Here is a 144179-nt window from a genome sequence, read left to right as displayed (position 1 = left end):
TACAGTAATAGTTTATTTTCTTTATTTTTTATTCTTTTTCATTGTATTTTTCCATTACCATTTAGTCCCCTTATACTCTCCCCCCCCCCCCGCTCAATCATCATCCTGTTTCCATGTCCACGAGTCCTTTTTCTTTTTGCTCAATGTCTCCACCTCCTTACCTCCCCCAACCCTTAGCTGTCAGCCTGCTCTCTATCTATGAGTCTGTCTCTATTTTGCTTGTTATTTCACTTTGTTCATTAGAGTCCATATACAAATGAAATCATATGGTATTTGTTCACAGTTTATTTTCCTTTGCTATGGCAGGAACATAAAATAAGCTTTTGGGGTATTCTCTGTGTAGCTCTTCATTTGTCTTAAAACTTGAGTTTCCCTTGATTCCCTTTTTCATTCATTATACACAATCAGTCACTGTGATTTGTTCAGGGTTGCACATGTTACCTTTTGCTCATATGCACAAAGAAAATCTCAGGATTGTTGTAAAATTTACAAATACAAAAAAGCTCTCTTTTCATAGGTGTGAAATTATGAGACTGTTAGACTGAAGCAACTATTGCAACTTTGCCACTATGAGAAAAGTGTGCCTGAAAAATAGAGGTAAGTTGCGGGAAGTAGGGCTGGAATGTGGAACCAATGCAGTGCGTGATGGTAGCATCACCAGTGCCCTTTATCAAGTTGTTCTTACAGTTGGGCTTTCCATTCTCTTTTTGCTTGTGGCATGTTGGGTGGGATCCCCTTTTGCTTAGAAGTGAGAGGTTCCTGACATTACCATGACTCTCCATAACTTTTACTTTTGTTGAGGATTTTATCACTTCTCTCACAGATTGCTCTGAAGCCTCCCTACTGATCTCTCCTACTGTAACATCTGCCATTAGTGCTGCCTGCCACAAAACCCTCAAAATGACCTGCCTAACACACAAACCTGACCTTGTCATGTCTCTGCTTACGTCTTTTCTGACTATAGGACAACGGCCACAATCTCTAACCTTGAGTGTGAGCCTCTACAAGATAAAACCCCACCTAAGTCTATGACCTAATTCATTACCTTTCCCCACCTTCTCTCAACATTTGTGTATCAGCAACATTGAAGAGAAGGTGTATTAAATGTATTTTTCTTACACACACACTGTGGTGTTTTTTAACAGCTTTACTATACTCTTTCTCCTCCTTCTTCTTGCATAGAATTTCCCTTCATTATGCATGCTGCAGAGCCTAGACAGTATTACTCATTGTTCTCTTAAGAATCAAATTACACTTATTAAAATTTCCCTAATTCTCCTCACATTGTTTTAAACCCAGGTGAAGCGTTCTTAACTTTTGCTGCTTCGGAGCCTAATCATTATTTTCCTCATTGTATTTACCATATTGTATCGAAAGGTTGTGCTCGTCTCTACCCAACCCCCTTTATCTTGCCACCACACAACCAACTTGTAAGAACATGTCTTATTTTTCTTAGAATCAGTGGCGTCTTGATACGTTCTTGGTAACTAGTGCCCAGTAAATGTTTATTGAACAAATGAATGTGTAACAGAAAATCACCATCCTTGACACTTAGTTCTTCCATTACAAGATTCTGTAGGTGAACAGACTATGGAAATATATTCCCATATAAAAAATATAAAAGGGAATGCATATTTCAGTAGGCAAAATTTAAGATAAAAATAATTTTTTGTCTGGCTCAAAAACTATGATTGCAGCCTCTTCTTTCAACCACTGCAAAAACTGTGATATTTAATTCCGCTGAGAGAATTTAGTATACCGGTGCAGTTTGACGGAGGTTGAATTTGTACGTCAACTAAAAACTAAGTTCATACAATCTTTCCTTGCAGATGAGTATCTCTTCAATATCCATCAATTAAAGTCAAATTGACACTTCTGTTTTCAATTAGCTAATGCATTGTATTAAAATTTCCTAACCTCATTATACGTTATGGACAGCCTAATGGCTGTTATGTATTTCAATTTTACAAGAACAGGAAGAACAGGAGCCTATTCTAAATTTTATTTGATTTCATAAGACTCTGAAAGTCAACTAAAATCAAAAGAGCATTCCCCCCTCTCTTTTTTCCCTTTCATATTGTAAGCTAGAAATTTAGTCCACATTCTGTGAACCTAAGAAAAATAAAAATTCTCTTACCTCTGTGCCCTTTTCTAGTTGCTACCCTTCTCCCTATTCATCACCTTTAAGAGCTGTCAAAGCATAGATTATGGTCTCCTTTATCTTTCATTCATTCTTTATCATTAATTTCATTGTGAGATGCAGCCTGTGTAAAAAATGCAGAAAAATATACATTCATTTTGAAGAGAAATTATAAAATGCCTCGTTGCCACCACCCAAGTCAACAAGAAGATGCTGCCAAGCACCCTGTGAATGGCTTCACTGCAGTCACAGACACTGCTTTCCCTCTGGGAGTTATCCACTAGTAGGGTTTTTTATAATGATTTTGTGACTTTTTAAACTTTATTACATTAAACAGATACATAAAATATGGCACAATTTGACCTATTTTTCTATTTTCATACATATACAATCATAGGGTGTGGATGCTTTTTGATTCCATATAATGTTTGTGACGTTCATCAGTTTGTCTTATATAGTATTATTTGTTTATTTTTACTTCTGTACATTTTACTAATAAGGAACAAGGTGAATGTTCTGATATATACTTCCTGCTTTGTATAAAAGAGTTTCTATGGCTTATTCACCTAGGATAGACTTGCCAGCTTACAGACTATGTGCGCCTGTAACCCTCACAAAGAACAAACTGTCTTCCAAACTGGCTGTATGGATTTTCAATCACAACACTCTATGAGAGTTCAAATCCTCCCCAGTACCAATTATAGCCAGCTTTTATACTTTTTGCAAATCAGTCTTTGAAAACTACCTTAATGGTCATCTAAATGTGCTCCTCTTACTTCTTTCCCTTTGTTTTGATGATAGAAACAGAATCCATGGAAACAGGAGACACAAAGCTGATGGGTTGAATGGAGACTGCCTCATCTGATATGTCTACTCAGAACTTTAGAATGTGGCCTTATTAGGAAAAATGGGTTTTTTTGCAGATGTCAGTTAGGTAAAAATTTTGAGCTGAGATTATCCTGTGTAGCATTGACCCTAAATCCAATAACAAGTGTTTTTATAAGAGAAAGAGGAAAAGGAGAAAGGACACACAGGAAAAAAAAGACCACGTGAAAATTGAAGCAAAAATTGGAGTATGCAGTCCAAGCCAAGGAACACCTAGAGCTATCAAGCAAAGAAGAATTCTTTTCTAGAAACTTCATAGGAAATACTGTGGTGGCAAAACTGATTTTGTGGGTCTGATATCCAGAACTGTGAGAAAATGCATTTCTGCTATTTTAAGTCACCTGGTTTATTTCAAAGATATAAGAAAGTCAAGAGGATCAGTTTCTATTGCTGTGTAACAAATTACCACAAATTTAGTTGCTTAAAAACATTCATTTTATTCATTTACCATTCTGGAGGTCAGAAGTCTGACATGGTCCTCACTGGCTGATATCAAGACATTAGCTGGACTGAGTTCCTTCTAGTTTCCAGGGGGGGAATCTTTTCCTTGGCCTTTTCCTCTTCTGGCACCTGCCTCTTGTCTTGTGGCCCCCTCTTTCTTAAAAGCCAAAGTAGCCAGTTGAGTCTTTCTTACCAAGAAAGGGAAGAAGACACAATTCTGAACCAGCAGAAGAAATGACAATGAAAGTGTACAATTCTGGTAAAGTCACAAAAAGAAACAAGTAGGCCTGGGACCACGGACACTGGGGGGAAGTTCCCATCCCCCTCCTCTGCTCCCCACTGTGACCTCCCACCTCCTGACTCATATCCCAGGCTGCTGGAAGCCCCCTCTTGTGGCATAACACCTGCCACCCATGTTTCAAGTAGTCTTTGTTCCCACTAATTAATTCCATGAAAGCTGACCTTGGAAAAACAAAATCTTGTATAATTCATTGAAAATGAATAAAATAAAACTTGCATACAAATTATATTACTTTCCTAAATCTGCAATTCATATTTTCCTGTTTCAAGTAATTATTTCAATGTGTTTTATTCAAATATGGGTTCATAGAACACTTTTACTATTTAACTTAATTCAGTTCTTCATAAATTTCTTCTCTTTTTTTCCCCAATTTTTTAATTTAATTATTTTTTCAAGTACAGTTTTCTGTCTATTACTCCTATCCCATCCCACCCCCCATCCTCCCCCCTCCCTCCCATTTCCACCCTTCTCAGTTGTCCATGTATCCTTTATATAGGTTCCTCTAAATCCCTCCCTTATTTCCCCTGAAATTCCCTCCCCTCTCCCCTCTGGTCACTGTCAGCCTGTTCTCTATTTCAGTGTCTTTGGTTATATTTTGCTTGCTTGTTTGTTTTGTTGTTTAGCTTCCTGTTAAAGATGAGATCATATGGTATTTGTCCTTCTCTTCAAAGAAATAGAAAACTAACATATTCCGGATTTAATCATCACAAGTTGCATTGCTATTACCTCTAAAGATAGGAATTATTTTGAGACATCCTCTCACTTACCCACCTTCTTCCCCAGCACTTCCCAGAAATGTGGAGGAGAAAGAGCTGTGTTCAAAGGATCAGTAGGAGTCGCAGATTTGGTTTAGATCAATAGCAGCAGCAGCAGACTCAAGCTCCTAAGCCACCCCTCACTGCTAGCAGATTGAAGAAAAAGCACAAGTAATTACCCAAGTGTCTCTAATTTTATATACATTTTACTAAAATATTTAAAGATAAATGAAATAGTTATATTTAAGCACTTAGTGTATTTTATTTTATTCATATAATGTTTAAATTTTTTAAATACAATTTTATTTTTACATAATGTAGATCAAATAAATTTTGTTGTGCCAATCACAAATTAGATACATTGTTGACAAATAGAATTGTATACAAAATTTCACATGACTAATAATTTAAATTATTTTTTAAAATGTGGCCTCTTCTTAAATTGGAAACAATAGGCTAGTTGATAAATTTCCAGTGTATCTGGTTATTCATTATTACTGTTTGCATACTACATTAATTTTGTAATTAAAAAATTACTTTTTTAGAGTATTTCTAAGTTTACAGAAAATTGAGCCAATCAAGGTTGCTATATTCTTCACTTGTCTGCTGTTTTTGTTTCCTGTCTTAACAACTTCTCTTAGCGTGGCACATTTGTTACAATTAATGAGCCAATACTGGTACATTATTGTTCACTAAAATCTATAATTTATATTAAGGTACACTGTGTGTGTTGTACAGTTCCACAAATTTTGGCGAACACGTGTCACATATCCACCATGTGGCTTTAAAAATTGCCAAAGATGGAGCCTCCACTATAGACAACGGCTGTAAATCCACTGACTCTTAAAGCCAGTGAGTACCAGGAGGGTAAGAAGCCAAATCTTTGGAATTCTATTTTGTTTTTGTTGCTGTTTTCTGGAAAGTCTTTCCTACACTATAGAATCTGAGGAAAATTATATCTAAAATCAGAGGGCAGTGAATATTTATAGTAAACTGTTAGCTCCTAAAAATCAAGTGACTTGATAATAAAAATCCTTTGGTGAATCCTTAAGTGAATGAACCAATAGCTACTAAAAAGATACACTGTGATGGAATCAATGATGAGATTCAGAGTGAAAGAAAAATGCAGTCTATTCAAATGATTCACCTGCTCCAAAGACCCATGGCACCAGGGACAGCAGTTAAAAGGGAGGACAATCCTCGGTTCATTGCCCGACTGTCATTTTGCCAAAGTGACTGCATCTACTCATCTCTTTGACACTGGCTTTTCTGTGTCCTAAATGCTTCAACAGACATGGACATGGGGTGAATATTAATGTGGCTTTGACGGTAACTCAAACGTGTTCAAGTGATGGTACAGAAACACAGTTACAAGAAACCTTCAACATCACGGAATAGTATAGATCTGAGGATTTCACAAGTTTAAAAAATTTGTAGCCATAAATGTTCATTTATTTTACAGTTCTTATGTAATAAACATATTTTCTAAATCCTTTACACATCACATTCTATGTACATAATGACTTTTTATATCATGAAATTTTAATTCTGTGTATCATGACAGGATTAGAGAAATAAAAGCTCTAATCCAATATATTTGGAGAAAGCATTAAATTTAACCAGTATAGTTCTGGTTTTAAATACTGATTTAAAAAAATAAAATTTGTAAAAAAACAAATTAGTTATGGGTAGTGGTTTAAAAGGTGTTATTTATCATGTCAGTTACAGTAATATATAGTCATTCGTATGGTGTCTATGATGACTCTAATACTCTTTCAATTGCTTAGTTTCCTTTCTACTTGAATGATTTCATGTATTCCTCTTGTAAACTGTCAATCTTTTCATTCTATGGAATCTAAATGATTTCTTTTATTCCATTTTTCCAGCTTTTCTGGAAAGCCATCTCCTTTTTACCTTCTTCTTCGCCTTAGCCCTGCCCTTTTCTTTTCTTTCACAAAATCACTCAGCTATTTGAAATTCAGATCCATTTCTATTTATGGAGTATTTATACATGATTCATAGTTAATTTAATTCAACAATATTTGTGTACATGTTAGGTAATCATTCCCTAATTATATCCAAATTATCACTGTTTTATACATCTTGTACAGTGCTATAATTCTTTTTTATACATGTACCTCTTCTCTTTCAAATCAGATTATAAGTAATTAGAAGTTGGGATTAAGTTAAGAGCACACCACAACAGACAGATTCTTGTGTGATTTTTATATTTAAAAAGGTGCTTGACATGTTAAATGGTATTTATTTTATACTGCAAGTGGCTCTTTATCCATTCTGGGCTTTGGATAAGTTTCTGAAGAGTGTAAAAATATTCTTTTGTAGAAAATTTACTTTGGAGGTAACATCAGAAAGCTGGAGAAGTAAGATGTATCAGCCATTGTCCTCCCATGCAAAAAAACCCACCCCAACAATTAGACAGTTATTAATGAACAGATAGCTGCCCTGGGAGGGCTCAAGAGTCTAATTAAGAGCCTGCAGTCATAAAAGGGAGCAAAAAATGAAAAATAACCACACATAACTGAGTGCTGAGGTGTTCTGTGCGGCTGAGACATCTGGAGATGGTGAATATTAAAGAAGGGAGGGGGTGTCGGCATGAGCCGTGCGGTGGGACGCACGGCAACCCCAGTGGCCTGTTCTGTGCAGGAACTGGTTAGCTGTGTCTCTGAGGAGCTCAGCAGCTCCCGCAACAGCAATGGACCCCACAGCTTCCACAGCGCGGGGCCCCGTGATGCACATTAGTAGGACACCAGTGAGTTGTTAGTTAGTGGACACCTGCAGTTTTCCCCACTGAGGTAACCAAAAGCCATGCTGCTGCTGTCCCCACAAGAAGGAGTTGCTGCTGCTTCACCATCTTGGGACAGGGGCTGCCAACCTTTTCCCAGACACATGCATTACCCAGGCCCCAGAGCCACAGCTCCTCCATGGGCACCTGAATTCTGGATCCTGGTTTCACAGTCATTTTTGACTGAAACACTAGAACCATAGCCACTGTGAACCAGCGGCGTCCCAAACCTCAGGGTCGCTGTTGCTCAAGATGTGCCCACACTCAGGACCCCAGCTCTGCAGCCGATTTCCCCCCACACTGTTGCCAGCGCTGCTGGAAGGATGCCCGTTCCTGAGACATCAGTGCCAGGGCCAGGGCTGGCAAGCCCCTGGGAAATACCAAAGGTCAGGGCAGAGATAAATGAAACAGGCCCCAAGAGAAACAATAGAAAAGATCAACAAAAGCAGGAGCTGGTTCTGTTGAAGAGATAAAGTTGACAAACCTGCAGCTAGATTCTCCAAGAAGGAAAAAGAGGAGATTCAAAAACATAAAACCAGAAACAAAAGAGAAGACCTTGCAGTGGACACCACAGAGCCACAAAGGCTGTGTGGATGAGAGTGGCTTGCCTGGGCCCTTCGTTTAACACACAGGTTTCCATCAATGCTAATGTCATAACCAGATTACTCAGTGAATAATGTGTTCAGTTTTTATGGTCAAAACATAGTGGCTGCATATATATATTTGTTAGGGGTATTTTGTATTCCTCCTTCCCTTTTTCATATAAATTTTATTTTACCCAGTGTCTTCTGAATGTCTTCTTCAACTGTCTTCGACAGTTGAACATCATTAAAGAATTCAATGATAAATGTGTTGAAGCCTTCATTTGTTCTTTTGGTGGAATTCAGAATTTTCCTTTTCAAAGACTCATGCACAAAGGGGCCATCTAACAATTATTTATGTTTTTTGTCTGCAGCTTTAATAGTTGCTTGGTTATAGCAGAGCATTTTCCCATAACAGGGGCCAACAGTGAAAATGTATATGGTAGGAAATAATCTACTTTAAAAATGCGACAAGGAAATAATATCCGTGAAATAACAACTTTCATGTGCTGGGCATATTTTTAATATCCACTAAATAAACATAAATTTAGTATAATAATGTTCTTCCTTTTAGCACCTATAATTATGTTACTCTTATTTTCATTACAACAGCCCTGCGAGTTTGATCATTTTATTTCTCTAGTCGTTGAGGTTCAAGCACTGTCCTATTGATAAGGTTCGAAACTTAAGCTGGATACAGAACCAGTCCCGACAACTAGGGTTTTATGGTCAGCTTATCCAAGACAGAAAGAGGCCATTTGTCACTCTATTTCCCTAGTGACTTAGTTATTCAAGCTCGGTGGAATGGCCTGCTGTGAACTCTGGTTTGAGGGATTTGAGGACCTACTGAATCCAAACTATTTGTCCTCCAGATCCTTGTAACGTGGCTGTTGCAACCCACGTGGCTTGACAGTTTTACCCTTCGAGCAAAAAAAGATAATGGCAACTAAGAAAGTGCTTGGTTTTGGAGGAATGAGCATGGAAAGAGAGAAGTTTGGAAAAGTAACGGATATTTTCAAAGCGTGTAAAACCTGGAGAAGGATTTTTCCTGAGATATAGCATAGCTTGCAAACTGGCAAACACAATGAATACACTGTTTGTTCTGGGGGTCAGGTGGGGTAAGGAGACCAGAAGGAGAAGTGAGAAAGCGGCTCAAGTGAACTTTACCTGCGGCTGGTTGTAGTAAGGAAGCACTTCAGACACCTAGGATACGTACGGCAGCTGGCTGAGTATCTTCAGGCTTCATGCTTCAGATGGATTAACAAAACTATCAGTGATGGATTGAGTACAGGGCGTGCTAAGCATCACAGATGCTGTAGCTGGAACAACACATTGTACTGTTTATGTCTGGACGATATAAACTCTGTCTCTCTTTCCCTTGGGCAGACATAACTTACGTTCCACACTGTATATACCTTGTCTTTCCTTCAGCAGAAAAGGGGCGCGTTGGTGCTCCACTAGTACAGAGAGTTCTCATGGGAAAAGAAAAACATTGGCCCAAGGAATGAGAGCTGCCAGATAAAATGATTACAATTTATTGTTTCACTCTGAGTCCACCCGGTGATGTCATGGGATAGTATATCACGTATGTACACATATAATAGAATTTGTATTCAATATAAGAAGCATTTTTTCTTGATTATCTCAAGTATACAAATAGGAGAGGTTCGTTTTTCCTTATTTTGCTATGGGAAAATATTTTATCTGATGTAAGATATATTAGGTCAAAATGTCACTAGACATTTTGTTTTTTCTGAAATTATGAGTGCAAGATTGTAGGAATTAGATTGGCTATGTTGTATTGGTTCTTGAAATCTTAGTACTCAAAATATTTTAATGGTGAACAACGCATTCCCAATATTTCTTTTTCCTTGTTATATCAAGCACTATTTTTTCTACTAGGTTGGAAGAGTATAAATTTCTTTTGGCTTATAAAGCTGTGAATGAAGACCTTATGACATTTAGAAGAAGGACATAATGACAGTTAATTCATTTTGCTGTCATCTTTTTTTCAGTTGAATTAAAGCAATCTTTGTTGAAAGAATACTATATAGTGATAATGGTGACAAGTTTTATAAAATTTGGTTTATTTCCTAAATACATCCTTTTGTTTATGTATTAAAACTTTTCCTATATTTTATGTAAACAAAGTATTAACTGGCAACTGTGTTCTCATGGCTATAAAATGTATGAAAATTCTTTTTAGTTAAGTTTTTTATTTTTATTTTTATTTTTGGTTTCAGGAAATTATGTCTTAATTTAGGAGATTATAGCTTTGTTGGAAAGGTATCTATGTATATATGTATATGCATACACATGGATACACACATATATTATTTATATACATAATATATTTGTATATTTGTACACATATATGTATTCTATATGTGTATAGGTACATAGTGTATATATATGTGTATTACATATATTATGCATATATACATGCACACACATACACAATCCCCAAAAAGCTGGACACACAAAAATACTTGTTAGAGTTGAGCTACACATAGATCTGTGAACCAGTGGCTTTTAAAAAATAATTGAGACACAGCTGTATATTCCTATACTCTATATCTGTCTTTACCAGTTAGCTTCTTTATCCTCTTCTTTTTATCTTCTCTCTGCCTTATTACTTTCACGCACTTATAATTTTGCTAACCTTATGAGTTAATTTTTTCAAGCCCTTACCATCCTCTGCATTCTCTTTTTTATGACTGTTCACTTTCTGCATTGGTTATTGCTCTTACGCAGTCACTTGCCACACTCAATCTGACAATCATATTGACTAATCCCATCTTTCATTCTAGACATCACAAATGACTTTTTAACCTCTGGCCTGGTTGCCCTTGGGTCATATGTCCATTTGTCGCCCAGTCTTTGTCAGAAGCCACATCACATGGGTTAATAGTTCATCAGAGAGGGAACTAGAGCATTTTACCTTAGGAGAAACTATAGATTAGGAAGGAACAGTATTGGGTAAAACTGAGATAAAATATTCTACCTTGTCTAACACAAAGGAACTTTACTCCAACATTATGCATTATTTTCCATTTACATTTTCTTACTTGGCACTTAATTCACACATGATACATACAAACTATTAATTTAGGGTAGAACATATTGAGGTTTCTATTTTTCCTAATCCAAGAATAAGAGTAGTTTATCTAAGTGAGTTATAAAGAAAATTATCAGTGATACTGAGTGCTGATATGTTTATTTTTAAAATATTTTATTTATTTATTTTTAAACAGAGAAGAAGGGAGGAGAAAGAGGGAGAAAAACATCAATGTGTGGTTGCCTCTCATGCACCCCCAACTGGGGACCTGGCCCACAATCCAGGCATGTGCCTTGACTGGGAATAGAACTAGGGACACTTTGATTCACAGGCTGGCACTCAATCCACTGAGCCACACCAGCCAGGGCTGCTGATACATTTCCTGAATCCAGGTAAGTCATTAGTGATCTCATATCCTACATTTTATAAGGTGATACCTCCACCACCCATACTATTTATAATCTTCAGAAGGCTTACTTCTTGATAGGCATGTATTTCTTATAAGATCACTTTCCTTGGTATTTTGTATCCTTAGATATATCAGTAATGACCCCTGTAAGTGCCTTTGTCCAGTGGGACTTACGCTTCTTTCTAGTCTGGCTTTTCTTGGTATATTTGGAAGTGGCAGTGTTATCAAACTTAGTATTTCCATGTGTATAATCATGGTTTTCCATTTCAAGATGTTCTTGGTACTCAGTGCTGCACAGAGATCATTTTTTAATTTTATTTATTTATTTTTCAGAGGGAGAAAAAGGGAGGGAGAAAAAGAGGGAGAGAAATACCAGTTGGTTGCCTCTTGCACGCCCCCAACCAGGGACCTGGCCTGCAACCCAGGCATGCGCCCTGGCCAGGAATCAAACTGGCGACCTTTTGGTTTATTGGCTGGCACTCAATTCACTGAGCCACATCAGCCAAGGCAGATTCTTTATAATGAATGAATGGTAGTTCTCAATGGATCTTTCTTGTTTGTTTTCTACAAAATGAGAATAAATCCTGTATGAAGTGTGCACTCTGATTTTAACATAAATCATTATCATAAACACATTAATCTTGTAATTCCAGTTACATAGCTATCTTTAGCAACTGTGTGTGGCATTCTGATTTTTGATTGTATAAAGTAGACATATCACACAGTATTGTATATGCTCCTAACCCTTCACTGAAATTGTAAATGTTTAACTATGCAGTTCCGCATGACAAAATTTCAATCTGAATTTATAATAATAACCTCAAATTGTAATTAATTCAACCACTGATTCCATAAATACTCCTTGAAGTTCTACTGTGTTTGGGGCCTTTATGTCACATATTAGAAATATAGATACAGAAATGAGTGTCCTAGAGCTTCACAGGGAGGTTCATAAAATGTGCAGTGCTTGGCGAGATCATGGAATATGTACTATGGAGTGTGCGTGTGTGTTGGGGGGGCTCCCAGAAGGTCACGTAGGTCAGACTGGCGAGAGAGGTGTTCCTCAGGAGTTTCCATGTGCAATGATTTTTAATCAATTTATCTAGGTATAATATGCATATAATAAAATGTACTCAGTTAATATAATAGGTTAATGAACCTCTGACAAATATAGGCAGCTGTGTAAACTCCATCCTAGTTGAGATATAGAACTGTCAATATTCTGCCAAATTCTCTTGACCCTTTACAGTCTTTGCTTGTGGACCCCTCTGCATCAGCACTTCCAGGATGAATAAATTTTGAAATGAGTTTTTTACAGGTCTGTAAGTTGTTAACTCTTTTTGAAGAAGGAGAAAGAAAGGCACATGATTGAAAGTAGGGATTCTATGAGAGAGTGCAAGTAGGTGAGTCCAGAGAAGGTAGTGCAGTTAGAAACATAATACAAATGAAAAATAATGAGGCCTGTATAATGGAAGGGAAGACGTTCAATTTGAGAGAAAATTCGTAGTAGAATGTATTGGGCTGAACAATAAATCATTAAAGGAAGGATTTAATAAAAAGAGTACTGAGAGGCATTTCCAACTTAAGGGGTTAGATGATGTAATTACCAACAATAATGAGAATAGAAAGAGAAACAGCATTGGAATGACCGGTTCAGTGTCAGCCATGCTGAATTTCAGCACCAACGTGATTTTCATGTTTTATTAAAGTCTGGCAGGAAGTTGGAAATATGGGTCTGTATTTCTGACAAGATGTGTGGACTGTTGATAAAGATATAAAATCATTAGTCCATGGATAATTGTTAAAACCAGAGAGAAAATAAGCAAGTAGCAGAAGAGGGCTAAAGATAGAAGAGGGCACCTGCTGTCTTTAAGGAATGCTGGAGAAAAACAAAAGGGGTGTATCTAGCAGCAAGACAGGAAGGCATGTAGCAGAGAACACTATCTTGGAAATCAACACCTGGTGGGTTCCATAGTGCTGTTGTGCAATGGCACCACAAATACCATGGAGGAGAGAAAGTAGAATCTGGATTAAACATTTTCAGTGCATTTTGGATCTAGGTAGTCCATGGTGGTTTTAGAGAAAGTAATTTCTTTGATAGGAGAAGTCAGACTGAAATGCAGAGACGTGATTGAGGAAAAAAAATATAGACAATGCATATAGAAGACTGAAAAAGCTTGAATATGAGGGAAAAAACAGATGGGAATAGTGTTTTAGAAAAGCATATAACTGAGGGGGCTTTTTCTTAATGGGAAATAAGTGATAAATTTTATGCAAAGGAAATAGAAAGCCTGAGAGAGAGAGAGAGAGAGAAAAAGTGAGTGAGAGAGAGAAATAAATCATGAAAAAGGAGATACTTCTTTTTCTTAAAAAAAAACAAAACAAAACAGGGAACTTATTGGCTCACACATCACCAAGGTGGTCCTGGCTGTAGAAATGGCTGAGTACAGATACTCAAGCCATGTCATCTTCTGTCTATTTTCCTTTGTGAAGGCAACATTCTTACATAACCACACTCTTACCCCTTGCAATGAAGTGGTCTCTCTCAGCTCTAGGCTTACATTCTAGTTCTCCCAGAAAAAGGAGAACTCTTTCTCACTTTTCCAACGGAAGATAGGGTGTTATGTCTCACTGACCTGGTTTGAGTTATATGTCCATAATTGTGAAGTCAGTACATGGCATCCTCTTGGCTAGAGTGGTTGTGCCTATCCCCAAGGGCTGGGCATGCTGGGCATTGGGTTGGTCCCTGCAGAGCCACACATGGTGAGTAGGGGTGATTCCTCCAAGAGTAGTCAATGTGCTATATTGGAATGAAAGCTGATGAAATTCTGGTCCAGTAAAAATGGAAGATGCCAAGAAGAGATATTTAATAGAGTAAGAGCACTGGAGATGTAAAAGGGGATGGTATTTCAGCACAGATGGAGGGATAAGGCAATGTGGGCCCTGCAATTCAACCACTCGACAGACTGACTAACAGAGGTCAGGGCACAGGCATTTGTGCTTGAGGCAGTTTCCCCAGCCCTGTGTTTACGCAATGTCACCATGTGACTATCTTTAGATGGCAGTGGGGTGGGGAGCTGCAAGGAGAACTGTGCACTCTGGGGTTCACTTACAACTTGTTCATAACAAGTACTTCTGTTTTAAGTGTTATCCTGTGAAACATCATTTCCAAATCCAGAAACGTAGGTGGCCTCTGTTGTTATTAATTACCAGTCAAGAGCTGGGCCTGCTTCCTCCTATTAAGTGTATGTTTTTCTTGTGCTATTCTGTTGCTTAGATTTTTTTCCTGAGATTCTTTCTACTGCTTTCTCATTGGATTTTCTTATCTTTTCTCACATTTGTTTCCTTGTGATAGAGGACGGCTCAGTCTTCTGAGTTTCTTTAGTAGCTACCTACATTATACTTCTTTCACTAAAGCATTCTTGTTTTTCTTTTTTTAAGCTGGGAGAGATGTGTGGGTGGAGCAAAGAAAGTGTAAAAGTCTTTTTAGAGAGAGAGGGTGTGAGTGAAAATAATGGGGATCATATCAGTAGACCTTTATCTGGTATCCCTTTCCTGCAGTTTCAGTGATGACATTCTTGATAACATTGGCAAGAATGTAATAGACATGTTTTTTCCTGATTTTTAATATATACTTCAGTAAATTACTAGTTAAAGTTGTACTATGACTTTAAAAAGTTAAAGGGGAGGGGCTCGTAACTCGAGAAAATGTTAGACCTTAATTTTGATGTCAGGCAGACATATTTTGTGTGTGAAATAGGCAAGAGTTATTCTGTGGTATACAAAAATAAAATATTTTATATAATCTTCACAATAAACAAAGTTTATAATAGCACAAACATTATAAAGTATGAAGTACAGTACTAAAGTATTCTGTGAGACAGGTCAATGTCAGTCAGAAATCATGAAGAAAGATAACTTATCTCTGTAGATACCTTATTTTACTGCTTTGGAAAATTCAGCTAAGTTATTTTATTTTGATTACAGTGTTCCTAGAGCAGTATGGGTATTTTGCTTTTGAGAGTAGACTAGATTTTATTATGGTATATCTCACAGGACATAATAGAAACTTTTTAAAATAGGAAAATAAGGCAGTTCTTTAATTGTTCATGTATTTGTTTGAAAGTATCTGCAATTGTAACTAGTTAGTGACTATATTTCACAGCCATGTATGACTATAGAAAACAAAAAAGATAATCCCACCCTTCTTATCACTTTTATTGCAATCACTCACAAGGGTCTTGTTTCTTTAAAGAACAGTATTCTTATTTATTTATCTTCAATATTTTTTACAATGCCCATGAGGTAATCAATATGTTCCTATCTCCAAAAGATACACTCTTAGAAAATTCCTGGGAGAAAGAGCATCACAGATTGGTGTTTTTGATGCACGTGCAGTTTGCGAAGTCATTTCTTTGTTTTTTCAACCAGTAGGTAGGGAGGGAGAGACCTAGGAAAAGGTTTATTACTGTCTTTAGGTTCTCAGCTAGGCAGTGACCTCCATCAATTATGCTCTGAGCTGCTGCTCGATTCTATGGTAGAAACTTGTTCACACAGACTCTTTTGTTTGTATGTTTTTATGTATTTATTTATTATTTTATTATTTCATTTTTTGTTTTTTTGTTTGTATGTTTTTCACAATGAATACTCTGCAGTGTGATGATTTTAAGATATGAGTAAGGAATAGTGGAAAATTTTTAATATATAAATAAATTCCACCTTAAAGAACTGAACTGTCCTTACTGACTTCTTATTATGACTTTTCTTGTTTAAGTGGCTAAATTATTTCACTCCAATTTTGTAGACATCTTCATGAAGGAATCCTATATTGTTGTACCCTTATATAAATATTAACTACATTAGGTATCTGTCTCTGCCGGGAACACTTTTTAGTTCAAATTATATCAGAATTAAAGTACAGTCTGTCCCTGAGTTTGGACTACAATTTTTTTGTTTTACAATGGTGTGAAAATGACAGACATTCAGTAGAAGCCTTAGTTTGAATTTTGATCTTTTGCCAGGCTAGTGACAGGCGATAGAATGTTCTTCTCATGACACTGGGCAGCGGCAGTGAGGCGATGTTGCCCTGCAGTAGGCCAGTGTGAGTGTTCTGAGCGTGCTTAAGGTAGGCTAGTTCAAGGTATGATGTTCAGTAGGTGTATTAAATGCATTTTCCAGTTACACTCTTTCCAACTGATAGCTTTATTAGGATTTCACCCTTTATTAGGATTGTAAGTCAAGGAGCATCTGTAATTAAAATAGGCAAAAATAGGTAAAACAGAAAGAAATTAAGGACAATATGTCCAGTTAATTATTACTGTATAAAATATAGAACCATAGCTCAGAGTACTGTTTTATTTTTTTTATTTTAAAAATTTATTTTAATTGTTTAAGTACAGTTTTCTGTCTTTTACTTCTATCCTGGCCCACCCACCCCAGCCCTCTTCACCTCCCTCCCATTTTTACCCCCACCTAGTTTTTGTCCATGTGTCTTTTATACTTGTTCCTGTAGACCCTTCCCCTTTTCCCCCTTTCCCCTGAAATTTCCTCCCCTCTGGTCACTGTCAGCCTGTTCTCTATTTCAGTGTCTTTGATTGTATTTTGCTCATTTGTTTGTTTTGTTGTTTAGGTTCCTGTTAAAGGTGAGATCATATGGTATTTGTCTTTTACCACCTGGCTTATTTCACTTAGCATAATGCCCTCCAGTTCCACCCATGCTGTTCCTATGGTAGGAACTCCTTTTTTTTCTGCTTCATAGAATTTTATTGTGTAAATGTACCATAGGTTTTGAATCTATTCATTTACTGATGTGCACCTAGGTTGCTTCCAGCACTTGGCTATTGTAAATTGTGCTGCTATGAACATTGGGGTGCATAGGTACTTTGGGATTGGTGTTTCAGGGTTCTTAGGATATAATCCTAGCAGTTGAATTGCTGGGTCAAAAGGCAAATCTATTTTTAGTTTTCTTAGAAAATTCCATACTGTTTTCCATAGTGGTTGTACCAGTCTGCAATCCCACTAACAGTGCACTAGGATTCTCTTTTCTCCACAACCTCTCCAACACTTGTTTGTTGCTTTGTTTATGTTGGCCATTCTGACCAGTGTAGAGTGGTATCTCATTGTGGTTTTAATTTGCATCTTTCTGATAGCTAGTGATACTGAACATCTTTTCATGTGTCTATGGATCCTTTGTTTGTCCTCTTTGGAGAAGTGTCTGTTCAAGTCCTTTGCTAATTTTTTAATTGGGTTGCTTGTCTTCTTAGAGTGGAATCATGTAAGTTCTTTATATATTTTGGAGATTAAATCCTTGTCTGGGATGATATTGGTGAATATGTTTTCCTGTACAGTTGGTTCTCTTTTTATTTTAATAATGTTTTTTTTCTATGCTTTGATTTTTCCACTTGTAGTTGCCTTTTTAGAGCCTCAAATAATACTCAGATAAATTCGTATAAAATTACTGGGCTAAATTGTTTCTGAATATCACATTAATGAGACTATTTTTATACATGAGAAGTGACGGTAAGATTTTGATGGGATTCAAGCTAAGGACCTAAGAATTATTCCTGTGCCCAATAGTGTTTTTTATCTCTCACATATGTTATTATCCATGTATACTCTCTACTTTAACACTGGGGCTAGAAGGCTGAAAACTAATCCAACACTCCTTAGCTTTCTGTTATGTTAAACAACCAGGTGGCACTGGTGGAAGATTGGAAGGAGGCAGCTTGATCACAGCCTCTAGATCTCTGTGGGAAAACCCTTTTCTCCCATTTGCTTTCCAGTACCATTTATACTACTTGTTCTTCAGCCCTATGGAAAGATTTGTAACAATTTTATTATTTTATTTTTTTAAAGATTTTATTTGTTTATCTTGGGAAGGGAAGGAAAGAGGGAGAGAAATATCAATATATGGTTGCCTCTCGTGTGTCCCCTGCTCTGGGAACTGGCCCACAACCAAGGCATGTGCCCTGACTGGGAATTGAACCGCGATCGTCTGGTTCGCAGGTCTGCGCCCAATTCACTGAGCTACACAAGCCAGGGCAGATTTGTAACAATTTTATTACTTAAGTTGTCACTCCCTACTGGATTTTCAAAATTACTTTGTTCATGGCTGAACATTGACAGATAGGGTTCTTGGCGTTGGGAATGAGATCAGGAAACATAACTACACAGATAGTCAAATATGATTTGTGACTTGATCTAACTGGATGTAAATACAGTGAAGACCTCATTGCTAGTGGAAAACTGGAAGCTGGTAGTTAAAATTATGGAGTGGACAAATAGTTACTTTCTGTGACTCTCTTGTGTGAAGTGCCTAATGAAGATAAGATTTGGGGATACCAATCGGAACGTCAGAGTGATTTATTTCTTTAACACTGCCCAATTGTTCAATCACTAGGACTGAAATAGGTGAGGCACATTCTAAAATATTATTGATCAGTATTAAAAAACAGCTCTAGAACTGACTTACCTCACCAAAATAGGGATTATTTAATTTCACGAACCTAGCCCTTTGGCAAACGTCTCCATAACAAATACCTACAACCTCTGGAATGAAGGTGAGACCAGCGTCAACCTTGAAAGGAGACATGACACCGCAGCTATGTGTGACATGGCATCTATGTGCTGCAAACTTTCCTCTGTGTTTTTCCCAAAGTGGCCTTTTTTTAGAACTATCGTGCTTTGCAAAATAGAAATACCTACCAGGGGTGTTCACTTTGTGGCCTATGGGCTGCATGTAGCCCTGGGATGGCTGTCAATGTGGCCCAACCCAAAATTGTGAATTTACTTAAAAAGAATCTGAGATTCTTGTGTGATTACATGTTACAATGTATTTAGTGCGTGGCTCAGAGACACCAAATGTTTGGACACCCCTGATAGACCCTAATGGCATCATTAGAACAATGACTTTGAATTGGCTTTAATAACCGGAGAGCTAAACAATCGCGATGGTCCACAGATCAGAGAGGGGAGTTATTGATGAAAGGTATTCAGTGCTTTTTGGAACTAAGTCTATCTCCTAGTGGATCCAGTGGGTCTGTGGCTATGACTGTGGTTATACTCCTTATCTGTAATGAGTTGCTGCAAGGCACGTATTTGGCAGCTGCCACAATATTCCTGATCCGTGGAGTAAGAGCTATTATAAAAAGAAAGATCATGTAAGTAGCTTTGAAATGATGCTCCTTACTTAAATACTGAACCAAAAACAATACTCTTTTCTTGGTGAAATTGAAAAAGTCAATGCCATCATTAAAATCTTTAGAGATGCAAGTATGATTTCACTTACATTTCAGTTTTACTCAATTATTTACCACACAAGAAAATTACCTGCAAAATAAATACATGCAAAAGGTGGTCAAGTCTGGAAAAAATGGCATTTAATTATCACAAAATTAATCAAACTGAAGACACTTTTCCAAATGTGGTCTCTTTATCTGACACATTAACACTGTCTTGTTGGTAGGCACTGTTTCTTCTGTCCCTGTGATTCTACCTTCTGTGTTTTTGAATGGCACTAGTAACAGAAGGTCAGTTTGCTAAGATATGTCTCTGGGCAGTCTAGCTGAAGCTATTTCTTTTATTTTTCTCTTTTTTTTAGCTTAATTACTATTATATTGACTTCCTCACATTTATATAATACTTCACAATTTGCAAAGTATTATCTCATATATTTAATTTGTCTTTAAAATATATTTTGTAGTAGGTATCTCCTTTTCATTTTCCTGATGAAAGAACTAATATTACATGTATATTTTCCCCACAGTTTTTTCATATATATTTAATAAATATATTGCTTGGTGTACCTAACCAAGAAAAGAATACCAATCCAAATTTTCTTAAGCGAATTCCAGATTCTGTGTGTGTTCACTGAAGAAAGGTCAAAGGGCATGTGAGGGCTCATTGGTGCCTGCATCAGTGTATGTCTCAATATGTAAGCACTGATATGATAAAAATTAGGATTCAGACATTTCGTATGAGAATATTCAAAGTCCTATTTGTCATGTCAATTAAAGAGGCACTTTTGTGGAGCAGTACTCAATTTATGAGCGTGAGTGTCATTAAAATGTGTTTTGCAGATCTTGTACAGACTACAAATTTTAACACAAGTTGCCAAAGCTTCTATGTAAATATTAAAAGTGGAATTTTTAAGCTTAACTAACATATATTCTGATTTGTCTGTTTTTGAAATTATTTAAAAATACAAACTACATCAAATACACAGAAAAGTAAAATAAATAACAAAATAAAGCAAATTACATCATCCAGTGATTAAGAACATGGCCTCAAGAGACAGAACTCAAGGGTTCAAACCCAGTTCAACCTTTGCTTGCAGTACAATTTTAGACAGATTACTTGACTTCCCTGTTTCAGTTCTTATTCTACAAAACAGAAGGAATAGGGTACTTTCTTATAGGGCATTATAATAACAGATGTAAAGGACTTAGTAGTAGTAGTCAGACTTTAATAAATGTTTATTATACATAATATTCAATTTTGTTCAATCTTTATATTTGGCCATACCTGCTTTAGCTCTCATTTTTTTAAGAATTAAAATATTATGTATAGTTCAATGTCCCTCAGTTGTTTCCCCTTTTTTTGTTCCTCAGAGCTGAAAAATGAGTTTGGCTTTTATCATTCTCATGCTTGTTATTATCATTTTATCTATTTATGAAACTATAGTTACTAGATACATTTTATATACTATATTAAAAATTTCACACTTACTATAAAGTTTTATAAATAAAGTGGTTAATTTTTCAAAATGTGTAATGTTTAAATCACCCTTTAAAAGAAACAGTGCAATTGTATGTTCTATTGAACAAAGGTCTGGCCTTTATGATTTAATGTATCAGACAATAGATCAGACAAATAAATAGCCTTAAATTATTTTTCAGAGTATATATCATTCATTTGTTAAAATATATCCTACAGTTATAAAATGATTACACTTTAAACACAAGTGTATTGTAAATAATAATCTAGTGTCTTAAAAGTATTTGTCTTTAAATAATCTTGGACTAACACAGTCCGTTCCTATCAAGCTGAATAATGGGCTTATGCTTAGAGATGTACATGAGGAACTGATGAAACATTGATTATTGCCATGTGTGAAAAAACAGTAAATATTATAATAATCTTAAGGAATGGCTGAGACAAAGAGGGAGAGTGAGGGTAAGGGGAGGAATGGGGAGAGGAAGAGGGAGAGTGAGAGGAGCAATCTCTTCACTGAGATGACCCAGAGACATCTTAGCAAAATGAGCTTCTGTTACTAGTGCTGTTCAGAATGCAGGAGATAGATATCATGGGAATAAGGAAAACAGTGCCTGAATGGTGCATCAGTTTGCCTTGATGGACCCCTAGGGCTTTCTCGTTCTTGTGTGAGAATGTGCTTCTGTGTTCATTCATCAAAGGTGGTGCTATAGTGTTTCATCATAACAGAAACATCATATGTTTTAAATGAAGCACTCATGCAATCTATTATAAATAGTCTCTTCATAAGACACATACGGTTTTATGTTTCTGCTTCTAAGGTGTTCTTATGTAATTCACCTTGAATTTTATTTACTATGCTTAGTGACAGTCATATTAATCTCAAGAACATCATAGCCTAATGAGGTCTTATGAATCAAAATAATGAAATCTTACAGCTAACAAAGTCATTTATTTTTTAAATTAATCACATCTTATTAAAATATTGTTCAAAATTATTTTTTAAGTTAATTGGCAATTTTTCTTCTTTTTATTCCCCCCCTTTTCTTTCTCACTGTGTTATTTTCTGAAAACTAGTTTAGACAAAGGCCTGTGCTATGAAATTCAAGTGGTTAAAAAAGTATTTATATACACCATGTATTCAAGTATATTTTAACCTAAGGGTAGAGGGTTCAGACAAACACAGAAGGAGCAATATACAAAGCTTAAAGATGTGAAGGATCTTACCTTAGAAAAAAACAAACTAGTATAGAACACTGAGAAGGGATATTTATTTATTTAAACTTTATTTATTTATCTTTAGAAGGACTGGGAAGGAGAGAGGGAGAGAAATATCAATGTATGGTTGCTTCTCGAGGCGTGTGTCCCCTGCTGGGAACTAGCACCTGCTAGGAACCGGCCTGCAACCCAGGCATGTGCCCTGACTGGGAGTCGAACCGTGATCTTTTGATTCGCAGGCCCGCGCTCAATCCACTGAGCTACACCAGCCAGGGCTGAGAAGGGATATTTAGAAGAAATAACTAAAAAATTAAGAAAGTAAAATTAAAATAGCGCAGAAAAATGGATAGAAATTTAATTAATATAGATGGAAGAGAAATGAAAACACACAGTGATTTTAGGGGAAAATGAAATCCATGTTGGCTGACATAAGAAATGTGAGGAAGAGTAGTAAGAAAGGAAAATTAAGGTGGATCATAAGGAATCCTGAACATCCAAAGTCTAAATTTCAGTAGGCAATGGGGAACCTATGAAGAATTTGAGTAACTGACTCTCATGTTATTAGACAAGTTTTGAGACAAATCTTCTGATTTGAAAACATTTGAAATTGTGTTTTCTAAATTTAGAAAATTGCATAGACTCGTGGTTAAGGAATGTTTTCAAGATGTCTGAGTCCTCTGTTCATTATTTTGTTGTTTCCCTATTTATTGCACTGTGGCCAGATAGGCAATCCTGGTCTCTCCCCTTGTTTTGCATTCTCTACTGTCTCGTTTAAGATCCAATGTACTTCTAAATCAGTCTCAATTATTCTGCCCTTTGCACCCTTATTCTAATTGCCATGGTCATAGCATCTTCTACTGCAGTCTGTCAGCCAAGCAGTAGAGAATTCCATTTCAAACTGCTATTTTAATTCCATTAATCCCACACTGAAAATCACCTAATAACTGCTCATTGCTTAACTGCTTATAGGTTTAAAGAAACCTCTTTTTTTTTCACCAAGAACTGAGGTACCTTCATGATCTGACACATGCCCTTACGTTCAGCCTTATATCCCATGTCTCTCAGAATTTTTTATCCTAACTGTCATGAAGAGATGATTTCTTTCAATGAAATTCCTTTGTTTTTGAATTTATCATTGTTCCTGCCCAAGACGTTTAAATACTTTGTCAGTTTTTATATCTTTTGTTCTTCCTTGATAATGCATTCCAAGTATCCAAGAAGGTCTTTTTTCCTCCTGACTTCTGTAGGCACAATAACTTCACCTTCTTCTATATATTTTTTATATAACTCACCATGTTTCTTTTTGAAAGGCAATGACTTGAGAACCAATGTATCTATTTCAATACACTGTACATTATTGGGTTTGGTGCCTTCCTTACTATAGGATAGTAGCAGGTATATAGAAAACACACATTTTTTGATTGGATGAATGAATACACTATCCATTTTACAGATAGTAAAAGTGAATATCTCTTGAGAGGACAAATGGGTAGATACCCAGGGCATATTATGGTTTATTTTGCACACCCTCAACTTGCATGTGCTTATTATGATTAAAATATGCTTATTTGTGCTTCTATTTCAAATTCTCATTTAATTATAGATCATTTCTGATATTTGGCACAGTTGAAATGATCATGGAAATTGGATAACTTTGATTTCTACCATTAATTTAAATGTAGACAACTACAGTGCTTCATCCTATGATTGTATATATCCAGGCTGCTTAAATATAATGGAAAAGGCAATTATTGCTATAGTCAGGGATGTGAACGATGGCAATAGTAGAACCTAAAGAGTTAATTCTAGAGAGAGCCTAACATTGATTCTTTGCTGTCAGCTGAAAACCAAGGTGCCTCTAGGTCAGAAGAGGGCAGCAAAGTGCATGCAGTCCGGTCAGAAATCTAGATTGACAAAATGGCCTGAGGTCAGATGAAGAGTATTCCTGAAAGTCAGGGGCTGGGGGCAGCAGTATTTAGTAACGGAGAAACGTAGGGGACTCGGGAAACTGATCTACCATCTTTGTACCCAGGGACAGTGGCCTCTATAATAGATTTAAAAAGAATATGCCAATAACATTGTTTTTACCCTTATTACACATTATAGTCTTTGAAACAATTTTCTATAATACAGACAACTAGTTACCACCTGAGGGAAATAGTGCCCAAAGAGGCACTAGGAAAGAATAGAGCCAGGATTGCTATCAAATAGTGCAGCTAGGATGAACACGAGGAAGTCAGATTGACAGGGGGCAGAGCCAGTAACAATTTGACACAGAAAACAAAGGCCAAAGGCAGGGTCCAAGTATCAGAAACCAGAGGAGATCAACAAGAAGCCAGAATTAGGAGACAGACTGAGAATCTCCATTCATGATAGCTTTTGAAAAGGATGGTGGGGTGGATCCTAAAGTCTTAAATAGCATTTCTCTTTCATAAACATGCTTTGTCATGCACACATTGTGAAACTTCCCATAGCTACCGGGTCTGTCTTGTTGGAACTCTTTATTGCCCAAACTTAAAACATGGCATATAAAGTTGAGTATTATTTATTCATAACTTAGCTATCTCTAGTTCCATTGCCGCCTTCTTATTTGGTGCACCTACAACATCTTAATCTTTAATTTAAAACATTATATTAAATTTTGCTTGAAATATCTCTTGTTTCTTCGCTCACTATCCCCATCCAAGTTTAATTGCTCAGTGAGGAATATGGGGATCGGATGTATAGTAGGCTCTCGAGCAATTTTTGTTAGACGAATGCACTATTAGCTCTCACCCTGACATGCATGAAATGTTTTTCGCACTCTCATGGAGCATAGAGTTTTGCAACTGAATTGTAGTTCAGTCTCTACTAGTAAGTAAGGTAACTGTGGCTTCCAAAATTAACCTAATTGTTTTTCTTTTGCAATAGCAGAAGGTCTCTCTGAATTGAGGCCTCATTCTTTTTTTTTTAATTTAAATTTTATTTTCAATTTCAGTTGACCCTCAATATCACTTTATATTTGTTTCAGGTGTGTAGTATAGTGGGTAGGCACATATACTTTACAAAGTGATCCCCAATAAGACTAGTATCCATCTGGCACCATAAATAGTTATTACAATATTATTGACTATAGTTCTTACGCTGTACTTTATATCTCAGAGGCTATTTTGTAACTACCAATTTACACGTCTTAATCCCTTCACCTTTTTCACCTTGCCCCCCCAAACCACCTCTCAGTTGGCAATCCTCAGTTTGTTCTTTGTATCTATAAGTTTGTTTCTGTTGTGTTTATTTGTTTATTTTGTTCTTTAGATTCCACATATAAGTGAAATCATATGGTATTTGTATTTCTTATTTCATTTAGCCTGATACTCTGTAGGTCCACTCATTTTGTCATTAATGGTAAGATTTCATTCTCTTTATGGATAATATTCTATTGTATATATGTACCAGATCTTCTTTACCTGATTGTCTATCAGTTAGGACCTTGTTCCTAAAGAAAGTAGGTGCTGAGAGATCTCATCTACCCTACTGTAGATGTCAGAAAACTCCCAATGCAGAGATTTCAAGACCTTCTGCCATTATAGTCACATTTGCACAACGGCGCAATCAGAAAGTCCTTCTAGAAACGACATGTTACCAGCACTTCCCTACCCATCTTCTCTTTTCCTCCCTTGTCTCTGTTCTAATCCCTCTCTCTATCTTTTTGAGGCCCCATAGGCAGAAGAGAAAATTTCTTGTACCAAATGAAATTGTGACCATTTCCTTTTTACTCATAAACATACTGCTCCCTTGGCTCATACACAATATAAATATTTTCTTATTAATTATTTGAGTGACTTTTGTGTTTTCTGATTATTATATTTATTTATATATTTGTATCTTAAATTTAATCAGTGTGTATGCCACCCAGTAAAGCAGACTGTCTAAATGTTATTGGTACAAATCAAAAATCAAAAATCAGTGTTGCTCAGTTGGGAAATTTAATTTCTAAGGACAAAGTCTACCTAATCCAGTGTTTGTTTTAACTGATCCAAAAGTCACTTCATACACCACTATCATGGTTGAAAGGCATGTCTGAAAAATATTATTTTAACCACTTCATTACCAATAAAGAACCTTCTTAGGATGTTATGTAATTTTAACATCTATATTTTAAAAGCATATCATAATACTCTGTGGATTCACCAATTGCACTAAAAAAGTTCTGTTTTGTTTTTAGCTGTTGTAACAAAATTTTGAGATTACTAAAAGTAATCATTGCAATATAGAACAAAATTTATTCCTAATTTTATTTTAACCCAGTATATAATTATTTTAGTAATTATCTGGACAATGGTCTTGTAATTAAGATTTTCAAATGACAAAACCAAAATCTGCATGTTGTGTAAAAAATAAATTTTTGCTTTTAATAACAATGTATTTATAAATGTATGCCTAAGCATAAAATGTTAAAACATTATATCTTTACAATTTAATTAGCAAATTAAGGATATATATATATATATATATATATATTCTAAAAATACTTGTAATTTCTACTTCCAGTATCTAAGTATTGGAAAAAACGTATCCAACTGGAACTAAAATGTTTTACACTTGATTCCTAAGTTTTCTGTAGATCATCATATAGCAAAATCACATTTTCTCATTTCAGAAATACATATTTTCATGGAAAAACAAATTTAAATGAAAATTTAAAATTCACCTGAGGAAAGAAAAATATTCTTTTTAAGTTTTTGTCATTCACATACTTTATAGAAATTTTTAAGGAAAAATGGTAAATATTACAGATGCTATATTAATATCAGAAACAGATACCCATTCACTACAGTGTGTATTATTTTTGCAGCTTTGATTTAGTAAGACTTCTTTGTATTTTTTTAAAATAACAAAAAATCATTTAGAATATGAGTCTGGACAACAACAGCTCCATTTAGAGAAAACACAAGTGACCACCAGAGTGCTTTTCTGTGTGTACTCGCTTTGCGTGGCAGAAGTTCAAAAGCAGCAGGACTTTCTCATCTGCTTGCAAGCTGCCCTGGACAAATTGATTCACAGAAATTTCATTTTTCTTTGGTAAAAACACATTTCTCTAAGGTTTGAAGGGACATTTTAGTGGTGTTTAGAAAGAGAACTAGCTACACCGTACTACACCTAATAATGCTTTATTTGGTAGTAAGAATTTTACTTAAAAAATACAACCATTAATAGAGTATTATTTACTGAAGAACTCAGAAGAAGCAGATAAAAAAGTGTGGAATCATTCAAAAGCACTGTATTCCTGTGATAAAAGGGATTACAAAATATGTAAAGGATTCGTTCAACTGTTGACAGCCTTTTGGAGAGATGTGTACGCACATATGTGTGCACCCATAGGCACACACACACACTTCCTTTTCACAGTGGAAATATTGCTCTGGTATTTAGTACCCAGCTTTATCCTATTGTTTTTGAAAACCAGGATGTGATTCATTCTAAAAATAGTTCGCTCAGTATCAAATGTCTGAATAAAAATAGTTTGTTGTTGTAGTATTCAGGAAAGTCTAAAGTTCTTGTGTGTGTGTGTGTGTGTGTATGTGTGTGTGTTTTAACATTAAGAGGCCTCTTTAGCATAACATTGCTAAAGCATCACCAGGCAGTACAGTGCTATACATGGAGGAATCACTCAATCACTTGAAGTGTTAAGGACACAAAGAATGTATTGATTTTTAGAGACAATGCTTACCTAATTTAAATGTCTTTTCTATTAACAACTGAACCTAGAATGCTTTGTTTTATGTAATACCATTTAATAATAATACCCAGGTCAGATTTTAAATAAACTTTTAAAATTTCATATTATTCTCTTTTAATGTATACTGCATTTTATATGTTGTAAGTAAACCCACATTTCACTAAAAATGTTTCTATATTCAAAGTTTTCCATGATTATTGTTTGTTGTACAACATTGTAGTGATTCTTTACTTTCAACAATTTTTAAATATAGGAGAAAAACTTTAAAGCAAAAAACCAAGGAGAAATTGTTCGTGACTTTTTGCTTCACTTTAAATGAGAATGCACTTAAGTTCACATCACAGCCACAGAGGGTGTTGGAGTTTTCTGAATTCAACAACCCTGTTCACCAAAAGTCTGAATGGTGTCAGAAACAATGTTCATGTAGTGGGAATTTTACACTTGATCTTAGCCAAAAGGCCAAGAAACGATCCTGTAGTGGGAATTTTAATGAAGCTTTTCATTAAAGCTTTTGACAGTAGTAATTATAATTTATCTGAGAAAGACTTTACTCAGCAAAGCAAATGAAAATTCTATCATCAAGATCTGAGAGCACTGACAATGAAGAACGTCTTATTTTTAAAATAATTAAATAAAAAAATTGGAAAAAAAAGAACGTCTTATTTTCAATTATTAAGAGAATATTTACTATTCTAACAGTTTTTCTGCTGAAGTCCTTTAGTCTGCTTAAAAATTCATTAAAGCGATTTTAAGATAATACTAATATTAACACAGTAAATTGTATTTGTGAATGACAATGCAATTTCAGAGCGTACTGAATATTTCATACTAGAATTTTTTGAGATTAAGCTTCTTCAATGATACTTATAATCACACTAGTGCATACATTTTTAACTACTTTTCTTCATCTCCTTCACAGGGAAGTTTTCTTTCACTAATTCTCTACAAGTATAATTCACTGTTCAAAAGCAGGAAGCAATCACTAGAAGTGAGCCAAACTCTGTCACTTATTAGGAGAACTGAGAGTTTTAATTGTATTTTTGCAAATGATGACGAATATTCATTAAATTCAAATATTCCTTAAGCTAAGGAATGATTTGCCAGCTGTGAATCTTTGCAAGGCACTTTAAGCCAGCAGGAAAACAAAAACCATACAGGCGCTACTCTCATGTGTTATAAGGATAAAGAAAATCAGCAAGCAAAATAATTCTCAAGGAGAAAAGTGCTCTGTTAAAACTTCAAACATTTTAGAGGAATATGTGCAGTTTCTTTCACAACCGGTTTGCAGAAATTTTTCAAGAGCATCTTGAAAATGGCAACAGAAAAATATCTAATCTTGTACTAATTGTACTCATATAGATAATTGTACCAATCTTTAACTTTATTTCTCTTCTGCTATACTATAGGGATGCCAGTAAAGCTTAATTTTGTAAAACAAAATGTGAGACTCCTTGAAGTAAACACCACTTTATGTTATATTTACTCCATATGAATGGGGATGGGGCACTTCTGTCTTATAAAAATCCTATATTGTTATAAAAATCTGTGTTAGATTTATGGCTATTATTTTAATTATTTTGGTTTTCTTATGTTGAAATGTTGACCTCATTTAAGCTGAAAAGAAATATGCTGACACGTGTTAGGAAAATGTTACCTGTACTTACCGGATCATAGTATATTTTTAGACTATATTTCTTGAGATAAGAATAATCCTATGTTTTAACCCATTAGCCTAAAAAGCAAAATCTGAACGTTTTAACTTTACTTTTTTCTATATTGTAGAGTTAGAATTAGTAATTATTTAAAATTTATGTTAATATGCATTAAATGAGCATGTATTTGTTCACTTTAAGTCATTATCGGGAATAGTAAAGCTATTATTTTGTTCTCGAAATATTTAATTTTTTATTGAAAGTCTTTTCTATTGGGTAGGGAGCCTAAGAGTAGTTTCCCACAAGCCAGTACTAGCTGCCTGATTCCTTGGAACCATTTGGTTATGAAATGAGAAGCAGATTAAAAGGGAAAGAAACAGCTCACTTAAATCACCTATTCATGTCTTTTACGGCAATTTGGTTAAGGCATTTAAATAAAACAGACAGTGTCCACCTTCCCAAACCGTTGTTGTCCAAATGGTTATTCTTGATAAGCTGCTCCCTCTTTTAAAAATATTGAGGTATAAAATTAACATATATCATTGTGCTCACCTAAATTATTCCTTAGTTCATAAATTCATAGATTATTTTAAATAAAGTATAATTGACATAGAACATTATATTAGTGTTTGCTGGACAACATGATGATTAAATATTTGTATAAACTGCAAAATGATCACAACAATAAGTAAGGTTAATATCTGTTACCATACATAGTTGTAAAGCAAGTTTATGATTACAACTATGTGTAGATTATTTTTTTACTTATTTTGAACCAAATGTTCGCATGCTGAATGGCAAATGCATGACCAAGAAATCTGTTTTTGTAGATATTTCAGAAAGGCCCCTCAGGTTTATTGATCTAGGATTTTTAAAATATTTTAAATGTTTCTAAGCAGTCACATGGGATGACCGATAGCTTGCTCTGCTGAGTTTTAATTAGAGATTTTGGACAAGTTACAAAAGCTCTGTGAATCTCAGTCTCTTCGTTTGTGAAATGGAGACACGATAACTGAAAAAGTATATTGTGAAGATATTTTTAAAGATTTTATTCATTTATCTTTAGAGGGAAAGGGAAGGAGAGAAATACCAATGTTTGGCTGCCTCTCATGGGTCCCCCGCTGGGAACCGGCCTGCAACCCAGGGATGTGCCCTGGCTGGGAATCGAACCGCGATCATGTGGTTTGATTACAGGCCCGCGCTCAGTCCACTGAGCTACACCAGCCAGGGCTAGTGTGAGGATTAAAAACTACATTTAGACAACTTAGCATCATGTCAAGCTCATAGGGTAACACCAAACAGATGGTATTAACTGTTCTTGATTTTTTTAACACCCCTAATTCTAATTTACTGTTTGGTTGACCTCAGCTTTTCTTCTTGCTCTTACCTGGCCATTCCTCTTCCCTGTCACGTCAGGTGAGGTAACATACACAGGAAAACACTGATGACTTGCAAGGCACTATACACACATTATAACTTTAACATTCACATTAATAGCCTCTCTACTATGACTATTATCATGTTTGACCTTACACCATCTGTTTTGCTTTAAATGTTCTCTTGCTCTTCCTTCTCATGTGTGACTTCAATAATCATCTTCCCAGACCCTTGGGCATGAAAGGTCAGTCTTCCCCATCTCCTTCTCTCACTGTTTTCATAATTAAAATGTTGCAAAATGTCTAAGAAAATTTTTATTTAATTTGTCCCCTATTATCTACTCTAGTAGATGATTCCAGGTGAAAGTTTTAGTTACATCATGTGGTTGTCTTTCAAACAACTGCTCCTTTGTTTTTGGTAAAAATGCCACACCTAAAAACTTCAGACTCTCTTATTCCTGAACTTTCAAGTTCATTGCTAAAAACCTCGGGGTCCTCAGATACCTCCTTAAATATATGAATTTTCTTTTTCTCTACTTCAGCACATAACCTTTTTTTCTTTTAATTTATGTTAAAAATTGAATAATTTTAACATTCATTTGAATTGTTAACCATTTTGAACAGCAACAAATGGTATAAGTATTATTGTAATTTTCATTATTGAATTAATAATATTGTTCTGAAAATTAAAAGCCAACAATTTTTTATTCCTTCAGATTTATTAAATTCTAACCTCAAGCATAATCATATCATTAAATATGTCTTAGAAAGTATTATCAAGTGTAAGTATACATAGGTATATTTATAAATGTAGGAGCCACAGTTTTTAAACAAAAAATTATTATTTTAATACACAATAAACCACATGTACAGAAGGAAAGATGTTTTCTGGCTACATGTGTTTGTTTAACTTACTGGACAAACAGTGGCTGGGAAAGTACGATACAATCTGTGAGTCCTTTAAAATTGGGAGTGATTCCAATTTGATGAAACAAAAAAAGGGGAGTGGAGGAAAAGGAAAGGTTTGAAAACATTATTCTACTGAAGGCATTTGTCTTCTTTGCTAATCTTAATTTTGCTATAACAGATCCATAAACTCATGACATTTTGAGTTGGATTGAATTCAGCTGTTTAGAGGGAAGCAATTATGATTATTGTTCTCAAGCCAAGATAACAACACACCAATTGTGACGAGCCAAGGAGCCTGGAATCCACAAACCGCCTTATATTTATTTATTTCTTCATGTTGGCTGTTTATCAGGAAGTGACTTCAGTGCAGACGAGAGTAATTCATTTACTAAGTAACTCTCAAAACTTTGAGAAGGACGGTGCATATGCTATGTTCAGAAACTGCTCTTTCAAAATACATATATGTGGACATTCATTGTACTTAATTTGACTAGCACTGTTTAAAAAATTATTATGAAAAATGAGGTCACGATGACATAGGTAAATCTGATATTTAATTTCATGTTTTTTGTTTCTGAAACAACTTATTGATCTATATGTAATACCCAACAGGGTATAATATATATCCTTTGCTATTATACATAAAGGATATATATATATACTTTATAACAGCAATATATATATATATATATTTAAAATGATTTTTCTTCAATTGTAACTTTAATGTTGATATAGTATACAAAATTACAATTTTAGGTATACTTAAGCAGAATTCAATATGAGGTTTATATGCACAAATTGAAGGCAAGTCTTGACAGATGATTTTGATAGTTGTAGAAGTAATAATAACACTTTCCCACAAGTGGAAGCTAATGGTGGGACATCTAAATGACATAGAAAGTTTTAATTGCTCCTTTATCTCTATTCCAAATACTAATAAAAAATCAGTAACATTTTTGAAGTTAATTATTATTTTAAATACTCTGTTTTATTTTAGAACAGATCTACTATTTTTTAAATTTGGGTCCCCAAAAGTACTTTTAATTATTACCTTGAAATTATTTCATTTTTAATCTCATTCCCTCTCTCTCTCTCTCTTTGTCTCTCTCACCTCTGATTCTCTGTTTTTAAACTTTTTTTGGTAATTATATGTCCCCTGGAGAATCTGGTGAATGTTACTGACTCTTTATCTCACTCTTGTTTTTTCGTCTGCATAGATGCATATTAGTAGAAAAGTTTTTTTCTAGTTTTTTCATCTACCTAGATGCATATTAGTAGAAAAAAGCAATATACTAGTAAACCATAGTGAAGGGATGTGATGGTCATGTTTATTGGAATTGACTTGAAGACTCTCTATGCTTTTGCTTAAGTGCTTCTTCTGTTTTACAGTTCTTCGGGGAGTTTTACATGTATTTTGCTTTGTCATAGAACATTATTTTGGAGAAGAAATAAGAAAACGAAAGTCCTTGTCTACATTTCTAATATGAGTTTATTGAATTTGTGATATTTGCACTTTCTTTAAGATAGAAAATGTGGTGATATAATTACACAAATAATATTCTTTCAATCTCCTCCCGTCCATCCTTCTAAGCTTTCACATCCCACTCATTAGCTATTTTAACTACTGAATTCTCTAACTTCTTTTTTTCAATTATGCATAGCATACTGATTTCTCTTTTATATAAAATCAAATTTGTTTATTATAGGAATTTTTATGATACATTTTAGCACTGCAATGCTTTGCAAATCTCTTGGCCAAAAGTGACCTAATAATAGACAACCATAAATACTGTGGGGCAAGCATATTGTCTTTCATTACTACTGATTGCATCTCTTGCACAGTGCCTTGCATGGTATAAAACATGAATAAATATTTGTTGAATAAATGAATAAATTAAAAAGAACCGATTACTACTTGGGCAGAATATTGCAATTGCTATTGAATAGAAATTGATTACAGTAGTTCCTACAGTAGTTTACAGTGTATTAACTGAACTGAAATATTAACTCTTTACACTTACAAGGAAGTAGAACAGTCAATTAAAATACTTACAGTATCTTTCATAAAAATTCATCAGTAAAACTTATGATTTTATTCTCTAAGAAAAGAAAACAGATTCTTCATTGAGTGATATATATTCTTTACAACACAATTATAACACATAGTTTTCAAGCCAAATCATATTTTTAAATTATACGTGAATAGACTGTAGTTTGTATACTTATCAGCAGCAAGGTAAACTATTTTAATAACCAAAGTTGAAGGTGTGCATCATTAAGACGAAGAAGGAGGTCTAGAGTAAGAGGTGGCATTCATGCTGATGAATTGATGCGTGCCTGTAAGGTGGCATGCAAATCATATTAGTGATCAGTACTTTTTAACGTATAAACTATTTAAATAAATTATTTTAAACAATTAAAATTATGTTTGATAAAATTAAGTTTTACCAAAATTTTGAACTAGTATAAGTCATTATTACACTGGCCACTGTCACATTAAGCTGAAAGAGCACAAAATATTTTTAAGGGATGTTTAAATAAAACTTTAGAATGTAAATGTTCATTTATACATGTAAAATTCAAATTATTATACATTTATTAGGAATAGAGACACAGATGAATAAAACAGTGTAGTTGGGAAGACAAATACCAAAGTCAATTGCTACTGTCGCATGTAATTACTGATAGAAACACTATGTGAACATGAATTCTTTGGGAGGAAGAAAACACAGAACAACTACTTGCCAGAGGGAGTGAGGAAAGGCCGAGAATGAGATACACTTGAACTGGTACTAAATGATACGCAGAAGTTTGCCAAAAGAAAGAGGTAAAGTAGGGTATTCCAGATGTGATGTTCTGAAAGTCTGTTGCGTGTCCAGGGTTCCAGGAAAAAGTCAGTGTACTTAGCACAAGATCATGGGAAAGGTAGGAAAAGATGGGTAGAAAAATACATTGTGGCCAGGTTACAGAAGGCATACATAACATTCCATGGAAAAGATTTTTAGCTGTATGCTTCAGGGACAGCAGAGGTCTTACACAGGAAAATGAAGTGATTCAATCTGATCTGGGTAAAGAATATGAGATGTTGCCATTTGGAACAGTATGGATGAACCCAGAGAACATTATGCTAAGGGAAGGAAGTCAGACAGAGATAGTACCATATGATCTCAGTTATAAGTAGAATCTAAAAAAGAAAATAAATGAGCAAACAACAGAAACTTAGATACAGAAAGCAGATCAGTGGTTGCCAAATAAAAGAAGAATTGGGGGAGGGGTGAAGTAGATGACAAGATTAAAAATTACGAATGACAGTTATGAAAAAGACTCACAGAGATATAACACGGGGAATACAGTCAATAATATTGTGATAACGATGCATGGTGTCAGACGGGTACTAGACAGGTTGGGGTGATCACTTCATAAGCTATCTACTCATAAATGTCCATATATACTCATAAAAGTCACTATGCTGTATACCTGAAACTAATGTGATATTGTATGTGAAATGTAACTGGAATTAAAAGGAAGAATATTAAATGTTGGGGTAGCATGTGAATAATTGCCTAAGTCAGAGAAGAAGAAAAAGGGCATATAGGAGGAAAAAGTAATGCTCCATGTGAAAAACTTTGGGCAGTAAATGCAGGCAGTGGAGGATATTCCTGAGATACTATGAAACAAATTTTAAAACAAGATTTTGAGCCCTGGCTGGTGTGGCTCAGTGGACTGAGCTCGGGCCTGCGAACCAGAGTATCATGGTTCGATTCCCAGTCAGGGCACATGCCTGGGTTGCAGGCCAGTTCCCAGCAGGGGACGCATGAGAGGCAACCATACATCGATATTTCTCTCCCTCTCTCCTTCCCTTCCCCTCTGAAGATAAATAAATAAAATCTTTAAAAAAAAAACACAAGATTTTGAAACAAGATTGAAAAACAACTGTAGGCTTTGAATTTAAGATTTGTCCCCAGCCCTTCTTTTTTCTTTTTCGTTTTGGCAAGCAACATTGTTGTACTTGTTCACAAAGTGGAGTCCCTGGACTCGTTGCACCAGAATCACTGGGAAACTTTTTCAAAATGCAAGTTCTCAGGTTTCCCCAGACTCACTGACTCTGAAACTCTGGGGATGGGGCTTAGTAATCGGTGTTGTAGCAGCTGTCCAGGAGATTCTGATGCACCCTCGACTTTGAGAAGCATCCCCATTCTAAACTATGTCTTTTCACTGTCCTGTGCAGTGTGGACTTCTTTGCCTATACAGTGAAGCCTGTGGATCTTTTGTCAGAATATTTTAAAATATCCATGATGAAATGGCTGATATTGAAATTTGGTTGTGAAAATAAATTGATACAGCAATACATGTACTTCTTTATTAATCCATTTAACTAACAAGATTCATGGGGGAGTCTAAGAAACATATAGTCATAAAATATTGGTGGTCAAAAATGTTATTTCTGGATATCTACAACAATCACAATGTTATATGGCTATAACTGTGATTTATATTGGTGACAAAGTCACAGATCTGAGATCTATCCAGAAAATATCCAGCAAGCCATGAAATACGAAAATTAGAGACTTTTACTGAAGAAGATACAAAATACAGAAACATCGTACATAGGACAATGACACCTCAGTCCCCTCCAAAGTAGCTGTCTTGGTACCCCATACAGTTCTTTCAGTTTTCATCAGCTGTCCTGTCATATTTTCCTGAATCTTATCAACAGTCTGAAATCTCTTTTATCACATATGAAATGTACATGTGAAGAGTTGAATAAAAGCAGAAAGGAGAAAAGCCACGAGTCTATGCAGGAAGGAGGGGCAGGGTTCTCTGATGCAGGCACTTCTCTGTGAGAACTGGTGTCACCGGAAAAAGAACTGCTGTGACACTTCATTCAATGTTGAGGAATACAGCAGTTATTTATTGCCATGCTAATAAGAGGAAATAAGGAATTTTAAATGATTTCAGACAGTGGGGAAGCTGGTTTTAAAAAATGTATCAGTGGAAGAAGCTTATGAGTTCTGGTGGAACCCTACTGCAATCCCACGTTCAAGTCAAAGGTAAAGATTGTTAGTTACAGCCCTGGCTGGAGTAGCTCAGTGGATTGAGCACGGGCCTGCAAACCAGACGATCACGGTTCGATTCCCAGTCAGGCACATGCCTGGGTTGCGGGTCAGTTCCAGGCAGGGGTCAGTTCCCAGCAGGGGATGCACGAGAAGCAACCATACATTGATGTTTCTTTTCCTCTCTCCTTCCCTTCCCCTCTAAAGATAAATAAATAAATATTTTTTAAAAAAGATCATTCTTTCTAAAAAAAAAAGATTGTTAGTTACTTTCAGGAGTGGCGAATGCTTCCCAGGACCATGCAGGATTATGTTTGATTGATACAGTTATTAGAATAATACTAGTGAAACGAGTTGTTTTTATGGTTGTTGCTAAGCATTGTTAAGATGTGTGTAACAGAAAATAGCAGGTGAATGTGGAGTTCAGTGTACATAAAAAAAGTATGAAATAATTCTATGGCAAAAAAGAAAAAGAGGAGAAAGGCTTCACATCTAATGGGTTCTTTTACTGGGGCCAGGGAAGTTTTCGAGTAGAATTGAATAGCAGAGCATATTCTTTGTCCAAACAAAGAAATGTTTATCTAGGAAAATTGCTCAGGCACAACCCTAATATCTTTGGGGCTCAGGGCAAGAGTACAAATTGAAGCCCATATATTTGACATATTTCAAGTAATATAGGAAGCCACAAAATTATTAATTTATATCTTCATATTTATATCTTTACAAATAAATAGTCAAAAAACCCAGACGACTAGTTTCAAATTTAGGTGTTTTGTAATTCTCAGAATCCTTGGCACTTCGTGCAGGAACATACTGGTGTGGCTGAGCTGGTGCCTGGACCCTAGCAGGTCCTTTTTTTATACCCACTCAGTATTTTCTTGCATTTGTTAGGGCCTCTAATGTGGATGTAAGTGCACATTTTAGCTTGCAAATCTGAGTTCTGTCTACTTCCCAATACAAAAGCCATCCTATGGCCACTCCTTGAGAACAGGGGTGGGCATAGAAGAGTCATGGCCTATCATCAAAAAGGTAATCCAGCCCAAAGTCTCATGCTGATCCTGGGTATGAGCATAAGGCATTTAGGCTGGCAGCTCTGGGTCCCAAGTTAGCCAGGATACGTTGGGAACAGGAGGACTGAGTTCTAGGTGGACCTGTTTCCTTGGCTCAAATAATTTTTATTACTCGGAAAGAGGGCAAGCTACAGCAAGGCCAGAATTAGGGTGTCTAAAGTGCCAGGACAAGAATACGACCCCTTTCTCATGGATCTGAGACCAGGACTGCAAATTCTAAGCTGGAATTGATGCCAAGACAACAAGCAATGAACCTAGACTCTTGAGCAAATCGGGATGTATGGTGACCCTAAAGTGTATGGAGCACACACTGGAATGTAAACTGCAGCCTGGAAAATAGTTCTGGGTGTACAGACCTGAACCAAACAGGTTCTCTGGAAAACGAGCTCTTTGGGTATGCTTGGAGATGAAGCACATTCTTTTTTTACACACTTTGCGTGAGTGACAGGAAAGACAAGAGACAGACAGATACATGCAGCTGGGCAAGCTTCCTGGATGCAGAATCAAAAGGATAAGAAAATGACCCAATGAATTTGTTACATGAACTCAAGAAGTAAGAGTTTGAAGTGAACAAAAGTAACTTGAAAGAGGAAAAAGTTTGTGGGGAAATTGGATGTCCTATGAAGAAAAATCACAAAGGCAGCCATCGTTGGAAGGCTGGGAATAGACACAAGTGATAACATAATGTTTGTTGAACTCTTACTTCAGAGGGGAAGGCACTATCTGATTTACAGGAGAAATATAAATGTTAGGATTTTTTGTTACATTTTGTCCAATTTATTATAAGGTAATGGTCAGTACACAGAGAACTTCTACTGAAATAATAGAACGTTCTGAATTAAATATTTGTGTCCCCCTCAATTTCATATGTACTGAAGCCCCCGCCTGCAGTGCGTTGTATTTGGAGATGGGGCCTTTAAGGAAGAAATTAAGGTTAGATGAAGTCATAAAAGTGGGGCTCTAATCTGATAATATTCAGATCCCTATAGAAAGAGATACCAGATAGCTCACGTCCCCTCTGTTTATGTCCCCAAAGGTGAGGTCACATGAGAACACAGCAAGATGGCAGCTGCCGGTAAGTTAAAAGAAGCAGCCTCAGAATAAAACCTTTATCTCGGTGCCTTGCTGGCCCCTTGATCTGGACGTTCCAGCTTCCAGAATGGGAAAAAATAAACTTATGTTGACTAAACCACCAAGTCTATGCTATTTTTGTCATGGAGCTGGAGTACACTAAGACATAAAGCGAACAACGACAGGTTGGGGATTAAATATGTAAGTATGTTTCTAGAAATTTTAAGATGATAATGGGATAAAATATAATACGTAGCCTGAGATAAGAGAAAAGAGAGAGGTCAAAAGAATGTTAAAAGAAAAATTTGAGGGAAAAATTGAAGTAGAAAAAATATCTAAGAAACACTCTAAAACAAATTATATGATACAGATATTTGCAATTTCAGGATGCCAGAGAAATTGCATTTAGTTGGGGATTGACACTCCTCTCTTCTCCCCTTCTGTACCAGATTGTCAGGTGGGAGCAAGGGAAGGCAGGCACGTGCTCAGCAGGAGTCTAAGCGGAACAGGAGAAGGGGCTGGATCAAACAGGTCTATGAGTCTAGCCCCGGGAAAGAAGGGATTGGTTGGGGGTAGGCCCATTCAAAGCTTGCAAAAGCTTATGAAATTAATGGATTGTTTTGAAAAGACACCTGGTCCACCTCAAACCCAAACTAATATAATACCAGGGGAGCAAAGAAGTTTCCCCTCTCTCTCTTTCTTGCTCTTGAACTGCATTCTCATGGTGAACATGCTTGTTCTGTCAAAGGCCATATGTCCTTAGCAGCCACAGGGCCCTTGGCCATGAAACTCCACAGGCAGGCTCCAAGAGGCAGCCAGAATTGGACTGCAGCTGGAAACACAGGCTAAGCTAGCTGGATGCTGGACTAGACAGCACTTTAATATGGAGCAGAAACTCTGGACACTGGCTTTTGTCTTGGCCTTATTCAAGACAAGATTGGACTCCTTCCATGTCAGGATGGATGGAGATGAGATATTGGAAATCCAGAGGGAGGCTTCTATTTCCACCAGAACAAACCATACTACGCCACAATCTCCCAGGTGTAGGTCCTTGGAATGCTTTCCTCTTGATCCTGAGCAGACTAATTTTCACTGACGATATTTGGCAAACCCAGCAGGAGGTGATCGCCGTTAATTTCACATCATCAATAAGCCATATCTCAGAGGCCTGTTCTCTCTTGTGGCTCTTAGGAAATTCCTTTTCTGAAAACACCATGAGAACTTGGTTTCTACCAATAACAGTTTGGCACCCATGAATATATTAGGTCATTGAAAATGTTTGTAAAATCTTATATGCTTATTATTGTAACTTGAAAAAGCAAACAATTGGCATTTTCATTTCTTTTCTAGTTAAAAATTAATAAGGAATATTTTTTTATTCTATAGATCTCTCTACTTAGCAGGTAATAGTTTCAATGTATTTCCTTATTTATTTATTTATATATACATTTAAATATTTTATCTACTTATATTTAGACAGGGGAAGGGAGGGAGAAAGAGAGTGAGAAACATCAATGTGTGGTTGCCTCTCACTCCCCACCCCAATGGGGACCTGGCTGCAATCCAGGCATGTGGCTGACTGGGATTTGAACCAGAGACCCTTCGTTAGGAGGCCGGTGCTCAGTCTACTGAGCCACACCAGCCAGGGTGCATTTCCTTTTCAAAAACATGAGAGCAAGCATTCCCAGTTACCAGTATGCAGCTTGTGAATAAGCCCACTTTTTACACCTTGTATTCCAGAGGCCACATACTTCTTTAAAGAAAAGAAAGTGAGAAAAGAAAACGCAATGAATGATTCTCTGAGTAAGAATGTCATTGAACTCCTGTTCTAATTCCCATTCCACTCACAGCGAAATGCTTCCAAAGAGCGGCCTATACACACCCGTCCTCCCCTCGTTCTCTCTGCCCCACACGTGTGGCGTGACTACTGTTCTAATTGTCGGGTTACTCAGTATCTGCTAGTGCTTATTTCCCACAACCCTTGTTTATAGCTTTCGTGATTCTTTACTTTTATTACCCCATGTGAAATTTAGAATCAGCACATCTGGTTTCAAAATAATTGACTACTATTAGTTTCATTTGAATCATATATACTTTATAATTTATTTAGGAGCAAATTAATATTTCAATGAGCTTCCTGTTTAAGAACATGGTGTGTCTTTCCATGAATTTGTCCTTTGTTGTGACTGCTGGTGTTTAAAATGTATTTAGTTCACCTCTCATTTAGTTTGTTCCTCTACATTATCTTCTCTTAATGCCCTTACAAACTTGCTTCTTTCCCCATTGCGACTTTTACCTGGTTATTACATGTGCATACTGATTTGTGTATATTCACTTTGTATGTTGCTACATTTCTGAATTCTCCTATGCTTAGATTAGCACTGTAGGTATGTCCATTTTATTATCAGAAAATCTTGATAGTTTTCTTCTATTTCCATATTTATATCTTTATTTTGTTTAGTTAAATATTAAATAACAGTGATAAGTAAGCATTCATATCTTGGTCCTAACTGTAGGGACAAAGTATCTAGTATTTTTCTACCAACGGAATGCTGACTGTGGGGCTGAGGTATCTTTCCTGAGGCCTGTCCATAAAGTATCCAGCCACATACTGTGGAAAATGGGGACATTCATTGAAGAAGACTCAAGATACAAGAAACGTTATCTGTAGGACAATGATGCCTCAGTCCCCTTCAAAGTACTCATGATTGGGACCTCACACAGTGCTCCCGGTTGCCATCAGTTACCCTGTTGTATTTTCCTGAATCTCACTGATGGTCTGAAATCTCTTCCCTTTCAAAAGTGATTTTAGTTTTGGGGAAAGCCACAAGTCGCAGGGCGCCAAATCTGGGCAGTAGCAGGGCTGAGTCACCTGGGTGATTAAATGTTTCACCAAGAAACTCTGCATGAGATGTGTTATGCACGAGCGGTCTTGTCTGATGAAGCTGCCCATCACGAGTTGCCCATAGCTGTGGCTTTCTGAATCATCTGAACCATTTCCGAGGAGGAATGTTGAAGTCTAACATAAAATGTTATGCAGATTTGTTGCTCTATTTGCTGAGTCATTTTGAATATGTTGGCCACATAGTACACATGCTCATTTATCTCATTCGTTGCATCTACACTCCCACTGACTAGTACAGTGAAGTCACCATTTTTCTACCATGGGCACTCCAGTCCACTCTTCTTGGCTACCAGTTTACCAGTTGTACAAACCTCATTATATTAAGAATGGCTGGACTTTTTCCAGACAGACCTTGTATTATCTTATGATGTGATCAGTATAGTAAGTCTAGTAACCACTTATTATCCTAAAAAGTTATTATGATATTATCAACTCTATTTTCTGTGATATACATTAATTCTTTTGATTTATTTACTTTATAACTGGAAGTTTTTACCTCATTCCTATTGTCCCTTTTCACCTATCATTTACCCCTTTTCCTTCTGGCAATCATTAGTTTGTTCTCTGTATCTTTAATTTTTTTCTCCTTAATTCCATTAATATATTGTATTAAGTTAATAGGTCTTCTAAATATTGATTCCATTTTGCATTCCTGAAACAAATTTTACTTGGTTATGAAATATCTTTTAATATGCATTATATTCTGCTTGCCAATATTCTACTTTAGATATTTATCTACCAATGTTCACAAGATATTAATTGTACTATTTTTTAAAATGGCTTTATTGTTATTCAATTACAGTTGTAATTTTCCCACCACCACTCCCTCCCACCCCAGCCAAACCCACCTCCCAATCTTGCTTCCACCCTCCCCCTTGGTTTTGTCAATCTGTCCTTTATAGTAGTTTCTGAAAACCCTTCTCCCCACTGTCCCCTCCCCATCTCCTCTGGCTATTGTTAGATTGTTCTTAATTTAATGTCTCTGGTTATAGAAATCTACACGGCAGAGAGAGAGAAGGAGCTCCTATCCTTTGAAACAGCATGGATGGAACTGGAGAGCATTTTGCTAAGTGAAAGAAGCCAGGTGGTGAGGGACGAATACCATATGATCTCACCTTTAACTGGAACACAATCAACAAAAGAAAACAAACAAACAAAAAATTGTACTTTTTTGATGTAATAGTAGATTGTGATTTGATGTTCTCATTTCATAAGAATAAGTTGGAGGGTTTGCTTTTCTAAATATGTTAGTTATGTTTTTTCTGATATATTTGTCCACTTTATAGTTGTTGAGAGAGGTAAAGTCTCCCACTACATTTGTGGTTTTTGTCCATTTCTCCTTATGTCTTCTGTAATTTCTGTTATATATTTATAACTGCAGATATTCATAAGCATTATGCTGTGTTTGAACTTGCACCTTTTGGTATTATAACATCCTTCTTCTTCTCACTTGATATCTTTTTAGAAAACTGAAATTCCTCCCTGATTAATATTAAGTTTAGGACTGTTACTTTTTCATTTTTTGTTTGGATTTTACTGGTATTTTCTAAGTTTCTGAATTAAGTGTTTGGGTTTGCATTTTGTCTACCTCAAAAAGATAGTTTTACTTGTAGCTCAGTTTGAAAACCTACTAATATGTAAGTTAAGCCCTTTGCTTATATGGACCAAATAGATCAGATTTAATTTTGTCATTTTTTCTTATTTTTATCATTGTTCAAAATTACTTTAAGATAATCTATTTTTCTGAAATCCACTCAAATTAGGATTTCATCTCACAAACTCCACTAACTAAAACTGGCCTTGTCGATGTTACTAATGACACTCATGTTGCCAGAAATGTTAATGATATTCTCAGCTTCATTTTGGCTGAAGCCGTAGCAGCATGTGACAAGGCTAGCTACTCTGTCTTTTTGAAACATTTGTTTTTAAATTTCCTTCTGACATAATACTCATCTCTGTTTTACCCTTCTTCACTGATTCCTCTGCCATATCCCACTTTCTTAATGTTGGGGAAAATGACCCCAGAACTCAAGCCCTGAGTTTCTTTTCTCCTGTATTTACTTTTGCTTCTGAAATGAATTCATCTGGCCTCAAAGTTTTCAATGCCTCCAATGTGTTGACAGTTCTCATGTTCATACCTCAAGTCCACCAGTCTCCTGGTCTTCAGACTCATGGACTGAACACTCTATCCCATATCTCTACATAGATAACTAATAGAATCCCAATCTTATCATGACCATTGATAACACCAAACTCTTGATTTCTCCAACCAATGTGCCCTGTCTCATACTTTCCTTGGTTAATAAATAGACACTTCTCTGAGGAGAATATACAAAGGGCCCAGAGACACATGAGAAAATGCTCATCAACACTAGCCATTAGAGAGATGCAAATTAAAGCCACAATGAGATACCACTTCACACCTGTGAGAATGGCCATCATAAAGAAATCAACAAACAACAAATGCTGGCTAGGTGGTGGAGAAAAGGGAACCCTAGTGCACTGTTGGTGGGAATAAAGACTGGAGCAGCCACTGTGGGAAACAGTATGGAATTTCCCCAGAAAACTAAGAATAGAACTGTCTTTTGATACAGCAATTTCACTGCTGTGATTGTACCCTAAGAGTCCTAAATCACTGATTCAGTAGAACCTATGCACACCAATGTTCATAACAGCATAATTCACAATAGCCAAATGTTGGAAGCAGCCTAAGTTCCCATCAGTAAATGAGTGGATCAAAAAATGATGGTACATTTACACAATGGAATGCTATGCAGCAGAAAGAAAGGAGCTTCTACCCTTCATGACAGTATAGATGGATCTAGAGAGCACTATGCTAAGTGAATTAACCCAGGAGGTGAAACACAAATACCATATGATCTCACCTATAAGTAGAACCTAATCAATAAAACAAATAAATGAGCAAAATAGAACCATAGACTAGGAAATAAGAAATGACCTGACAGTGTCCAGAGGGAAGAAGGAGGAAAATGATGAGGGAAAGAAGGGGAAAGGGCAAACAAAGGAACATGAATAGAGTACTCATGGGCGTGGACATTGGTGGGGGATTGACTGTTGGAGTTGGGGGTGCAAGAGTAGGGGTGAGCAATGGGAAAAAAGTGAGACAACTGTAACTGGACAACAATTAAAAAGTAAAAATACATAATGAATGTGACTGCAACCTCCTTAATGCTCCAGGAAACAGAAAAACAAAAAACCAGAATAAAACAAAATTGAAACCATCCTTGACTCTTAATTTTATATCCAATCAAAGAGCATATCCTGTTGGCTCCAGTTCTGTGTATATCCAGGATTCTTTGACTTCCCACGACCTTTGCTAATGTGCTATTTTCAGCTACCATCTCTTGCCTAGACAACCACAATAGCGTCCTAACAATCTCCCTGATTCCACCCTGTTTTTACTCTGCTTTCACTCTTGCCATTGTGTAGCTTATTCTCCACTCATCAGAGATAAATTTCAGCTTAAAAAATACACTTATTTTTTTTAGAGAGAAAGGAACAGAAGGAGAGAAAAAGGGAGAGAAACAATTGATGCAGGAAAAAACATCAACTGGTTGCCTCTTGTACACACCCCAACCAGGTATGCAGGCATGTGCCTTGACCAAGAGTCAAACTGCCAACCTTTTGCTTTGCAGGATGACACCCAATCACCTGAACCACACTGGTCAGAGCCAGAGCTAAGGGGATGGGGGAGAGAGATAACAGGAGAAAGAATGGGAAGGGTCAAGTCAAAGAACGTGTATAAAGGACCCATGGACAAGGACACCAGGGCGGGAGGCGGGGGTCAGGGCAGATGATATAGCAATGGGGGAAAATGGAAACAATTGTAACTGAACAATAAAAGTAATTAAAAACTACATGTCAGATTATTTTACTCCTCTTTTCCAAATCCTCCTGTCCTTTTAGAAAATAAAATTAAAAAGCAACACACTGGTTTTCAAGGCCCTGGATGATATAGTTACTAGTGACCAACTCTGTGATCTCACTTTTCATTCCTCTTCTTAACCCAACTCCACCACCTTCTCGAGGTTCTTTGAACAATCCTGCACTGGAACCTGTGTCCTCGTTGCCATGGTGCTGGCAATGCCTCCCATCCCCAAGAACTGTACAGCTCTCTCATGTCTCTGTTTGAATGTTACCCCATCAGAAAACCCTTCCTGAACACCTTATTAAAAATAATACTACTCTTAAACAATAAATATTTGCTGAATGACAGAGTGAATTCCTAGGTAGATCTGGGGTTTAAGCAAGGTTTCTACCTCTTATGCCATGATACTAAAAAAAAAAAACGAATAAAATGAAAGAAAAATTAAAGATAATCCCTTAGTGTTTGAGTTGAAATAAGTTGTTTATTTGCTGGGTGGATCCTGTTTTGTGTAGCGTGAGTGTGCAGCCAGAAATGTGGAGTTTGTGAAACCCTCTGCGGTGGGTAGAGATGTAGTTCCATTGTTAATTCTGTAGAGTTCTGGCCACACACATGTAAGCAGAGCACATGCTCCATATGGGGATGAGATAAGATAGAGGCCAGTCTCTGTCATCCTATTTTTTCTGTTTGCATCCTTTGTTTCTTGCACGCTGTAAGCTGTGGTAAATATTTCTCACCATTTAGCATAATGCTTACAGCACTTTTGGAAAGAAGCAGTGTGGAATTTGGATCCAAGGGAGGAGCTGTCTCTGGGTCAAAGCCTGGGACTTTTTGATGTAGTCTCCAGTTGGAACATAGAAAGCTTTATTTTATACTTGGGAGCAACGATACCATATTTAATCCAAAACTTTAAATTCTACACCTATTCCTGTGAGCTATGTTGTAAAATTACTTATACAGCTTCAATTGTAGCTTTCATAATTTTAAACAAAGATTATACAGTGCAAAGTAGTTACTGTAGAAATGTCTGTTTCAAAGTAAAGTGAAACATATTAGAGTTTAAAATATCATTTAAATTGTGAAATCTCTATGGAGGAACTCCATTTATATGGCAATGTTCCTAGTAATGTCCTGTTTAAGAAGATGCTCAATACACTTGTTGATATAAATGTATTTAATAATCTGGTCTCTATTTTCAAGACCAGTGCCTTAACCACTTAGCCATCATGCTACAATAATCTTATTTCTATTTTAAGACAACATTAGCTTGATATTGTGAATTCAATGCCATTTACTAATATATATCACACTTGCCATTTCACCAAGTGACATACCTTCAGAGCTGATAAGTGATTACACAGTGAGTGTCATTTATTCTGATATTTCAAACTATTAATGTAAACTACCAGTAGCTCTCACAGGAATATACTTTTATTATTCTGAATGTGGAAGATTAGATTTATTTAAACCCTAAAGTTTTAAAGTTATTTTATATATGCATCATCAATAACTGCAAGGAAGTCTCACGAGTAAAGGGAGGAGAATAGAGGAAATAAAACTGTCACCAAGATGGGTGTGTTGCATTTTGCAAACAAACACTATCATAATACAAATGTCTGAAGAGAAAAATACTATTCATTTTACAAGGTTTTATTTTTCTAGTGTACTTTTTAAAATTACCATTTAGTCCCCTTATACCTCCCTCCCCCACCCCCGCAATCACCACACTGTTGTTCTTGTCCAAGGGTCATTTTTCTTTTTTTGCTCAATCTTTCCACCCCTTAACCTACCTTCCCTCCTTAGCTGTCATCCTGCTCTCCATCTATGAGTCTCTCTCTATTTTGTTGTTAGTTCAGCTTGTTCATTAGATTCCACATATGAGTGAAATCGTATGGTATCTGTCTTTCTCTGACTGACTTATTTCACTTAGCATAATGTTCTCCAAGTCTATCCATGCTGGCACAAAGGGTAAAACTTTCTTCTTTTTCACAGTCAAGTATTATTCCATTGTTTTATCTACTCACCTACTGATGGACACTTGGTCTGCTTCTATATCTTGGTGATTGTAAATAATGCTGCAATTGCATAGGAGTGCTTATGTTCTTTCAAATTAGTGATTTGTGTTCCTTCTGATATATTCCCAGAAGTGGGCTGAATGGCTCAAAAGGTTGACTCATTTTTATTTTTCTGAGGTATCTCCATACTGATTTCCATCGTGGCTTTGCCAATCTGCATTCCTACCCACACTGCAGAAGAGTTCCCTTTCTCCACACTCTCACCAGCACTTGCTGTTTGTTGATTTATCAATGAAAGCCATTTTGACAAGTGTGTGATGACCATTTTATCGTTTTCAAAATAGTGGTTTAACAAACTTCCTCCATTAGCTTCTAAATTTGGCTTTTACCTCCCCCCGTGGTTACCCTTTCTCTTCACTTATATTTTTGTGAGTAAAAATTATGAAAGACTTTTAAATGGTTAAAATAACTTTAATGCACTATAAGCAATTAACACACTGTAAAAACACATATACAGAGGATGCCTCATCTCCAAATGAACTTTTACTAATTGAAGGTATTTTGTTTTTCAGATATTCCAGTGGAAAATAACATCAGGGAAATTGAATCCAATTTAAATGTCATTTTAATTCATTGGCAAGCCTTTATTCCATCTTAATTTAATTATTTCATAAACATCTGACAACAATTATTCTTCCAGACTCTATTCAAATCTTTCACTGAGTTGTATCATCATATATTGTAGCTCTATTATAATATTAAAATACTGTATTTGATATATATTGCATTCCTATAGTTTTTAAAATAGCCTGGAACACTTCAAAAGCTATATATCTTCATATATCATGAGTCAGAAAATCAATATTTTAATAGAGAAAAAACTGTAAGATTAGTGAATTGGCATTTTTTACAGTAGGAGTTTCTTAAGTTTTCTGGGTTAGAATGCAAGTTCATCATCAAAATAAAAAGAGAAATGTGTCAAAAATACCTATTAAAGTATGAAACACCAAGTTCAATAAAAAACAGTCTTGAGTTTGTTTTTTAATAAATATTTTATATCTTATCATAGATATCTCTGTTAGTTCTCAAACTTCTGATGCTGGCACCTGGTTGTCTTTAAAATATTTACCAAATATAAAATTCCAGACCCCATTTTAGTATAAAATCAGCCCAGACACAGTATCAGATATTAAGATGCATACATTGTTACATTATGTATTTGTTTTAAAAATCTTTCCTAGATTGCATGTATGTGACTTGAGGCTATAAAACAGAATAACACAGTATTTACAAGCTCATCTTTCACAACAATTTTTTTTTACAAACTTCCAAGGGAATAAGAAACCCTATATCAATTAATATTCTTCATGTCAAACTTGCTAATTTGTCTACACAGTAGAAATGGAAGGGGCAAAGTGTTTATTTACAGATGCAGGGAAACCAATTCCCTGCCAGTTACGGAGTGAGATAGGAAAGCAGCAAGGGAGGAAAGTAACTGATAAGGTTTTTTGAAGTATCAGCCAAGATGTCTCCCTAATTATACCAAAGTAGGATTGCATGGCACATATGCTACTTATTAAGTCTCACAAATGGATATGGCACAGAATGTAAGTGTGATGTATCAGCAAATGAGTACCCAATAGGAATTCTACTCAGTTGCCTGTCTTATGAAGGAGAGGGTAAGTTGACAGGAATAATTAACTTTTTATCTGCTCCATTTGAATGGGTAAGTACAACAAAGGTTAGAATATGCTGAGCAAAAAAAAATCAACTTCACCAATGAATATAAGATAAAGTTTTTAAGTAAATAAATGAAAAGCTAATTTTCTCTCCAAGTCTATAGGTCTTTGCTGGGTCTCTAGGCAGAAAAAGTTGATTCATGCCCAATATGCATATGAAATTTTCAGTCTAATTTATACATGAATGCATGCAGTAATGTCCTAGAATGGCTTCCTCAGCCAAAAGAATTGAATGTGGTAATCTTTTCCTATTTCCACATTCAGTGAGATCAAGTTGGTAGCTTGAAATCAGCCATGGTAAGACTATTTACACCATAGAAACTGGCAAGCATCACAAATAAGGGTTTTTCCCCCCAGAGAGCTAGTTGTGAAACATTGACCAACAAACTACTGAATTCACGTGAGACTTTCTTTGTGGCAATCAAGAAGTTCATTTAACACTGAAGTCATGGATCTAAGCCCTTGAGTTAGGAGTGGCACAAAATAGTTACACAATACGGCCTCTATTGTAAAATATAATCATTTAACTTCTCTGGTTTTAAGACAATATTTTCAATATCATGGATGCTTTTTCCATTTAAGTGTTCACTGGGAAAGTCATGGCTGTAGCCTGTGCCCTCGCTGATGGTGGACACCGTGTAGGATGCACTGCGAAGAGCGTCGGAGTGGGAAAAGCTTTTTCCAAATTGAATTTTATATTGATTCCAGTTTCTTCTCAGAATTGCTTGAACCTGTCAATCCAAAAACAAAAGAAGAAGAAGAAGAAGAAGGAGAAAGTACAGGAGCAATACATTATTTACAATGAAGACACTATACAATAAAATAAGTTATATATTGTAAAAAAAACTTTTAAACAAGGCATTAATATTAATTAGTGAACAATAGTACATTTCAAACTTAATTTAAAAATTAAATTGAATGAATAATCTTTTTTATTGAAACTACTCCGTACTTTTAGTTTCTATTAATATTTTTCTTTCCATACCTTATTTTTAAAACTTTAATGTTGAGTATAAATGTATTGTTGTAAAACAATAATTAATCCAAGCCCACTTATAAACATTTGTGTGCAATATTGGATTTTATATCAATATCTTTATAAATAGAATGAGAGGATGAGTGAGAGTATGAGAGAAGAGAGCCAAGAGACAAAAGAAAAGTAGAGGTATAGGAGTCGAAATCAATGTCGTCAGCAGCAGCAGAAGCAGCAGCAGCAACAAACTTTTATCGAATCATTATCTTACACCAGGTATTGTGTTACGTTCTGGTGTAAAACACAGAGCAGGGTGTTTGTCCTCAGGGAGCTTAGTAACCGGAAGGAACAAAGTATTGAACAGATAATTACAAATGAAACGAGTACTGTGAGAAATGATATAGGTCATAAGAAGTTGACTTTGGTTTTAACTGAACATAAAGACACTAGGGTAATCTTTATACTGAGTCAGTGAGGGCAAATGAGAATATACAAATACATTTCAAACTTGACAAGCTGGGCATTTCCAGGTGTCTGATGAATGAGGAGACTGGTGTGGTGGCCATCTGTTTCTAGGTTACAAATCTCTAAGCCACATTCCTGTGGCCTGATCTTTGTCTCTCCAAAGCATCTATAGCTTTAAATTGTCTTCTTCAAGCTCTCTACTGCTCTTTGATCTGTTCATGACTTCCATGAAGAGAATCTGAGCATCTAAAGGCAAATCTGCAGAAATGTATGTGCTATAAACATGCTAATGCAAGACATGTTTAACTTTTTACGAATTATATAAAATTCTTCAATTTTTTACTCAGTCTATTCATGTGTATAAGTCTATATTAAATTTGAAATGGGGCTGGCTAATTTTCATCTTTTCATTTTCTTGTTTAATAGGTCAAAAAACCTTCATTCTCCTAATTATAATCTCTAGCCATAAATCGGTATTCCTGGGTTGTGAGTAGCTCAGTGGGGATCTTCAAAGTTCTGTTAGAGTCACCTAAACTCTGTCACTTAAAATTTCATTTCATGTTTGAGCATGTAGGAAAACAGAAGAAACAAATATAGAGTTAATGAGTTTTTTTAGTCAGAATTTAAAATGAGTTATTTCCAAGTAGTTTCTCTCTATTCTATAATTCACAAATTATGTAATGAGAAATGCAATACATTGGTTTTAAAAGTTGCATTGTGATTAAATTCAGAGCTTCAACACTTTCAAGGTTATTTCTTTTTTAAAAAAATTTATTTATTTATTAAGATTTTATTTATTTATCTTAGAGGGGAAGGGAAGGAGAGAGAGAGAGAAATATCAATGTGTGGTTGCCTCTCGTGCGTCCCCTGCCGGGAACTGGGAACTGACCGGCAACCCAGGCATGTGCCCTGACTGGGAATCGAACCGCAATCGTGTGGTTTGCAGGCCCGCACTCAATCCACTGAGCCACACCAGCCAGGGCTCAAGGTTATTTCTTTATGTGTGCTAAGTACACTTGAAAAAATAATTTTATAGTCATATAATTTTATTAAATAAAATCATTTATAAGACCATAAACGCAAATGTCATGCAAACAATTATACTTTATTTCCCTTATTGTTTAATAATATATTTCTAAATTCTTCAAATAATCTTTTTAAATTAAGGTAATTTAAAAAATAATCTTTTCATATGTAATATCTTCAAGAACATAAGCAAATGACAAATGAAATGGCTTTAGAGTGTGATTTTAAAATAAATATTCAGGGATTTAAAACAAAAATGACTATATAGCCAATTATCTGTATATTTCTAAAGGGAATTGTTTTGGACCCAGATTTTTATGCTAATTAATTTCCTTACGCTTGTTACTAAATGATGGACTGACTGAAGATGTACACCATATACACACACACACACACACACACACATATACACGTATATACATATATACACACACACACATATATATAGTGGTTGAAAGGAAGTAGAATGTAACTGTGTACAAAATATTCTACATAAATGTTATGAAGAAGCTGGCAGGAAGTAATATTTTAGCTGTGAATGTAGTATTTACAGTCTTAAAACGGAAAGCTTAAACTCTAAAAGCCAAAATGGCTTTTGAAAAATCTGTTTGCTCTTGAACTGTGTTGATTAAGATCGTCACCCTGTTTCTTCCTGGCACTTAAATCATCAAACAGCAGCAGCAGCAGCAGCAGCAGCAGCAAGGAGCCGTGGACATCATTTCCTGAGGGGTGGGGACTGACTGAGGTTAACAATGAGCCTAATTAAAACCCACAGGCCTTGTAGATATCAGTTGTGTATGTCATCCTCTATAATAATGTAATTTTTTTATTTGCTTCCTTTAATATAATATCACACGTGTTCAACAGAATTAATGTGGCCACATTTAATGTCATTTTAATAAGAAAAATTTAATGGTGAAAGATAAGGAAAGTTGCCATTGGAACGGAAGGAAGATAGCCTGATGTTATTGAAGATCTTAAACTGTTGTTCATTATTTTACATGACTGTTATATAAATTACAAGTCCAACTGTTTAGAATGTAACATTACAACTTTCTATACCCCTTAACACCTTATAGGAAAACAACTCTATACTTCTAAGCTCAATCAATTAAAAGATATTTAATAGAGATTAATTACAAAAATTCTACTTAGTTCTCATTATGGAATATGAATTCTGTTATTCTCAACAAAATTTTATTGACTTTGTGACCATATCTATTCTTAGGTGTTGTTAAATGTGCTCCTTAGACCCGGAAGGGCACTTCTGAGGCCTGGAGTCCCTAGTTTACACAGACAGTGCACAGTTTTTGTCTGCATGGACTAGAGATGAGGTGACTGTGGCCGGAACACTTGTCAAGGCACAGTTATTTAACTAGTGAGAATTACAAATAGAAATATTTGGCCTAAAAGCAAAATAAATAAATTGTGAGAGTAAAACAAAAGCACAGATACTAAAGTAAAGCAAGCTATCTGACCTGGTGTGGAAAGTGAGAGGAAACTAAACCTTAATAAATGATTTTAAGAAGTACATGACATAGTTGGAATCACACAAAATGAATTTGGCAGCTGCATTTTCATGTCATGAGAGTGGGAAAAACTAAGACAGAGACAATACAGGCGGGGTCGTAGTATTTCTCAAGATGACAATGAATCATACATAAAAGAAATTATATCTTAAGAGACAAAGAAAAGATATTGGAGAAGTGAAGAACTGAAAGATTTGGCAACGACTTGGCTCCAAGATTTTGTATTATTATAATTTTCCACTGCCAAAATTTTCCCAACTTTAGAATATGGCAGAAGATCAAGGTCGCGTCTCTTCTGCTTCCAGAGTGCAGCAAGAGTGTTAGGCCGTAGTTTGGATATTCCCTGGGCACTTTTTTCTAAATTAAAGGGCCAATTTGAGATATGAACTCAATTAATTTTACCACTTGTTCATGTATTTTTGAAAATGAGTGACTCAACAAATCTTATAAGGAATCTATAATGTATTGAGTATCTTCTGAGGGTGGAATATGGTGCTAAATACTTTATATATCCCCAGCTCTTTTGAATCCTTGTGGGACTTGTATGGGGCACTTGCTTTTATTTGATCTCAGTGAAAGTAGACACTGAAATGCCGGGAGGTTCAGAGTGTTGCCCAAGATATATCGCATATAGGAACGCACTGAAATCTGTGAGGCTGAAATGCATTGCTGTGCTTTATTCCAACACTTCCTCCTACTACAAAATATTTTTTTAGTGGTTATGTTTTGTACCTTTATAATTTACCCTTTATACAAATCAAATGTGTTTCTGCCAATGCAAAGGTATATCTTTCGTATTTCACACATGTTCTCTATGTGTTGTCCATGTCTCTATCAGCTAGGCTTAACTGTAAAATCCAATATAGGCAGCGAGTTAAATTATCTAATGCAGTTTTTTCAGTAATAAGTTTATAGGGGTACATAATTTCTGTGAGAATTTTTATCAAAAATGATTTCTTTATTTTTCTTAATTGCATTTCTGTCTATACCTCTCATTGGCTTTAGAAAACAGCCATTCTGGTCCTCTGGAGAGCAGAAGAATCATGGAAGTACCACTTAAAGATATCAAACATAGTCTGCTATCTGGCAGTCCTACACCACATTATCAGTAAATAAATATATAGCCTTGGCTGGTGTGGCTCAATGGACTGAGCGCTGGCCTGCAAACCAAGAGGTCACCAGTTCGATTCCCAGTCAGGGCACATAGTTGGGTTGCAGACCAGGTCCCTAGTATGGGGCGTGAGAAAGGCAACTACACATTGATGTTTCTCTCCCTCTCTTTCTTGCTCCCTCTCTAAAAAATAAATAAATAAAATATTATAAAATAAATAAATACATAAAATAAAATAACTACATTAAAGTTAAATATATTTTAATTTAAATTAAAAAATTAAATGGAGTTTTATTACATGCTAAGAGAAAGAAGCAAAATATTACTTAAGCAGAGGAAAGCAATATTTAATAGTTTTTCATATGTACATGATTTCCATTATTAATTTGTTTTAAGGAAATGGTTCTTATAAAGTTATGCTAACTTTATATATGTTTTCTAACCAAAGCTCTGTAATAAGCTTTGCAGTGTCCCAGTCTCGCTCAGTTGCTGACTGGATTTCTAAACTTTGTTGAATTTTCCAAAATCCTCCAACAGGTCAAAATTTCTCAAGAGGATTAAAAACATATAGAACTAAATCAATATAGTTCAAATTACTGAGCTATAACACTGTCCGTATGCCTAAGAAATATAGCACTACCAGTTTTTAAAATCTCTAAAAATTTTCAGTTAGGAAATACTTGGTGAAAAATTTCACAATATTCAAGACTACTTCCCATGTTACAAATTAGAGCATGCTAATTCTCTTAAATTTTCTAACCTACTGCATATCTTTCTAATAAAACAGAAAGTTTAATTTTTAAAGATCCTTTGTATCTATTGCCAAAGACCAGATTGTGGGCCAAGCAGGAAGAATTAAAAAGAAACAGAGAATGGGAAAATGAAAATGGGCCAATTCATTTTCCTATTAGAGGATATGCACGTGCTACGAGGTAAAGGATTTCCTAGGAGTGCACATAGGTCAAAGTTCAGACTTAACAGTTTGAAAGGTAGGTCAAAAGACCAGATAAAATAAGAGTCACTGATGAAATATTTTAAAGTAAGGTCGAATTTGTCCTAGCCTTGAACTCCAAAATATCCCAAACTTTTGGAAAGGAGAGTTGCATCCATGAAAAGAGATTCTATGGTTGTCTTTCCTGATACAGACAAAATCTGAAATAGTTGTTCGTAGAGAATTCACAGTTCTGTCTCATTTTTTAAAGAAAAAACATATTGCCAATGTAAAATAATAGAAGGAATAACAGCAATCACCATACCTCTCCATTAAAGAAGCAGAAAATTGTAGAGACCAAAAGACCCTGTCAAAAAGAAAAAGAATAATATGATTCCAAATCAGAAAAGATACAGTCCATTATTTGTAACCAGTTCACTGCACATGCAGTCAAAAGTAAAACTATGTGGAAATTTAATACCCAATTTCTCAAGCTGTCTTCTGCATGTAAGAACAGCAGCACCATACCTGATAGTGCACAAGAATGTGCATGATGTAGTCGTACACCTCCTCTGCAACCCTTCCTTCGGGTCGCCATGGAAACAGCACAAATTCGATGCCCAGCAATGGCACCAGGATCAGAGTAGCTCTCACAGCTTTCATGTACAGATTGGATTCTGCTTGGTGAGTGACTTTTAACTTAGTGATGAGAACACGTACAATATTTAATAGAAAAAAGAGATTCACCTAGAAGAAAATAAAATGGCATAAGAAAGTATTTTATATTAACATTAAAGAAGCATTAGTGAAGGCTCTTTGATTTTGTAAGCCTTAGAATATGTTCAATTTATAGAATATATAACTATATACTTCTGGAATTGTGATTTATTAATTTAACAAGTACACTGATACTAATGGATTTAGCTTTTAGAAAAGTAAAATTATAGTAGAATTATTGTGAAACACATTCAGTTGGGGGGATATCTAAGTGTTTTTCTTAGTTCATTTTCTTATGCAATTTTTAAAAAATTTTGCTCAGGTTCAAAAATAAAACTTTGAAATATTCTCCACCAAACAAGGGAAAGATTTGTTTCTAACAAATTTTAATTTTTAAGTGTTTGCTCTGTATCAGTCTATTTTAGGTACTTTCTAAATATATGTTATACCATAATAATCATTTCATATGTTTGGTTTATTTTTTCTCTGTGTGTTTTTTGTAACAACATCTTCAAAACTCCTCCAAGATATTGCTATAATATTCTTTGTCCATAAGGTAGACTGAGTCACACACTAGAACTGGTTGATATTCAACCTTCCTCATTCTGGAGATAAAAATTTGGCATCCCACAGGGTCTTTGTTATGTTAATTGCCTTCTATAATTACATATTGACTGTGTGTTAATGACTTTCCCCAAGAGAAAAATTTGTCTTTGTGAGGGAGACATAAAACTTCAAAAATATAGCGTCAATAACTAAGTTACTCAGAAAACGGACAGAATTTTGCTGGAATATCGATCTCTCCCCGGAATATTACATTCCGTCTCTCCTGTATTGAGCCAAACCAGCACTGTTTGCTTTTGTCTACTTTCTCTCTGCCCATGCGTGACGATTACGGACATCAACCCTTCCTGTGCTATCGTGCCATCGCTTTCCCTTTTCTCTCACCCAGACTGGTGTCTGTGCTTGTTCTAATAATCCAAAGCATTTAAATTATATATCAATATACAATTTATATCCACACACTTTAATACATGTGAAAATAAGGGCAGCATCTTATTTAATGGAGAAAACAACGAACAAGTAACAGACGTTTGCTGACTTAAGGCATGGGAAAACAACTGGGCCTAGAAATACCCTACTACTATTTTTAGAGAATTCCGTGGAACATATGCCTCAAAAAATATAGCTCATTATAATCCTGATGGAACCGCGTCCATGAAAAGTAACATGGTTACAGACACAAGAATGTCCCTGCTAGACACAAAGGCAGAATAAGCTGTTTCAACAGCTGTAAGAATGACCTGGCAAGTCAATACCTCAGCTGCTACACCAGCCACACCACTCACTATATTCTCTTCCTAAGCCTTCACTTCTCTTTTAAAAGTTGTGACTAAATAGAAATTACTATCATACTATAGAAAAACGATAATAATTATCTTGTATCTGCTTATAATTTAGAATATAAATATTGTATAATCATCATATGCAAAAATCATAAATCATAAAAATCTATAGAAATGTTGCAATCTAGATGTCATCACATAAACATTTCTAAATGCAAAGCGCTTCTCCAAAATGGCAAGTCTGGTGTAAAGTATGAACCTAGAAACTAGAAAGTCATCCTACTTTATTTTCTGCAAACATTTCCATTTATTTTAAATAAAAGCTAGAACAGTAATTTTAAATTTCAGGTGAACCGTACCTTAATCTCATCTGTCTTTGAGCAAAACTAATGAAGAGAAGTAAGCTGTGTCACTACGCCATTCACAAAGCCCACGAATCTAGTGGGCCATTTTCCATCACAATACTGCCCAAGGTCATGACGGGAGGCAAGGTGAATCAGATCAGTGGTGGCGGGAGGATTCTTAGGAGTCATAGCTGTGCTAGAACATCTACCAATCACTTAACTATGTGCCGAACGGGCCTAAATATCTCTCCCGAAACCCAAATTAAATGTATCTTCTCAAACTTCTCCTTAGTAGAATCTCAAAAATGCTGTATCTGTAGCCACTCCAATAACATCCTGCTGAAGAGGAAATTGTGTCAGAGGAAGTCTGAGTGGAAAGAAACTGATTGTGGTTGAAATCTTATTTATAAAAATTATATAAAAATATGTGACCATATAAACAATTGCTAGAGCCCCTCCCTGGACCTTGGGATTGACTGGGACCAGTGAGAGGTCCTGCAGCTTAAATAAGAACAGAACAATTTACCCTGGCAGATAAATAGACTCCCAATCTTTTCTTAGGCCAAGAAGATGAAAAAAGTTTTATGCAAATAATGTGGATTTTCACTTCCTCTTTACTGAGCAACTTGGGCTATGTTCCTCTGTGATATTTTGCCTTAGTAGTACTAACTACTCTTTCCTCTCAAAGTTGATGTAGATAGGTTTTCCTCAAATTGTGTTATTTGCTGTTAAAATTTTTAATTTGCCAGGTGCTTTTACTTCTTCCTGAAGCTCTCTCATTTAGGCATTGAATCACTCTCTGAATAGTCAGATCTCTTACAGTGCTATCGTTCTGTATATTTGCTCTGTGAGCTCCTGGGTGGCCCAAACAATGTATCTCAATTTGGGGGGGCTCTTGTCAGAAAAGAATCAGGCTATCATGTAGAAATGAGAAATCAAGAAACTTTTAAAAGAATTTTTTTGAGAATGTGTTATATTCTGCATACTGTGTTAATTGCTTACGAGGACAAATTTAATCCTTACAGTATCCTGTGAAATATTTATTCTTCTTATTCCATAAGCACACATGAGAAACAGTCACCCAAGGGTCAAAAATGAAACCAGCCTGGGACCCACATCAGCAGTGGTTAAACGAGGTTTCAGTGATAGGTCTTCTGAGTACAGAGAATACACGGCTAGAACATTTCAGGGTACAGCTTAAATGCAGTGTGTCACGCATGTCCTTAGGTTGTACAGGGAGAGAGAAAAGAAAAAACTCTTGCCTCTGAAATTTTCACTAGATTCTACACCAAGGAATACTAAAATTTCCATGAGACATAATAAATTCCATATGTTGATTTTTAAGCTGGTTTTCTTGTGTGGCTAGGCAAAAAACAGACATTTGACAAATGCTACATGTTTTATATATGCCAGGCTACACACTTTTTATATATTAACTCGTTTAATTCCTTGCTTAAAAAATTAAGAGTCACTATTATTACACTCTCTATCTTACAAATGAGGCAAATAGTGATTAGTTTAATGGACTAAGGTCGCACAGCAAGTAAGAGGAGGAAGAAGAATTTAAACCTAGGCGATCAGCCTCCAGAATTTACCACCTTAGTTATGATTCCCTTTCTGAGATGGCTTAACACTGATACATTTGAGAATGACTTGGCCTGTCTTCACAAATAACCATATACCAAATTGCAGCTAACAAATGCAGCAAAATAACAGAAGAATATTTGTCTAAAAAAAGAATCTGAAAACAAGGGTTAGGACACTTTGGATTTTGGCTGGGACACATATCACCTTTGTCTTTTTATATATAATCAAATGTCAGCTGTAATTACACTCAAAGACTAGAATTACATGCTGTTCTTTAAGGCATTATGAGAGACAGAACATTATTTTGGATTGATTTCCCCAATGAAACAACATAATAAAACCTTTAAATGTGACTTCTATTTCTTGGCAACAACACTTAAAAGGTGCAGTGTCCTTGCAGTCAGTGATGATCATTATAATAATAAAACAACAGTTTAAACAATACTCTCTTTTTTCAAATTAAAGTCTTTTCTTTATCAAAACATTACTCTCATTACCGACATGGCTGTGTAGGTTTTCCTTGCTTGCCATTCCCCACTCACAGATCCACCTGTGCCCTTCTCCGTTGTGCTCTGCACCCAGGAGGCCCTGAGGTTGCTCTGACAACTGCCACCACCCCAGCTCTCTTACCCTATGACATTTGCCGCATTTGGCCAGTGGAGTGGGAGGAACCAAGAAACCAGAGCATGGCGAAAGAGAAGGATGTATTTCTTCCCCTTCTCTTTCCAGTCAAGCTGTGGTTTGGGCGCTGTCTGTGTTCCTCTCCCCAAGACCAGAGTTCCTGTGGGGCGACTGCTCCCAGAACATGTTCACATCTCGTAACTGCATTGTCCCTTCTGCCGGCCTCTCCTTGTGGTGACAGCTTCCACTGTTGGCCCCTAGTGCCCCACCACCCATTCAGATTTAGTCCTTTACGCTTCCTGCCAACACCTTAATGGAATGGAATGCAACGGAATGCAACGCAATGTAAAACATTCATCAAACCATTTAGATTAAACACAGTGAGCACATTGTCTGTGTGCACTGGGAACCTGAAGGATACAATAGGCCAAATGACTCAGAAAACAAAGTTGAAATATGAACAATAATGGAGAAAGGAGAATTTTAATTACATACCAGGAAAGCAGCACAAATTGGGCCGTGGATAATGTAGAGAAGATGAGTATCAGAGCTAATCCAGCAGCTAGCAGGGAAAACAGAAATCTTGTTGAGAATTTTTGTTTCACTTAGATCCAATAGAAAGCAGAAAGAGATATTATCTTACTTGTCATTGTAATATAAGCTTCTGGCTACGGCATGTATACAAGCAGGAATCAGTGGAAATCCTGTAAATATCAAAGAAAAAGAAAATGCATAGGTGATCGCTACAGATAGAACTCCTGAAATATGTTACATAATATGAAACTTCAGAGATACTCTAGGAACAAAAATAACTGGTCACTTATGTATATTGAGTAAATATTATCTGTATAGGCAGGCAGTGAGTCTGGTAAAATATTAGATATTTTTATTTTCAGGTTTGTGTGTGTGCGCTTTCAGAATAAGCCATTTTGGGTCAGTAGACTTCGGAGGCTGTCTGTGTGTGTGCTGCGTCAGGCCTAAGGCTTGGAAGAAATCGGCATTCACGTGTTTTCTGTAAGACGGGATTGCCCATATTTGGTAGATGGTCACATGAGGGAAAACACTGAGACTGACCGACTACACAAAGAAAAGTGAAAGAAGGGAGAGATGTTTTATGTATCAGAAATTTTGCATATTTTGACCATTCTAAATCAGATCTTTCAAATAAACATTTTATAAAGATAACCTGAATGTATCAAAGACTGTGTGTGTGCTAACACAATTGTATATTCAGACATCTATGTCTATTGTCTGACAGGTGGGGTAGATGGGTACGTAGGGAGGTAGATAGATAAAGTATAATTTCAGTTATGTTTCTGGAAACTAATCCTATTGAATTTATTTTCAGGGTTTTATATTTTGCATTATTCCTGTTTTATTTAAATGTTAAAAGTGTATCATTCTTTGCTTTGTGAATAATCCCATGTCAGGAGATTTTGTAGAAAAAATAGGTATGTTCAACAACTCTTCCTTATATGCAGATAAATGACAATGTTTTAAAAATTTTTTAACAAACATTTTAAAAATGGAAAGTCAAAGCTGGCTAAGCCCAATGTTCTCATTTTGCACATGAGGAAAAAGGGGATTCAGAATAGTACAGAGACTGGATCCTAATTCATAATTCTAATTCCATTGTTTTACTAATGTGGCTAACAAAGATACACATCAAAATATTAAATAGAAAAAATTTATTAGTAATTGACTTGTGACTACTGAAAACAATGAATCAGTGGTACTGTATTTAAATTTATAGCAGTCGGCAAAGGTTAATCACCTGGAGTTATTCAAAATATTTAATAGTATAACATATTAACAATAAGCTTTTAATGTTTTATTACAAAGTAACTCTGCATTCTCTAAAAGATTTCTTAATAAGGTGAATTAGCAGATGTGTGTAACGAGACTTACCCCAGCCAAGAAAATAATACCACATTAAGTGTTGCTTCTCTACAAACACAGCCACCACAATGAGCGTGTGTAAGTAAACACCTTCACAAAGCATCCAAAAGTAGTTACACCCCATCAAGTAAAGATGCATGAATTGGAACACTTTACAACCAACCTGTGACAAGAAAAATGGAAAGCAATCAATATTCAGTTGCTTATCAGTTCACATATAAAGTGACAATCTAGTTTCATTCAGTTTTACAGAAGCATGGTATTTTCTTTCCTCTACACAAAATCTTACACACAAATGATTCAGATTTGTAAAATGTCTGTCTTCATTCTCATGTAATGGTATCTCTAAAGTTTTAGCCATTGACTACAATGATTTCTAATGGTGTACTGAAAAGGAAATGTATGTATTCCAAATCTACTACATTTTGTGGATGTATTTTTCCCAATGTGTTTTAGTTATTATGTAATTTTAAGTGTAAAATTTTCATACACAGATGACTATACATCTATTTACATTTGTTTTAATTTTGTCTTTATGAACGCCTTGACTGTTGCATTCTATTGGAAAAAATCTGAATAATATATTAACAACTATGAAGGCAATTCATGAAAAGAGCCAAATACTTGGAAAGTCTTGCATATTACATGCTACCAGTGCAACACTTATTAAATAATAATCTAATGAGCCTACACTTTATCTTATCTGAATATAGGGTTTGAGGGTTTCATGTAGGTAAAAAGAAGAAAAAGTACTGGTTTTACTTCCTCTTTTCCTGAGTTCTCTGTTTCCTCTTGTCTACTCTTACAGAGACGGGAAGAGGGAGATCCAAATACAGGGTAAGGAAAACACAAGGAGTAGGAGATATAACATACTCTCTCAACACAGGACCTAAGTGAAAATCTCTCCCAGAAATACATGGCCAATACTTCTATTCACTCCAATATCCAATCTGGTACTCTATAAATATTTAGTGGCAATCATCATCATTTTTGAGGTAAATGTTTTTATTTTCACTAAAAAGAAAACTGGAAATGAAATACACTGGAAAATAACTGTTGCATTATCAAAGAACAGTAATAATAACATTTGCATATGAGTTAGTTCAAAAGTATTTTAATGTATCTCTTTTAATTAATCCTTAAAATAATTCTGAGGCATTAATTATTATTAATCAATCATTTCAGAGATAAAAACGATATACTAAAAAGAATAATGATTTGCTAATATTCATACACTTCAATTAAAACCACACCCTAAACACAAGTCTTATAATTCAATTTTGTTTTCATGATTATACATAGTGACTTCTGATTAAAGGACATTTATAAAACCCATTCTTTCATTAAATATACTTTCGGGTTGCATGACATTAAATTTAAAATAACACCTTATGTCAAACATAACACCATAAGTAAATTTCCATTATATTATCGAGAAATGATAGCCTTCAGCTTCAAATTATCTATACAGTTTTTAAGTATTCATATTTAATTTATTATTTAATTCCTAATTCCATTTTTAGAGTTAACCCAAAAACTCTAGATAAAAAGATCAAAACCACTTTAAACATGCTTCAGTGAAATATTATTATGCTGTGTATTGATGATAAATGCAGACAAAAAATTTTCCAATGATATATTAAAACTAAGTACATATAGTTTGTAATTTGTGAGCTTGTATATAAATATAGTATTTAAAATCTCTTGCTCTGCAGCTTCATTACAAAACTCTGACTATCCTTGCTCTAGAGAAATTCCCTTAAAGTGACAGAACCTTGGCTGTTTTTTAATATTGTTAATTATAGCCCAGCGTGTTTCCTCCCCCGGTGACTTTAGAGTGGAACATATACAAAATTAAGCATTCCGGATGCACGTGTGCAAACAATGCAGGGAATTTTAGAATTTTGGAAATTACCCTAAAAACACATATGAAACACATATGGGAGTATTGTTTATTGACCCACTGAGTGAAAATCCCTTCCCTTCCCTGATTTTAGTAACTAGATGGCTTAATCTCTGAAAAAACACTGCCTATATACATATATACACACCCTTCCACAAATCCATATAATATTATAATACAGATCTTTATCAACTTTATGAAAATATGATTTAAAAAACTTGAATATATTTGCCGTTTATGCAGATATTTTAATTTAAATATAGCTTACATAGACATGCAGCTTACAAAAATATATCCATGTGTATTGAAAAAATTAGCTTCTTTTAAATATATACTTTTATATTATGATAGTTTCTGTGCTTATTTTTGTGCATTTTTTGATACCCACCCTAAAATTTCGTGCTTCCAAAGAAATTGTAAGGAAAAAAGTTATAAATGCTGAGACATGAAGACTTGGTATAGCCCTTTAAAAACTTTATAATAATAAAGTTTAACAATTACATAGGGGATGTGTAATTTATTTTTCTCTGGTTTTATTAACTTTTTGAAGTCAGCAGGTACCCAAAATATAATTAAAAATTTCTATTTTCATGTTATTGTTTTTTCTAACTACATAGTTGATTTTTAAAAGATTTTATTTATTTATCTTTAGAGGGGAAGGGAAGGAGAGAGGAAGAGAAATATCAATGTATGGTTGCCTCTCGTGTGTCCCCTGCTGGGAACTGGCCCGCAACCCAGGCATGTGCCCTGGCTGGGCATCGAACCGCAGTCCTTTGGTTTGTAGGCCTGAGCTCAATACACTGAGCTACACCAGCAAGGGCCATAGTTGATTTTTAAAAAAACTTGACTAATTGTTATATAAACTCTTATGTCCTACCAGTAACAGGACTCTATCCATAAATTGAGGTGAAGATATGCAAAACATATATAAATAATTGAAGCAAAACAGTATTATTGCTCTTAGTACTCAAACATTATGACTTGAGGAATATTGAGATATATTTACCTTTCTAGATCGAATATAACTACATACATTCTCTGCATGACAGACGTTGAAATATATATGAGTACTAAATGACTCAATTACACACATAATATTTATATCAGGACCTCTCCCCTCTCCCCTGTCTTTCTAGCTAACCCTTTGAATCTAAGGACACACCTCATTTTACTTACAGGATTTGTGGCTACTAAGGCCTGGTTGTTAGCCACGGCAGTGAATTGAATTATTGTTACAAAAGAGTTACAAACGAAGGAGAAGAACAGGTTTTTGTGCAAAGTAATTCTTTGGCAACTTAGGCTCCTAAAAGACAAGAGATAACAAAGTATGATGACAATATAATTCTACATTTTAAACTAATAATCATTCACACAAGATACATTCATAATTCATAAAATAGTTGCTCCACATTGGGAAGGTTTTTCCCCCAGGGTTCACTCATGATAAAATCTTAATTAGGGAAAACCTATAATTTCTTAAAACACAGGCAAATGAGGTAGTTTAGGAGAGTAGACATACATAACACACACATAAAGACAGGAAATTTGTCTGTCCAAGGCCTCTATATTAACTTTTGTTAATCTCTCAAATGATTAATATTTCAATTCATTCTGAAAATTCAGAAAGTGGGATTCAGTAAAGTGGATGGAAAATGCAGCTAGTTAATTTTGAAAACTTTGGATTTGTGTGTCAGATTCCGACATAGATAATGCTCTTTTTATTATACCACAGAGGTTGTTCTGTTTATATAGCATTAAATGAGTCTTTAGAATATCACAAGCACAGAAATAAGACTTTATATCTCAGTTAACAACCCCTTTGAAGTATCATTTTTTTAATAAAATTGAGGTAATTTGCTCAAGGTTATAGTCTTAAGTGATCCATTGAATTTGAATGTTCAAGTTATTAAGAAAGTAGTAAGGCTTTTCTCTTTTATTTTTATTTTTTAATTATTTTACTGTTGTTCAACTACAGTTGTCTGTATTTACCTGCTACCACTGCCCCTGACCCCAGCCATCCCCACCTCCCTCCCTTGTTTCCTTATAATATTTATTTAGTCACTTGCAACTGTGTATCGATGAGTAAGTAATACTATATTATGCACTGTGTCTACATAATGGGAAAAACAGTTGTGAATAATTCAGAACAAGACCCAAATCTTATGTTATTCGTGTGACACGAAGGGTAAGTAGACATGTCAATTACATGAAGTAATTCCAGATCATGTTATACACTTTTTATAAATTAAAATGGGATTAGGAAATAGATGGAGACTGTGGTCAGAGTATGAGGAATTACAGATCTGAAATAGAAGATAGGGGAGAAAAGTCATTCTAAACAGAGCAAGCATCCTGATTCAAAGTTTTTTTTTTTAAGCTAATGTTAAAGCTTAAAGTTTATGAGGGCCAAGAAGGAAAGATGTTAATAGAGAATAAAGCGAAACTCCACATTGTTGTTTTCCATTCTAATATGAAGAACTTAAATTTAAAGAGCATAATTTACTGAATGACTTTTTGATTCTGAAGCATATAATCTTTTGTGTTAGCTCTTACTGTTCCATCAACAAGTGTTAAAAGCACAATATCCAGTCATTCTTGGCTTTTGTTTTTCCAAGTTAGTGCAAAGATGCTGCAGTTTGCAGGGTCTACAGAGATAGTCATATCTGTGGATACAGTCTAGGAAAATAAACTATTTATTAGAGTGGAAAACCAAGTTGCAAAATATATTATGACTTTGAGTAGAAAATGCTATATTACTTATGTCTTGTATTTCATTTTACAAAGTTTTAATCCACTCAAATGAGCACATAGTTTTTACTCCAAACAATGGATCATTAGTTACTTTGAAACAATCTGTCATTTTATTCTCAGTAAAATTTAGTCATGCTTAAGTAGCACTTATGTTTCAACTGTTCAAGCAAAACAGACAAAATACACTTAAAAAGAAGAAAATTTCAACAGAAATATGTAATATTTAATATTAACTTATAGTTTTTTTTTACTTTTCCCAGAAATTTATTATCTGATGCTAGAATTTCTGCAACAGCTTAAAGAATTGTTTTGATTTCTAAAAATATTAAACATTATACTATAACTAACTGATATAAGTAAGATAATGCTTTTGAAATGTGAATAAGGACAAACTATCTATACTAAGTATTCAAAAGGCCTCCAGGACTATGTTTTATTATTCTTTTTTAAAATTTATTTAGTTGTTGTTCAAGTACAGTTTTCTGTCTTTTACTCCCATCCCAGCCCACCACACAGTGGTCCCCACCTCCCTCCCATTTCCACCCCCCTTAGTTGTTGTCCATGTGTCCTTTATACTAGTTCCTGTAAATCCTTCTAACTTATAGTTTTTAATAAAAAAATTACTGTTTAAAATGAGTCCAAATTCTTTAATTCAGCTTTACTTCATATTTTCATTCCTAGGACTCTTCTCCATAAACCAGTAATAGCAATCACATTATAGCAGAACTGTTTTTTGTTAGAGTATATTGATTACTTCTCGCTTCACTCTGTCATTATTCAAATCTGATACTTTAATGTGGAAATGCAATGCTTTTATTATATAATCGCAATGAACATATTTAAAAAGCTTTCCAACCAAGACTTGCATTACTGAATAGAAATGTTTTCAGCTCTCACGACATTCAGTTTCAAGATGATGGATTTTTTGGCACACTGATTAAAATTCATAAACTTGGAAACAGACCTAATAAGTATAATGTAATAAAATATTACATGAAAAACATAGTTAATTAAATACTATATAATGTGAAGCTGGAGGAAGCCATGCCAGAGAATAAGACCTAGCTCAGCAGCACAGTGAGTATAAACTTGCAATGAATGAAATGCATCACGGAAGCTAAGAAAGCAAGGGTGATTGATGGGGAAGGCCCTGACTGACACGGCCCAGCTAGAAGACTCTGAATTCAGCCGTTATCAAACCTTCGACAGTGTTAATATGCCACATTAAAAGAACAAAAAGAAAGCTTACGTAAAAGTTTTGATTTGCCAAAACAGGTACATCAGGGTGTGATTTATAGAGGAAGATTCTTTGTTCTCTGTGCGTAATGTGGAATTTCTTTAAATAGTTAGCTTTGTTTAAAATGGATTTTAAGATGGAATCATATACAGTTTTCAGGAGAAAAACTATAGTTTAAAAAAACTAATTTTTCTAATTCAAGAGAATAAAGAAACTGCAAATGAGATAAAAGTTCACAGAACTGATTGAAAGTATTCAGATGCTATCTAAGAGAAAAGGTGAGAATTTGGCTCATTTGTCTTGAAAAACAAAAATGAAAACATTGAAGATTACTTTATTAAATTAAGAGTGCTTTGGCCTACCAACTGAATAGATTTTTTTGCTCAAGTTTATTTTGGACCTTTTCTCAACTACTAGAAATGATATCATTTTCTATATACTTGTAAATATAAAACTTGGCTTTAAAATTGGAATCAGTGTCTGAAATGTCAGCAAAATTAAGATGTTAGAAGAATCACTTTTTCCTCATACAAGTCAGATGCACTCTTTTATGTGCAAGAAGACAGAGCGGCTTGGATTGAAAGAAAAAGCAGGATTTGCTATGCTCTCAGATTCTAAACAGCAATTAAAATATAATTTATGCCTAATTCCAGCAAAGTTTATTTATTTTTTTATCTAAAGGGTTCTGTTTTGTTTTTCCAAGGGATCATTATGAGCTAGAGTCGTTGCTTTTCAGGGCTTGGCAAATCCCCAAGTTCTGTCTCTTTCTCTTCCCCTCCCTTTCTCTCTCTTTTTATCTCCTGCTCTCTTTCTTTAATTGGCTCTAATATAAAACCTAAGTATATCTGACAGCGTTTCATGTTCTGGGTTTCTAATTTAAAGCATGGATGTGTAATATACTTTTGTTTCACTAAATAAAAAAATAAACTATATCTTAAGTCAATTTTTTGTGTGTGGTTCTTAGGTTTTTTTTAGGATGGATTGATGGCCCTCAATTAGCAAGTAGAAAAAATTCCACCTCTATCAAAGACTAAGCAAGAATGACTGCCGTATGAAGAACTGGGTTAAGAAGCAGAAAGGAGATATTTATAGATTGTATTTGCACATGACGATTTTATGTGAAACATTAGCTCCCCAAGGAATTAGTTAGAAAAAGCTAACATTTCTATTGCTCTTGACAATATGAACATGCTTCGCCAACCATTCAATTCAGCATTTTCTGAAGTAGCCTTGGTCTTCCTTCAATCTGGCTGCAGTGTCCAAAACTGTTTCACACAGATGCTTCTACTGATGAGCATTTTAAGGAGACTTAGTCTGATGATGGAGACAACAAAGGCCAGATAACTCCAAGGGACTTGTCTAAGGCTATAGAGACGTCATGGGAAAATCTGTATTTCAAATAAGCTTCCAAGTCAGCTCATGTCTTCATCTCAAAAAAATTTATTAAGTGCCTAATAAGTGCAAAATCCTGAGCTAAGCACTGGGATGTGTAAAGAAGCAAAGCAGATAGGATCCCTGATCTTATAACTGTAATTTTGAGGCATTCTTTCCATTATTTCCCATTTTAGTGGACAGTTGTTTTTAGTAGACAGTGGCTTTTGTTAATTTAGTAGACAGTACGGGGAGGGTATATTAAAAATGCCCTAAAATCAAAAACTCTGAATTCTTTAATATAATTCAAGTACTGAGTAAACTACATGGTATCTTGTGGGCATAAAACAGTTTTATTTTTGACTAACTTACTTTGCACATTTTTTTCTTTTTTAAAAAGATTTTATTCATTTACCTTTAGACTGAGGAGAAGGGAGTGAGAAAGGGAGGGAGAGAAACATTAAAGTGTGGTTACCTCTCACATGACCCCAACGGGGAAACTGGCCCACAACCCAGTCATGTGCTCTAGATGGAAATTGAACTGGCATTTTTCTGAAATAATTATATTACTAATTTTATTTATGAAATTTTTATTAATCATTTACTTATTTTTCTACATGAACATAATAACAATTTCTTTATAAATGTGCATATACAACTAGAAATATATTTTCTATTTTATTAAAAGCCTACTGGTATACTATGTCTATCAGGGCTAAATATTTGTATAAAAATATTTTAATGGATCAGTAAGAAAGAGTGATAACTATGCCAATAGTTGACAATGTTTTCCAAACTCTGATTAAGTCTGCATATATATCTTAACCTTTAAACCAAATGAATAATATGGATACTAATAGTATCTGAACTTTGAAGATGTGAAATTGAGGATTAAGCAACAAAAGAATTTGTTGCAGCCTAAGCAGCAAGTAAGTTACAAAGTGAGAGCAGATGTGTCTGTTTAGAGAATGGACTCTTAACCACTCTCCTATAATGAAGGATGCCTAGACATATAAAAAGGAACTAATGCTATACTTGAGTCTTGAAGAGGGTTTCTCGTGTTTTACCTAAAGTCCGAGAATGTTTAAGAAAGAAAAAATAAATGTGGCTTTGCTTTTTTCTGTTCAAATCCCTCATTTTTAAAAGACGATTACATTCTAGCAAAATTACTAACCTGAATAGAGAGGATGCAGACTGGGAGGAACCCTGAATAACTTAGTTAACTATTTAGAACATAGGTAAAATCAGGCATTGAGTAGATAATCTCTTCCTTTCCTATGATTTACAGTATCTACCTGTTGAAATTCTACCCACCCTTTACCACTGGTTTCAGTGATGTTATCACTTCAGGAATCTTCTAATACTATGAATCAGAGTAAGACTTCCTTCCAAAGTAAGTCTTTCCAGACTCTGCAATAACTTTTTTACTCTGTATTGCTATTAGATAGGGGTGTTATTAGATGACTATGTAGTGTAGTCTTTGTACCCACTTGATTGATACAGTCTAACGATAAATCAGTGGTAGAGTTTGTCTCACCATTCACTGAGAAATTCCTGCCTGCCAGGTACTATTTGAACCTCCTTTGCTAAGTATTTTATTTTATTTTTAATGAAATTAAATTTTTATTTTATTTTTTAAATTTAATTCTTATTCAAGTACAGTTTTCTGTTTTATATTCCCAGCCCTGCCCCCGCTCCCCCCCACCTCGCCCCGGAGCTTTAAATAGCATCATGACTAATTAAAAAGACATAGAAGCTTACTAAATCAGAATCAGGCTAAGTCAACACTTAGCCTGATTACTTAGTAAGTGATGATGTCAATACTATCAGTAAGTAAAATTTTAATATGGTTCATATTTTTAATCAATGTATAACACATCCACTGCAATTACCATATGCCTAAAAGCAAGCACACACCTGCTATGCTAACTCATTACTAAAGATATTTTTTTAGTTCACTATAGTGAATGAACAGTTAATTGTACATTCAGTATAAACTTTAAATATAAGGAATGTAATTAGTTGAAACCTTTAATTTTAATTTCATATATTAACAAGATACTCATTTGCTTTCACAAGTTTTGCCTTGCAGCATGCTATACATTTTTAAGCATGAAATTTAGTAAACAGACGCAGGTATTTGTTGCATACAGTGCTTTTGATTTTTTAGAAATTGTTCTTTGAAAAAACAGGCATATTTATATGTGAAATATGAGAAAATATTTGGGGACAAATGAAATTCTTTTAAAATGATGATCTGAAGATTGTGTTTTTAAAGCTAAAACACTTTATATACATATATCTATAAAATCTACAGATGTATGTAAATGACTTCAATTTTTTGAAAAGTATTTCCATGTTGACAGAATATATAGATAATTTATCATAGAGCTGTGTGCTTGAAACCTATATAATTTTTAACCAACGTTGCTCCAAAAAGTTTAATTAAAATCATTCTTAAAAGTATTTTAAATTGAGAAAATTTATTAATTCTGAGCTTTCAATTTTAAGCCTTTGATTAAAAATTAAACTTACTTATGAGTACTGGTAGAGTAGTATTTGCTCTTTTCAATGCAGTATAAATGTAAACACAGGTATAAAAATATTGAACCATGTTTTCTTTCAATTCTTAATCAATAATAAATAGTTTATCTGTATAGATTGGTATTTGCCTGCAAGATACTTTCACAAATGCTAACTTCCCTATACTGAAATTATGTATTATGATTTAAAAATTATTTCATTCTACTCATTTTAATTTTTTATATTCAAAAGTTTATTTATTTATTATCTTTTTTAAAAATTTATTTAATTATTTTTCAAGTACAGTTTTCTGTCTATTACTCCCATCCCATCCCACCCCCCCATGCTCCACCCCTCCCTCCCATTTCCACCCTTCTTAGTTGTTGTCCATGTGTCCTTTATATTTGTCCCTCTAAATCCCTCCCCTATTTCCCCTGAAATTCCCTCCCCTCCCCCCTCTGGTTGCTGTCCTCCCATTCTACTCATTTTTATTAAATTACTGCTCATTCATAGACATTGGCTTGGAAATAGTATTACAGATCATTAGGTCCAGCCTCGAATCCAGTGTAAGGATCACCTGTTTCCTGATTCCTGATAAGCTGATATCTATTTTCTCTCTGAAAATAGTCAGTGATAGGGTCATTTGGTCAATAGGTGGTCCATTCTATTTTGCTTAGCTGTTAGAATTTTTAAAAACCAAGCCAAATATTCTTATATGTTATTATACAAACTCTATTCCCAATTATAGTCATTTAGATTCTTTAAAAAATATTTTTATTTTTAACTTAATTTTTATCCTGGTATAGTTTGTATATGATCTTATATTACTGTGTTAGTTTCAGGTGTACAGTACAGTGATTTCACATTTTTATACCTTTCAATGTGATTGCCCCACCAATTCTGGTAATATTCTGTCACCATGTAAATTTATCCCACCATTATTGGCTATATTCCCCTCATCTTTTGGATTCTGGAAATCATCTATTGTGCCCCTGTATTTTGTCTTTTTTTGTGAGTGTCTTAGCATTCTCAGTATCTTGACTCCCTAATCAGTGAACATTATTTTATTTAGTTTCTTCACTGTCCTGATAAACCAATTCCGTGACATTGTCTTTTCCTCTTCCTAAGTCAGTCCACGGTGGACAGGGTAAATGACTGGTCAGATTACAGACTGGGAATTGGATACTTTACATTTATTGTGAGATTCAGGTTTGTAACATTGTTTTCACTTGGCAATCCTACTATTGCCTCATTAGTCCACAGCAAGTGCTTGTTCAGTTCATAGACTCTCTCATGAAGAAGATTTGCTAATTTTGCATTTGACTTTATGGAATTGGTTTAAGACTGTATTTATAGCCTTACTAAATTTGAACTTGCCTGGAACCAGAGGTCTTGGAATTTTGTGACTGTTCTCTTTTTGACTGCTGATTTTGGCAAGCAATAAATTGCTATATATTTCTTAATTTTATATCCTTCAGAAATTTAGTGCGCTTAAATACTTTGGGTTATTACATGCAAAATAAAATATTTTTTTCTGGAGAGTTTAAACTGTATGAATTTTAAATCTGCAGAGTTGGTGGTCTTACACCTTTTCCACTCCCACTAGTTACAGTTTCAGAAATACTACAATAAGGAATTCAGAAAAATTTCAATGAGAAAAGGTGCTAAAGATTGTACATCTGAACGATGAACACATTTCACTAGGCTGGAGGTGGAAGAAATTATGCAGAATATTCAGTTACAGAACATGTTGATGATTCTGATTTTAAGTAAATTACATTAGGATGACTAAAATTTTTAAAGCCAAGGATACCAAAATCTGATCTATATTTGATCTAAATCTTTGAAACTATTCCAGCTAGACTGTTTAGAATTGAACAAAAGCAGTAAAAGCAGACTTATTGAAGCTGATAAGACAGGCTGGTGTGCTAGTACAGATATGAAGCAAACTGAATAGACTGGAGGTATGTTAGTAGGTTAAATCCACAGAGCATGAGGAAAGAATGACAGGAAAACTGAGAATGTGTCACTGAATACTTCTGAATTTCTGGGTAATAAAACTAAATGCTCGTGGTATTATTTGTGAAGATGAGTCACTCTGGAATAAAAACTGCTTTGGGTTAGGAAGAGGTAGACATTATGAATTTGTTTTGAACAAGTTGATTTTGAGATACTTTTGAGATGATTTCAAGAACCATAAGAAGATATATAGCCCAAGCCTCTGAGAATATAAAAAAAAAACACAAAATGTGGAAAATTATATCTGATAATGTCCATTTCAGTGCTTTTTATAAACAGGAAAATTTGGAAGGAGTGTTGATCAAATATAGAGGAACGACTCAGTCAACCTTTGTCAACATTCTAACTGATGTATTATATACAAAATAAAATAGTTGTTTTAAAAATTCTTTAGTGACATGGAAAGTATTAACTATAAAATGCTAACATAAAACACTTAAAATAATTTGTGCCTTTTAATTAAAACTGTAAAAAGAAATAAATATATGACACAAAACTAAAAAAATACAAGAAATTGCTAAATAGAATGATAGAATTACAATGTATATATTTCTTATTCTAATTTAAAAATTAGTAACAGGCTTAATCTGTTTTTGATTTACTAATAATATTGCAAATTTAAATGTAAGTACTGTTTCTTAAGATTATACTTCTATTGTTATTATGGGCTTCATTCTTTTCCCCGAAGTTAGAAATTTTTAAAACATAACTTTTTCTCAAGAATTTTGTAAAACAGCCTTAAAAAAATCTTATGATTTCTATTTTATACCTTTAGAGTAGAGGCTGATGTGCTTTATACTCATTCACGGTCTGATGTGTCCTCATGGTAAAAAAAAAAAACTTCCAGCTAATATTAATTACATTTAAACCAAGTCTGTTTTTATGTGTGGTGGATATGCAATTTTTTGTGAAGTACATTGTTTTTAAAGTGTTTGGTCATTTCATTATATTAAATGAGAATTTAAAATTTTAATTTTATTTGGTGCCTTTAACTGTAATAAACGAAATATTAGCCCAGTTTTAGCTCAGATTTTACCAATAAGTGTGTCAGCATCAGCAACATTGTTTCACTCTGTCAAATAGCATCAGTATCACTGAGGACCTGAGTACTTTATTTAAAAATCTTTACTTTGTAAAACAGTTTATTTTCCATTTTTAGAACAGATATTTTATTCTATTAGACAATCATACTACAGTTATTCCTACTCTGAAGCTAAGGATATAGTCTAGAGGAAAGCCATGAAATTTTAATAAGCTGTAGAAAAGCAACTGATGCAACGTAACTAATTGTAAAGTCGGTGACACACTGGCAATTTGTTTCGAGCAAGAACCTTTTAGTAACTTCATGACAATATATAGTATAATAAATTTATCTTTAAGAAATGTTTTACATATTTTAAGATAAAATTTTCTTTCAACTTATTTTGATAGGTTTTTATAAAATTTACTAAGGAAAATAAGTTGCATTTAAAAGCGTGGCTTTATTCAGAGTGGATTTTTAAATTTTTGTTCATTTGCAGTGGTGCCTAGTTAATATCACGTGTCAAAATTACTATTAAAAGTTTTCCATGTAGGTTCCCTCAAGTAACTGATGTTTAGGTTGTTAAGAAGGTACAGGTTTCCAGAAATGGCAATTCTGATATAATCTCTAAATCCCATGATTTTGAACCCGAGAGAGATGATGGCTGGTTGGTTCATATATTGTTCGATATACTCTGAATATGTGATGGACTAGGGGCTAAAAGCTGATGCTCTAGTTACAAAGGTACCAAACGTCCAACTGTCTGAAAATTTCTGGATTTGGATGACATTGGTGTGCTGCTACACTATTTGGTTCTAAAGCTGCCAGTGTTCCACGATGACTGTCGGAGGAGAAGAAAAAGTAGGGGAGGAGGAAGAAGAGAATGAAACAGTGATGAAGATGCAACCACATGTAGCTACTCACTTTTCACACTGCATTATATCATTGTTGGTGGTGACCGAAACTATGAAAACCATGTTCGAACATCAAATATTATACATGCATTTTGGAATTTACTTTCCTATCAATTAAAACAATCACTTATTGAATCAAGGACCTGAGCTGACTCTCCCTCCCCAACAAAAAGAACCATTATCTGGAGTAAAATTCAAGGTATAATTTAACCATTTTAATGATGATTTCCCCAAACCAGAAAATAACCTAACCATAATGCTTTAAGATTATTATTTTTAATAATAATAATTAAATGCTATTGTTATCATTCACACAAAATATCAGTTCCTGTAATGCATCAGTTATACTGATGCTAAAATGCACCAAAAAGTTGAAAATTCAATTAAGAAAACCAATTATATCTGACAGTTTCCAAAGCCAATATACATAGATTTACATTTTGATTTTGGCTCCTTTCTTACTATATGACTTCATTTTTATATGTGTACTAATTCTGTGAAGTTAAGGTAAACTTAAGATAATTCATCAATCTCCTTTCTATTTATTTTACAAAGCCAAGATAAAGGCAACACATTTCAAACATTCAGTTTCTCTTAAACATTAGAAATATTCCATATTTCACATGTTTTGTCAACACATCACCTAAACATGCACGTGACACTGCATTCACCAAGGACAACTGGTACATTGAAAATACTTTGCACGAACTTACTTGAAGTAAAAGAATATGCCGAGTGATATAAGCAGTGATGCAATAGATAATCCATGTCCAATGATGGTCAGGTAAAACAGATTCAGTGCAGTCTATAATTTGTATGAATGAAAAATGAAGGCTTATATTAATCCTACATGTGTAGAAGATCAAACTCAATGCAATACATTATATATTTAAAAATGTGATCCCATGGCCTTATCACTTAGCATGCAAACTAATAAATACACAAATACGTCTGGACTGAAGAATATCTATGCAAATCTATCCAGTGACATAAAAATTAATACATTGTATGCCCTTTTATTTAAGAAATTAGAACTCACATTAAATATATGAAGGGATAATTTTATTGATCTAGGTTGTGATATATATAAAACCAGCATTATATTTTGGAAGGTACAGACAATTTTCACTTTACCATTTTGTGCACCTTAATTCAAATGGTATTTGATGATTTTCTTTTTGTTCTTTACTTAAATACCATATAAGGCTTTATTTCTCAACTGGCTCTCAGATTTTCCCCTGGCAAATCTGAGGCTCCGAGACAAATATCCAGACAGTAACTTATAAGAGCCTATGATCTGTACAAATACATTCTAACTTTCTCCTGGTGTTGAGCTTTTCTCTTTGATTATTTTTGTAATTCATTTACCTGTAACTTACCATTTTATTGTATGTTTTTATAATTTTCTTCAAACTGTTCTCTGAATAAGCAAACAATGCATGAGCTATAATTATAAAGATAGTTGACAGTTATCAAGTGCTTCCCTATATGATGGCTGGTTGTCTAAGTGTTTTCCTCGTATTAAGTCAAGCCTCATGAGAATGTTAAGGGTGGGTTTACTGTTATCCTCATTTTATACATGAGAGGACTGAGGCAGAGAGAGGTTATGACTTGCTGAAGGACAAATAGCTATTAAAGTGCAGAAATAGGAATTTTAATCACTGTGACAAACTTCCTCCTTTTATATATATTAGATAAATATGTAATATATAATTTACATAATATACAATATGTAATGTATAATGTGTAATATATTGCAATATGTGAGACCTGTCTGGAAAACCCAACCATTGTTAATATAATGAGAATGGTTTCCACAACATTGATGTAACCTGGCAGCCAAGGAAAGAGGACTGGAATGCCTGTGAAGAAGGACCACTTTACTGCATTAGTCAGTGGGGGCCGCAGTCCCATGGAGTGAGTCTGTGTGCTGTGTGGTCATTGCACCCCAAATGACTAAATGAGTAGAGCAATGAATCTGCATCAGACTTTGTGTTAAGCTTGAACATTCCTCCATCGAAACTATTGGGATGATTCAGAAGGCTGCAGCTATGAGCAACTGGTGATTGGCAGCTCCATCACAACAGCATGTACACTCATGCATCATGTCTTGTGCAGAGTTTTTTGGAGAGAAATCAAATCACCCAGGTGACTCAGTGCTTCTATAGACCAGATTTGGTGGCCAGAGACTTCTGGCTTTTCTTAAAACTAAAATCACCTTTGAAAGAGAAGAGATTTCAGCCTGGTGATGAGATTCAGGAAAAAAACAAAACAAAACAGGACAGCTGATGGAGATTGGGAGAACTGTGTGAGGTCCCAAGATGCCTACTTTGAAGGGTCCGAGGCATCATTGCCCTGTGTACAATGTTTCTTGTGTCTTCTATCTTCTTCAATAAATGTCTCTGTTGACATGGCTAGATACCATCTGGACAGACCTCGTACGCATGTTTAAATACATGCAGACCTCTAGAGACCTCGTACACATGTTTAAATACATGCAGACAGGTTCTGTCAAACTTTTATTGTTGGGACAAACTGTGACTAACCTTGACCTAATATGCGGTGTTAAAATTGGGAACTTGAGTGAAGGTGACCTACCAGCCAGTCCGAATAAAAGCCTCCTGCTGAGGGACACACAGATCTGTTTTAAAGCTGGTGGGCTTGCATACTGGAGCCCAGTTTGAAAATGTAACTCTAGAAATTCCACCACAAATAAAAATGTGGTGGAATTCCTCTTTTCTCACACTTTTAAAATGTTTTCTTTGGAAAATTTGTTATTCTCGTACTGAGCCATTGACTTGTAAATACACTATTACCTGGCAGAATTGCTTCCTAGGTGGTATGATAGAATAACTAGTAATTATTTCTACAAAGATATTTTTCTTATTGTTCTTCTCCACGAATATTATGAAAAGGCTTTACAACAAAATGGAATGCTAGCCGTATTTCCTCCAAAACCACATTGGTAACTATCTTTTTGAATAGATAATGTAGGTTAAATTTCATTTTATAATTGGTACATACCTTCACTTTCTCATGTGTGTTAACATTGCACTGGGTATAATTCGTCCATGTTCTGTTGCTTAATGGATGTCTAAACCAGTTTCCATCTTGGTCACAGATCTTTGTCACTTTTTCTTGAAATTAAAAAGAAAAAAGGAAAGTAATTTACCTAACCTAATGTTCATTAAATAGATGTCAAGGAGATGGTGTGTACATTGCTGCTATTACCTGAAGGATCGAAGTCTTGGAAGTAATCAGGGCAGTGCTGCATTGACTCTGTGCCCGCGGCGACGTCATTCCAGCACAGCCACCCATCCCAGGTTCGGTTGCAGTGGATGCCTGAAGGGGAGGATAAAAATTAGAAGCTATATCGGGTGCTGAATTGCACCAGATACACACGTAGACATAAAGTCTTCATGGAGGGTTCACAATGACACAGAATAAAGACTATCCACTGAAAACGAAGACATCAGAGCAAATCCATAGTCATGCACTGCTTAATGATGGCTGTGCGTTCTGAGAGATGCATCACTAGATGATTTTGTCATGGTGCCCACATCACCTTTAGGTGTGTGTAAGTGCTCACCTACTACAGACCTAGGCGATATGGTACACCACCTTCGTGCATGCAACTCTTGGCTGATGGGAATTATTATGTGGTATATAAATGTATAGCAATTACTTGAGTTTTTCACCAAGCAAGTATTAGAATAACTAATTTCTTATATTAAATTAGAAACATCTGAAAACAATATGTAAAAATTTTAGCTATATATTCAATAAATCAAATGATTTTCCTGGTTGTCCTTAACCATAAGGTAGTGATTAATCTGTGAACTTACACTTAATTTTTTAAGTTATGGGAAATTGGAAATATTAGAAACATATTTTATTTTAGTAACTGTGTTTATAGGGTAAGATGTTAGTATTTTCTGAGGCAAATGAATGAATATTTCTATTTTACCCTTTGAACCCTGACACATACTTCTGTAGGCCCCTCCACCAAATTCTAGTTCTTATGTTACTTTTCAAATGGCACAGATTATTTAATATAATTAAATTAAATATTTAATTTATTTTTAAATTTTTTAAAATTATTTTTTAAATTTTTTTTACAATTTTCCTCTTACCAATGTGAACTTAAATAATCTCTTACCAGAAACAGTAAATATTTTTTGAAAAGTAAAGGAGTATTAAATGACCAATTTTCCCAATTTAATGGTCTTTAATCAAAGAAAGTAATTTTCTGCTTTGACAGGTAGACACACACTAACAGAAACCTAAATATTACGTGAGATGTTTATTATTTTAAATACTAAATAGATTTACACGCAATCTCAGAATTAAGCAATCCCTTATGGAAGTAAAAACAAATCTATTGGCCTGAATATCTAAATAATTCTAAGTTTTTTTAAAAAAAATCTCAATTTTCATTCCTGTGCCTTTCAAATAGTTATTTAAATAGATTATAACCATACATTACTAAATAAAATGCATTTTGCTGCATATCAGAGAAAAATTTCCTGATATTCCTTTAGAGACCAACTGATTAGCAACAACACGGGCAGCATCATAGATGGCAAGGCCCAGGATTTTTCAAACTGTGTTGAATGGCATTTGAGGGAGACATGAGTGGGTAGGGATTCCATTAAAAAAGTTTCTGTGATCAAATAGATTTTGGAAATACAACATTAAAATAAAGACAGTTCCTTATTACAAGTCTTTCTAGAGTATTTAAAACTAGAAAGTACATTAATGAAGTTATAATAGAAAGATCTATTATGTGGTAATCCTACACTTTATCAGAAAATTATTTTATTATGAAACCTTCATAAAGTTACTTCTATTGTTAACAATTGGATTGTGAGGGGGTTAATTCAATAATTTTAAGCTAATTATACAAATTTTAATGGAATAAAATGAGAAGCAAGATCAGTTAACACAAAATTTGTATACAAATATTTTAACACTTAATAACTTGACCCCTACTTACCCAATATCAGATAATTTGTCACTGTCTGGCTTATTTATTTATTTTTCATTGTATGTTTTATTCCCATGCATCCACCTTATAACACCCCAGCTCTGCTGCAGTCACTGCACTGCTTTCTGTGTCTGTGAGACTGTTTTCCTTTTTGCCAAATCCATGCACCCGGCTTATTTTAAAGATTTTTTAACTGGATAAATACCTTATAATAAAAATTTTCAAGCAGATAGCAGATCTGCAGATCCAACTACTATTGTGAAGATGAACAAATTATATTGTTCAGTTATATTCTTTAAAGTTGACCAATATGGAAAACCACCTTTTTATCTTTATCATAAGTGAGTTCATTTTGACAGTTAAAATATTTAAAATAATCTACTTTAACTTTTTATTTATATCAACATTGTATATTGAACTATCAAATATATTTTTTAAGATTTTATTTATTTATTTATCTTTAGAGGGGAAGGAGAGAGGGAGAGAAACATCAATGTATGGTTGCCTTTTGTGCCTCCCCTGCTGGGAGTTGGCCTGCAAGGAACCGGCTTGCAACCCAGGCATGTGCCCTGACTGGGAATCGAACCATGATCATCTGGTTCGCAGGCCCGCGCTCAATCCACTGAGCTATACCAGCCAGGGCTCAAATATTTTTTAAAAATTCACATTTTTGTTTTAACTGATAGTTTAAAAATCTAGAAATATCTAGAGTCTTTATATTTTGCTTTGTTTTACTGAGTTTAGCAATTTATATTTTAAGATAACTTTGTCTTCAGGGTTGTAGATAAAATACAGGACCTATTTTTGGGGGGGACCCTAATTTGGCCACTCTACTTTGGGTTAACTCATCTTTGTATCTTTGGAATTGAGGCAAATATCTGGCATTTAATAGGCCACCAATAAATGTCACAAAAAATCTAAAGAATAACTCAACAGAAACATAAGTACTTAGACTTTATTAACTTTTCCACCAAATATACTAGTCAAAGTATAGGTTATGCAAAAAATTGTCATTTTATGACGTAAACTCCTATCAAGCAGCTTGTTAAAAAACACAATTATAGAAAATGAAGATCAACTGTCATTTAATTCAAGACACATACTTATGCCTATTGTGCACATTTTTATTAGAATTCCATAAAAGAAGAAAGTGTGTCACAAAGCAGTTTTCATAAGGAAATAATTAAAACTGCCCAATATATCAGTAAAATTAGCAACTGACTCATTGTTAACAAGACTTAAAAAACCCATAATGAGGTAAAAGGATGGTTTTCTTTTAGAAATACATCATAATTATGCACAATTTTTATGCATAATTAAATGATCATGTTTACCTTCTGTTTGTTGAATGGGGTCTTGCATAATTTTCTGATAGCATTCAAATTGAGCCGTCATAATTTTATTTCTAGTAACACGCAACTCATTTTGTTGGTCATGGCTCTCTTCTGTTTCTGCTACGACAAGAATCTAACAGATTAAAAAAATAAAATTTCAGAACTGTGAAAATGTCTACTGTAGGCAAGCTGTCACAATGGAAAACAGTAAGTGCAGAGCTCGGTCAACTGCCTTTGGGGGAAATCCGTAGTTGGTAGCATCTGCCAATTTCCACAGCAAACGTCTCCCTCATCCTGTCCTGCTTCAAGCAATGTAAAGAATGCTGCCAATAGCAGAGAAGAGAAGGATAGTCTTGTCAGTGCTTGGCTCTCTAAAGCAGCAGAGGCTGGCTTCAGGACTGGTGTGGAATGCAGACAGAGCTGTATGCAAAATTGGCCACTATTTTTTTACCAGTTCTGTGAATGTAGGCAAGATATTCAACCTGCTAAGCCACTGCTTTCTTATTGTAAAATGGGGTAAGAGAATATCAAGATAAGAAAGCAGAGTATCTGGCACAAGATAATGCTAAAAAATTATTGCCATTTTTATAATTATATTTTGATAATCAAAATAATGCCAAATTCATTTGTGACAATGGTGAATAGAGTACCATATTTTTCGGACCATAAGAAGCACCTAGGTTTTAGAGGAAAATAGAGAAATTTTTTGAAGCAAAAAATGTGGTAAAATATTTAATAACATAATATTTTACCAATCTAATTGTAAACAGAACTCAACAGCAGCATTAACAACCATTATTCCTCCCAAATTTGGTGGGGGCGGGGAGAGTGCATCTTATAGTCTGAAAATTATGGTATTTATTGTACACACATCAATAAAAGTTTTAGATGAGGTATGTCTTTGTGTTCTTCCAATGTAGTATCACTATACCAAGCCTCACTTCCATTTTAGGTGGAATTCAGTAAATTCTAAATAGTAATATCCTTTTGTGTGGCACCACTCAAGTTTACCACCAACAGACCCCCATTAAAATTAACTCATTCATTCTGCAATTGGTTTTAATTTCCTAATGAAGATTTATGCAGCAACTTTGCTGCAAAACTATAAATGGAAATCTACAATATCAAAAATTAATTCTTTTTTCCTGCTTTCAGTAAATTTATAGAATTGCATAAAATCAATATCCTTTTTATTCTTAAAATAAAACCCCAGAGATTGGCACACTGTCTGAGAAACAGCCACAGTTCCTTAAATCACACTAATCGGAGTGGTAATCTGTTGGTTACCGCGTTATCTGTGAGGAAGCCAGTGCTGGCCACTGCAGCTCATTGCCATGCTCAGTGCAGGGCGGGGGCTGAAGAAACAGGAGTCCTGTTTCTTGAGTTCTAGTTTATTTACCTATGATAACATCTAAGAAGTGCAGAATTTGGACTGCTCCTAGATTAGAGAATGTTTTCAAATACAAATGCTGACAGGAATGTGGCCTTGCTTTTTACCAGTTTAGGTTTTCTATATTTTTCTTGAGTTTCTTTGTTTGAATCTGCGGGGTTTGCTTGGAGACACCACAGGAAAATTATTTGCTGGCACAGAGTTAGATGAGATTACGTCTCTCGGCTTCTCATACATATGAGATAAGAGCACAGCCATGGTTTTAACCTGAGACACTCTAGGCCATAACGGGGGTGGGGAAACAAACCTTTGCACTGGCTTTTCTTTCTTCCTCAAAGGTTCTGTTAGAAGTAAAGACAGCACTTTGCAAGAAAAAGTCTAATGAATGCTGNGCTTTTTACCAGTTTAGGTTTTCTATATTTTTCTTGAGTTTCTTTGTTTGAATCTTTGCGGGGTTTGCTTGGAGACACCACAGGAAAATTGTTTGCTGGCACAGAGTTAGATGAGATTACGTCTCTCGGCTTCTCATACATATGAGATAAGAGCACAGCCATGGTTTTAACCTGAGACACTCTAGGCCATAAGGGGGGTGGGGAAACAAACCTTTGCACTGGCTTTTTCTTTCTTCCTCAAAGGTTCTATTAGAAGTAAAGACAGCACTTTGCAAGAAAAAGTCTAATGAATGCTGTCAGGGTTTTAATGTGAGACAGAAAAATACAAACAATATTTCTGCAAATAAACATAAAATGAAATGTGTAAGGTATATGATGCCTCCAGTATTGCAATTGCTCTTTAGTCATCCCTGGTGTACTCTCCACCTCCAGCCTCACAATCATGCAGGTGCACTTAAGTGCACATGCTCACGTACATACCTGCCCCACACTTAGCATCAGTGCCTGCCAGAAAATGGACAGAGTACTTATTTGAATGAATGGATGAGGAAATTAACTTAAAATACAGTGAGTGCATGATTCTGAATTGCTTTTTAACTAACGTAAGTCAATCAGTTGGCAGAATGGGAGAAAAACCAATAGGTTAGGCTCTGCTTTTTTTAATAGTTCTACCTCACAGTCAGCAGATCTGGTTGAAAATATTTTATCTACTATGTACAACAGCAGCTCTATTTTTCCCAAACTGATAATTATTAGGTTGGCAGAAAGTTAGTTTTTTCTGCAAGATGGCTCTAACAGCGCTTAGTTGTCTTTAACTTCATTCGAGACAGTTTTATTAGATTGTCTTGTGAGAGTTTCATGTCACCAAGCATTTAAAAAACTTATCAAAATCGATGATGACTTTTTGTGTAGCTGTTTTAATACTGAAGATGGAAGAAAATATACAGCATTTTTGGCATATTATGCTTTATAAAAACATAACTGAAATGCAAAAAAAGATTTGTGTTGTGAATGGAAAAGGTGCTGTGACCGATCAAACATGCCTAAAGTGGTTGTGATGGAGATTTCCAGCTGGACGATGCTCCCCAGTCGGGCAGACCAGTTGAAGTTGGTAGCGATCAAATGGAGACATTGAGAACAATCAACATTATACCATGCCAGAAATAGTGACATGCTCAATATATCCAAATCAATTAAGTTACTGGTGAAAATGAAAAATGTGTCTTTTATTTTATAGAAAAAACCTAAACAGACTTTTGGTCAACCCGATACTTTCGTCTGGTGTTCTGCGTATTTGTATTCATTTACTTTTCTCACTTTGACATTCCCCACCCAACTGTGCCACTGTCCTATAGTATCTACCACGGGGCAAAATACCTTAAGGTGTACACTGAAAAAAATACATTATTGCTGTGCTTATTGCAAATAAAAATGTACTTGGTGTATGCATCAGATGACTGCATGCCATTTTGTTGTGATTCACCTTTATCAACTATAGATATATTGGAAGTTAAAATAGAAATTATCATACATAGAGAACTATCTCAGAAAAAATTGTGCTTACCGTAAAAAAAGACAGAAGAAGTAGAAAATACAGCATACATCTTTTCTCCATCATTATTAATGCCAAGATAAAATGTTATATGATACAAATCAAACTGCAATAGAAAATGAAAAAATTAATTCACCAATGTTTATGTAATAAATATACATGGTTCTCAATAGAAAAATTTCTTTAAAATGACACAGTACTTTTCCTTTAAGAATTTTATTGTCTTATGTATTATAAATTTAAAAGCATTATAGCCTAAAATAGTTAAGAAATTAATTAAATATATTTTAATTTAATTTAATTCATATTACAAACAGTAAAGCTTCTTGCATATATATTTTTAGTAATTAGAAAACATCTCATTTTCCTTTTCTTTACCAAAATTAGGACAAAGTAATTAAAGTGCCAAAACAAATGGTTTTATGAGACATAAAAGTACCAATTTTTGATAGCATATTTACTATAAAACTTACCTTTATTTTCTGTAAGTATTAGTTTTGTTCTTAATTCTCTGAGTCTTCAATAATTTAAGGGGCAAATTGTTCTTTGGCTAATTTCTTGAGAATCAATATTCATATTTTATTGAAATAGCTTTGTAGTTTAGTAGAAACTATTCTTCACTGAACAATTCAATTTTTTTTAACAAGGCAATAAAAATTACCGAGTCACCTACATTATTAAATTTTGTTTGCAAAAGATGGGAAATACTAAATAAAAGTGTTTCTGTTAAGTATTTCTAATGGTAGATATAATTCTGACAAATAAAAAATGGCTTCTAAAACTCCACTTCTTAACTTCTTAATTTTAAGAAACATTTCTGGGGTGACATGTTTAATGCTTCCCCCTACAAGGTGTACAAGCAACTGCCTGTGATAGTTTTTATGAGCTATAAATTACCCTGTTATAGCCATAAGACGATATTTATTTAACTGTAAAAATGTTTTTCAAAGGAGATAAAAAATTTTCAATCAGTAGGCATTAGCCAGTGAACTATGGACTTAGCCTTATTTTATTAGGAATCTTGTCACACTTTTTCCAATAGGGCAAATGTTACAATAAAGATTACAGAAACCTTTTCTGCATGTTTTGTTTCTTGTTTTTATTATTACATGCAATGAGAGCCCACCATTAACCAGCAAGTAGAATCTACGCCATTGCTTGCCCACACCAGGGACTCACCTGGAAGCGGCTTGTCTTTTTAACTGTCGTAATCTCCCAAAGAATGTTTTCTCTTCTATCTGCTACACCAGGTTTTTTTTATTAGTTGATTTTAAGAAAAATATATCAAAAAATAGAAATATTGTATTAATTTTAGATATTAAATATCATGCATGTTGTAACAGAAGGAGAAAATGAATCAAATTTTTATAATTTGCTAATTAATGAGTTGATATTTTAGTTTTTATTACATTTTACCATGAGAAAATCTAATTTTTCAATTCTTACATGCACAATTGTCTCCAGACTCAAATCACATTTTCTCTTGAATCATATTCAACATTGTCTTGAAGAACTTCTTAAATCCTGGGGTCATGACCTGAAATATTGATTGATATGGTAATATTATTTTAATGAGCCAAAAGCTTCTCCATGATAAATTGAAATGAAAAAACATTAAAATGATATTTTTATTAAGTTCTTCCAATTTTTAGTCTTTGTTGCTTATATTATATTTGAGTTTTGTCAGATGTATTTGTTGTTTTCCATTAGATAAACATCAATTTTTATTTATGAGGATATTTGGGACACTGAAAAATCTAACTTAATATTTTATCTAAGTAAATTTCAAAAACTATAATATGATACAAATATTGTAAAATTAAACTATAGTTTAATCTTCCTTTGAAAATCTTCCTTTGTCTAATCCTTTGTTGGAATGTGTTGTCATTAATCTTAGTTACCCACATCTAGTTTCCTTGTTGGTATGGTTTCTCAAAGCCAGAAACCATATCTCACTGATCTTTGTACTCTTTGTGACTAGCAGTTAATTTACATTTGCTGCATAAGTGAATGAAGAAATGACCCGATAAAAAGTATTTTAAGATTTTAAATTTATAATCAATAGCAATAATCATACTGTCATTTTTTTGTTAGAAGGCTTTACATAGTGTTGAATCTCTACTGACAATAAAAATTGGGGGAAATTCCTCATATCAGCATGTTTATTTTCTTACAAAATAAAATCCTGAAACTAATCAGATTTTGAATTCTGTGGTTGTTTGAGTACTGAACAAACTGTAGTTACTATACTGACTTTGAAAGTCATGAAGGTTAAGCCAAATTTAAAATAGTATTTCAAATTTTTCTTATTCAATATACAAATACAAAAATATGCAAATAAAAATGTGAAGAAACAATATTATTCTACTTGGAAATCAGGTAGGTATTTATGATGCTTCTATTATCATCAATGCTTTGATGATTTACACATGAGTAAATATTAAATTACCTTTAATATATACATGGGCTCAGAAATCAAACAGGAAAGGGCATCAAAAACATGTTTAAATTTCCCAGATCCAATACATTTGAAAACTATTTCACCCAACAATAACAGTTATTTTTTTTCTTATCTAGTAAGCATAAAGATCAGAGTTCCAAAAAGTATCTTAGTGAAATATCTCTTAGTGTTCACTAGATCATTCCGGCACCAATATTTTAAGAGGACTTTATTCAACTCATAAAATATTTATCAATGCAAATAATCTTACTTTTATAGCTTTCCTTCTTCACCTCATTCTCTAGCAATCTGGAAAGTGGGCCACTAGGAACAAGGGTGTATATTGCACTGTGTAAACTTGTAGCACTCCTAATCCAAGGGCAGGTCTATGGTCCCTGGATTTATCAAGGACGCAGCAGCAAATTTAGGTGGCTGTCTTTCAAACTCATGGTGAATCCCTGTACTCTCCGTGAGATTTGGCAATTTCCATTGTATGTTGTGAACCAATTCACTTGAGTCCTTTGCTCTGCAAGGCATCAAATGTCCCTGCCAGCAGACATTGTGGTCAGTGGTAGTTACGAAGGAGTCACCCCTTTCAGGAAGAGTTCTGTAGATCAGTAATGGAAGGATTATGACATGCAGATGACGCCATTGCAGATACATCTAAACATAAAGTTAATTTGAGTCTCATATTGGTAGATGTAATGGCATGATTGCTATCAGGAGGTGTACATTTGCTTGTATGGAGATATATGTTTAATTGTATTCCTCGTTTTAGCTCATTAGTTCTTTGTGTACTGCCTTTCACATGTTCATCCAGCAAGTGGTCCTTTCTTCTGTATTTAGCTTATTCCAAATTTATCTTTACTGAAATACATCTCATAGTAAGAAACCAAAGTTGTTAAGCAGATCATTGTAAAACTTTTTCAGATCTTATTAAATTCTTTACTGAAAACTGAGTTGCATGCTGCCTTGTGAAATATAGTAGTCTTACTTAATTTTGAGGAGAGATCAAGTATTTAATAGAGGAGGTCAAGCTGAATGACTAAATCTGCCAATGAATTTTTTAAGTGTGCTTAGGTTTGTTGAGTAAGAAAAGAACTTCCTCAAAACTGAGATTGCTCCATCTTAACTCTTAAGTAGATCTGGAGTCACAATGGCATTTTCTCTTTCTAACTGCTAGCCTCACGGCTCCCATAAGTACTATCGATATTTTATTTTCACCACTCAAAATTAAACAAACTGGAAAATTTGGTTCTACTACTAGAAACAAAATAATGTTTTTACTGTACACATGGAATAAAAATAGCTTATTTCTAAGTAGACTTTGTCGTGCTTGCCCAAAGAATCACCAACATAAAATAAAAACAATTTTTTTATCAGAGAAAGAACTTTGAGAAATAAAACATGTCTGAAACTCTCAGATAACTTCCTAGTCACTCAGGGCTTTAATTTTCAGAGATCTACATGTTCAAAGTGACCAATTTTAAGCAATCTTCTTGACTCACTTCAACAAAACAATGTTTTATTTTACATAAAAATTATAAATAAATGTGAAAATTAATACTGAATTATTTGAACACAAATATGTAAACCCTATAAATGCATACCAGTGCCTTGCAAACATGCTTCTTCTTTCCACAAATTTTCATTGTTCTTATGTATACTTTCCATTAATTTACTTTCCTTTATAATAATCCTTATTTTTAGATGCACTGCCTAACCCTAATTCTAAAAGTAGAACTTTCATCTTCCACTACTCCATTTCCAAGACATCTTAGATTATTATAGGCCCTCAGCCATATTACTTTCTCTATTTATTTATCCAATCACTATAAAATTGGCTAACAGAGGCATTTCCCATATCTGTCTAATTTGCCATTAACTATCCTAACCTTTGTGTGAGCAAAGTGAGGCTATTTCCTACCTACTACGTGTCTTTGTTGATGGTCTATTATAAAAGCCACATTTCTTCTGAATCTAAACAAGGAATAAGCACTCTCCTCCACTCCAATATTCCACACCTGTATGGCAAATGGAAAGTCTCTGTTATCCTCCACTATGTAGAACAGATTGTGCTGCTGTGAAAAATGCAAAGCAAACTATCCTGATTACCTTGTATTCTCCCCTCACTGCTTAAATATTTTGGCAAAGTATAAGTCTTTGCACTAGAATTATCCTTGCAAAGTACTGTCTTTATTTCCAATAGAATCTTTGAGAAAGAAATGCCAAGGTAAATTTTCATTTCCCACTCCCATCATGGCCTAGAATGGCTCTATCAGTTTAAATACATAAAGTGGTAAGAAAAAAAACAAAATAAAAGAGGTTTCCCTTTCTTAAGAATCTGTTACTGATGTAAGAAAGTCAAACTATACTCCCTTTTTAATAATATCATTTGGGGCTTGCATTATTTTTAGGCTATTGAATAAAGAGGTATATAATCACTGATGTAGCATAAAGTGTTCCTCAAAGTGTGGATTCATGGCTCACTTCCATCAGAATCACCTCCAGAACTCCCTGAACATGTCTAGGTTTCACCACTGACCCTTTGAATAAAACTCCTTGGGAGACCTGGGAAATTTCCAATTTCAGTTAACAGCCGAGGAAATTGTTGGCCTACTACTTTTTGGGAAATACAATATAAAAACATCATCTTCACTGGGCCATGCTGAAACCTGGCCATAGTTATATTCCTCTGTCTCTAAGTACTAGCCATAATTTTAAAAAAAAACTATCAAGTATAATACAGGCAAAATATTCTGCAATGTTTATAGGCACAACTAATGTCTTAAAACTACCATAGCAAGTTAGTCAAATATCTATTTAACAGTGTATCAAGTAATGTTGTGATTGAGTGAGCACAGTAAGAATTGGACATGCATCATATCCATCTCATGACTCATAACCCTAGCAGAGTGGGGGCATACAGAGGGTATACAGAAAGGTATACCCTTTTTAAGGATATTATGTACATAATGTATTTAATGAAGTTGAAGAAAGATCATTGCCTGGATTCTACTGGAGAAATTTAGATTTCGTTCATCTGGACTGGGGCCCAATGATAAGATAGGAGATAAAGGTGGCTCTCCAGCTAATAGCCAGCAGGGAAATGGGGATTTCAGATATACAACCACAAAGGTGTGAATTTGGTCAGCACTCTCAGTGAGTCTGGGTGAGGCTTCCCTCCCAGGTCTCTAGAAAAGAACACAGCTCTGCCAACACCCTGGTTTGGGCCTCATGAGATCTGAAAACTAGACAAGCTCATAGGGCTTCTGACCTGCAGAAGTCTGAGATAGCAAATGTGTGTTGTATTAAGCTACTAAATTTTTGGCAATTTGTTATAGCTGTAATACAAAACTAATAAAAATCCTTACCGAATCAAAAATTACATTTTTAGCAATTTTGAGAAGAACAAAGTAAGAGGGATCACAATACCTGATAATAAAACTATATTACAAGGCCACTGTGATCAAAATAGCCTGGTACTGGTATAAGAACAGACACATAGACCAACGAAACAGAATAGAAAACCCAGGAATAAACCCATGTCAATATGGTCAATTAATATTTGATAAAGGGGGCAAGAACATCAAATGGAGTAAAAACAGCCTCTTCAACAAATGGTACTGGGACATCTGGACAAGTACATGAAAAATAATGGAACTCAACCATGAACTTACACCATACACAAAAATAAACTCAAGATGGATAAAAGGCTTAACTATAAGTTGTGACACCACAAAAGTCCTAGAGGAAAACATAGGCAGGAAAATTTCATATGCCCCATGCTGCAATATTTTCACTGATATGTCTTCTGGGGCAAAGGGTTGTAAAGAAAATAAAAATGGGAGAACATCAAGTAAAAAGGTTCTGCACAGCTAAAGAAAACATCAACAAAATGAAAAAGGAACCAACTCTGTGGGAGAATATAATTGCCAATGATAATTTGGACAAAGGTTTGATTTTCAAAATATATAAAGAACTCACATGACTCCACTCCAGGAAGACAAATAAACCAATTAAAAATGGACAAAGGACTTGAACAGGCACTACTGCAAGGAGGACATACAGAGAGCTCAGAGACATATGGAAGGATGCTCAACATCAATAGCCATTAGACAAATGCAAATTAAAACTACAACGAGGTACCACTTCACACTGGTCAGAATGGCCATCATTAACAAATCAACAAACAAGTGCTGACAAGGTTGTGGAGAAAAGGGAACCCTAGTACATTGTTGGTGGGAATGTGGACTACTGCAGCCACTGTGGAAAACAGTATGGGATTTCCTCAAAAAACAAACATGGAATTGACCTGGCAATTGCACTGCTGGGGTTATACACTGTGAATTCTGAATCACCAATTCAAAAGAACCTATGCATCCCAATGTTCACAGCAGCACAATTTACAATAGCCAAGTGCTGGAAACAGCCTAAGTGCCCATCAGTAAATGAATGGACCAAAAAACTGTGGTACATTTACACAGCGAAAAGAAAAGGGAACTCCTATCCTTTGTGACAGCACAGATGGAACTGGAGAGTATTATGCTAAGTGAAATAAGCCAGTTGGTAAAAGACAAATACCATTTGATCTCACCTATAATTGGAACCTAATCAATACAATAAACAAACAAACAAAACAGAAACAGAGACATGGAAATGAAGAACTGACAGTGACTAAAAAGCGGGGGTGCGGTGGATAACAAGGGAAAGAAGGGGAAGGGGCAAGCCAAAGAACATGAATAGAAGACTCATGATAGATATAAGAAATTCTTATTTCAAGCAAGGAAGTCCAGCATACATATTTTAGTGACTTGGCCAAGGCACACAGATGCTTAAAACTCAGACTCTCTGACCCTAGACCTGGGGTGCTTTTCCCCATATCACATTGACTCAGAGAATTGAGTCATTTATTCAGATAATTAAGGTTGAAAAAGTAGAGAATAGATTTTTATTTTTCTTATTTACTTATTTTGCCTAATCATCCAATTTTTGCATTATATTTCACTTTTATTCATCAAACATATTTATATTCTTCTTCTATTAATTCATGCTCTCAGTAATGTGCTATTCATATATATATTACATTAATAAATAGTTTGACAATTCAAATTTGCCATTCTGATAATGCACCAAAATAAAAACCACACAAACTGTCTTACTTTCAAGCACTTCAAAATGCACTTTATATTAAGAAATACTTCTAGAAACTCATTTAGTCCCCTTTTCCAATTTATTGAACATCTACTTTCATCTAGTTATATAGGGATATAGAAGAGACTATATGTTAAGATTTCTGCCCTCAATGAAAATATTTCTCAAGTTGGAGAGCAGTAACGTTATGCTGAGTTTAGGGACTTTGTGCATTATTTTAAATGCAGTTTATAGGAATCATTCATCATCTTACCAACATTTAACAGGAAGTTGGTCCTGAGCCTCAGGTATTCAAGCTCATGCAATGAGCTTGAACAAGTTACATGCCTTCCCAGGTATTTCATTTGTAAAACAAGGGTAGGATAAGCTATATTTAAATCTTGAGTAGAGGTTCAAAATTTTATGTAAAGAAAAAAATGGTTAGTATAAAGAAACAGTTTTGTTCAAAGTACCCCAAGTCTACAATATCCTTGAAACCATGTAATTCCTGACACTATTTTTTCTGGCTCAGAAAGACTTTCCCAAGGTCTCTTACTGCACTTGAACCTAAGACAGTGAAAAGTGGACCATTTGGCTAGATGATTTTGCTTTTGTCATATTCAGGAGTATAGCAAATTCAGGAGAGGAGTTCAGGAAAATTGTATCGTGGCCAAAAAATTATATCTTAATTCCACCTCTTTCCGTACTGCCTTTTCTTAGAGCTATTCTCACTTACGAAAGAGCATTTGGGGAAAGTGTAGTTCTCTATTCTCCACTGCTGAAAAGTAAAATTGGAAAAGCAAATAATCTTCATAAGCCTCCTTGGCAGGCTTCTCAGACTGGAAACTGATCAGTTCATATAAACCAACCTAAATTTATTGCCATCATCACTGGAGTAACCCTAATGCTCCGGGGATTGGAAAGTAACAATTTTTGAATTTTGGCTACATTGGCTTTATATCTCTTTTGCATGTAACAGAAAATGAGCTAGCTAAAAATTTAAAAATAATAGAGTGCTAGAAATTACAGGGCATGTGAAGAAATGATTCAACAATGCATACACTCAATAAAATAAATAATAAAATAGAAAGAAAAATTATTAAATTTCAGTCATCAAAACCCCACAGATGACCTATCATATAAAAGTATATCTAGTGAACAAAATGAACTAGTAAGTCAAATAGAGACAGACTCATAGGGAAAGAGTGGACTGACAGCTGTTGGGGGGGAGGGGGTCCTGGGTGGGGACAGTGGAGGCATTGAGGAAAAAAGAAGAAATAAAGAGAACAACTCATGGACATGGATAACGGCATGGTGATTGCTGGGGTCGGGTGGAGGAGGTGGAGAAGGGCGCAGGAGGGATAAAGGGCCATGGATGGACACTTGACTTGGTGGGGTGAACACACAATACAGTGTACAGGTGATGTGCTGTAGAATTGTTCACTTGAAACCTATATAATTTTGTTAACCAGTGTTAACCCCAGTGTAATAATTTTGTTAACCCCAATAAATTCAATAAAGAGGAAAATTTAAAAGGATAAATCTAATAGTTAATTTTAAAAGGTCAACTTAAAACTATGACAAAAATTTCCACAAAGTTTTTGTTTTTTGAAGATGCCTGACTTTAATTATAACTATTAATTCTACATGTAAGGGGACCATAATTATAAATATTGTAGCACTGATTAATGATACATTTTTCCTTTTTCCAAACAGATATTGAAATAAATAAAGTAACAACTAACTGAAATTTGACAATTAGTATAATAAAGGGACGATGTGTGATGCCAATTGCAAGTAGAGGCAGTATTTGCAACTGGTTATAAATATGAGTTAGACTTACTGATTTTTAAACTAACTCAGTATCATACTTGCAAGTTAAGCTACCTCTGTTGCAAAAATAGTTTTTCAATTGCAAAATAGACCCTAACGCACAAGGCTAAATGAAATAATATGCATAAACTTTTAGACCTCAGTAAATGTTACATATTATTATTATCATTATTATTATATCATTAAAATAATTAGATATATAAGTAAGCTTATGCTTGTTTTAATCCATTTGCCACAATTTTAATAGCACTGTAAATGAAATTAACCTTTATTTCAAGGTGGTGGTCATACTCATCTTGGGTTTTTCATCTTCTACAGAAATAATATGATTTTTTATTGTCATTTAAGTCAGTTATGAGAATATCAAGCAAAACAAATGACATTAAGTATCAATCAAGTTAGTATAATTGCACATTTCTTAGTACTGAGTTTATATAAACTAAACACACTGTTTGAATACATTATAATTAAAGAGCCACATCTTAAAGACTATAATATGCTAATCCAATTAAAATCAAGTTATTAAACTTCCCAATTCTAATTTTATTTACTTATTTTTAATTTTATTTTTTTAGAGACAGTGACTCTGGAAGGTAACTTCCAGAGAGTACTTCATACCTGGTAAGATAGTTACAATAAAAAAGATAGACAATAATTAGTATAGAAAAGGCTGTGGTAAAATTATAACTCTTATATCTTGCTGGCAGGAATCTAAAATAGTACACCTGCTTAGAAAATAGATTAACAGTTCTTCAAAATGTTAAACATAGTGTTACTATATGGCCCAGCAATTTCATTTCTAGGTATATGCCCAAGAGAAATAAAAACACATAGCCAAACAAACACTCATACACGACTGTTAATAGCATTATTTTTATTTTTATTTATTTATCTTTAGTTTTTTAATTGTTATTCAATTACAGTTGTCCCAGTTTTTGCCCCATTACTCTCTCCTGTCCTACCCACACTACACCTTCCACATTAAATCCTCCCCCACTGTTGTCTTTGTCTATGGATCCTTTACACATGTTCCTTGGTGACCTTTCCCTTTCTTTCCCCCCATTACCCACCTCTCTTCTTCCCTTTGTTTATTGTTTGTTCATTATTTCAATGTTTCTGGCTATATTTGGCTTGCTCATTTGTTTTGTTGATTAGGTTCCACTTAAAGGTGAGATCAGCTAGTGTTTGTCTTTTACCACCTGGCTTATTTCACTTAGCATAATGTTGTCCAGTTCCATCTAGGATGATGTGAAGGGTAGGAACTCCTTCTTTCTTTCTGCTACCTAGTATTCCATTGTGTAAACGTACCACAGTTTTTTAATCCACTTATTTACTGATGGGCACTTAGGCTGTTTCCACCACTTGGCTGCTGTAAATAACACTGCTATCAACATTGGGGTGCATAGGTTCTTTCGAATTAGTGATGTGGGATTGTTAGGGTTGTAGCCCCAGCAGTGGAATTGCTCAATCAAAAGGCAGTTCCACGTTTAGTTTTTTGAGGAAATTCCATGCTGTTTTCCACAGTGGCTGCACCAGTCTGCATTCCCACCAACAGTGCACTAGGGTCCCTTTTCTCCACAACCTTGCCAGCACTTGTTGTTTTTTGATTTGTTAATGATGGCCATTCTGACTAGTGTGAAGTGGTACCTCGTTGTGGTTTTAATTTGCACGTCTTTGATGGCTAGTGATGCTGAGCACACTTTCATATGTTCCCACAGGAGTGGGAACAACTTAAATACCCCTCAACTGATGAACGGATAAACAAAATGTAGTATACCTACACAATAAAGTATTATCTGTCAATTAATGAACTATAGAAATGATCCCTGAAAGTATAGTCTTGTATTATCTGTCAATTAAAAGAAAGGAGTACTAGTACATGCTACAACACAAATAAATCTTGTAAACATTATTTTAAGTAAAAGAAGCCAGTCACAAAAGACACATGTTTTATGATCCCATTTATTAAATGTTCAGAAAAGACAAATCTTTAGAGACAGAGACCATATGAATAGTTGCTTTGGGCTGAGGGATAGTACTAATGGGTTCAGGGGTCCTTTTTAGGGTGATAAAATGTCCTAAAATTAGGTTGTAATGATACTTGCACAACCCTGTGATCATACTAAAACCATGAAATTGTACACTGTAAATTGGTGGACTATATGGTATGTGGTTTATATTTTGATAAAGTTGTTTTCCTTAAGGTAATGCCAAAAAAATGTACGTGTGTCTAAGGGAAGGTTTCTGCTGAGAGGAACATGTAGTTTTCTCTCTCTCCTTTGTCAACAGGCAAATAATGTTCTCATTGTAAAACAAAACAGAGTGACCAAAAACCTACATAGCTTAAGGAGCACCCCACGGATGTGAACTCTGAATCGTTCCTCAACGGGATGCATTATTTCACATTCCATAACAACAAAGAAGTAGCTATTTCACACACCTGAGATGTTTGATTTGTAAGAAAAAGAACATTTCCACTGATAATTGATCTCAGAACCTACTTTTTAATTAATACTAAAATATTTTCCTTTGAAAAATAAATTTTAGTTTATAAAAATTACTATTATATATAGTTGAGGCAAAAGGTATAGTGGTATAGAAAATTTCCCCTAGGATTAAATAGAATCTCTTTGCTCCTACCAGTGATTTCTTCTTTTTCCCTTTTCCTCCTTTTTTTACATTTCTACAGTCTTTCATTTCACTTTTTTATAGAAGTGTAAAATTGACAACTATATGCAAAAAGTAGACATTTTACTCCATCTGTGACATATTTTAATTGTGTTGTTAAAAGCAATAACAATAAAACAATAAAAACAATATGGAAATACTATCAAGAAAGGGAAGAGAAATTATTGAACTTTAGTTTATTCTTAGAAATTTACCAGGGTTGTAAATACTGTATTCCAACTATTTCCTTTGTATGGAGTTATTACTAGATAAAATAAAATGAAGGAAAGGTGGAAAGAAAAAATAATGAAGGAAGGAAAGGAGGAAAGGACGGAGAAAGGGAGAGAGGGAAGGAGAGAAGTAAGGGAGGAAGGAAAAAGCAAAGAAAGAGAAATCAGTGTGTATGTCTTAAGTAAATGCACATTTTATATAAAATTAACTCTACTTTCCAATATTTTTATAAAGAAGCAAACAGAATGTTGATAATATTGAAGTTTTTTTCTTTTTTTGAAATTTGTTTCTTTATAGGACTTCTATTTCTTATAGTCATTAAACATAATTTTATCTTAGTATTTGTAATTAATTGATTAATTAAATTTTAAGCATATTTATTTAAAACCTAATATATTCCAAAGCTACATTAAGTACCCTGGATCCAGAAATGCTATTATTTCTGCTTTCAGGTATAATCAAACCCTGATAAGGGGGAGACAGACATGTAGAAATATGAATGATAAAGTATTATAAGTAGTGAATAAATAATTTTAGTGCCTGACTGATCATAAACAATGATGCAGTTTACATGAGAGAAGTATTTGTGTGTGTGTACATGCATGTGGAGAGAGAATAGGAGATTTAAATAGAGTTTCAAAAAGAAAATCAGTAATTTGAAAGTGCTAGGCAATGGAAAAATACAGGAACATAAGAGGTGGAGCCTTCCAGGAACACAGGGAATCATGTTAAAGGTGTTCTCTTCTGTCCTTTTGAGGAGTTTTGACTTAATGCTCTATGCTGGAAGTTTGCACCTAGAATGCCTACTCTGATTTACTGGTGGTGCAGGCAGGACTGCTCTACGGAGCAGCGTTGGAGCTGACTCTAGACTCAGTCAGGGTGACCTGATGCATCAGTAGTGCATGCATGGGCGCCATCCTGAGAGAGCATGATGTGCCTTCCAATATGTGCTAACATGGTTGCCAGAAAAAAAAAAGAATAAAAACTGTAAGGGGATAAAATAGTAGAGCACTATGACAAGATTTTCATTTTAGAAATGGAATGATTAACTCACAGATGGCAACAATGAGGGCAATGATAGAGAGACAAATTGAAATATTGCAGAAACTTCTGAGTGAGGCTAGAAAATAATTATAAAACCTGGAACCTGGAACTAAGAACAAAAATAATGGAGATAGAGAGGGATATTTGAAACTCAAAAATGTTGCCCTGGCGGGTGTAGCTCAGTGGATAGAGTGCAGGCCTGCGAACCAGATGATTGCCCTTTGATTCCCAGTCAGGGCACATGCCTGGGTTACAGGCCAGTTCCCACAGGGGACACACCAGAGGCAACCATACATTGATATTTCTCTCCCTCTCTCCTTCCCTTCCCCTCTATAAGATAAATAAATAAAATCTTAAAAAATTATTTTAAAAACCCTCAAAAATGTTAGAAATATTTAATCTATGAGGATATGAGAACTTAGTATAGGAAACCGAAACAAATTCCCCAAATTCTAATGTGAGCATCTGGGTAGGTTCTAATCACTAACATAGAGGATACAGCAGAAGAAAAGGGGGGTGGAAACATACCTGAGTACAGATAAACATTTCCAGAAGAAAGTGTCTGGGAGTGTTTGTCTCTCAGGGGTGCCCAACCTGTGGTCCGCAGCTGCATGCAGCCCAGGATGGCTGTGAACGTGGCCCAACACAAAATTGTAAATTTACTTAAAACATTATGAGATTTTGGGGGGGGATTCCGTGTTGCAATGTATTTAACGTGTGGCACAAGACCACTCTTCTTCCAGTGTGGCTCACAGACTCCAGAGGGTTGGACACCCCTGAGTAGCTCTGGAAATCAGTAAGAGAGGGCCTTGAAAGGGAAAGTTCCCATCCATCATCACAGAGTAGGACAGTAAATGGTGACATTTTGTCTAGAAACAGTCATAACGGGAAGGGAGTACACAGTGTATTCTAAGAGATATGTGTATAAATTGATTAGAAGACAATTCAAAACATCAGTATTTGAGGAATTAAAAGTAATAAGAATGTGTGTTGATAGAAGACAGAGGTAGAGTTTTCTAGGGGCAAGGAATTGGAAACAGGAATGATCAAGGCTCGCGTGGGTGATGGTAAAGGTGCAGTCCTGAGAGGAACTTGAGATTCTCTGGGAAATTAATGAACAGAAACCTAGATATGTGACTTGAAACATTTGCTAGGCACACAGTCCTATGATGCATTCTACACACTGCTTTAATTTTGTGCAATCCAAACTTGGCTTATTTCTAATTATTTATTCCTGTGACTAAGTCTGGACTGCAATGTAAAAATAGATTTTCCAGTGTGAAAGAAGCTGCACAGGAAGATGGCCTTACTGAGTTAAGCTGTGTTTAAGTGAGAACTACTGCTCAAGAACAACACGTTCCCTGTGAAAAAAGAGGGCAAATCCATCTCAGTGAGTCTAGCCTTTATGGAGAGCTGTTATCAACTGAAATGTATGTTTTTTCCTGTTTCACAAACATGTTCCCAAAAGACTTTTAAAATAGCTTTCTTTCCTGCTAAACAGTTGTGCCAAGCACTTTTTCTGAATCTCAGCCTTAGCTGGACCAGGATGTGTTAAAGAAAAAAAAAATGCCCTGTCACATGTGACATGTGTGATAGGCCTTAATTACAACAGTAAAACATTTTGCTAACCTAATTGTCCCCTCTTTCGCTGATCCTTAAGACAGTGCATTTTCAGGAAAATGCAAAATACCCCAAGGAAACAAAGAAGCACTTTCCAAAACATCACCACTTTAAATCTGAAAAACCTGTTCACTAAAATAGAATTTTCTCCTAATAAAGAGAAGAATATCACTGCAGAACATGCCCTTTTTTAAGTTAAATAATCTAAAAAATATGTAATTGTTCTTAGGTAACTAATAAGTTGATTTTTTTTTTTTTGCGAAAGCAGTAAGTTTGCTTTCTTTTTGAGCAAAAGAATCACAGCATCCTGCTATCTCTTCTGATCACTTCAAAACAAATCTCATGCATTGCTGGAGCATGTTTCTCAGACTAGAACTTGGGCTGCAGTACTAGGTGTGTCTGTTCATTAAGTGTTTCCTCATCAAAAGTCTCCTCTGAGCAGCACTAACAATAGCAGTCTCAGGGGGAAAAAGAAGATGAAAGTAACCAAAAGATAAACACAGTCTGATGTGATAGACACTGTAGTGGAGGTTATGGCTAGAAAAGTTGCATGTGGCTTTCTGGGGCGGGAGTTAATACATCTCTCTGAACAGTATGCCGCTCTTGGCAGCAGATTAAAGCAATTAAAAAATTACAGTAGAGGACTTGTATTGGGAAGGAAAAAAAAGACAGGAAAACAATAGAAAGCAAGATGCAGAGCAGAGAAGGCAGGTTTTTGTGTGGATAGTTTGGATGCTAGCTGCCATGTTTACTGAGATTGGACGCAGAACCCTAACTTGCAACATTTACATGCGTTTCTTGTAGCTCTCAGAGGAGAACGATACTCCATTTTAAATATATTGTGGGGGTTAAATGTCATAACCAATATAACCTACCACTGTCGGGAAGGTGGTTAAGAGAAGTGGTCTCTTTCTCCCTTCCAGCAGAAAGGGAATGGCTTGGTTTATTTAAGTTGGTCCCAGGGACAAAATGTGTACTTTTTTTCCATTTAAAACCTTTATTTTATCAACTAAAAAAATGTTGGGCATATAGCAATAACCTATTGATCGAGTAACTAAGTAACCATGTTGTTCTTCTTATAAATTTCATGTACCATCTGAATGAACAATTAATTTAAGGATTTTTTTTACAAGGCATGAATCTTTTTTTATTTAATTATTGTTCAAGTACAGTTTTCTTTTGAGTAAAATTATATGTGACTATTTAACAATGCCAACTCCCTCAGCTTTCTGTAACTACGGACTTTGTCTCCAAAATCATTCATCTCATCAAAATTACTTTGCCCTTTACTTAATACCACCAACTTGCCTATATGGTAATAAAATAAATCCCAGTGCTTGAGTCTATCTCTGCTTTCCTCTAGATTGCCCAGGACGTTATTAAGACGGTGAGGCTTTCTATGCTTTGTGAACACATACAAGGAAGACTTCTGTGTTTGCATAATAAACTGTTGGCTTTTATTTGCTTAATTATTTTCTGCAGTGAGAAAATCAGTGAGAAAAAAGTATCAGATCCAGTATCTGGAAACAGCAGGGGGTATTAGTTGGAGATAAAATGTAAATGGTTTGAGGAGGAAAGAGAGCCTGCAGCAGATACCAGCTAAGCTTATTTTGTTCTCCAACATAATTAAAGCATACATAACACAAACATTACAGAACAATTAAAACAAAATAATTCAGTTCCTGTTATTAATAAAATTATTACTTATGTTTTAAAACATAAAGTTGACTTTTAATATAAAACATCCCCAATATGGGGCTGTGAAGCAGCGGGGCTTTCTCAGGTCATTTTGTATCGTTAAAACTTGATTCTGGACCCCTCCACCACCATTCCAGGGGGGAAAAAAGAATGAAAAAAAAGAAAGAGAAAAAAAAGATAAGGTCTAAAGTAATTTTTTATATTGTAAAATTGCATATATTTTGATTTAGCTATTTTACAAAATTTATTTATAAGAAAATGTATTTTTTAAAACATGGGAATAAGTTGTTTCACTGCTACATGTACAGAATGTTCGATTCACAATTCAAACATAAATTCTGTGTTAAATATGTTTGTTATGAAGAAAAACTTAGGAGTTTAGGAGGATTCTGCCTCTGCAGAGGATGTCTGTTGGTAAAAAAGAGAAAAGTATGTACCTATTGGGGAAACTAACATTCCTTGTTTATTTGTTTATACCTATGATCTTTGTAACTAAGCATTGGTTGTAATGCTGTGGTTGATACTTAAAATGAGTGACTAATAAGCGTTTCAGAAAAGGTATGGTTTGATCTGATTTTGTGGAGATTGTACGTGGCTATGCACTTATAAATGAAAGAGATATAAATGGAAGGCAGAAGGACGGGTGTTCCTAATTTATTTCCTGTTCCGGGAAGGATTGTTGGAGTCGGCAGCATTAGACATCAGATGTAAGAAGACCAGAGTTTTGAAAGAAGTAGAACTATTTTGTCCAATACTGTTGATGATGCTTTATGAGGGGTCTAAGTCCTGTCTTTGCAAGACTTAACTTGGGCCCTTCGGCCCTCATGACACTTAGAACCAGGGGAGCAGTGGGCAGCGGCAGATGGTCCCGGGCTTAGTGCCCGAACCTGTCTCCAAGGCCTCCTTTTCTCTGACTTTTCAGTGAGCTAACACCAGCCCCACCTCCCCTCACTTCTTTCCTATAATGTTTCGAGAGAACCAAAGTGGAGTATTACCTAGGCTCTCTCCTGTTGCTTCTTCCGCTCTAAGTCCTTCCTTTACGGCTGTCCCCAACATCAACAAATGTACTCTCAAAATCACCTGGCTCAAGTTGTGAAATCTTTCCTGCACAAATTCAAGAACCCACACACTACAGGCTGGACCAAGGATCCCGAGTTCTTTCCTGTGACAAAGCTACCAACAAAATTTTAGCAAAACAAATTAAGTAATTTAATTATTCAAAATGATTATACTTCAGTGATGGCTAAAGAATGCTAAACCAAGGAAAAAGTAAGATACATAAATAGTGTTTTCTTTAACATTGTTTTTCATTTTCTCTTCCTCCATGCTCTTATACAGTTAGTAATTCAAAGAACATTTCATGGAATATAGAATTTGCTTTTCCCTAAAAATTAAGTAGCAAGTACATTTTAAAGAGAGCACAAATAAATTAATTCAGGGCACATAAAATGTTTACAATTAATCTCGGTTAAAAGTCCGAAGTTTTTTTTCTTCCCTTTTTCCCTTCCCCCTCTCAGTTTTCTCCCAGGATTTCGGGCTCTTCCATAAAGGAATGTTCCACCTGGGAATGCCTTTAACTGTTTACCAAATAGTGATGGCTAATAGCTCTGAAAGCCCTAGAAAAAGGTTTATAACATTCACGTCTTTCCCCTCTATCCATTAAATCAGCTTTTTAAGTTTGTTTTGATTTAGGAAATAATCTTAGCAGAGAATAAGGATTTTCTTTTGCACCAATAAAGGAGTTAATACTGTGATTTATTTTGCAACATCATGGATGGAACTAGAAAGCATTATGTTGAGCGAAATAAGCCAGGTGGTGAAAGACAAATACCATATGATCTCACCTTTAACAGGAATCTAAACAACAAAACAAACAAGCAAGCAAAATATAACCATTGACACTCAAATACGGAACAGGCTGACAGGGGCCAGAGGGGAGAGGGGAGAGAATCACAGGGGAAAAGGGGAGGGACTCACATGAATAAGTATAAAGGACACATGGACAATAACTAAGGTGGGGGGCGGAGATGGGAGGGAGATGGGGAGCACTGCGGGGGCAGGGCAGGGAATATAAAACAGAAACTGTACTTGAATAAGAATTAAATTTAAAAAATTTTAAAAAGGAGTTAATACTGTGATTTAAACGTCTGTGTGGTGGAGGTGGAAGGGAGAGGGAATGAGGAGGAAGAGGGAAAGAGGGGGATGAGGTGGAGGAGGCAGGAGAGAGGTAGAGAGAGAACAGTCCTTACCCCACGTAGGGGAAGTAACATGGGTAAAAAAGTAACAAAGACAGAGGAAAAAAGCATGAACATCGAATGAACATGATATTTACATCTCAATTTCAAGTTTCAAGTAGATTCAAACATTTATGTTGTTCCCCCTAACATGATATATTATTACATGTGATTATTTTCAGCTGTTATATTTTAAAATTTTATATAAGGTCAATGTTTTCTGTCTTATTTTTATCATAATGTTTTATCATATTTTTGCCAGTTAATTAAATTTTATCTTCCCCTTCCCAAATGAGGAAAGCAAAAGAATGTTATAGGACTATAATATTACTTAAGACATTGTTATTCACATACCAAAAGGACAAAAGTAGGTTTAGAACAGACTAAGTGTCTAGCAAATAAAGAAAATTATTCTTCCCTTCAGTAATTGTGATAGAAATACTCTCCAAAGTAAGTATTATCAGTCTGACCTTGAAATACTTTTCTTTATTGACGCTCTAACTCCCTTCTTGACAGCACCAAGGCAAATAAATGCAAACAAACAAACAAACTGTGATTTATGTCTCAGGAAAAAACAAAGCAAAACAAAGCAAAAAATAAAAACAGAAGGAAACCTAGTGTGGCTTTTCTTACATTTGTATCTCGGGAGAAGTGAGAAAGGTTATTTTTATGGAGTTAGTTGCTGATTGTGTCTGATTTAAAGTGATATTATCTATGTAGCTATATACTTCAGGCAATTATTTTATCCCTCTTATCTTGATATCTACATAAAATGAGAATAATTCTATCATATTTAGAGCTGCCATATTGCATAAAAATTAGTATGCAGTGAGCTAAGAACATTTTCTGGCACACTAATAAGCACTTTCCTTTACATCAGCACCTGCTTCTCCAGTCTTGGGTTTCGAAGCAGCAAGCAGCTGGACCTGTGTTTGGTTACAATAATGCAAATTCAATATTTCATATTGAATATCATCAACTCTCACCCAGCAGGAGAATTGGAAAGTGCCATATCTAAGCTGGGACATCATCACAGAAAATATTTTGTGTATGTGAAAATTTTACTTATGGAAAGAGAGTTCTCTTTTTAATTATGTTTTATTAGGGTGTGAGTACGCGAAAGTTATATCACTGTAGTTGCCCAAGAAAGTCAATTGGCACTTTTGTTCAAGGATGTTTTTGAATTCTTTGATGTCAGTCAACAATGATTCATTTTTAAATATAACAGTAACTTTAAGTAATCAAGTTCTAAAAAGATAAACACATTTTAATGCTCACATATTAATGTAGGCCACGTCTAATCATAATGAATTCATTTAAAATCCACTTTGTAATAAGAGAGGTCATAGCTATTAGTGGCTAAACCTGTAATAGATTGAAAACACTATCTTTCTTTTATTACAGTAGAATAAGTAATGCCTAAACTCAAAGTACATAGGTGAATCTTGGCTAAAAATGGCATCCCACTGGCAACTATGCACTTACATGCTATCTTTATGGCAACTACACACCGAATACACAGAAGTCAAAGAAAATCCCACGGAAACACTGACATTTAAGGCAGATTTTTCCCAGGCCTGTGGAGTCATACCAATCACTGTAGAGCTGGACTTGGGAACAACCAGTGCCTACCCAACAGACAGAAAGTCGACACACGCATCATTCCAACCTCATTAACATCTTTGATTAGTCAATGTGTTTTTGTTTTTGTTTTAAGGCAGCAAAAAAACTGTGTTCAATCTTTTTGTGCTTCATCCAGGAAATTTATTTCCCAGAAAGAAAGAAAACCATTTTGTTTATTTTTTGATTAACTGATTGACTCAGGAATAGACGCTGGGGAAGGAATCATGAAGCAATAGCTGCAGTAGCCATGCGCTGCAGTTCCTGGAGAAGGGGTTGTGCATTCTACTGGCCAGAGCGTGAGTGAGCGCTCCAGATGACAGACTATGGGATAAAGGATACGAGACAATTCCACACGCAGGAAACTAGACAAATGCATACGCATGTAGTTCCTAAACATTGGGGCTTCGGTTAAAAACTATACTTATATATTTGCCTTTGAACTGATGACACGAAAAGGGATTTAGATGAAATCCTAGAGGTCAGTGAGAACAGCCAAGGCCAGTTCTCAAAATGTGTCTATTGGCAATAAATGTATTTTCAGATCATGATCAGCAGACAAAATAAAATAAACACACTTGTTTTTTAAAAAGGGCATTCTTGAAAAATAGTGAAGTACAAGAGAAAGATAAATAAAGCTTTCTGGAGAATGTGGGGGAAACTAGAGTTTTGAAAATATACTTACTGATATAGAAAAATATTTATAAACAATTGTGTCTAATAGTGTCTGTGACAGGAACTAGTACTATTTCTGACATCAATTCCACATTAAGCCATGAAAAGGTTTTTAAGTATGAATTGTTCATAAAATATTTGGCTGAAAATTCTTACCCAAGGGCTGATAGGTAAGATACTCTTACATGATTTAAATTTGGGGATTAATGACATATCAAAGATATGGATGATTATTTTCACTTAAGGAAATTAACTCAGTTATTACTGTGATAACTTAATTTTTTTCAAATTACTCTTACTTATTTCAACTCCATCTTCTTTGAAATACTTTTTATGAAACTGTTGGCATTATAGATTAACTTATTTCCTCTCCAAACACATACGCTGAAGCCCTAAGCACAATGTGACTGTATTTGGAGATAGGTCATTCAAGGAGGTGAAGTTAAACAAGGTTATAAATGTGGGTCCCTAATGCAATATAATTGGTGTCATTATGAGAAGAGGAAGAGACACCAGGAGCACTAACACACAGAGAAAAGGCCAGGTGAAGACAATTGATACACCTGCAAGCGAGGAAGAGAAGCCTCGAGAAAAACCAGACCTGCCACAACCTTGATCATGGACTTCCAGCCTTCAGAAATCTTAGTTACATTGTTTAAGCCACCCAGTCCATTATATTTCCATATTTTGCCCCAGCAGACTAGTACAGTTGGGTTCAATCAGTTTTTAGAACTTGACCTGGAGTCAAGACCAGTGACTTCCAGTTCCACTGGAACTTGACCAGCAAAACCTGGAGAAAAAGTTCCCAAAATTTTATAAATAGTATTGTGAAAATTATTTTACTTTAAACACATTCTAATAATAAATAGACCATTTGATTTATTAAAAAGTAGAACAAAGAAATATATTTTAATTTATAAAAGAGCAATTTATATTAACTAAAGAAGATATTTACTGTATGTGAGGTTAGATTTAACTGAACTAAAGGCCTTCCTTAGATTTTTAAAATTAGAGATATAAATCTATGATACCTGCCTAAGGCATTATGAAGATGAATAGTATAATACTAAGCCATTAAATAACACAGTTTACAAATGCTATAAATATTAGTTCTGGAATCATATGATAATCCTTTTGGAAGCAGAAACTGGCTCATATGTCAACTTAATCTTTGCTTGTCCCACTAATCATGGAAACTTAGTTGCCACTGTCACATCAAACAATATATTTCTGTTAGAAATTACTCCAAAATCTATTAGATGAAACAGATGCTAACATTTCTAAGACAGCTTTCAGAATAAGAACATTAAAAATCATTTTCATGTGGTAATTGAAGTTAAAATCAACTCTGTTAATATTTCATATTTTTGAAAGACCATAGTTTTTCCAGTTACAGAATATAGGGCAGAGGTATCTGGTTTTTTGCATCAGTCATTTTGTTTAAGCATATTATTTAATAAACTAGTTCTGGAAGAAATCCAAGTTCTTTCATGATATTATGACATAATATTCATAATCTATCTTGGAAAATTCTCTTATTTATTGAACTACTGTTTTTTCTAAGTGCAAAAATAACATTATAATGAAACTAGTTGGAAGTTTAGCTCTGATAGACTGAAGTATTAATATATTTCTTCTTCCTTTGAAAAACTTTTTAAAGAAAAGAAATGAACCAATAGGGAGAGGCAGCTGTCCTATGGTGAAGATCATTACACTAGTTCTACCCAGAAGGTATCCAGCCATCTAATATGAAAACCAGAGACATTTATTGAAAATACAAGATACAAGGAACATTGTACACAGGACAATGATGCCTCAGTCCCCTTCAAAGGAGGCACCTCAGGACCTCACACAGTTCCCACAATCACCATCAGGTGCCCTGTTGTATTTTCCTGAATTTCACTGATGGTCTGAAATCTCTTCCCTTTCAAAGGCGATTTTAGTTTTGGGGAAAGCCAGGCGTTGCATGGTGCCAAATCTAGGCTGTAGGGGTCATAAATCACTGGGGTAATTTGATCTTTCTCAAGAAAACTCCACATGATATGTGATTTAGGAGAGAACACGTTGTGACGAAGCTGCCAATCACCAGTTGCCCATGGCTGCAGCCTTCTGAATCATCTGAATAGTTTCCATGGAGGAATGTTCCAGCTCAATGCAAAATCTGATGCAGATTTATTGCTTTACTTGCTGTCATTTGGAATGTGACAGCCACACAGTACCACACTTAGCAGTGTCTACCACCCTCACTGACCGGTACAGTGAAATTGTCATTGTCCACACATGCACACTCCAGTCCTCTCTCTTGGGCTGCCAGGTTACACTGATGTTGAGCAACCCGTTCTCATTATACTAACAATGGCTGGACTCTTTCTGGACAGACCTTGCATAGCGTGATGCCTTTGCTGGGTTTCAGGTGCTCGCCTATAGCTATGGTATAGCTCCGGGCAGAACAAACAAAACCTGCTAAAATAGCACATTGAAATTTATTATGAATTCTTGTCAAATACTGCCAAAAGGAAAATAAATATTCAAGGGTCGTATACAACTTCATTGGGAGTCTAAACTTGAGAGGAGATAATAGGAATTTACATTTCATGAATATAGATGCTTGAACGGTACCTTGAGTGTAAAGGAAAAGAATTCTGAGATGTACGTGTAAGGGGTATCGGAGAGTAGACGTGTGAGCTAAAACTAGTGCTCAGAAAGAAAATGTCTAATAACTCGTCTTGGGTTATTTGCACATCCATACAGTAACAGTACATGTTTAGGAGTTTATTTTTAAGTAGACAACATATCAGAGTGCTCTGCATGGGTTTTGAGAAAGTTTTGAGTTAAGGGCTTCGAGGCTACAGGAGAATTTCCTCTGAACTCAGTAAAGGTTATCTGTGAGTGTCTATTTACAGGAATGTACAGGTTGCCTTTAGAACTAATAAGGAATAGATTAATCCTTAGGATTATATAAATCATCAGCAAGACCTCTCATGTGAAAGTAGCTATATTCATTTTTTTCCCATCTGAAAATAACTTTATTGGAAACATCACATACTTTGGTATTGCCAGACGACTCATATGAAAGCACCAGCCACTTCAAATCAGCTAGGCAATCTCATACTTCACCTACTATTTTCACAAATTCAAAAATCTGAAACCCACTCTTGGTTCTACACTATTTAAATATTTATCTTAATCTTATCTAAATAAACTCTTCCATATTTATTCCTGTGCCTGAAATCTACTTAGGTCCCAGAAGCTTCTGGCTGCCAAGTCATCATATTATCAATAGTCCACAGATTCCTGACTTTATCTGCATCTTAGTACCTGGGACCTCCAGCATCCTTTCCAGTCCCAATTTGCCCTTGAAATCCCTAAACAGATGCTTCATAAGCTAGTCTCTTCTGTAAGACCAATTCACAGCACTCTTCCCCTAGCACTCTGACCTCTTTCGGGTATGCCCTCTGCCTGTAGAGTCTCTGGAAGTGACTTTACTTTTGCCATTTCTTACTACTTCATCTCAATAATTATACCAGAAAAACACTATCTCTTGATCCTCTCGAAGTCTTCAACTATCGGGTATTAGTGTCCTGTAGTAAGTGCAGAATTGGTAGAAAGTGGCCTTTAACTTTCCCTCTGCTGTATTGTCCCCTGGTCCCCAAGACAGCACAGTTCCTGGCCAGAGTTTACTAATTCTGTCATGAAAATATCTCCTCCATCTTCAGCTCCCTAGATACTTCAGACCAGTTCAAAGGACCAGTCAAGTATAGGCACCATGTCACCCTCTGAATTTATGTCCCCATCATCATAGGTTAGAGCCCTCAGACCAAACAACCTCTTATTTCCTTCTTCAGCATCAAAGTGTCTTTGCACATTATTTCAAGCATATAGATGTAGGTAGAGGCTAGTGGGAAATGGGGAAAAGGGGCACTGTTTGGACTGAGCGTCCCATCCTGTTTCCAGTAACTAATAAAAAGAGAGTAGAAATTGCCCCCAATTCATTGAGATAGCACTCAGAAAACTATTACCAAAATATCAAAAATAGTATAAATTATCATAAATCAAGGTTTAATTGGTATTTTTATAACAATTGATATAAGAATTAAAGAATAATTGAAACAGTAGCAGCTACCATTTATTGAGTGTTTACTGTGTTCTAGGCACAGCCGCAGGCAGTGTGAGCACACGAGCACGCTATCACTTTCAATTCTAAGGTAATGAATTATTACACTCTCCCCTCTATGTATTCAGATAAGGAACCTAAAACTTGAAGTCCTCTAATTAATGGAGTGAGAAAGCTAGGACTACAACCTGAGACTCTCTGACTTCTAAAACATATACGCTCCTAACCAGAAATCCCTCTGGACCCAGAGTATTTCACTCCCCCAGATAGTCACTGGCTGTAAGTCCTTAACAGTAATATTTTGAAGTTTAGATGAAGCAAAACCATCACTGAAAGGCCAATGTTTGGGGAGCATTTGCCTATTCATTGTGAGCCCACCACCATGATAGATCCTAGAGAGAAGATGTGGAAATAAATAATCCTCATTGTTCTTTTATATTCAATTTGGTTTCCTTTATATTAAAAGCATAACAAATAAAGTATGCTTCAGGAAAACAATGCACTGTGCAGCTTTTGCTTTCAAACTGTTCATTTTCTCAGTAATCACATAAGACTTGAGATCTTTCTGACTCAATAGTATCTCCTTTTAGAATAAAACAGTCTACGGCATGGTCTTTAGAAGATTACGTGTAGTAGGGTTTTCTTGGATAAATCACACGTGTGTGACCAGTTGATGGTTTAGGAGAATGTATTCTAGAAAACAATTTTAAATAGTATTTCCTCTTGAAATTAATTATACACACAGTAAGTACCCATATTTCTTTTGCATGTACAAACACCACTTGCGAAACACACACCACTTGAAATGATTCAAAACAGAATGTCAAGACCCAAATCTTAACTTACGCTGTTTAGAGCAATTAAAGTCCGAGGAACCTAATAATGGTTCATTGAAAATAGTAATACTAGTTTTTATTTGATGAAAACCAATTATATTCTTTTTTTACTTATTTTGTTTAAACATTATTTGTTCGCGCTATAAACAAAGTCATCTTGGTAACAAAACCTTTTCTTACAGATGAGAGCACTCAGAACCAGAGAAGTGAAATGTTTTGACAACCTTCATGCAACTGGTCAGAAGGAGCGGAGAGACTAGAAACGTGTCCCCTAACTCGGATCCCTTGCGGTGACCCTAAGCTGTTTCTGAGAACTTGCCCTAGGGATGCAAAATCCTGTGAAACAGCGATGAGGCACCCACACACAATTATATCCACAAGTGGTCAGACATTCTTTATCACAGAGATTTCAATTAAAATTAGTATGTTTTGAAAAAAAATGTATTTACAAATGGTTGAGGTGGATTTAAAAATTACTGATTAAAAAAATCAATGACTATAGAGTTACACTTAATGAACAGAATCTGCGCTTTGGCTTTTTTGCTATCTCACCAGTATTTGGTTTGTGCTAATGAGTCTGGGTTCATCTTGTGTAATAGGATATATTTTTTTCCTCAATCCTCTTTCAATATAAAAACTTGTGCAATTAATTTCAATCAGTTTCTTAAGGTCTTGTTGCTAACTGGGTCCAACTTGCTACCTAAAAAGAGAAAAATACAACAAAATGGCCATTGAGAAACCTGAAGTAGAGTGCCCCACAGTCTCTAAGCGCATTTGTGTGCTCTCTGTTAATTGACTAGCCCCTCATCGCGTCTGGATTTGGAGAGCAGTTTCAGGACATTTGACAGAGGAATATTTTTCAATGGGAATATCAATCACACTGCTTATTTGAACAGGGGTTGCACTGAAACTGTATGAGAGATGTTGTCACAACCGCTCTCCTGAAATTTAAAATAATACATCGGCATATTATTTGCTCTCAGAACTTGACAAATTCAATGGACACTGGATTGGACATGGATTCAAAATAGGGTGGTTTCTTGAAGTTTAGATTTAATAATATATTACTAGTTTTTGAGAGCATAATGAAAGATTTAACAAATCTTTCTAATAATAGTGAGGATATTAGAGCAAATATTAGAGAATATTTTATGAAGTTCTAAGTTTAACAGATAAGAAAATATCCAGAAGAATGTAGGGGGGGAAGTAAATTTATGGAAAAAATAGAAAACTGCTTTTAGATAACTTCTAAGAATCATGATTAGGTGGTTTGTGGCCATTTATACAATAGTCAAGCCAAGACTTTGAACAGAAACTTTTTGTTTCTTTTAGCCATCTTTTGATTGGCCTGCTTCTCCAGTTTTTTTTAAATGTAGGGGTTGTATAAAAAATTATAATAAGGATCTTCTAGTTCTACAAAGTTATAAAGTTAATATATTAGCTTAATAATAACCTACAGCCTTTGGACCAACTATAAAGTTAATCTATTAGAAGATGAAACAGAGGTCTTTTTAAAGCTTTATGCTCAGAAATGTTACCAAAGAGTTCTAAGTTATAGAGTTGTAAGAGAGAGAACTGAAATTAGAACTCACTTTACATATTTAGAAAGCACTTATAAGAGAAAAAATTGCTCTTCCCAATTTACTACTAAAAATTTTCAAAGACAAATTTGACCATCAAGACAGTTAAAAACAACAATAACAGAATGTAATAGAAGAATCATTCTGACTACAAAGATATAGTCCTTTCCAAAACCAGCCACTACAAATTGTGAGCCAAAAACATAGTCTCATTTTTTTAATTTAATACATTTTTGTGAACAAGCATACTTCTTTCTCTTTATTCTTATTGCATGGATTTTTTTTTCTCAGAATGTGTTTTAAATCAAGAACATGTACTTCAAAGTACATGTATGTATGTATGCATGTATGTATATACAGGGTGGGGTAAAATGAGGTTTACAGTTGTTTGCGCAGAAAATAATGCAATAATTAATACATAATAATATAATACTGAACCATTTTGTGTACTCACAATTGTAAACCTACTTTTGTCCACCCTATATGTATGTTTGTAATCATATATAATTTTCTACCATATGTCATGTAGAATCTGAGATGTTATAAAACCAAACCATTCAATAATATTTTCTCCTGTGAAGAAAACATAACACCTACCTTCATAGGATATTGTAGAGAAATATTTTTATGGTGTGGATCTAAGGACAAATTCTAAGGTCTGCTATGATTCAGAAATCTTACTCTTACAATGGAAAAATTTTTCTAAAGCATTTTGTGACTTGCTTGTAGGTGTGTATCACTACATTTTCCAGCAATACGGCAGATTATGTGGGATGGTGCTGTTTCCTGGATGCTTTATTGAATGTCCAAAGGCTTCAGAAAAATTGAGAGTAAAGAGGGAATAATAAACTTTTTCAGGAAATAAGTAATTAAGATTAGCATGCTTTATAAAATGGAATACCAAATGATTTGAAGATAAGTGTTACTACTTATACTGTAAATGTGAAAAACAAGTTTATGAGTGAGATAATAAAAAATAATAAATTCAGCATGGCCACCATTTTTTCTTCATGTATTGGTACTTTCTATCTAAAGTTTAATTAACAATAGCCAAATTTGTTTTAAAAAGTATGAATATGCCCAGTGAGGTAATTGTTTACAATGAGAGTTGATATTTATTAGTCACACAAATTTCTCTTATTTTTATTTAAGTTGATCTTTGGTGTCATGTAAACAAAACATATATCAGAAGTGTTGAATTTTCATCTGGAGGTTTGGGAGTCATGTAAAAGCCCGAGCAACAAGAGTGGGTCCATTCTTGCTTGAGTTAACTAATTGTTGACAGTCTTACTTGGCAGGCTTATTGAATCACAGCTTTAGTTTCCTTTAAATCCAGGGTTTGTTTATCATCTGCAGGAATGTTTTAGATTCAGCATTTTAAAGCTACAGGTATGAGTGTTGGGTTTTCCTCTGTCTTTACCTCCAGCAGTCTCAGTGAGCAAAGAACCTTTAGCTACAGCAGGAGTTTCCTGTAAAATACAGTAAATGACCATGCTTTCCTCATTCGCCACATACTTTCTTTCTTCTTAAGTCCTAGTCCCTTCTCCACTTGTTTAGGTAGACATTTGCTCACTTTCACGGGAATCAATGAGTGTAAATGTATTTGCATTTTTAAAAAATAACTAGTAGATATGTGAGTAACTTATTTTTAAGTATATTGGCAGGACTCAATATACTACTGCTACAAGCCACAAGGTGGAAAGGCTCCCCATCTAGCCATTTATAAGTACAGTGTGACTAATGGAAAACATAGGCAGGAAATTAGATAATCTCAGAAAGACACAAATATGGACAGTTTAGGAAGGGCTGGCTGGAAGTTAAGAATAAGCAGATTTATAACTCTTGTAGGGATAAGTGAATTGTGGCTTAGCCTGATTGATAATTTCACTTGGTCACATTCATGCTACGCTCTGCATATTTTTGAAAGATTTTGTCAAAACTGATGTATTCCTTAAAAAAGAACTAATTTGCTTTGATAGCTTGCTTAACGAAGGCCTAGGAGATAGGATGGGAGATAATAATAAAATATCTAAGTGACACAAGGGTTGTTTTTTTTTGTGAAAGGGAGCAGAGCAGTGTTTTGTTTTGTTATTTAAATAGAGTTTTGCTACACAGGAAATCTACATCTAATTGGCTATTTCATTTGGAATGTAACAGACTCTGGCTGATTCTTAATCATAAGTATGGGTCTATCCCACTGAACAAGCTTTTGCAATATGATTAAAAACTAGTTTTAAGATAAATAGTCTGTGTTCAACTAATTGCTTATTTTCTAGGTCAGTGCATCTTGGCAAAATACTATGTAGTTTTCCCACATCTAATGCTTTATGCTCTTATGCTTTAGCAAATGTATAATGTTCTTCAATATAAAAAAAACTTGATCAAAAATAAATATAAGCTGCTTGTTAATAGAAACACATCCCACATATAAGTCATTACATATGTACCCCAGTTGCAAAGGACCTTTCTTAGCATCCTGATAATTTATTGTCCTTAAAACAGAAAAGGAGCCCTTTTGATATTTTCCAACCCATTTATTACTTGCAAAGCCTTGCATTTATTTGCTTACAGGCAGAACCAACAGCTGACTTCCACATGATATATATAGATCTAGTTCCTTTGCTTCACATTCAATAGATATTTATAGACATAAAATAATTTTTAGTAAATAAAGACATATTTTTACTAATAGATGCAAAACCTAAAATGTATAAAGATGCTTAATTGTCCACCAAATAATTTATTAATGTAATGCAGTCATGGCAATCGATAATTCCAAAGCTTAACCAAAAAGAAACAAATGAACACCAGCATGCAAACTCATTGTGTTAATAAAATTTAGTAAATGTAACACTGTACCTAAGTTTCTAATCAATTATAGAAAAAATAAATAATTTAATGAATATTGTCCATCAATTTTGGAAAAAATTATATCTGAGATTCAGTTTTAGTTGGATTATGATTTGAATGCAAAAATTGACTTATTAAATTATTTGCAACTTGGATTAATATTTTAATATCTTAGAGTCAGAAAGAATTTTCAGTAAGATTATTAAAATTTAGTGATACCTTGAAATCATTCTACTTTCAAAATTCAATTTAGCCAGAGATATTCTCCTTATTTATTTTTCTTACCCACCCCTTATTCATTTGTCAAGTTCCAGTCTACTGAATAATTATGTAAATAAGCAATACAAATATTTTAAGTTAGAAAATTAAAGTATTGCAAATCACATTTCTTACAAAGAACTTTGGATGACATATTATTTCTAGCTCCTATCTTTTAAAAAAAATATTTTATTTATTTATCTTTGGAGGGGAAGGGAAGAAGAGAGGAAGGAAACATTAATGTATGGTTGTTTCTCATGCATCCCCTGCAGGGAACTGGCTCCTGCCGGAAACTGGCCTGCAACCCAAGCATGTACCCTGACTGGGAATTGAACCACGATCTTCTGGTTCACAGGCCCATGCTCAATCCACTGAGCTACACCAGCCAGGGCCTCTAGCTCCTATCTTTAATTCAGTGTAGTTATAGTCAGAGGTCCAGAATCTCAGAGAGCTTGAATGGATCTGAGAAGTGTTACAGTATAAACTGCTCATTTTAGAGATTTAGAAAGAAGGAGTTCACACAGGTCTCCACTCTAGGAAGACAAACAACCCAATTAAAAAATAGGCAAAGGAACCTGAACAGACTCTTCTCCAAGGAGGGACATACAGAGAGCCCAAAGACATATGAAAAGATGCTCAGCATCACTAGCCACCAGAGAGATGCAAATTAAAACCGCAATGAGATACCATTTCACACAGGTCAGAATGGCCATCATGACCAAATCAACAAACAAGTGCTGGCAAGGTTGTGGAGAAAAGGGACCCTAGTACACTGTTGGTGGGAATACAGACTGGTGCAGCCACCATGGAGAACAATTTGAAATTTCCTCAAACTAAAAATGAAACTCCTTTTGACCTGGCAATTCCACTAGTGGGATTATACCCTAAGAATACTAAAACACCAATTCAAAAGAACCTATGCACTCCAATGTTCATAGCAACACAATTTACAATAGCCAAGTGTTGGAAACAACCTAAGTGCCCATCAATAAACAAGTGGATCAAAAAACTATGGTACATTTACACAATGGAATACTATGCAGCAGAAAGAAAGAAGGAGCTCCTACCCTTTGTGATAGCATAGATGAAACTGGAGAGCATTATGCTATGTGAAATGAGCCAGGTGGTGAAAGACAAATACTGTATGATCTCACCTATAATTGGAATCTAATCAACAAAACAAACAAGGAAACAAAACATAACCAGAGACTTTGAAATTAACAACAAAGTGACAGTAACCAGAGGGGAGGTTGGAAGAAATAATGGGGGTGGGGGGAGAAACAAGAAGGGTTGTCAAGAAAGAGGTATGAAGGACACGTGGACAAAGCCAAAGGTGGGTAGGATCGAGGGTGGGAGGTGGGGATAACTGAGGTGGCGGGGAGATTGATGGCGGGGGGAATGGAGACAACTGTACTTGAACAACAATAAAAAAGAGAAAAAAATTAAGTAGGAGTTCAGGAGAATTTCTTGATTCCCTTCATACCTCACAGTAGTAGATGAATTAAGACCAGGAGTTCCCTTACCTAAGTCTCATCTCTCTGATTCTTTCATTAAGTTAAAACTAAATCATCTATGAGTCAAACTAATATGATAGCAAACTGCAATCCTAGTTCTCAATTATATGTTTTAATCTCCCCAGAGATAAGTTTTCAACCTCTTTATGTTGGATTTTGTCATATATATATTTACCTTAAACACCTTAAATTTTACCTTTTAGAAATAATTTTTAATTACAAAATGGACAATTAATATGAAGTTATATATGTATATGTGAAGTATATATATGAAGTATGTATATGTATGTATATATATATATATATATATATATATATATATATATTACCAATAGTGTGCAAGTCAGAGATAAATCTAATGAAGAAAGAGAAGTTTAAATTTGGATCTTTTATTTTTAAACTACTTCCAATTCATTTCCTTCAAACTATTAAAAAATATTAGAATTTATAATTTAAAAGATACTTAGAAAAAGTACTGTGTAATTCTCTTAATTTCCACATGGAGATGGCTGGTATTTCCACATGGAGAGTAGAGGCCTGGTAAGTTCTTTGTGTCCTCATTAAGCAAGACTGAGGCCTTATAAAAATTGGTTTGGCACCACTTCACAGAAGACCATCCAGGAAGAGAAACCCAGCTGTCAGATACAAGTAGGTATTCAGAGCATTCAGACCTTGCTTGAAGGAACAGTGAGTCACATGAAGTGCACTGTGCAAAGGAAGCTGACACGTAAAAGGCTAACACAACAATGATGAGTTCCCAAAGACATGCTGAGGGATAAAGAATAATTACAGAGGGTCTATTTTGGGGCCCAACAGAATGACTTGGGAATGTAAAAATCAGAAGAAGAAATTATGTCACTCAAGTGTGATTTAAAATGAAATAATTTAGTGCAATTTATTTATTATTAATGCTATTATGGTTTATTAGGATGATACACGATTTAGTTGTTAAATACTTTGGAGTCTAACAATGACTTTGGACAGGATGACTTTGGACAGGAAAGCTACTTTAATTTTATAGGAAAGAGGGCTGGATGTATAATAATTGCATAATTAACATCTTACCTGGCATGGAGCTATAATGGCAAACATAAGTAAGACACCCCCAAGGGCAACAGTAATCTTTTGGGAACCACCAACATCCCTGAATCATATCCAGGATTTAAACTGAAAATGCTTTGCCAAGGAGTTCTAAAAATAGTACGTTGAAGAACTTACATCTTCTAAAAAGGTTACCCTCCACCCATTTTCCTGTTCCCTTATTTATAAATGGTATCCTTTAATGTTTCNGGGTCTATTTTGGGGCCCAACAGAATGACTTGGGAATGCAAAAATCAGAAGAAGAAATTATGTCACTCAAGCGTGATTTAAAATGAAATAATTTAGTGCAATTTATTTATTATTAATGCTATTATGGTTTATTAGGATGATACACGATTTAATTGTTAAATACTTTGGAGTCTAACAATGACTTTGGACAGGATGACTTTGGACAGGAAAGCTACTTTAATTTTATAGGAAAGAGGGCTGGATGTATAATAATTGCATAATTAACATCTTACCTGGCATGGAGCTATAATGGCAAACATAAGTAAGACACCCCCAAGGGCAACAGTAATCTTTTGGGAACCACCAACATCCCTGAATCATATCCAGGATTTAAACTGAAAATGCTTTGCCAAGGAGTTCTAAAAATAGTACGTTGAAGAACTTACATCTTCTAAAAAGGTTACCCTCCACCCATTTTCCTGTTCCCTTATTTATAAATGGTATTCTTTAATGTTTCAATTATGAGAAAGGTTCATAGCCATTTATAGAAATATAACAGTGACTGTGTGAATCAGAAAACAAACAATTCTTCAGAAGAAAGGAATTTAGTTCAAATGAGCAATGTACCCTTGTTATTTTACAACATTAAATGGTCTGTTTTCTATATATGTATAGTATCATATAGTTACAGTTACTACATTAACCATAAGCATTAATATCTGTATATATGTATATATATATGTGTGTGTGTCATATTTTTAGCTACTTTTACCAAATTACTAATACTACTCAACCTGATAGGATCTATTCAAATCAATTTAACACTGCTATCCTTGGCCAATGGCACAAGAACAGGGGGTTTAAATCCATACCCAAGGGTCCCAAAGAAATGGTTTTGTAAGTTTTGTACCACCTTCACTTAAAGATGCCCTTAAGTTCATCTTTATCAGTATTTTGTTAGACTGATTTTCAAAGTTTTCCTTCAGTCGGAAGTTATCTGAAGTTAAGTTATACATAATTCTGAGAAATCTCCCTGACTATTGTTAACGTGTTCCTATCGTCCTCAACTTCAGTGGAATTCCAGCAGGTTACTGTGAAGTGGTGAGTGTTCTGCTGTAACATACGCAATACCTGAAAGTAGGGCCGTCCAGAGTTTTGACAGGTGGCAGCACAAGTGGTGGGTGTATCATCGTAGTACCCTGGACGACAAGAGAACATTGCTGTGAATTGGGTTAAAATGTGAATAGTGACTAGTGGAATTCTACAGAATTTAAGTTTTTGTAGATTTTTGTTAGAATCTTAAACATACATATTTTAAATGTTCATTTTTAATGGGAAGTTGGTTGCCACCACGCTAACCTGCAAGTAAACCAGAACTTTGTTCTTGGGACCTTACTTCTTAAGAATGAGGGTAGCAAGGAGCACACGCATAAGGCATGATCCCTGTTATCCAAGAGCTCGGCAGCACTGGGAAGAGGAGGGTGCCTTCACATGTTCAGGAGAAAAGTTGTTGCTGGAAGAAAGAGTAACCTAGTCAAATAACACTAAGGAAGTAGTGAGGGGGGTGGTTCAAAGTGCAGAAAGAGGATTGACATGATCAGGGAGGAATTAGTGAGGGGGAAAGAGAGACAGAGACCTTGCCACAGAGGGAGGCAGAGGCTGGACCACATCAGTAATGAGATCTACCTTTCCTTAAACACACAGCATTACTAACAAGTGAGGTTCATTTACTGCTAAACAAAGACCCCATGTATATAAATGTGTTTTGTGCGCACTTCTCAGACTCAAACTGATGTTGAGATCAAGATATAGGTATAACTTTGTTTACCTTGTTTCTCATTTACATACTGTTTAGACTTGTAGAACTTCAAAAATGTAAAAATTGTACTTACAAATTATCTTCATTAGCTTTATTAGAATTTGAGATGCTTCTATTGACTTATTGTTATGAATTATCAATTTGCTGCTAGTTCTAATTATAATCTCGGAATTATTCTGAATGATCACCAAGGGTTTCTATGCAGTCAACACAGTTCTTTAAGTGAAAACTCAAAAGCATTAAGAAAATTTATGTTAAAATCAATCTAATCTCTGCAATAAAATATTTTGTGATAAAATATTTTAATTTTATAAAATAACTAATTTTTATAACATTATGCATTTAAATAATTTATTATGCATTATTATAAATTGTCTACTTTCAGCCTTGGCTGGTGTAGCTTAGTGGATTGAGTGCAGGCCTGCAAACCAGAGGATTGCGGTTTGATTCCCAGTCAGGGCACATGCCTGGGTTGCAGGCCAGTTCCCAGCAGGGGACTCATGAGAGGCAACCATACATTAATATTCTCTCCCTCTCTCCTTCCCTTCCCCTCTAAAGATAAATAAATAAAATAAAAAATAAATAAATTGTCTAGTTTATGTTACAATAGGTTCATGATTTGATCATATTAAAGATATGTGTATTTTACATCAACGAACATTGTACTATATTTAGAATCTGACTGTTCCACAAGCTATTTTGAAAAAAATAAAAACTCCTGTCAGTCTCAGCCTTTACTGGTATATGTATGGCTACAGAAGGTTCAAAGGTGAAATTTCTTTTGAGTGTTGTCCCAACGTGCTGGAAGTGATACTAGAAATAGAAGTGACCCAACATATTGTTTTTTTCTTCTGCATAGTTCTAGAGGTTTAATTTGTCATCACAGCTGAAAATGCTATGAAATAATCTTTCTCCCCTTTTGGTGATTTGAAATAACTAGAAAACAAATATGTCAATGGTTACCTCTGGCTGTTAGAAAATTTGTTGGTGAGTTAATGTTGGTTACTACATGTATTTTATGTATTAATAAAATAATGACATGTCATCATGGTCTTCCACTTTCCAAAAATATATTAATATTCAAGAAGAGAGGATACAGAAAAACATTATAAATTCTTAATGAAAATAACAGCTATACCTACAATTAAAAACAAAACAACCCAATTGATTTTGTTGAAGTAGCCCCATTGGCTGAAGAGATTACACAATGACCAAAATCAACTAAAACTTAAAAACACAGAAAAGAAATAGAGCACATAAGAAAATAGATAAATCTTTATCAAGAGGGAATCAGACCTTGAAGAAATATATTGGTTAAATTCAGCTAATGGGTATAAGAGCACCAAGTGGTTTCCAAGCTGAGGGAGTATATGAAAGACACACACTTTAATGCCTTCTACGATGTTTTCATGTATAAGAAATAATTTTTACCACAGTAGAAAGATAATATCTCTTTCAAGAGATTTTTAAGTGAAATAAATGATTTTAAATATTCAAAAGCTTATAAAAACACACCATATATGCCATTAGGCATTTGTGCAAACTCACGGAACGTCTAACACTAAGAGCGAACCCTAATGTAACCTACTGACTTTGTGCAATCATGATTTGTCCATACAGGTTCACTGATTATAACCAATGCACCACTCCAACAGAGGACGCTGATGACGAGGAAGGCTAGACATGCGTGGGGACAGGGGGTATATGGGAAATCTTTGTTCCTTCAGTTTTGCTGTGAACCTAAAAGTGGTTTCAAAAATAGTCTACAACAAAAAAACACACACATGTCTGAATGGAACTATTCACTTCCTTCCTCTTTATTTTGAAGATTTTGATATGTATTTGATGGGATTTTTGAATACAGGGAAATGGAATGATAGAAATATGGTCCTCGGCATTATTAATCTGTGTCCTTGTTTATGATGAGAAGTACTGTTCATACCTTCCCAGTCCTGAAAGCAATAACACCTATTCCCTCCATTCCCTGGATGTCCAAACCAAAAAAAAAGACAGTCCTTCTCTAAATAATTATAAGCAAAAAGTGGCCTAACCATAATTCTCCAAAATTAAGTTACTGCTATCCAATTAGAAATAAATGTTTCAGAGGGAAATTACAATTCATTTTACATATCAGGCTGCTGTGATTCACAATCAAAGCAATGTGTATTGAAGCTATGAGATACTACAAATACCCCCCAGAGTAAGGAAAATTTCATTAAAAAGTTTGACAGTAATACAAAGTATCAGAAAGGATGTGGTGCAATGGAAAACTCATACACTGTTGGTAGGAGTATAAATTGGTATAAGCACTTTGAATTCCTAGGATCCTGAAATCCCACTGGCAAGTGCATTCATTAGGGAAACTCAGGCACATGGGCACTGAGACATACTATAAAAAAGTGTTCATCGCCTCATCATTATGGCAGCAAAATGGTGGAAGCAATCCAAACGTCTCTTAGCAGAAGAAAGAATAAATACCTGTGGAACATACATACTATGAAACTCTGCAACAATGAAAGCAAAGAACCACAGTCACACTCATTAACAGGGAAGCATCTCCCAAACACAGGGCTGAATGAAAGAAGCAAGGAAGGGATCATATTCAGAATGATTCCACTTTCATAACAGAAAAATAAAAATGGCAGAACTAAATTGCTTAGAATTCATACATGTGTGGTAAAGCCATGCAATATATCAGGGAGTGGTAAGTACAAGTTTAACATAATTGTTTACATCATGAGACATGTATGTGATGATCAAGAAGGAATAAGATAGACAACCGGGGTCTAGGTATTGGGCATTTATTTATTGAAACTGTATATTTATGCTATACATAAACTATGTATATGAGATTTACAACTTTAAAAAAGTTTTTATAGAACAGTATGAAGATTATGATTTCTCATTCTGGAATTATATATTATTGTGGACTTATGGATCAAAATATTAAAATGCAGTGTATTTGGGATAGGTCAGGGTGGATGGGTGGAGGATGGGACTGCCTGACACAGTACAATCCAGTTTGAAAGTTTACTTCCTTTTGTCGGGCTATTGTTTAGATCAGACCTTTCACAATATAAACCCTAACATTTTACCAAAATAATTGAGGTGTGTGAATTCTATTTGGCTTTAGGCTACTTTCCAATTTGTACAGAGAAAATTTTGGAACACCAATGATGAACACCTAGGAAACATGTATGTGTATTTCAATGAAAGAGGAGCCAGTAAAGTTGTATTTGCATTTTTACCAAGTGCCTAAGACTTAAGTTAGGATATTCAGACATGAAAAAGGTGCCCCCAAATTATCAAAGTAATAATTCTCAAAGCGAGAATTAGAGGAAAAGGTAATATATAGGAGGTCTGTCCAGAAAAAGTCCAGCCATTGTGAATACAGGGCCCAACAGAAGTAACTCCTGCTTGAGTGTGGTTGGTAGGGTGATAATATGGGTGTGATAATTTACGGTTTCAATATGAACATATCACCTAAATGTCATATGGTGTGCTTGAGCGTGATATTGTTATGTTACAGAATTACATGTTTATGATTGTGTAATAGAAGATTTTGTAACAAACAATTGCATTATTTGTTCTGGACCCTGTGTAATAAGAACATTTGCACAACATTGATGTAACCTGGCAGCCAAGGAGAGTGGACTGGAATGTGCCTGGGTGAACAATGATGTTTTCACTGTACTAGTCAGTGGGGGGAGTAGACACCATTGAGTGAGCATGTGTACTGTGTGGCCATTACATTCAAAATGACTGAGGGAGTAGAATGAAATATGCAATGAATATGCATCAGATTTTATATTAAGCTTGAACATTTCTCCACAGAAACTATTTGGACGAGTCAGAAGGCTGCAGTTATTGGCAACTGGTGATTGTCAGCTTTATAATGACAATGCACCTGCTCATGTATCATGTCTCATTCAGAGTTTTTTGGAGAAACATCAAATCATCCAGGTGACTCAGCCTCTGTATAGCCCAGATTTGGTGCCCTGTGACTTCTGGCTTTTCCCAAAACTACGAGTAAAATCACCTTTGAAAAGAAAAAGGTTTTGGACCATCGATGAGATTCAGGAAAATACAGCAGGGCAGCTGATGGCAATTGAGAGAACTGTGTGAGTATGTAAGGTGTCTACTTTGAAGGGGACTGAGGTATCATTGTCCTGTGTACAATGTCTCTTATATCTTCTCCAGTAAATGTCTCTATTTTTCATAGTTCATGGCTGGATATCTCTGGACATTGTTCGTATGTCTCGTTATTTAGGTGTAGTTCAGTGTGAATTTGTGTTTATCATTTCATTATTTAGACATGTGCCTTGACCACTCCTTTTTATTGTTATTATAAATTTGAACCTAATCATGTTATGCCTTATTTTCACAACACCCCAAGTTCGGTAGAGGGAAAACTGTTTCCGGCGCACACAGGGATCCCCTGAGCACCACCTCCCCCTGTATGTTGAGCATTCTCTGACTGATTCTGCAGGTTCGAAACGAGCCGGGAGTTTGCATTTTACCTAACAGCTCTGCTGCTTTAGGTGTGGTCTGATTAATGTAGCTCAATTTCTGGACTACCTTTTGAGAAACTGCCCTAGACAGATTAAGTCTTGCCAAGGACATCAAGACTCTATGAACTCTTCACTTCGAAGTCAAGTCCTTGTCTTAACCAATGGGGTCCAAGCCTCAGACCCCGATGACCATTCAGGAGGTGGTGTTTGCTTCTCACAACTTCTTTACAAACATTCCCTACCTCTTATCGGAAGGAATAACCCCTAGATTTAGCACTCAACCTCACTGTCCAAACAAAAAGACAGAGAAAGTTTTCTTACACTAAATGTTAGGACAAGCAGCTGGAAGGCATTTGCATACTAACAATTTGTCCATGGCAATGGGACCAAAGTATCTCCACATCTTACTTAATGCAGTTCAGTGCTGTGTTTTTGTTCCCTAACCTTTCTGGCAAATAAAATGTGTCTTATTGGACTAATTACCTTTTTTACAACCTCTCCTTTTTTAACTCTCTTTTGCTGTCTTTATTCTATTCATCCCCCATTCTCCTTCTTTTTTTCATGGTTTCATTTTCTTTTAAATCCCATCCCTCACTTTGCTTTTACTTAGTCTTTTTCACTTGGAAAGTGATAATTACTAAGTTAACTACATTCTTACAATCATATATCTTCATTCTCTAGGTGAAAAATTTTCTGAAGCATCTCTGTGCTGTTTTTCTAACTGGCCCTTAATTCCTTAATCTGGTTTCTTTTAGTTTTAGTTTCATCAACTTCTGGGTGAATCTCCAAGCCCTTCACCTTGACATTTACCAAGACACTGTCAGCAGACCTGTGATAAAATGAGGTCTTCTGACTTTACTGCAAGGGAACAGTGTTTAGGCTGTTTAAACTTATTATATGTTTTAAAACATGCAATTAAAAGAGTTGTTACATGAAAACATGGAGAGCACATCTACTACTTCATAAAAAATGAGGCGAGGACATAGTATGAGGAATTAGTTAAAATAGGACTAATCAGAAAATTGTTAATGACATTTGTTTGTGAGAAACATCACGAATTACATAATTGACTTATGGTTACATTACATGCTGTAAATTAGCTGGCTATTTCTCCGACGTTACTATCAATCTCCTGAAATACAGATAGTTAACACAATCAAGGTGATCCAGAATATGTAAGAACTGAAGAACTACTAAAATGAATATGAATTTTATTCTACTTAATTTTATCTCCTTAAATCCATTATACAAGGGCAAGTCAATTGTAATAATTTGTGAAACTTTTCAAAGCAATTTATTATTAATGGTTAATTTAGTATCAGCTAATTACTCAGCCTTCAAAACAGCCTTTTTATCCTACAAGTAACATTTTATCACAAAAGGCCCTCAAGACAGAATGTGTGGTGCCTCCAGAGAACCTAGCTGAGAGTGATAAAATATTTTGGCATTGCTTATTTAGCTGAACAGGACTCCTGGGAGTACCCACTTGTTATTGCAGGGACTGATACTAGCTTGAGAAAGTATGAAGTATTTCTTCTCACCAAGAGAAATTAGTCATTTTTGCACTTCGATTTAAAGTGCAAAGTACTTGAATTGAAAATTCTGTCAAGGTTTTTTTATTGTAAAGTTTAAGTGGCCTTTCCACTATTTCATCAAGCTCATTCAATTAGAAATGTCACTGTTCTCTTTTTGAAAGTAGAGCTCTTGTATCTTTATTACTGTTTTTGTCTATTTTAAGCTACTTGGGACAAAGAAAATGCATTGTAGACTAATGGGTTGCAATGCTATATATACACACCAAAAATAAATTAAATGTAGGATAATTCTTAAAACACAATACAGTTTTTGTTAAGGCACTATTACCATTTAGGTTTTGTAATAGTAACTCTGTTATAAGCGTACCATCCTATAATGACCACATCTAATAAAGTCAGAGAGTTCAAAAAGTTGTTTTATAATTTACTGTATGTTTTGAGCAATACTTCATTTAGGACAGTTTAATCTAAACTAGTTTGTTGCTTATGGTTTAAAATCCAGTTAGTGTCTTATTACATAATAGGTTGAAGGACAATACAATTACAACCTTGATGCATTTTATATGTGTATTTTCTTGGATGCTATGGATGTATTTTGAAAATGTATTTCTCAAAAGAAAATTTGAGAAAATGTGTATATATCCTGAGAGATATATACATATCTGGGGTCAGAATCTAGGTGGATGAACAAATAGCATTTTGCTTTAAAATAAAATTAAGTTAGCTATGGAAGTCTCACAAAGGCAAACTCTAAATTATAAAAGAAAAATATTATTATACATTGTGAATTGTGTTATTCAAAAAGGTCTTGTGATAATCCATCATGAGACTCTCAAACAAATCATGATTTTATTTAATAACATATATGCATGCGTGTACATATATTTCAAATTATAAAATAGTACTTTGGCTTTAAGTATGGAAAACTTCCCAAGCAATCCAACAATGGAAGGTCATTCACAGTTGGCATTATGTTCAGAATTATCTTCAAATATTTAATAATCGACAGTTTTAAAACACCCGATAAAGTATAGATTAACAAACATGTACCTTATCACTTATCAAACAGATGTATAATTTTTTGGCAATGACACAGACTTTGTGTTCCACCACATTGCTTTTTTGTGGGACTTATTTTCTTTCTTACAATTTCACTGCTAAGTTTTCTTTTTTATCCTCCTTCTATAGACTTTTTGTGTTATTGTCCAGAAAGGCAATAAGTAAAGGAGTAAGGCTTTTGTTGGGAGGCAAGAGTTGGCAACTCTGCCAGTTTCAACAAGAAATTCTGCCAATTTCAGCCAGTTTGGCCATTTGGGGAAATGCTTCAAAATTTTGTGTTAAAATATTGAGCAACCTTCTCATGCACCCTAGTTTGAAAGGTCACTCTTTAGAATTCAGTGAAACCTGAACACTAAATACATCACAGAAGCATCTTTGCTAATTTATTTTTCTTTAAAAAAACAGTGAAGGGATAAATATTAGGTTGACCGGAGAATAACAAATGATAATGAGTTTCTGAATATTTTCTCTTTGGCAATGTGTAGTGATTCTAATATCTCCAGAATCTCAGCTCGAGAGTGTATGTACACTGCATAGAAAGTCGTGTAAAGTCATTACCCAGTTTTCTCCAGTTTTCTGTGGAGACTAATATAATGAAATACATTCATTCATATAATCATTTAAAAAATTATTGAATTTATTGGGGTGATATTGGTTCATAAAGTTATTAGGTTTCATGTGTACAATTCTGTAATACATCAACTGTATATTGTATTGAGTGCTCACCACCCAAAGTCAAGTCTCCTTGCATCACCATTTATCCCCTCTTTACCTTCTTTACTTCCTTCCCCCAACCCAACCCTCTGGTAATCACCACCCTGTTGTCTGTATCTGTGAGTTTTTCTTTTTTGCTTAATCACTTCACCTTTTTCACCCAGCCCCACAAATCCCCTCCCTCCTAATAGTTGTCAGTCTGTTTTCTGTATCTATGATTCTGTTTTTATTTTGTTAGTTTATTTTGTTCATTAGATTCCAAAAATAAGTGAAATCACAGGGTGTTTGTTTTTCCCTTGACTGTCTTATTTCATTTAGCATAATGCTCTCCAGGTTCATCCATGCCATCGCAGAAGGGTAAGGTTTCCTTCTTTTTTAGGGCAGAGTGGTATTCAACTGTGTAAATGTACCGCAGTGTTTTTATCTACTCATCTACTGATGGGCACTGGCACTGCTTCCAAACCTTGGCTATTGTAAGTAACAGTAACACTGCAGTGAACACAGGGGTTGCACATATTCTTTCTGGTCAATGTTTGGGGTTTGGGGCGATATATTTTAGAAAACGGAATTGCTTAATTTTAAACATTTGCCAAGCGCAGACATTTATCTAGGTCCTTAGGATATATTAGTGGGGTGAAAAACAGACAGAAAAGCTTGTACTTGTAGAGCTTACATGTTAGTGGTATGGACAGAAAATTTAAAAAAACACAGAAAATATATCAATTATATTAATTGGTTTGTTGCAAGGTGATTGGTGTTACAAGAAAAAGTTAGGACAAACTAAACAAGCTAAGTCTGAGCAAGATGATTGTGATGGTGTAGGTATAGGTTTTTAAAAAGTGATTAGGATAAGCCCCATGGAAAAGTTTACATTAGTAAAGCCTATAGGGAGGTGAAGGACTCAGGCAGACGGCTACCTGAGAGAAGAACATTCCATGTTCGTTAAAAAAAACCCCACAGACAATTTTAAATCTTCTTTTAGATAATATGCTTACTTTCCTTTAAACTTCTGCCAATTGGTATTAGACGTGCTACCAATAAAGTAAACTTGTTTGGAGGTGAAGGACTCAGTAAAAAGAAGAGACACTAATCTGACATCCAGGAATCATAAGCCAACAAATAAAAAGGATTATCATTTTTTTTTATGTTGAGGTGCTATAATGATGGATATGTAATGAACAGTAGAGAAAAGTAGATATGACAAATTTATAAAGTTACTCAGATGATTTATTCAAATAAACATTTCCTCATTAACTTCTATTATGTTCTATATCAATAAAGTAATATGATACACATTGATCTTTGTTGTTTACTACAATTTAATTTAATGCCAAAGAGTTATTCAAATTGGAGTTGATATACTGTGATAGCTCTCCAGATAAGAAAGCTAAAAATTGTATTTAGAGACTTTTCCTTCCATGATTATAACATTATGCAATTATGTCTGGAAGATAAACATACACCAGGATGTAGGACAATACTTGAAGTCTAAACAACTTTGAGTAATTAAGAGCAAAGTATTGTCTAAGTGTAACAATCTAACTTTTTTTAAGCACATGCTATTTCTAGACTTACATCACAGACTTAATGAAAACCTTTGAGGACAAATTGAACTGAAGTCTCCGTTTCTAAGTTAAGAATCCACTAGACATATTTAGTTTATTCAGGCCTTTAGCTTCAGAAACTACATATAATGTTATATGTTTTGAACATGTAGTCTTTTATGATGCATATGGTACTAGAATGGAGACAGTTGAGGATTTATAATCTTGAATGTGAAGACTTTTATGGTTACTGGCGATGTGACAGTTGAGAACTCGGTAAGCAAACAGCTTTCAGGTGAATCTGAAAAATTGCACTTAGTGGATTTTTCAAGAATTTTTGAGTTATATAAAAACTCAAACATAAACTCTGTTAAGTTTGATATTTTTATTGGCAAGAAAGTATGCTGGAATTTGGTCATTAACTATGCACATATATCATTTTATGATTTTAAAAGACTTTGCAAGTCTTTAAAAATAAATTTTGAGCTGATAACATGGAATGCAGAAAAGGAAATTCTTTTGAAAAAATGTAAAATTAAGGAAGTGAACTATTGTGAATAATTCAATTAGTTAAAATGTTAACAGTATTTAGGAAAATTGTTATATAGATTTCACTCCAGTCAGCTTGTTTTATTTATTTTTTCTGATTTTTTAAAAGTTTTAATGATATTTAAACTCAATATTGTAATTAGTGTCCATTTTGTGTAATATTGAACTCCAGTCAGCTTGTTTTAAATGTTAATACTCACATTTCATTTGAAGGCCTGTCTCTTCAAATTAATGAAACTAAACATTCTTCAAAATTTTATTCTTAAGAATATTATTTTATTAATCACATTTTTTGTGTCTTGAACAATATTTGATGCACAGTTATGATGTTATTTATGGATTTAGGGGCAAGGAATTCTTTCTGTTAAATCAGGAAAGGTCAAATTTGGTGGATCATTATCTTCATTTGACTTTGTATAACATCAGCAAGAAGAGATCCAAGGTATATAATATACGCAATAGCCCCACGAAATAGTTGGGATTTAGGGTCACAGTAGATATAGTTAAAACCAGAGCTTTTTCAATGATAACTGTTTGACTTTGGGCACACCATGTAATTCTCTGAGCTTAATGGGTAAAAGAATGAAAAAATGTTTTTGTTTAATATACATTCTTAATTTGTTAGAATGAAGAAACCTTTTAAGTACTCACGTTTTATAGAAATTGTGATTAACAACATTAGTTTCATCAGGTCTGGAATGTATTCCATGATGGCCAGAGTGTGACCACTCTGAAAGCTTTAGTTACAAACCACACTTTTGCACTTTCCCTATCTTTTGCATAGATTGTAATCTGATTGTCTTTATGTTGATTGTGGAATGAGTTTTTTGCATAGAAATACGTAATCTTGAGCTCTGTTTACAAAAGGTTTGTGGTAAGTACTATAAATTGTTGAACACCTACTAAGTCTCAAGTGTCAGGCTAAACATGTCCCATATGTTGTGGCATGCACGGCTCACAAAACCTTATAAAATGTTCCGATTGTCACTACCATTTTACAGATGAGAAAAGGGAACTAACAAGTGGTGAATTGGGGGCTCATGTGTACATAGCTGGAGTCCAAAGTCCATTGAATTGTACTTAATATAGCTTATATTTTAACTGAGGCTTTTTATTATTCTTCAATTTTTTGCAATTGATAAGAGAGTAGGAAAAAATAAAAATAATTTCTTGCTGAGCACACAATCTCATGGATTAACCAGGAAACCCAAGATTATTTACTTTACCATTGTTTCAATACAATGGGACATTCTACACTTGAACCTAAGGTTGTGGGAACAGCATCTATTCACAGGAGGGACGACTAGACCAGCCACCAGCTGGAAAAGGAAGCTGAATGGTTAGGAGCATGAGCTCGGGGGCCAGATGGCTGGGATTCAAGCTGGCTCCGCCACTGTAGCTGTGCAATCTTGGACGTGTTACCTAGGATCTCTGTGCCTCAGGTTTGGGATTTCTTATCTGCTAACAAATACAACAATGCCCGTAGGGCTTTGGGGAAGATTAAATGAGTTTATACCTTAGTAATTAGCAATGGACATGGCACATGGCAAACCCTCCACACTAAATAATCTTAGCAGTAGCAAAACCACCCTTTAAAAGGAGTTCTTTTATGTAAGTACAGTGTGGAAAATTCACCCACTGCTACCTTCAGGAGAGAGTGCTACAGCAGGGAAGGCAGACTCTCCTGTTTGAGGCAAAAAAAAAAAAAAGAATTACTTGTCCCTCAGACCTCAGAGACATGTGCCCAGTAATGTATCCACCATCTAATAATATTAAGGGCCATGGGATAAAGCAGAGGATAAATATATATATTTACCCAAATAAACTTGACAAGTTCCAAGATACTTTAGTCAGTGAACTAGGAGTTTAAAGAAGTTGTGCTTCACATATTAAAAATTTAGCAGTGTCCTTACTACACACGACACAAAGATCGTCTGAGGTGTGCTCCATTGCAGGCACTGCTCCAAACAACCATACCTAAATTTCTATGATACAAATGCATGGTTTAATTTGCCTTAGCTAATAAAGTATATTGGCATGTTTTTAAAGAAGATTTAGCCGTGGCTGGTGTAGCTCAGTGGATTGAGTGTGGGCCTGTGAACCAGATGATCACGGTTCGATTCCCAGTCAGGGCACATGCCTAGGTTGCAGGCCAGTTCCCAGGAGGGGACCCATGAGAGGCAACCATACATTGATATTTCTCCCCTCTCTCCTTCCCTTCCCCTCCAAGAATAAATAAATAAAATCTTTTTTTAAAAAAAGTATTTAAAAGCAAACTTTTTCATTGAAAGTAAATTTTTAAAGAAGACCTATGTGTTGTAGATTGGTTAATAAAACAAGGAAATGTGTTACTCTGATATAGGCTTTCATTATATAAGTAAAAACAAGTCTCTTAATTAGCCTCACATTTGAAAGTAACCACAGAATTCACACCCCCTCTCCCCCTGCCCAAATCACAGTTTTGTATTGACATTCTTTTTTTTTTTAATTTTAGAGAAAGAGAGAGATGAAGGAGAAAGAGATGAAGGAGAGAGAGAGAAACATCATTTTGCTATCAATTTGCTCTTCCACTTATTCGTGCAGGCATCGGTTGATATTTTTATGTGCCCTCACCAGGAAACTCGCAGCCTTGGCTATTGGGACAGGGCGCTAACCAACAGAACTACCCAGCCAGGGCCTTGACAGCATTCTTTTCTCATAACTGTCATCCTCCTTATTTTCTTTTATGATGTTACGTACTTTTCTCCAGCACTGAACCAAAGTTCCAATTTCCCCTTTAGATTACCCTGGGAAAGGATGTGAAATGAATGCTTATGCATGAATGATATAGATTTCAGGTTAATTAATGGGCCTAGGTTCAAATGAATTCTTATTTTTTTAATTGAAGAAATCAGGAATTGGAGATAAGACAAATTACCTTGGTTTTGATGGATCAGACTAAGCCTGCGTGCTCACAAGTATGTGAATGACCCTCCGTGCGCCTGCACTGCAGGGAGGAGGGTGCCCTTAGGAGGCACCCAGTTGTGACTTACCAATATAGTTGCTGCTCAATACACTCAATGACATGCTCAGAAGTTACTACGGTTTCATGAGAAACACAATGAGCTCAGATTAACCTAAAGGTAATAGGGAAATAACTAGAAATTTATGCAAAATTTTATGCTATATATTTTTAAATTAAACATGTTTTATGCTAAGAGAAATAAAATTTCTCTGAAAATTGGGCTCCATCCAGTAACCTCAATAAAGCACAGAGCTGTAGCCTCAATACCACAGGAGTTATTTATTTATTAAGATTTATGATGGGTTGAGATGACATTTTTGTCCTTTTAATTTCAATATGGTAAAAATATCATACATTTGTTTTAAACACTATAGTGACCACTTTGAAAATATATATTGATGAGTTGGTTTCACATAATACTGTTTCTTTTAAATAGGTAAAATAATTTAAGGAAGAAACATGTCTTACAAAAATGTTTGCAAATTAACATCTAAAACAAATAAGAGTAGTATCTTAATATACATAAACCTTAACTCGGTTCCCAGCAAGTGACTCTAGTTTATTTTTTAATAATAAAGACTTTTATTGTGTTTTTAAAAATTAAATTCATTTCTTGTTTTCATAAAATAAATTCAAATTAAAAAACTAATTTGATTTTGAGATTTCTCAAATATGGGAAAATGCAGGGATTATTTGATTTAATGAACAATATTATAATCTTAATTTGACATAAAAACAAACTGAATTATTGAAGACTTTTCTGTTTAAATTGCAACGGAAATACAATGCATAAAAATATTCTCTGTTACTTAAATAGATTTTGTTGATGTAATTGTCACATTTAATTCATAGGTTCTTTTTTACTAAATCATGCTCACTCAATACTTATATTCCAAATCTTACAACTAAATGTATCCTACTTGTTATTTCTTCAATTTTATACTTTAAGGCTATGTATCTTCAAAATTATAAGTCAACTTGCAAGCAGAAACTAAAATTAAGGTGTGAGAGCCATCCAGATACTTTGAGTTGCATATTTGCATTGAAAGAATTTGGGCAGAAATGGTTGTCTATGTGAATAACATGGAAAAGTGATTGAGATAGTTGGTGAGTATGCAGATCTGATCTTGTATTTCTGGTAAATATTTATTTTCCATCTAATTGCATTGGGACATTTTCTGACATTAAATAGGAGGATTTATTGAATCATTTAAAAGTACAGCATGGTAGAAATTCTTTGGTAGAAAAGAGAGCTTCCCTGAGAGATTATAAACATTTATAGTTCACACATAGACTTCTAAACCAGACACAGACAAGTGTTTTAAATAGTCCTGTACTGATTTTCCATTTTCAGTGTGTTCTCTGACAGACTAATGGAGTCAAGACAAAAGAGGGGCTTCAAGATTGACCTTCGGAGTGTTTTTGTTAACATCATTGCAACCATAAAGCTTATGTTTGTGGGTTAAAAGCTTCTCTGAATCTTAAACAAAGATAAGGAACAAAGCCAAAAACTTCCAACAATATTCTCTGAATATATTTGTTTTCTGAAAAGATGAAAAAATAATTATTATATCTCTAAAAACAATTAGTTTTTCAAGCTGTGTTCAAATTCACAGAGCGTGAAGTAAGTTTTGTTTAGTGAATACATATGATAATAATTTAAAAATATTCTGCTAATTTTTCTGTGAAGTTCTAGAACAATCCTTAAATATTAGTTACTAATTTTAACCATGTAGAAAAACTTGAAAGCAAATTATGATCTAGAAATATATAATGATGATATTGACTAAAGTCTCATGAGTTTTTATGTGCTTATCGAAGAACTTTTCCACATTAACATAAAGCAATAAGGTAATTGTTTTAGTCATAATATTATCTTTTAACTGAAATGAAAAGTTCTGTTACACTTGAAAAAATAATGGAAAAAATGGTTTTCATAAATACGCTAAGGGGTTGACTCCATTTAAATCTCATTATATTTAGGCATCACCTCTGAGTAAAATGCATACACCTTGGTCATTCTTGAACATAATTTTAAAATTAGACGGAATGGGTGAAGAGGTGAGGGGGTTAAGAAATACAAATAATTACAGAGTAGCCATGGGAATGTAAAGTATAGTACAAGAAATGGAGCAGCCAAAGAACTTACACGCATGACCCATGGACATGAACAATGGTGGGGAGATTGTGTGAAGGAGTGGGGGGGGGGCTGGGCGAAAGGGGTAAAACTGAGATAGCTGTAATAGCATAATCAGTAACACACAATGTAAAAACATTACAGGCCCGTTTTTTTATTTTACTATTCTATTTTTTCAAAACATATTCTAAACATTTACATATTTTAACTAATAAAAACAACATGTTAGCATGTGCTAGGCATATTTTTAAAAGACCTAGTAGTAATAACCAAAGCATATTTCTTGAAGATACTTGAATATTGCAGGTAAAACATATTTTAGCTCACATGATTCATGCAATTTCTCAACTCTGTCTCATTTTACACAATTAGAACTGGCCTTAGACTCTGCTTGGTTTTGTGATGCTACAGGTTAATACCATCTAGAAAATAAATTAATTCTTTGTGGTTTGAAAGCATACATCGATGCTCTGACATTCTTATCATTAAAAAAGCAAACATAATAAAATAATGTGATCTTTCACTTCACACTTTCAAACGTTTGAAATGTTTATTTGAAGTACTATTTTCGTGGATAATCAGTCTTTGCCTAATGACTGTCAGTATTCATTGCCTAGTGCTTTACAACAGTATTTCCTTAAAATAAAGATGATAATTGATATTATTAATACAATTATAAAAATTTAACTAAATTATGTGAGGAAATTATAGGGTTTGGCTAGCAATTACAAAGAATTTAGAGAAGTTTGGGGAGTTTCAAACTTGATGTTAATATAATACCTTCTAAGAAAAGAATCTAAATTAAAAATAATGTGTTTTAATTTTTGTTACTAATGCATGGCATTGGGCTAGGCATTTAATGTGTTCTTTCCATTTCCTCTTCTAATTCTCTAATGGCTATTTACAAGGTCACATTCTAAAAACACTTTTTCCATTTCTAGCCATGTGTCGGGGAACTCAGTACAATTAATAATAGAAGGGAGACAGGAAATCAGCCACAGTTGTTCAAAAGAATCACAAAAATAAGACAATTGAAATTTACATTATTTGGAGAAATTTCGGGGGGAGGGGATGAGCATAAAATTACCAAGGAGTTACTCAGAGAATGAGTTTGTAGTCTACTATTAATGCGCTGGATTATAAGTGATTAAGAACAGGCTTTCTCCATTGAAGGATGTTTTGCAGAGTGTAATTTCATTTAGGTAAGGAAATGTATGCAAATTACATCAACCGATATAGCTGAACCCGAATCTGATACCTACCTTTGATTAAACAACAAATTTCTGATATCTCAATACCAACAATTTATTAAGTGGACTCTATACTTTCTTAGTGTCCAGGACAGTCTGTACTATGGAAAGAAGCATGAAGAGATGTTTTATCTCTACATTTTGGTCACATCTATCCTGAAGACTCTTTAAAAATGTGTACTTCACTTTTTTGTTTATTAATCGGATATACTCATTTGAGAAACTTTTGTTACTTTTCTTTATCCGCAGTTACCTGCCCATCGCACAACTCCCCTCAAACATGGCAGATGGACACCGGACAAACTGCAGGGACACATTCTCTTAGCTAAAGACATTTGACATTAGAGTTGACATAGAAACCTCAACATTTTCTCAGCCCCAGCTGTTTTTCCCTTTGTAATCCACCCCTGTCCCCAACACAGCGGAAGCAGTTCAGGCTTAGCAAAAGAGGACTTTAAACACATCTGGCAACAATGAACAATGAAAATTCCATTAGTCCAATAGTTAGAGATAAATAGAGGTAAAAGAAATATACAAGGCAAGTATAATAAACCCCAAGCGATTACTTTCCTTTAAATTCTTAGTGTTCAATTACAGAGCGAGCCTCTGAGACCCCAAAAGTAGTTATTTTTTCACCCCTTTCTTAGAATACTGATTATATGGAAAGTTTAAAGGCACTTCCTGAGGTGAAAAAATGTTTTCCAGCTGTTAAAATTCAAGCTTAGCTATTAGCAGAGCTAATTTTGAAAGGCATTGTTCCCTGAATAAGATACTTGTTTAGATGTATCACTTTTAATCCCCTTAGATTTTTATTACCTGCTAAATTTATTTTCTGGATTATCACTATACATGATATTGTCTAATGGTAAAATATTTTATCTACATTTTGGGGCAACATACTGTGGTTTCTTTAATGTGAAATAAATGAGAATATGGTTCAACATCATTTCAATGTCACTGAATTCTATAATAGAAATATGGCCAAACTACATGAGAATACTAGTCAGCATAAATACACTTATTTCGAAGAAGGCACTTACCCCCCAGTTCAGCTCCTAAGGCAATTCTTGGTGAAATATTCTTAGGAGGGAATTTGATCTGAGATTCCACAGAAGAGATTTACCCCCAGGCAAGGTGGGGAAGCGTGAAAGCCTTGCAATGTGATCCAACAGGCAGGGTGAGGTCCAGTTAGCAGAGCTGGACGATCCTAAAGCAGGAGGTGACACTCTGCTGGAGAGAAAGGGTTGCTCTGAGTAGATTAGAAGTGTTGTCACATTGTAAGTGCTCAGCAGCAGAAGGGAAACATCAGAGCTTCCTGTTACATCACTCTGACCCCGCCTGCAGTTAGTGTTAGGTTACTTTCTTTCTCAAGTAACATACCTCAGGAAGAGCAGCACTCCTTTCTTATTCTGAGACAAGAGCAAGAAGCAGCCTGATCAGAGACTGTATTCTGTATGAATACATCGTTAGCAGCAAAAACTGGCTGGATTTCACCTTGACTGTTAGAACTTGTCAAACCGAGCTGCCTGTGATTTGAAGGAAATCTAAATGTAATATTCTGGTCAGAATTAAAAGAGTTAGGGGAGTGTTTGTGTGTGTGTGTGTGTGTGTGTGTGTTTTGAATTATACTGTATAACACATCCAAGAAAGTTATTTTCTTCATATATAAACATGGAAAAATAATAACTGCATCTGTTATACTTAATTCTCTGATCCAACTTTTATTAATTTGAAGCTTTGATAATCAGAGTTATTCCATGATCAGTTTTCCACAAAAAATTGAAGAAACTTTATTCTGTAGATTTGAAACATATTTTGTTTTGTTTTGACATTAGTATGTGTGTGTTTTTCATAAACAAGAGCACTGTTTGTGTCATGTACGTATGTAGAATTATTTTTCATTTTATGTGTATTAGGGAAAATAAACTTGAAAACATATTCATAAATTTAAATAAATTGCACATATTTTAATATTTGACTTATCATTTATAAAATTAAAAGTATTTTATAATACAACATTTATACCTCAAAATAGCCTTAACAAAAATACATTTAATTTATACACATGATATTATGAAACAATTTTAAATTTGTAGCACAATTTTTTTAAAAAGCTTCACCTCAAAAGATAACTTTATTCATATTTGTTTAATAAATCATCAGGAAAGAAATTTTTAATTTGAAATGTGCTTGTCTTTTGATAGTATGGTAAGTGTGTGAAGATACAACAGTAATTATAATTCCTAAAACCTAAACAGTATTAAAAACTGCCTAATTTATCTGAGCATCAATTTTCTTATCTGTTAACTAGAAAAGATGGCTCAAATAACATCTAAATCACTTACACCTCTAAGACTTTGAATCAACAAACTATGTAATATTTATAAATGAATAAGATATTGTGATGTTCATTCCATTCTTAGCAAACTTGGGATCAGAGGCACTGAAAACTGGGTAAGTTACTGCAATTCTGAAACAAAATGAGATGCTCACACTCCTTGTAGAAAGATCAACAAAGGAAAACAAAGCTACAGAAACTAAAGGGATATCATGTTTCTGAAGCACCATGCTCCTGTTAACATTTTATTACCTGGATCCATGGAATAAACAGTCTTTGATTTTAAGATCAATAGAATCAAAGCCAGTAAAAATATACATGTATAAAAACAGGATACATACTAACCTCTATCAATTATAGTTAAATAAGTTGTAAGAAACTGAGTTATACCTATTTGCTTACTGAGAGATAGAAAGCAATCAATCAGTTACATTGCCAGGTTGTTGAATATTGTATTCCCAGTTACCCCTTGATTTGTTTTGCCTTGGAATGCTGGTGAGATGCTATTTAATTCTGAGCTATTTCTTTCAGCCCCTGAGAAGAAAAGTCAATGATCCCAGTTATTAATGGCTCCATTAAACAGTGGATCTTTAATCGGAACACCAATGTGAAAAGTCCTAGGTGGAAGAAAGCTTTGCGAAATTCTGCTGTGGAGAGAGCACACTTCTCAGGGAACCACTAAAAAAGAGGCAGAAAGCCCTTGGATCAGACCATGAGACATGAAATTCCTGTCCTGGTTCTGATACTTTACCTTTGACAGAAGATTTTATGTTTTGATGTTCCAGTCTTAAAAACTGGAGCAGAATCAAGTAATAGATTTTAATATCTGAATCATTTCTGTTCATGAACTCTCATCTTCATGATCAGTACAATCTGTTCTAGAAAGAGATAAATACACAGCTTTGAATTTAAGTTATGGAAAACTTAACTGATTTTACCTGTCTAACCCTAGTGAAGTCCAGTGAATGAAAAAAATTATGCTATGAACTCATGTCATAAGGCTCAAACTTTAAATGAATGCTCTTACTCTTCTACTATACATCAAAGGTATACTATCTGAAAAGCTAACATAAATTATAGTATTTATATTAAAATTATTGGTCAGGCATATGGTTATGATCCATGATGACTCTTGGACAATTTTTATCACTAACATCTATAAGCCTGACTTAGAAATAACAGACAAACTGCACCCTACTAATCAGATCCTTAGTGCTGCCCTTTTATAAACTCTGGATGGAGTAAAGGGCATAAGGACTTCCAGCAGTCACGCTGGGTACGAAGGGACAGCGAAAAGATAATTTTCACTGTGAAATATGACAGCAAATACTTGGAAAAATACAATAAAATAAAAAAATATGTCAATAATCAATGAGATGATTCTTAGACAATGTGGCATTAATTAAGCCTTATGTACTTCATATATACAATTATATTTTTCCACAACAGATTGAAGACACTTGAAATCATTTACTAAGTAGTGATCGAGTCTGTATTTTGAGTCAGACATTACATTAGTTGTGTTGGGCATTTAAGAAATGTACAGGGTGCCCTGCTATCTAGTTAAGAGTAAACGTGCTATTTTCTATGATTAAAACCAAAGGATTGATTTTTCACTCTAATTGTGTACATAATTTGTCATCTTTAGGGGAATTATAATGTTGCTTTAAAATATTTACTATGAATATGAATTGGAAAAAAAGTAGAAAATGCTAAATTTGAAATGAATAATATTATATCAGTATATATAGAGATAAATAAATCTATTTACTACTCTCTATACAGAATGTCTGTTAGTATTTTTAAATGTTTTTTCCCCAAGAGAATCATATAACATACCAAAAACAATTAACTAAAAATCTGCCTATTCTGTTCATTGATTCTTAAGTTCCGATGGACTTGATTCTTCCGAGGAACTCACCATTTTCTCACAGATCACCGTGAGCTGGACTCCTCTAGAAGGGGTATGTGTTACTGGGTTTATAGAGCTGACGCTGGCAAATGAGATATGTCATGAGCCCATTAAAAATGAATATTTAAGTACAACCAAATTAAAAAGGCTCATCTGGGTGAGGCTACACAATGGACTTCCTCAGGGTAAGCACTCATAATTAGGGTGATCCTATGCTCCAGAGTGCTACGGCCACCCCAGTTCATAGTGCCAGGCTCAAAATTATCCTGGTTTGGATAAAAAATTACGTATGGTCACCCTAGCCATACTTATCCAAGTGGTGCGTAAATATGGAGAAAGAGTAATTCATTTGGGAAACTCAAATCCCCTTTCCCAGAATAGTTTAAAATAGTTCTTCCTAGTTTGAGGCTAGTTTTAGTTGGCCTTGATAAAGATTGCCCTCTCATCTCTTGATGTGTATTTTTGTGAATTTATTCTGAAATGCTTCTTATTTGCTGAATATCAGTCTCAATTGTGACCTAAATGATTTATTTAACGTTGCGTGTAAGCATGTTGACCCTAAGTAGCATTTGATTAAATGACTGTGTCTCATATTTTGCTTGAAAATTTAATTTTTAAATTATAAAGATGCCAAGTAGTATGAACATTTTCTCAGGACAATTTTCTTCAGCTATTGTCATACTCACATAACTTTTAAAATTATTTGCAATTGCGGTTTTTCTCTTCAATAACTCATTTATGCTTAACCTCAATCTATTATATACAGTGAATGTTTTTAAATAAAAAGGAGTGCGGAACAATATATAATGCATATATTAAAGCATAATATGATGTATTTGCCTAAAATTTCTTAACCCCTTCGGGAAAGCAAGTCCTTTTACTAAGTAGTGGGAAGAGTCGCCAGCTATGGTCTCATCCTGCCATCTAGTGTTAAACATTCCCAAACTACAAAAGCTACTCCCTTGACCCAAATCATCATAAAATTCTATTTTTTTTTGTATAATGAAAAAAATATCCCATCAACTAGGGAACATTCCTAAGAAAACATTTTGATGCATTTGATAGCTAGAGTTACATGTGCAGGCACTTACTGTATATTATACAACTCAAGTATCAATTTACACATTGTGGAAAAATATATGCTTCATAGAATATTTAGATGCAAAGGCAATCTTGAATTAAATAAACATTAAAACATAAGCTCAGCCATACAAATTAAAATGACATTTCACCTTTTGCCTTTCAATATGTGCTTAAATATTTGAAATGATCTAAATGCAGACAATTCTGAAGCCCCTGGCTAGGCAAAGTGGACTAACTCCTACGTACCTGGACAGAGATACAAATCAAATCTTCGAAAGCCTATGATGGAGTGAAAGATGCCTCACACCGGGAAAACAAGGCCCTTACTACATCCAAACAAGAAAAATACTAGTTCTATCTCTGTATGCTGGAAAAAAATCAATCATTGGCTATAATCCTGTTCTAACTGGTTACAGCTGACGTTTTAAAAAGCCGGCATTCGGGTGTATATTAATTATCTCTCATCTCTATAAACACACGTATCATCAGACATCGAAGTCTGTAAACCACAGCCACCCATGGACACATATTAATTGATCATCTACCATAAGACATACATTTGGATAGATACTGGAATCCAAAGTTTGGAAATAAGGACTTGACTCTTGCTCTCAAGGAATGCACTTTTTACCACAAAGCAAACATTTAGAAAACCATGCTTGTCATTGCTCATACTGTTCAAATACTCAGATTGCTAAGAAGTAACACACTCAGTGACTGAAAGAGATCAGGACTGAATAGATAGGAAGGCAGGATGAATGGAGAACCTACTTCTCATAGAAAAGCGTTTTCTCTGGATGTAACAATTACCATAGGGTCTCTGGAACCTAAAAGGCAAGAGATACAAAGTGTTCCACAGATTAGCAAGAAGTCATTCCTTGGCAGAGCTTCTCAGAAGCAGAGACTGAGAGAAGGGTTTGGGTGCCTATGATTATTGGGGGAGTGTTCTTTAAATTTTAGAGAAGAGCATTAAGGGGGTGAATGAAGCAGGACTGGGAATACTAATGAGGTGATCTCAGCTAAAATCTGGGCTTGGCCTAATTCATGGGGGTAAGGGTTTGGAGCGTAAATTGCAAGTCACAGTGGTCCTCCCTTGAGGCAAGGGAATGTGTTTTCAGCAGCTCCTTGTTAGTCAGTGGTCGTATGAGCCACTCTGGGAGTGGGGAACATTATTTCTAGGGAAAGTAACGACCAACAGCTGAGGACAGTTTGGGGAAGGATGAAGCTGGGAGGTATTAGCAGCCAATTCTCCCAGCGACTAAGAGATAAGTACACCAGTTCAAGAAAGAATGTGGGAGGGGCATCAAAACACAGGACATCTGTAATAGTGTCGATGATAAAAATAAAGAAATAAAAACAGAGTTTATTACTAAGACTGTTAAGAGTAAAGAACACCCACTTAAGTGGTGCACCTAGGTTGTTCACAGGGTTTGAAGACCATGTGAGTCCCATGTGAATACATCAGGA

The 144179-nt window shown here is 34.8% G+C and overlaps 1 protein-coding gene and 1 pseudogene across 6 annotated transcripts; both read right to left on the bottom strand.

Moving 5' to 3' along the window:
- Positions 1-48566: 48566 nt before the first annotated feature.
- Positions 48567-138663, bottom strand: CALCRL (calcitonin receptor like receptor). 6 transcript variants are annotated; one of them, XM_037043789.1, is made up of 16 exons: positions 138420-138663; positions 120389-120456; positions 87088-87178; positions 86821-86882; positions 85654-85747; positions 82308-82440; positions 79218-79328; positions 79011-79123; positions 76700-76791; positions 65327-65453; positions 62257-62410; positions 60992-61052; positions 60844-60910; positions 56262-56480; positions 56059-56100; positions 48567-50429 (listed from the first exon to the last, which is right to left on the bottom strand). In XM_037043789.1, the coding sequence occupies exons 5-16, from the start codon at positions 85705-85707 to the stop codon at positions 50202-50204; spliced, it is 1401 nt and encodes a 466-aa protein (XP_036899684.1). In that variant the 5' UTR covers positions 85708-85747; positions 86821-86882; positions 87088-87178; positions 120389-120456; positions 138420-138663; the 3' UTR covers positions 48567-50201. The 6 variants fall into 6 exon arrangements, with proteins under 6 accessions (XP_036899684.1, XP_036899685.1, XP_036899686.1 ...); XM_037043790.1 differs by having other exon boundaries at positions 86821-86879; XM_037043791.1 differs by having other exon boundaries at positions 86821-86879; positions 87094-87178.
- On the bottom strand, positions 96814-96889 carry LOC118985998 (uncharacterized; annotated as a pseudogene).
- Positions 138664-144179: the final 5516 nt, after the last annotated feature.

This window comes from Sturnira hondurensis, unplaced genomic scaffold (assembly GCF_014824575.4).
Source record: "Sturnira hondurensis isolate 20B ecotype Veracruz unplaced genomic scaffold, ASM1482457v3 Scaffold0004136, whole genome shotgun sequence".
NCBI classification, from domain to species: domain Eukaryota; kingdom Metazoa; phylum Chordata; class Mammalia; order Chiroptera; family Phyllostomidae; genus Sturnira; species Sturnira hondurensis.
This window is presented reverse-complemented; position numbering and strand designations above follow the sequence as displayed.

Bases quoted from the DNA above. Each gene is read 5' to 3' on its own strand.
- CALCRL (XM_037043789.1), bottom strand. From the start codon at position 85,707: ATGATGGAGAAAAGATGTATGCTGTATTTTCTACTTCTTCTGTCTTTT. The intron at 82,441-85,653 runs GTAAGCACAATT...TTAATCTGTTAG, and splicing joins TTCTTCTGTCTTTTTTTACG to ATTCTTGTCGTAGCAGAAAC. The intron at 65,454-76,699 runs GTAAGTTCGTGC...CTTGTCTTTTAG, and splicing joins GGCATATTCTTTTACTTCAA to GAGCCTAAGTTGCCAAAGAA.